We start from the raw sequence: 144179 nt of genomic DNA on the forward strand, positions 1-144179 counted from the left end.
TGTTAGCCTTTTCCTCTCTGGTTGCTTTGGATATTTTCTGTCTTTGTTAATTCACAGTTTCACTAAGATATATGAAGGTGTGGATTTTTCTTATTTTTCCTGTTTGGGATTTATAAGAATTTTATAATGAGGCTTGGGTCTGTCAACAATTCGGGAAAATTCTTATCCATTATCTCTTTGAATAGTTGTGTTGCACCATGTCTTTTAACCTTTTCTTTAATAGATTTTATCTCCTATCTCTGGGCTACATTCTAGATCATCTCTTTAGGTCTCCCAGCTGGTGCTATCACAACACATTCCTCTGTGGCTCAGGCTCTTGCCTCCCATACTGTAGCAGTGCTGCAGAACTGAGGCTCCCAGTTGCACCTTCTTTTTGTTAATGTGGGCCCTATCTTATGGCCCTCTCAGGAGACATGAATTTAAGTGGAGTTTGTTCCTGGCACCCTCTCTGCTTCATAGTCATCTACCTTGCCATGTCCTCCCAATTCTTATTTCCCTCCTCCAGGGACAGTCTAGCAAGTTGTCTGGCCTAAGGAGACATCCAATGAGGGAGTGAAATTCCAGTCTCCTTTTCTAACAGGCTATAACTTTATGAATGATTCTCTTGAAACTCCCATCTTGGCTTTGAAAAAGGGAAGTACCCTTGCCCCGAGGTAAATCAGAGAAAGGTTGATGGCGATGGTGAAGGGTCACAACGGCTTACTTTACAGATACAGAGTCATGGGCTCTCCCTGAGTTCTCCTATAGTATATACTAAGAGAAGGGAAGGCGAGGATCTGCTTTCTTTTTTTAATTTCCAGTTCATATTCTTTGCAGTGGAGCAGTTGGCCTCAACTCTAGATGGTTATCTAAACTTAGATTTAGGGTACTATTTAGTCTTTTATTAACAGCTTTAGACCTTAACTTTAGTTCCAGGGAAACAGAAAAATCTCCCTCAACATCTAATCACACATTATTTTTTAGAGAAGTTGCTCAACCATTGGGATACTCAACTGTTACTGTCAGTTGTATTCCTAACTTTACTCCTTAATATACTGTGCTTAACTCAAATAATTCAATGAACATGTGTTTAGAAGAATTATTACATCTTTCTGAGCTCTTAGTTCTGATATAGCAATTTCTTTTATGATTTCTAAAATTCTATCTAAGGGATAGTTTGTTAAACACTTTAAAATATATGAAATCTATGCAACTCAATAGACTCTATCCTCATCTTGGCTATCCCTAAAACAGCAGCAAATAAACAAAAACATCTACTTCTGGTTAGCTTCTCAAATTAGAGCAAGTATAAGCACAATCTATTGATTGTCTGGGATGCACACACACTAGCGTCATCCATTAACAATGTTAATTAGAGGAATCATCAATTAAAGTATAGCAGGCCTTGGGCTGAGAATAGACATTACAGAAAACAGTCATGATCTGCTAATTATCTAATCACTAATGGACATGAGTGAGTTAAACAGCATTATGACACTCATAAAAACAGTAAAAATTTTAAATAAGATAGCATATGCTTTTTGTAAAACAAGTTAAATAAAACAGAAAAGTATTAAAAAGAACATAAAAATCCCCACAAATCATCTGACCTGGAGGTGAACACTGGGAATATTTTGGTAAACATCTTTATAGACAAATTTTAAAAGAATCACAGTTTGTCATGGTTTTATGTATCACAAGCATTACCATTGCAGATACTTCTCAATATTCTCTGTAACTTCCTCATATTCTTTCATTTTATAGAAGATTAATGATTCACTAGTGTCTATTTGCAAACATTTGCATAAAGGAGTGGGATTAACCTCCGGAAAACTAGAATGTAAAGAGGTCATGGAGCCTATTTAGAAGCATCAGACTTTAAGAGTTGCCTATAATTTTAAGGAAATTCCTGAGCTTTAATGAGGAAGATTATATCTAAAGGCATAACATAGCAAGTTAGTTTTGCCCTGTTGATCCTATGTTGGTGTTAAATCAGTGGCGAGTTCTTTTTGGTTTTCTTCTGTGTGAATCTTTATAGTTGTCTTTATGGTGTCTCCTTTCATTGCTAAGCAGGACTGCCACCTAGCTTCAATTGCCTAAGCTTTCAGAATGTCAGAGCTTCCATTAAATAATGAGTGGCCAACTTGAAAGTCCCTTCAAATGCCTCTATCACTATCACTTAAAGTGCCCTTATCCCAGGCCAAAGGAGATCTTCATTTGGCTTTGTTATATTATCGTTGCAGGCAATGAAGATTTCAGAGGAAAAAATGCAATTGTTACTCTTTGTGTAATCACAAGATAAAAGGAATGAGCAGTCCCTTTGGCTACTCAGAGGATGAAGCCAAAGATATGCCATGGTCAAGTATGGTGGGCGGTGGGCAGGGACATCCTTTTTCCCCAGGCAGATCTTAAACGTCATACATCATTCACAATACCAGGTATTTTGTAATAGAAATAATTATTTCATGATTGTCAGAATCAATTATTCTCAACCCTGGCTGCACATTAGAATTATCTGGGAATCTTTTAATCAGTATCAATGATTACGTCCCACCTCCAGAGACGCTGATTTAATTGTTCCAAGGTTCTTCTCAGACATTGGTATTTTTAAGTTTCTCAGTGATTCTAATTAATGCCCACATTTTCAAACCACTGATTGAAATTAATAGAAAGGAGAGGAAACCTCATGATAGCTATAGTTTAGATAATGAAAGAAGCCAGTTTAGGGCTGGGAGCAGTGGCTCACAACTGTAATCCCAGCACTTTGGGAGGCCGAGGCAGGCAGATCATCTGAGGTCAGGAGTTCGAGACCAGCCTGGCCAACATGGTGAAACCCTGTCTCTCCTAAAATAAAAAATAAAAAAATTAGCTGGGCGTGGTGGCGTGCGCCTGTGATCCCAGCTACTTGGGAGGCTGAGGCAGGAGAATCGCTTGAACCGGGAGGCAGAGTTTGCAGTGAGCCAAGATCGCGCCACTGTACTCCAGCCTGGGCAACAAGAGTGAAACTCCGTCTCAGAAAAAAAAAAAAAAAAAAAGCCAGTTTGAGCAGATGCTCAAATTTTGAGGAAGGAAAAAATGGGAAAAAGTAATATGTTTTTCATCTTAGTCATGTTTCAGTGCTGTTTCCTCATAGCCAGGATGACCATATAATTTATCATCCAAATCAGGACACTTCTGAGAGTGAAAGAGGGAGCTATTAACAAATATGCCAGAACAAAAATTAACTATTACTGTCCAGGCAACTTGGGACCAGTTGCTGCCGTGCTTAGATATATGGCTTGCCTGTCCTCTTGATCTCAATAGTTGCCCAAAGGTAAGCAATACTGTTGTTGATGTTTTAGTATTTGCCTATTGGAAGACTTTTAAGTCACTTTTAAAACTATGTGTCACCATCATATCAAATTCTAGCAGTCATTTTTTGGAAAGTTATTTTTTGCTTGTTTAAAAGATGCATGTTCTCAATATTCTTATTTTACTGCACCACCTTTCTCTTGCAGAAGAGATAGAAAATGCAACCCACATATATTGCCTTAAAAAAAATTTTAACCACTGTGGATACTTTTTAGTACCTCCAGCCAAAATTAAATGAGACAGAAGTTAGAAACCAGTTGCTGTAATTAAGTTTTTAGTTTGTATGTGGATCTTGCACACACAAACTCGGTTCATTTCCCATTAACAAGGATAATTAAATGTTAATTGGACTTAAGACATTTGTGAATGTATAGTCTTAATTAATTACATTTATTGATTAGCTTTATTCTTCTGGCTAAATGAAATGTCTGTGAGAGCTCTTTAAAGAAGTAGAAAGTGCCATATAAGTGAAAAACATTATTATATCACTGAAGTTTGTGTTTAAAACAAATAATCCTAATTTTCCTATGAGATTTGGTTCAATGGATTTTCAATAGTTTTCTTAACCTGAGAAATATTTTAGCAAATGAAATTTTATTTAGAAACTCAATATATAAAATAGGTTAAAGACCTGCTGCTTGGATTGAAGTGAGAAGAGGAAATTGGGGTGGGGACAAGGGGAAGGAGGCAGTACTTTGGCTATTCTGTTCACTCCCCCTCTTTCGATTAAAGGTATATGAAGAGAGTGGGAGAGAAACTGGGGCTTTGAAAATCTATGTTGTGTTCCTAGTTTCAGTACCAGCTTTCTGCTACAGCCCAAAATATTAACTTATTTCCAGGGGTTTCCTTTTCAACTGATAGAGGATAACACAGCCTGCCATCTGCCTGCCACTCAGGGATGATATTTGAGCCAAAGATGATAAATATGACATGCTTTGATTTGCCAATGAGAATTTAATTAAATCTGAAGTACTTTAGGTTTATATAATAAAATTATTACTAATGAACAAAAGAAGCAACAGGCCCAGAGAGAGAAAAGAAGACAGAGATTTAGTTGCTGAGTTGAAGAATATTTTAGCAAGAATCTCGCTCTCTTTACATCTTCTGTTATTCATAAAGCCAAGCTAATAGATCTACATGATCTTTTACCCAGACTTCCTTCTCTTATGACCATTTTCCCATCAATTGGTGAATGAACAAATTGTGGTATATCCACACAATGGAATATCACTCAGTAGTAAAAAGCTAAATGAACTTTTGATACACATAACATGTCTGAATCTCAAAAACATTATGCTGAAGCAAAGAATCCAGGCACAAATGACCATACACCCTATGATTCTATTTGTATGACATTTGAGAAGACACAAATCGAATCCATAGTATCAAAAGGAAGATTAGTGGTTGCCTGGGCTAGAGGTGGGGAGTATTGAATAGAATGGGGTTGCAAGGGAGCACTTAGGGGTTCGGGAAATGTTTTGCATCTTAATTGTGTTGATGCTTACACAAGTTTATACATTTATCAAAACTAATCAAAATATACACTTAAAATACATGCACTTTAGTGTATATAAACTAATGTCAATTTCATTGATGAAAAAGTTTCATTTTCTTTTCAAAGAAAGAAAGATATGGGAAGAGAGTGGGAAAGAAACTTTGGGCTTTGCAAAGTTTTCTTTCAGTTCTTTCCAAATTGAACAAATACTGGTTTGTTCTTGGCACTGATGCCAGTGGAACAAGATGAAATATTACATTGAAATACTCCTATGCAATATATTGATCAGTTGGTCTGCTATTATCTCCTAGACACTATCGTATCTACTTCTAAAGCTTACACTCTAGATGTGAATGTTGTTATTGTTTCTACTTCTATGTTTACTCTTAGCTTCACATTATCCTCTGATTTATTTAATTTCCTTTCATGTAACGCTTGCTATTTTTTATGATGACATGCAACCATACAAGCTATATGTACTAGAAGTACAAGGTAGAGTATAAATTTTTAAAATAAAATAAAATAAACTTATTTGGGTTTTTTTTTTTTTTTTTTTTTTTTTTTTTGAGACGGAGTCTTGCTCTGCTGCCCAGGCTGGAGTGCAGTGGCCGGCTCTCAGCTCACTGCAAGCTCCGCCTCCCGGGTTCACGCCATTCTCCTGTCTCAGCCTCCCGAGTAGCTGGGACTACAGGCGCCCGCCTCGTCGCCCGGCTAGTTTTTTGTATTTTTTAGTAGAGACGGGGTTTCGCCGTATTAGCCAGGATGGTCTCGATCTCCTGACCTCGTGATCCGCCCGTCTCGGCCTCCCAAAGTGCTGGGATTACAGGCTTGAGCCACCGCGCCCGGCCAACTTATTTGGGTTTTTAAAAATTATAGCCAAAAGCAATGTGTATTTTTAACTCACTGTATGTATATGTATGTATGTGTGTGTGTATATATATATACACACATATATAAAATAGAGCATGCATCTCACACACACATTTACTAACCATTAATAGATTTAGAAATCCAATGAAGTTGGTGGATTTGGGAAGATAGTTCATAACTGTAACAGGTTCAATAAGTGAAATATTTGCTGTGTTCTATGAGTCTTCTCCTAAAACAGAAACTGATCAAATAGGATTAATAGTGGACACCCTGTAATTGAGAAACCTGGCAAAAAATAACTCTAAAAAACCTCATCAGAAGAGCATTGTACGGATTTAGATGTTGCTTTTCATGTTACTGGTGGCAATGAAGATGAGTAACAGTAAGCCCTACTCTTGTATTTAGGAATACTGAAAACCAGCTTTTCTTTTCTGGAATCAAAGCTATCTCATGACACCAGTGAAATGTGTTGTTTAAAGGAGATTTGCTATTGGGAAGAGTGCCCAAAGAAAAGTAAATAAATTAAGTTTCAGATATGGAATTGAGGGAACAAATTTAGGAAGAACCCTTATTAAGTACTTTCATATCTTATGTATGAAATATATAGAAATATGTCCTTGTAATAAGGATAAAAAACATAGAATTCTATTTGAAGGTACAGATGGTGCCTCTATGTGACTGAGGTAGGAATTGGCAGTGCAGACATGCTAATAAAATTAAAATTATCTAAGAAAATACCATGTTCAAAATTTGTTCAAAATCCAAAAAAGAAAACTAAATAAATGATACAATATAAAACATATAGCAACAACTGCAATCTATGATTTTTGTATCAATTAAAATGCTAATTTTTTGTATCTTGAATACCTTTCCTTTAACTTTTTCATAAACATAAATGCTCTATTGGCAAGTACATTAATTTCTCTTTCCTTCACAATGAATAGTCATGAAGAGATATGATTATCACATAAACACTTTTCTTTCCTTAAGTTCAAAGTTCAATAAACTAGGGCTGGGTATGGTGGCTCACGCCTGTAATCCCAGCACTTCAGGAGGCCGAGGCTTTTCTTTCCTTAAGTTCAAAGTTCAATAAACTAGGGCTGGGCTAATTTTAGCTGGGCTAATTTTAGCTGGGCTCACGCCTGTAATCCCAGCACTTTGGGAGGCCGAGGCAGGTGGATCACATGAGCTCAGGAGTTTGAGACCAGACTGGTCAACATGACAAAACCCTGGCTCTACTAAAAATACAAAAATTAGCTGGGCATCATGGTGGGCGCCTGTAATCCCGGCTACTCGGGAGGCTGAGGCAGGAGAATCACTTGAACCTGAGAGGTGGAGGTTGCAGTGAGTCGAGATCATGCCACTGCACCCCAACCTGGTCGACAGAGAGAGACTCTGTGTCAAAAAAAAAAAAAAAGTAGATATAAACTGAAATTAAATTTCAAATGTTGAAATGTGCAACAAAACTTAGCATGAATATCCCTACCCTTGACCCTTGCTACTTCAAGTGTGGTCCACAGGTGGATCAGAAGCATCAATATCACCTGAAAACTAGAAATGTAGACTCTCAGGCCCCACCCCAGCCCTGTTGAATCAGAATCTGCATGCATGTTAACAGGAAATTTGGGGAATTTGAATGCAGTTTACCATGAGAAGCCCCGTCCTAAACCAGTAATATAACCAGAATTATTCACAAAATGGCTACAGTAAATAACCATTCCAGTTTGCCCTATGTCTGAGACTTTCAATGCTAAAATTGGGAAAATCCCAGACAAATCCAGATAAGATGGTCACCCCAGAATTGATCAAAATTCAACTTTAGAATTGAGGAGGAACAAAACATGGATGTGGAGAAATTACATCCTGGATCAATTTCCATTCATGTTAGCTCTTCTCCCATAGCCTGTTTCCACTCACTAATTTTAAGTAATAATAAAATTAATGAAATGAGGAACAGCTTTCTGCTCTCTGTGATGCTGAAATCTGAGAGCTCTTTAGGTCCTTCTATAAATAAAAACATGAAAACCAGGCTGAAAGGCCTAAGAGATAAAACCTGCTTTGTCAGTAAATTTCTTGCCACTGGGCTAAAATACTTGATAGTTTCAAGCAAGGTATTCTGTTCCATTCCTTTCCTGGTTTCTCATTCAGGATTGTTGAGCTGTACCTCTGGCCTGTGTGTGATTATCTTATAGTTGCAAAAACCTCCAACGAAGGCCGCCTGGGATAGAACTGTTTGCTCTCATTAGCTGAGAAAACAAAGCTCTGTTTATTCCTCTTGCTAGTATCAGGGGAACCCTGGTTTAATTCCAACACAGGTCTGGGTATTGATTTCACAAAAAGGGATTACCCTATGCATCAGTGAAAATTCTAAGGTACCCTCAAAGGAGACATTTGGCTCAACACTGTGTGACTAGGAAATACTGAGTGTACATAATACATCATAATTTTCTTTTAACACATGTGATTAGCAAATTGTTATAAAGTCAAATCAAGTAAATAAGATGCCAATAATATTGACTCATCTATCATGGATATGGGTATTTATTTTGAAATCATCCCTGATACATGTCTCTTTTGTACGGTGCTGACCTCCTGTGAGTGTGGAGTGGGTAGTCACTCATTAAAGTAGTTGCTGCCAGTGCTCTACCCATAACCTCTTCAGTCTATTCACCATGTTCATGCTTTCTGGCTCCCTGAAGGCTTTCATTTCCAGTAGCTACATTTCTTAGTTGGATGACTGCTCTTAAGCAGCTGAAGCCTGATTTGCCCAGAGATATAGAGAGCTGGAAGTGCCTGGGGACCTGTGTCCCCTGAGAGCAGCCCTTAACCAATCAGTGACAGACAGTGAAAAGAAAAAACTATTCTACCTCCCTTGCCACCTGTAGGGGACAATTCTGAGGTGTGTTTCACACGGTCTCCATAACTCTCCTATGAGTTTGACCCAGAGCAATATTCTCTGGAACTTTGCTTGCTGTCATACCCTGGCTTAGCCTCCTTTTTCTTATCCCATTTTTCCTTTAGCATACTGTCTTTACATGGAAATACCTGCTAATAATTCACAATCACATGAATTCTTGTTTTACGGTCAGCCTCTGGGGCACTGAAACTAAGACATTCATGTTACATAATTTGAAGAGCATTTAAATCTCTTCTGTCTTAAAGAGACAGACTGTCTATACAAATAGATACACAAATGAACCTCAAGCACATGCAAGGATGCTCTGCTTAATCATGGTAAGATAAACAAATACAAATTAAAACTACACAGAGATACCATTTCTCACCCATTCAGGTGCAAAAGGAATCTCAAGGTTTGACATCATACTCCATTGGTGATGTTGTGAGGAAACAGGCATCCTCATTGGAAGTGCAATGTTTTTGGAGAAGAATTTGTGACATTTAAAAAATTACATATGTATTTATCCTTTGACCAGCAATTTCACTTCTAGAAGTCTAGGAAAAATTCAAGATGACATATACCAAAAACTTCATTTCACCACTATTTGTAGTAGCACAAGCTTGGAAATAACCCAAACGACCCTCAAGGAGACTGGTTGAATAAACTATGCTACATCTAATCAATGAAGGACTAGTTTATGTTAAAAAAGAATGAGGACGATCTCTTTATACTGTTGTAGGTAATCTCTAAGATATATTGTTAAAACCAAAAAAAGCAAGGTGAAGTAACATATGTATAGCTTGCCACCTTTGGCACAAAAAAGGTCTTGGGACACACACGCTCGCACACACACACACACACGCTTGCTTCAATAAGAAACAATGGAAGGAAAAAATTAATAAAGAAATATTACTTACAGGAGGGGGAAGGAAATATATGGGGATATGTGAACAAGAACAATGAAGAAAGTTAGGACTCTGAATGTACCTTATTCTATAATTTTGACTTCAGAATCATAGAATAATTTTTACACAAAACCAAAATTAATTTAGATTGTAGTGATGGAATCTAATTATAGTTCAGTTTGGTGGCATAACCACAGAAGTACTATTTCAAGTGATTTTTAAATGAAACCCTTTTAACTCCCTTAAATTATTTGAGGAATATATCCTAAAGACCAAATAACCTCAAAGAAATCTTACACTGCACTCAATAGTCTTGTTTTTAATAATAATATTGTTATTTCTGAGACTATGACATATAAAGCAGGAAAATAAAATGATCGATTATTAATATGTTAATGTTATTACGATGTTTTCCATTTAAGAGAAAAGGGATACACATCTAAAATAAGTTAAAAACCCAGTAGTCTTAAATTTTTCCTTGGAATTAACAGTATAAACTCATGATTTCCTTTTCACTTTATAAAAATGTATACATTTTGTAATTCTGTTCATTGAAAAAAATGTAGAAGCAATGAAAATCCAGTAGAAACTAGAATCCCTAATGTCCCAATTATGGTCTCTAAATAGCATTTGCCACAAAAAGGAATCAGGGCTCCTTAGAGTAATGTTTGGTTCCATGTCTGCAGCAGAAATGTATAAAAAGAATCTGAGACATCACATTGTTCCACAGAGCAAGGAAGCTATAGAAGCCTATTGAGGTCATGACAAAAAGGCAACAGCATGAGGGGGCTACTGCTGGTGAAAGATGGGACAATTTGAGCATCAAAAGAAATAACGAAGCACACCGGATATATACATATTTATGAATTCACAATATTATTTGAAAAAAGGGAGGCTTCTTTGGAGGTTACTAGAACATCAACTCTTCTGAAAAATCAATAAAGAGACATAATCAAACATTGATTCTATTTATTGTACAAGCTGTACTTTAGGTAATGACATAATTGGTGCATGACATTTCTAGCAACAATCATCAAAACCTATCAAAATCATTAGATGGATGTCAGTGGGGACCTTTATAATGGAAGATACAGGCTTGCAACACCTGAACCCAATGTCATCAGTCAGGTCACAGAAGGAAACAATATGGCACAGCCAAATAAGACAGTTGAGGACAGTTTAATAAAAAGACTGCTTATCATGGTATGGGTGTGTTTAAGGAAAACCAACAAGGAATAATGAGGTACCCTAGGAGTCCCATAAGAAGGATGCCATTATTGCTTCTCAGCCTTTTGGCTAAGATGAAGTGTAGTGGAGAAGGATGCCATTAACCCAGAGCCTGAAGAGGTAAAGGGAGCAATTACTGGAACATAGAGAGAGAACTGTAGCTATAAGAGAAGGCCATGCAATGGGAGTTGTGGCCTTTGGTGGAGAACTACAGCCACTGCCAACCTGTGGCAACTCAGAAGAGAAGAAACCAAGGGAATAAGTACTCTGACTTCACTCCATTCCCATGCAATGATCTACATGTGTCTGCCATTAGACAGCCAGAAATTAGAAGACAAAGAATTCTGTTGATGCAATCTATAAAAGGCAGCTCCTGGGGCAACGAGCATGGTACAGAGGAGTGGAGAGTATAAATGAGAAAAACATATCTGACATGCAAGTGATAAATCCTTTCAGTACCAGTCTGAATCTTCAGTAGACCCAAACAAAAGACCAGACTTCATAAGGATGCTCCCACCATTTAGGATTTTTTAATTCTTCCCTCACTTTGAAAACCAATAAAAAGCAGGCTGATGTTGCAATCAATTCCAACGGAGTCCTCAGGATAGAGGCCATAGGGACCCTATTTGTTCATCCCAATTTCCAGCTGGCGCACTAAAACACCCACAGTGAGATGCAAGATTTGGTTAAAATTCTGAGCTTCGGGAACTCCAGAAAAGGATAAAACTTGTAACAAATTCAATCTGGCCCCTTGCAGCTCCTTAAGTTGATTTTTAACATAAAATTATCTTCAACAAAATCTTGGCAAAATTTTAAATCTTTCTTCCTCTCTAACTATTTCAGAGTTCCTATCCTTTCTACCCATGAAAAAAGCCTAATGACTTTTGTCACTTGATAACTGGGGTGAACTCTCAACAAACTAGGTATAGAAGGAATATACCTAAAATCACTAAAGGCCATATATGACAAATCCACAGTCAACATCATATTGAATAAGGAAAAATTGAAGGTCTCACCTCTTAGATCTGGAACAAAGCAAGGGTGGTGCTTTTACCACTATTACTTAACATGGTACTGGAAGTCCTAGCCAGAGCAATTAAGCAAGAGAAAGATATAAAGGGCATCCAAATTGGAAAGGAAAAAGTAAAATTAGCCTTGTTCACAGATGACATAATCCTATATTAGGAAAACTAAATACTCTACCAAAAAAAAAAAAAAAAACCCTGTTAAAACTGATAATTGACCTCAGTGACATAGCAGGATACAGAATCGCCATAGAAATATCAGTAGCATTTCTATATACCAACAGCAAAAAAATCTGAAAAAGAAATCAAGAAAGCATTCCCATTTATAATAGCTACAAAAAATAAAATACCTAGAAATAAATGTAACCAAAGAAGTGAAAGATATCTATAATGAAAACTATAAAACACTGATGAAAGAAGTCAAAGAGGAAACAAAGAAAAAAAAAGATATCCCATTCTCATGGATTGAAAGAATTAATATTATTAAAATGTCCATACTATCCAAAGTGATCTATAGATCCAATCCAATTCCTATCAAAATACCAATGACATTCTTATATAAATGGAAAAAACAATCCTGAAATTTGTATGAAACCACAAGAGACTGTGAATAGCTGAAGCAATTCTTCACAGAAAGAACAAAGCTGGGGCATAACACCACTTGACTTAAAAATGTACTACTAAGTGATGGTAATCAAAACAGCATGGTGCTGACATAACAACAGGCACACAGACCAACAGAACAGAGTAGAGAACCCAAAAATAAATCCATGTATTTACAGCTAACTCATTTTCTGCAAAGGCACCAAAAACTTATATTTGGGGAAAAAAACAGTCCCTTCAAAAAATGATGCAGGGAAAACTGGATATCCATATGCAAAAGAATGAAACTAGACCTCTGTTTCTCATCATATACAAAAATCAACTTAGGTGCAGTGGCTCATGCCTATAATGACAGAACTTTAGGAGGCCGAGGTGGAAGCATCACTTGAGTCCAGGAGATTGAGACCAGCCTGAGTAATATAGGGAGATCCTGTCTCTATACACACACACACACACACACACACACACACACACACACACACAAAGTGTTATCCGGGCATGTTGGCACATGCTTATAGTCCCAGCTACTTGGGAGGCTGAGGTAGGATGCAGTGAGCCATGATCATGCCACTGCACTCCAGCCTGGGTGACAGATCAAGACCCTGTCTCAAAAAAAAAAAAAAAAAAAAAAAAAAAAACTTAAAATCGATTGACTAAATGTAAGACCTGAAACTATGAAACTACTAGAAGAAAACATTAGAGAAACACTTCTGGACATTGATCTGGGCAAAGATTTTTGGGGCAAGACCATAAAAGCACAGATAATAGGCCGGGCATGGTGGCTCATGCCTGTAATCCCAGCACTTTGGGAGGTCCAGGTGGGCGGATCATGGGGTCAGGAGATTGAGACCAGCCAGACCAACATGGTGAAACCCCGTCTCTATTAAAGATACAAAAAATTAGCCGGGCATGGAGGTAGGCTCCTGTAGTCCCAGGTACTCGAGAGGCTGAGGTGGGAGAATGGTGTGAACCTGGGAGGCGGAGCTTGCAGTGAGCCAAGATAGCACAACTGCACTCCAGCCTGGGCGACAGAGCAAGACTCCATCTCAAAAAAAAAACAAAACAAAAAAAGCACAGATAACAAAGGCAAAAATAGACTAATGGAATTACATCAAACTAAAAAGCTTCTGCACAGCATAGAAAACGATCAACAGACTGAAGAGAAAACTTACAGAATGGAAGAAGATATTTTCAAGCTATCCATCTCACAAGGGATTAATAACCAGAATATGTAAGAAAAGAGGATGTGGAGAAATAGGAACACTTTTACACTGTTGGTGGGATTGTAAACTAGTTCAACCATTATGGAAAACAGTATGGCGATTCCTCAAGGATCTAGAACTAAATGTACCATATGACCCAGCCATCCCACTACTGGGTATATACCCAAAGGATTATAAATTATTCTACTACAAAGACACATGCACACGTATGTTTATTGCGGCACTATTCACAATAGCAAAGACTTGGAATCAACCCAATGTCCATCTGTGACAGACTGGATTAAGAAAATGTGGCACATATACACCATGGAATATTATGCAGCCATAAAAAAGGATGAGTTTGCATCCTTTGTAGGGACATGGATGCAGCTGGAAACCATCATTCTTAGCAAACTATCACAAGAACAGAAAACCAAACACTGCATGTTCTCACTCATAGGTGGGAACTGAACAATGAGATCACTTGGACTTGGAAGGGGAACATCACACACCGGGGCCTATCATGGGGAGGGGGGAGGGGGAGGGATTGCATTGGGAGTTATACCTGATATAAATGACGAATTGATGGGTGCTGACAAGTTGATGGGTGCAGCACACCAACATGGCACAAGTATACATATGTAACAAACCTGCACGTTATGCACATGTACCCTAGAACTTAAAGTATAATAAAAAAAAAATTAAATAAAAAAAATAAAACAGCAAAAAAAAAAAAAAACTCAACTCAATAGCAAAAACAGAAAGCAAAAATAATCCAATTAAAAATGGGCAAATGATCTGAATAGATATTTCTCAAAAGAAGACATACAAATGGCCAAGAAGTATATGGAAAAAATATTTGACATCACTCATTATCAGAAAAATGCAAATCAAAGCCACCGTGAGATCTTATCTCACTTCAGTTAAATGGCTATTATCAAAAAGACAATAACAGATGCTGGTGAGGATGTGGAGAAAAGGTAATGGTTTTACACTGTTGGTGGGAAGGTTAATTAGTACAGTCACTATGGAAAACAGTATGGAGTTTCCTCAAAAAACTTAAAATAGAACTACCATATGATTCAGATATCTGACTGCTGGGTATATATCCAAAAGAAAGGAAATCAATTTAGCAAAGAGATATCTGCACTCCCATGTTTGTTGCAGCACTACTCATAATAGCCAAGACGTGGAATCAACTTAAGTGTCCATCAAAGGATGAATAAATAAAGTATGGTATTCAATAACGTTCAAACTGAGAGCCATATCTGTAAAGAAATCATAGATAACACAAACAAATGCAAAAACATTCCATGATCATGAATTGCAAGGATCAATGTAGTTAAAATGGCCATATTGGCTAAAGCAGTAAACAGATTCAATGCTATTCCTTTCAAGCTACCCATGTCATTTCTCACAGAACAACAACAACAACAACAACAGCAAACTATTCTAAAATTCATATGGAACCAAAAAGGAGCTCGAATAGCCAAAGCAGTACTAAGGAAAAAGAAGAAAGCCAGAGTTGTCTCATTACTCAACTTCAAACTATACTACAAGCCTTCAGTAACCAAAACAGCATGGTACTGGTACAAAAACAGACACACAGACCAATGGAATGTCATAGAGGACCCAGAAATAAAGCCATGCAACTATAGCCATCTAATCTTTGACAAAGTCAACAACAATAAGCAATGGGGAAAGGATTCCATATTCAATAAATGGTACTAGGATAGCTGGCCAGTCATATGCAGAAGAATGAAACTGGCTCCCTACCTTTTATCATATACAAAAATTAACTCAAGATGGATTAAAGATTTAAGCATAAGGCCTCAAACTTTAGTAATCCTAGAACAAAACCCAGCAAATACCTTTCTGGACATCAGCCTTGGGAAAGAATTTATGACCACATCCTTAAAAGCAATTGCAGGCTGGGTGTGGTGGCTCACACCTGTAATCCCAGCACTTTGGGAGGCCGAGGAGGGTGGATCACTTGAGGTCAGGTGTTTGAGACCAGCCTGACCAACATGGTGAAACCCCGTCTCTACTAAAAAAAATACAAAATTAGCCAGGTGTGGTAGCACACTCCTGTAATCCCAGCTACTTGGGAGGTTGACGCAGGAGAATCACTTGAACCTGGCAGGCAGAGGCTGCAGTGAGACGAGATCCTGCCATTGTATTCTGGCCTGGGCAGCAAGAATGAAACTCTGTCTCAAAAAAAAAAAAAAAAAAAACAATTGTGACAAAAACAAAAATTGAAAAGTGGGACCTAATTAAACTAAAGAGCTTCTGCACAGCAAAAGAAACTGTCAGCAGAGTAAACAACCTAGAGAGTGGGAGAAAATATTTACAAACTGTGCATCTGACAAAGGTCTAATATCCAGAATCTATAAAGAAACTACAATTGAACAAGCAAAAAACAACCCCATTGAAAATGGACAAAAGACATGAACAGACACTTCTCAAAATAAGCCATACAAATGGCCAGCAAACATATGAAAAAATGTTCAACATCACTAATAATCAGAGAAATGCAAATCAAAACCACAGTGAGATACCATCTCATACCAATCAGAATGGCTATTATTAAAAAGTCAAAAAATAGGCCGGGCGTGGTGGCTCAAGCCTGTAATCCCAGCACTTTGGGAGGCCGAGGCAGGTGGATCACGAGGTCAGGAGATCGAGAGCATCCTGGATAACATGGTGAAACCCCATCTCTACTAAAAATACAAAGAAGATTAGCCAGGTGTGGTGGCGGGCACCTGTAGTCCCAGCTACCTGGGAGGCTGAGGCAGGAGAATGGTGTGAACCTGGGAGGCAGAGCTTGCAGTGAGCCGAGATCGCACCGCTGCACTCCAGCCTGGGCAACAGAGCAAGACTCTGTCTCAAAACAAAAAAAAAAAAAAAAAAAAGTCAAAAAATAGCAGATGCTGGCAAGGTTGCAGAGAAAAGGGAATGCTTATATGCTGTTCAAGGGAATGTTAGTTCAGCCACTGTGGAAAGCAGTTTGGAGATGTTTCAAAGAACTTAAAAATAAAAGAGAATTGCCATTTGACCCAGCAATCACATTGGCTGGGTATATATGCAAAAGAAATACATCGTTTTACCAAAAGACTAATGCACTCATATGCTCATCACACCGCTATTCACAGTAGCAAAGACATGGAATCAACCTAGGTGCCCATCAATGTGGATTGGATAAAGAAAATGTGGTACATATACACCGTGAAATATGATGAAGCTGTCAGATACAACAGACTGTTTCCTTTGCAGCAACATGGATGCAGCTGGAGGCCATTATCCTAAGTGAACTGACACAGGAACAGAACACCAAACACATGTTCTTGCTTATAAGCGGGAGATAAACAATGGGTATTTGTGGACAATAGACACTGAAGACTACTGGGGAGGAGGCAGGAGGGGAGCAGGGGTTGAAAAACTACCTATTGGGTACTATGCTCAGTACCTGGGTGATGGGATCAATAGTATCCCAAACCTCAGCATCATGCAATATATTCAGTTCACAAACCTGCACATGTACCTCCTGAATCCAATATAAAAGTTGAACTTATTTTTAAAATGTGGTACATATACACAATGGAATATTATTTGGTCAAAAAGGAATGAAATTCTGTCATTTTCAGCAACATGGATGGAACTGGAAAACGTTATGTTAAGTGGAATAAGCCAGGCACAAAAAGACGAATATTGTCTGTTCTCACTCATGTGTGAGCTAAAAACGTTGATCTTAAAGAGGTAGAAAGTAGAATGATGGTTGCCAGATGCTGAGAAGGGTAATGGGGATGGGAGGGTGAAGAGTGGTTGACTAACGGATATAAAAATACAATGAGATAGGAAGGAGTAAGTTCTAGTGTTCAATAGCACAGTAGGGTGACTATAGTTAACAGTAATTTACTATATATTTCAAAATAGGAGATTCGAAATGTTCCCAATACAAAGAAATGATAAATGTTTGAAGTGATGGATATCTTAATTACCCTGATTTGATCACTACACATTGTATGTATGTATCAAAATATCACATGTATCCCATAAATATTTACAGTTATTATGTATCAATAAAAATCTTTTAAAAATAACTAGGGTAATCATAATATACAGTCAGTTTTCTTTATTCATGGATACTGTATTTACAGATTTGCTTGCTTTCTAAAGTGTATTCATAACACTAAAATCTATACTTCTGGTGCTTTTGCCATTGTTCATAGACATGCTCAGAGTGACAAAAAATTTTAGCCACTCAACATGCATTCTCCTTGCTTAGGTTGAACAAGGTGGCACCCTGCCTACTTGTTTCAGCTCTTACACTGTAAACAAGTGTTCTTTTCATGGTCTATTTACTGCCACATTTTCCCCATTTTTGTGCTTTTACTTAATGATTTTGCTGTTTAAAGTGGCCTCCATGTGTAGTGGGGAAGTGCTGCCTATTATTCATAAGCACACGAAGGCTATAATATTTCTTTTTCTTTTTTTTTTTTGAGACGGAGTCTCGCTCTGTCGCCCAGGCTGGAGTGCGGTGGCGCGATCTCGGCTCACTGCAAGCTCCGCCTCCCGGGTTCACGCCATTCTCCTGCCTCAACCTCCGGAGTAGCTGGGACTACAGGCGCCCGCCACCACGCCCGGCTAATGTTTTGTATTTTCAGTAGATAACGGGGTTTCACCGTGTTAGCCAGGAGGGTCTTGATTTCCTGACCTCGTGATCTGCCCCCCTCGGCCTCCTAAAGTGCTAGGATTACAGGTGTGAGCCACCGCGGCCTATAATATTTCTTAAAAAGAAAATATATATGTCAGATAAGTCTCCTTCAGGTGTGAGATAGTGCTGTTGGCCGTGAGCTCAAATGTATAATCTATAACTATATGTTAATGTATAATGAACCAACAGTACACATTCAATAAGGTGTCTTTAAACAAGAACACACAGAAAACAAGGTAATATATTTATTTGTTGATAAAAATGTGACCAGAGCCTTGCCGGAACCTGACCTTATGTTTTCCCTAGGAGTGATAGTTCAGTATTCACCAATTGGTGTTTGCAGAGAATTTATAGAACATAACTACTGTGCATAACAAGAATAGACTCTATTAAATAAAATACTTTGGGAAGTGAAAGATGGCAGGTATGGACAACAGATACAGGCTGGGGCTGCCCTGGACACCCCACTAATAAGATTATATCTAATGTGTTGTAGCCAGCTCCCATTAACCTGCAGAGCTGATTGTGGCGTCCCTTTCCAACTTCACATTCATTGATTGCACATTGCTAGCTTGTTATTGGCCATTGTGGGAGTATTTACACCATGGAAATAGTCAAACCTTGTAAATCATGGATTTTTTTCCCCCCAGGAGAGCCAGTTGTTAAACATTTACCAGCACACCACTGACTATAACTCTTCCTTTCTGTAATTCTCCCCTCAAATTTTTCACCAGTTGGAGGGATCTTTCCTCAGGTCATTGATTATCCCATATGCTGCCTAGGAAATGGAATTAATTTCTGTCTCTAGTTAATTCCTTTTTTGAACACTTCTTCTCAAGTGGAATCGGCTAGGAAGCCCCAAATATCCCAAACACAACCATGACAAAATGTGATGAATGATCTAGATCTCACCAACTATGTTGAATTGCAGGGAAGCTACCAGCAATGATATCAGCTGCCTGCAGCGCTGGAGAGAGGAATGCTAAGGCAGATGCCTGGAAGTGTGTGGCAAAACCCCATGCTTTTTGTCTTTGTCTGCTGATGCCCATTGCCTTCTATTGTGGAATAATAGCTCCTCCTTCATTCCACTTTCAATGTCTCTCATATCAAACTCTAACTGGAACTGTGATGGCAAAAGAATCTGGGAAATATAATTTCCAGGCTTTCAGTCCTTGTGGTACAAGAAGGTGTGGATAATAATGAATATCAGTAAACTCTATGTGACATGGAAGGTAAATAACTCTGATATTAATATATATATTAATAAATTATTCAATAAATAGATGTGCAAAGCACCATGCTAGGGCAGTAATTTTCAAATTATGGGTTAAAAATCTATAGTTGGTTGTAATATAAATTTATTATGTTGTGTTCGATATTATTTTTAATACAATTAAAGCAGAATAGAATAGAAATATCAAAGTGCATCACACATAGTTTGAGTAAATTGTTTTTCTAAAACTTTTAGATAGATAGATGTATGTATCTACTTGTTTGCTAAGTAAAATGCATTTCTTACTGTCAATTACAGTCAAAGTTTTTTTTTAAATGTTGCTTTAGAACAGGGATCAGCAAGCCTTTTCTGTAAAGGGCCAAGTAGTAAATATTTGAGGCTTTGAGAACCATACAGTCTCTGTTGGAGCTACTCAACTCTGCCTCTGTAGTGTGAAAACAGCATATATAATAAATGAATGAGCATGCCTGTGTTTCCATAAAACTTTATATACAACAACAGGTAGGTGACCAGTAAGATGTGACTAACAAGCCATAGTTTGCCAACTCCTTATTTAGAGCAGTGCTTTTCAAACGATCTGCATTAAAGCACCAGTTCTGTTGTTCTTTTTGTTCCTAATTAGTTGCAAGCCAGACCAATACATGGTTCTGCTGCCCAGGGCAAGTATACAGCTCACACCACATGCAAGTCATTCTAGCCAGTTCAACAACACTCAATCTGGCCTATGCCTTGTTCTCCTAGACGAGTGTACTCATCATGCACTTAGACGGTATGGTAATAGTAAATTTCTACAAAAGATCTTAAATATGTACTCTCAATTCGTGTACTTATCTTGTTGCAAACTGGCAACCAACTGTTCCCAGACCAGCTCTTCTCCATGAACCACATCTCACTGCTTTAGAAAATACAAAGAAATAAAAGATACTGCCATTGTATTCAAAAGGTTTGTAAGCTAATGGAGATGAACTTGTTAACAAAGAGCAATAATACAAGGTAGAATACAATAGGTGCTCTAATACAAAAGCTAGCTCATAGCACATATTTTTCCCAAACCTAATTCACCTGTCTGGAATGGCATATGCCATTTACAAAATTTCAAATAAATTATTTCATGCATATCAGTCATTATTAAAACTTTGTATTTGATAATAAGATGTATGTGTGTATCACAATTTTACACACACACACACATATATATATATAAAAGAATATTTTACCATCTTTTTTGTTTTGAAAGGTGCTCTGTGAAATTTAAGAGGAAAAAGCCCTCTCATAGACATCATTATGAACAACTCTGTGAATGAAGACTTGGAAAACATCCAACTCAATTACTGCTGGAGCTGCGGTTGACCAACTAGAGACAGAAGCTATTGTTATTTCCATGTCAAATGGCTTGCTTCTGTCTCCAGTGAGAACCATTACTCTCCATATGCTAGTAGCAAAAATAATTTAGGAAATATTTTTAGATTTATAAATATATAATATGGTAGATGAGAGCCAGATCATAGTGCGACGGAGTCACACTTTTTGACGTGAAACTTTCTAGCAATTCCCCCTCCCCATTCCCTCGAAAATGGACTGTTTTCTTGCTATTTCTTTTTCTGCCCAGCAAGGAGGGACTTCTGATGACAGCCTGGTTTGAGAGCTTCTATGCTGGAGAATCGGAAGAAAATGGTGAAGTGGGGTGTGTGATCAAGAGTTGCATGGAATCCTGATTTGCTAGATGTGGCTAGATCCTTGCAAGCATGGGTTACTGATGTCAACTTCAATTTTAGTTATGTGAAATGTACTTCTTTGAAAGACAACACTATGTGAGGGATGGTTTTATAACAATAATATTGTTGCCTTTAAACGAGTAGCATTAACTAGCAACGTTTTACCTTGTCATTTTCCTCCCTCAAAGTACTCAATGTTTGAAGCTAGATCTTCAAAATCGGTCAGAGCTACTTTTTTTTTTATGAAAGCAAAACCAAACATGGATAATGCTGAAAGAATCCATGAGTCATAGATTTTAACACTGTTTTTGGCTCTTATAATATTGACTCAATTAAAATTTGGGCATTTCCCCCTTTATAAGAACCTGTGAAATAGAAATAATCAATATAATCTCAGTTTTACAAACAGATAAATTAGATGCAAGAGATTAGATGCTTGATTTAGAGTCACTTGGTGAATTGGGTCTCCTGATAAATTAAATTACAAAACTGGCATGAACTCACAGAACTTTTTTGTCCCAAAGAGAATGACTGGATGATTTTGGCAATTGGAACAGCTACAGACATAAGAATGAAGAGAAGCTTCAATCAGCTACTGATGTTCCAGCAAGCTCCTCATCCTAATATCCTGCCGTGAACACCAGCATGTTCCACAGAGACATTACTGTTAAAGAAGGATTTTTGGGACTTTTTGTGCTTTGAAAAAGGCTTCACTCCACCTATATCCCAGACCCCCACCTCCAGCTTCTCCTCTGCTCACATATTACCCGAGAAATGTCATACTCTTCACTACTTTAAGTTGGACTGACATCTAGGGGATTTGGGACAATGCATTTTTATAAAATAAAATTTTATTTTATACAGTATGTTTTGAGGGGAAAAGACCCAGGAAATATCACCAGGACAAAAATGGGACAGAAAGAGGACAGAGTATGAATTTTGTTTGAGTTTGTTTTTTATCATGCCATGAAATAGAAAGCTTGGACTATTCTTGATAGTACACCCATGAATAAATGGGTCAAGGAGGAGCACTCTGAATCAGTCCTGTCACTAATAAGAGAAGGGGACGTTGCCAGGCTCTGAAATACTTCCCCGTGGGCAACAGATCTATTAGGTAGATATTGTCCCTCTCCCTGCTGGCAGAACACGATTAATATCATGGGAAAAGCTCAAGGATGATTAGGAAGCACATATTTATTTTTAAAAAGCCTAACTGTCTAAAACCTGAAATGTATGTATTTAATTTTCTCCAGAAATGGTTTGCAATCATCTTCCCTTGTCACTGCATTTTTCAGGATAGAGAAAGCTCATGCCTTTGTGTTTGTGGTACACTTCAAGTTCTTTTTTTTTTTTTTTTTTAATATATTTTTTATTATACTTTAAGTTTTAGGGTACAAGTGCATAACGTGCAGGTTTGTTACATATGTATACTTATGCCATGTTGGTGTGCTGCACCCATCAACTCGTTAGCACCCATCAATTCATCATTATATCATGTATAACTCCCCAAGCAATCCCTCCCTCCTCCCCCCTCCCCATGATAGGCCCCAGTGTGTGATGTTCCCCTTCCGAGTCCAAGTGATCTCATTGTTCAGTTCCCACCTATGAGTGAGAACATACGGTGTTTGGTTTCTCTTCTTGTGATAGTTTGCTAAGAATGATGGTTTCCAGCTGCATCCATGTCCCTACAAAGGACGCAAACTCATCCTTTTTGATGGCTGCATAGTATTCCATGGTGTATATGTGCCACATTTTCTTAATCCAGTCTGTCACAGATGACATTTGGGTTGATTCCAAGTCTTTGCTATTGTGAATAGTGCCGCAATAAACATACGTGTGCATGTGTCTTTGTAGTAGAATAATTTATAATCCTTTGGGTATATACCCAGTAGTGGGATGGCTGGGTCATATGGTACATTTAGTTCTAGATCCTTGAGGAATTGCCATACTGTTTTCCATAATGGTTGAACTAGTTTACAATCCCACCAACAGTGTAAAAGTGTTCCTATTTCTCCACATCCTCTCCAACACCTGTTGTTTCCTGACTTTTGAATGATTGCCATTCTAACTGGTGTGAGATGGTATCTCATTGTGGTTTTGATTTGCATCTCTCTGATGGCGAGTGATGATGAGCATTTTTTCATGTGTCTGTTGGCGGTATGAATGTCTTCTTTTGAGAAATGTCTGTTCATATCCTTTGCCCACTTTTTGATGGGGTTGTTTGTTTTTTTCTTGTATATTTGTTTGAGTTCTTTGTAGATTCTGGATATTAGCCCTTTGTCAGATGAGTAGGTTGCAAAAATTTTCTCCCATTCTATAGGTTGCCTGTTCACTCTGATGGTAGTTCTTTTGCTGTGCAAAAGCTCTTTAGTTTAATTAGATCCCATTTGTCGATTTTGGCTTTTGCTGCCGTTGCTTTTGGTGACACTTCAAGTTCTTACAGTGACTAATAGCACTGCATTTTTGGATGATTCATGAGGATATTTAGTAGTATTAATGTATTATTTTAATAAGTAAATTTAAGGCAGACTATTTCTCCAGTTGAATTGCCTTTGTGAAGTTCCACTGAGTCTTCCTAGTTTATATAATAAGGCTGACTCTGTTGGAAGGGTGACCTGCCTGCCTGGCCAGAGGGAAGAGAAATCGCTTTTTGACCTAAACTTACTCCCATCATTGATTTATTTTTCCAGATGCTTCAGCACAATCTTTCTTACCTGGATCAGGGATACTGCAAGAAAGAAAGCATTGATCTGGATCAAGAACGGCTCCATATTGTGTTTCTGGTTTTTCTAAGGCAGGAATGCAAGCTCAGCATCTGGCAAATGGGTTGTATACAACCTTTTTTAGGTCATAAACTTTTTGAGTATCTGATGAAAGCTGTGTTGATCCAGGTCCTCTGAGATGGGGTTAACTGTGCAAGAGAGTCATTGAGGGAAAATGGTGAGACAGAGGTGGCTAGGAGTGCCATCTGACTCTTAGGGTAGGCCAGGAGTGCCATCAGACTGAGAAGGAGATTCTGACCCCCTGTGGAGGAGAAACGAAACGAAGGTAGGCTAGGTGGAAGTGCCTTAGACTTTAATGCATGTCTAAGAAACTTTTGGCAAAGCTGATAAGGAGTCCTCGGGCCACAGGGGCAGGTCAGAGGAGTCCTGCATCTCCCATTGAGGTGCCTGCCCTAGTGTCCCTGCCGCACTTACTCATGGCTGAAAGCAGCAGGTGCGAGGCATGGCTTCAGTGAGTTGATGGATTTCAGAGCAGCAGCACGTCAATTATAGTCCTGACAGTCAGTTCTGAGAGGGACATTCTCATGGCTGCCATAGTCTCCTTGCACTGCACAGATCTACTTCACCACACAAGGTCAGGGAGCAGATCCTACATGGTTTCCATGAACCTCTTTTTCTGAGGGAAAAACTTAGTAAAGGAAGGTTAATAAGACGAATTACAGCCCCTGTTCTGCAGCAGGTCTTGAGGCTGCCTCTTCCTCAACTGTCACCTGTGCAGGTTTTACTGACTTTACCTGATGGTTTAATCCAAATCTTCATTCCTGAGAGGTCTGAGCCTTTGGGAATCATACACTTCTGAGGTTGCAGTCACCACACTTGCCCATTCAAAGTCATAAATGGGCAAGAGAGTACCTGGAGGCACCAAAGTGTATTATCTGGGCAACACGCACACATTCTTCCATGCTCCAATTGTGTAAAAACAGCCCTACTTCCTCCTGGTGATCAGCATCAATTATTGCCATAATTGTGATCCCTCTTCTTGCCTGCTGGCCCCTGGACACAAGTGGTCCAAAGTGTCCTGGTGGCAGCCATAGCTTAGAGTTCCATGGGACCCTTCCTACACCCCTTGGCAAGAGTGGGCCCTCTTTGAGGAACATAACCACCAACTCTGCAGAACCCAGAGTTGATGAGACAAGAAGCACAACGTCCTCCAGTGGTAAGTGAGGCTACTCATGCTTCCACCCTTTGTCCTCTGGATCTATGTATTTTTTCCTACTGGGGACACAGCACCAGATAAAAGCCTCATATTTAATACATACACTGTATCCTGAAGGATGATGCCTCCTTCTTTCAGAGTGTTGCCTTCAAAGCAACAATTTAGTTACTTTCAAAGACCATTCCAGCATTCGTTGAAGCCGGCTGCCTCTGGACACTGTAGTACCTGATATGACCAGTGAATCTCATTATCATGGGGTCATTCTCACCCCTCCTTTGTAGTAACATGGGTCCTCTGGTCAGATGTTATGTTGCATGGGATTCCATGCTTATGAATCAGGACTTTCATAATCCCTCGATAGTGATGCTGGCTGAGATGCTGCAGGAAGTAACAGCAAACCTATGCCTAGAGTGGTTATCTATCCCTGTGAGGACAAACTGCTGGCCGTTGCAGAACGGAAGGCGCCCAGTGTTTTTGACTTGACAACTGACTAAGGGATAATATCATATCTGGGAGCTCAGTATGGGTCTCTTTTGTTGACAGGTTGGATGTTCAAAGGCAGCATTAACTAGATCAGTCTTGGTAAATGGGATTCCGTGCTGTTGGCCTATGTCTCTGCCAACATGACCCCTCCATGTAGATGCCCATGGTGCCCCGCTTGTGTGGCAGATATTTTCTGGTGGATAGTTATGTGTGATACAAAGATATTCATACTTTGTACCCACTCCCATATGTCCATCTACATACCCCTACCCCAGCACCCCTGGTCTCTGATCTAGTCTTCACTTCCAGGATTCTGACTAGATGGACAGACCATTGGCCACTGCCTGTGAATCTGTAAATATTATTATTTCAGGCCACTTCTTCCACAGAAAGTAGATGACTAGATGTACCACTTCAGCTTCCCATTCAGAAGATTTTCCCTCTCACTGTCTTTCAGGGCCACTTCTGAATGTGATTGCAATGAAGCCATCATTCATTGTTTAGCTTTCACTCACGTAAAAAAGCAGACTCATCTGTAAACCAAGAAAGAGGCTTTTTCTCCTTCAGCTATTTATATGTGAACTCTCCTTCATATGGCTACAGGTGCAAACCAGGGAAGGAGAACTGGTGCATCATTTATGGATGATATGGGGGTCTGAGCTACCTGCTTATGCAATTTACTTGTGTTCTCGAGTCTTGCTTGAACTCCTTCCTAGATGTACCATTTCCATGGTATGATGGATTGATGGTAGGTCTATCTGACTTTATGACTTGGGTGGGTCAGAAAGAACCCAACTCATAATGAGTAGTTCTGGCTGCATGGTCACTTGACACCCATGGTCAAGTGTTTTGTCTTTATTGGGGCCCAGTAACATGCCGGGACTTGTTTCTCAAAAGGCATAACATTTTTTGCTGCGGGTGGCAGGTCCTTGCTCCAGACTCCTAGGACCTACATTGTTTTGCTCCCACTGGAGCTTGCCATAAACTCCAGACTGTATCTTTTTCCACCATTAACAACTGTAATACCATATGGTCTGCTGGATTATATGGCCCAAGTGGCAAGACTGCTTGTACCATAACCTGGATCTGCTGCAGATTATATTCCTGCTCAGGATCCTACTCAAAGCCAGCAGCCTTGCATGCCACCTTGTATACAGGCTAGAGGAATATTCATAGGGGTGGAATGTGCTGCCTCCAGAACCCAAAGAGACCTACCAGGTGCTGGACTTCTTTATCTACAGTAGGGCATGTAACATACAGCACTGTGGTTTACTTTAAAAGTTGTATCCAAGCACGATCCTGACCACTGAACTCCTTTATTGGGACACTTTTCCAGATCACTATCAGTGAAATCTTTAGCAATAGAGCTACCACTTTGTGCTAGGGACTTTCCAAACCCCACCTGTTAACCAGGACAACTCCTGGTACCACGTGTATAGTCCAACTCCTCCAAGAAGTCGATACTACATGGGATTAGTAATGCAAGAGATTTATTAAGGACAGTGCCTATGAGGGAAAATTGGGAGGGAGCCAGGGAAGGCTCAAAGCAGATCTGACCCTGGGTGAAGGACAGAGAGAAGGGAGGAAGGAAGGAAGAGAGGAAGGTTGAGTGGATGCATCTTAGACTGAAGTACAGTTCTGAGGGAGTTCAGCAAGGCTGTCAGGGAGCCATTGAGCCACAGTTGCCATCAGAGGAGTCCTGCAATTGTCTTGGAGCAAGCTGTGGGCAGTGTAGCCTTGGGATCAACTCAGTAATGGATTTCAGAGTGCTGGGGCCATCAGTCAATATGCTCTTGGCAGTAGATCTGAGAGGTGCATATTCATGGCTTCCCAAAAAGCTCTGATTCCCATCACAGAAAAAAGTACTAATATACACATAAAATGCTGTGCCTAATTTTACACAGTTAATTGATCCACTCAGGTGTATTCATTGCCTCTCATGGGTGGTTAAGAAAACCTGTTTTCAGAGTTCATTGTTGATCTCACTTAGTAAGAATAGATTCTGTGAACTTTTATCTGGAGGATATGCAACACATCAAAAATCACTATAAATTAATTGCTGCTATGATCTGAATGTGTGTGTCCCTCCAAAATTCATGCATTGGAACTTAAACCCCAAGGTGATGGTTTTGGAAGGTAGGGACTTTAGGAGGTCATTAGTTCATGAGGGCTTCTTCATCGTGAATGGGATTAATGCTCTTTTAAAGAGGCTTTACACAGCATTCATGCCCTTTTGCCCTTCTGCCAAGTGAGTATATAGCAACAAAGCACCATCTTGAAAGCAGAGACAAAACCCCCACCAGACACTGAATCTGCTGGCACTTTGTTACTGGACTTCCTGCTTCCAGAACTGTGAGAAATAAATTTCTGTTATTTATAAATTACCCAGTCTGTGATATTTTGTTACAGCAGCAAGAATAAACAAAAACAACTTCTTAAGGAGATATATAGCCTCTTCATTTATAAAAAAGGACCATATACTCTTAATATAATGTAAAGTACTGTATGCATTGTAGAGAATCTGAATTTGTCAAATGGGTATCAAATAAAGATACTAGTCAAAATTGTCCCATGTTAGAAATAGCTTTAGCAGTAGGAGTGAGAAGCAGCAATGGCTTTTCAATCTCTTGTTTTCCTCCTTTCCCCATCCTTCCCCTGGTCTTTCAATCTTGAACCCGTCTCTTTACTCGTAGTTTGGCAGAGCAGAAATTTGGCGAATCTACCAATTGCAGAAGGTTCAGACCCTTATTCTAATAAGGAAGGTGCCCAATTTCTTTAATCAAATAAGATGATTTAAAAGTGTAATTCCTCTTTGATAGGCAGTTCAGTTGAAGTGATGCAGTAGAATACATTTCCAAATCCAGACTAAAGACGATCTTGGGCAACTCATTTATTTCCTTTGCTTTGGATTTCCTTACCTTTCTTAATGTTTACAAATATATAGTTATTTATTTACTTATAATTTTAATTGAGATAAAATTTAAATACTCCCCAGTGCATAAATAGTAAGGCAACAGCTCAATACATCCTTACAAACAGTTAGGTAACCACCAACCAGATCAAGTTAAATTACTGGGTCATAGGACATATGTATGTTAGCTTTGCTAGATACTGCTAAATAGTTCTGCAATGTGGTTGTACCAGTTTACAGTCCCATCAGCAAGGTATAAGAATTTTAGGGTCAGGCATGGTGGCTCAAGCCTGTAATCCCAGCACTTTGAGAGGCCGAGGTGGGCAGATCACGAGGTCAGGAGATCGAGACCATCCTGGCTAACACGGTGAAACCCCGTCTCTACTAAAAATACCAAAAAAAAAAAAAAAAATTAGCTGGCACCTGTGGTCCCAGCTACTTGGGAGGCTGAGGCGGGAGAATGGTGTGAACCCGGGAGGCGGAGCTTGCAGTGAGCAGAAACTGCACTCCAGCCTGGGCTACAGAGAGAGACTCCATTTCAAAAAAAAAAAAAGAATTTTAGCTGTTCCGTATCTTATCCTTACATACACTAGGAACTGCAATTCCTTTACATTTTAGTCATTCTGGTGGGGATTTCCCACTTTTAAGTGAGACTAACTGAGCTACTATTACTCTGTATCACTCTGAGAGTCTCTTAGAAAGCTTGGGATTGTTTTATCCTGCTAGATACACAGAGTAGTGATGGGTTTTGTTTTATTGACTACATGTTAAAGTATTCTTAGTTCTTTGGAAGAGAGCCTCACAGGCTGGAGTGCAGTGGCACAATCATGGCTCACTGCAGCTTCAACTTCCTGGGCTCAAGCAATCCTTCCACCTTAGTCTCCTGAGTAGCTGGGACTACAGGCACATGCCACAACTACTGGCTTTTTGTTGTTGTTGTTGTTGTTGTTGTTGCTATGTTGCTCAGGCTGGTCTTGAACTCCTGGTCTCAAGCAATGCTCCTGCCTTGGCCTCCCAAAATGCCGGGATTACCGGATGAGCCACTGCAGCCGACTATGATAATTTCAAGTTCAAAATGATTATTCTTTTCTTCAACTTTTAGATTCAACTGCCAAGTCCTGCCAGTTTTCTCTTGGCTCAAATCTTCCATTTTCATGACTACTGCCCTAGTTCAGGGAACAAACTAGCCAGGAGACTGGTTTCCCAAATAAATCTATACAACACCACCAGATTAATCTTGAGGAAGCACTGCTTTCATTATATCCCTCTTTAATGTCAAAACGTTCGATGTTCCCCAGTGCCTGCAGGAAAAATTCTAAACTTAGTGCCTTATTAATGAAGGTGCTCCTTAGTTTTGTGCTAACATACTAAAGACTTCCACAAACAAATCCTCCATTTCAAATCATGTGGACTACTCACTGACCATCAAACATTCTCATCTCACACATTTACTCACAGTCATACCAACTGGAATGTCCTTCTTTTTCTTTGCCCACCCAAATGTTGCCAGTCCCTCAATGATCAAGTTGCATCCATCCACTGACCTGAAGGGGTTCCTTATCAGTCTTGCAGGTGGCATTTTCTCACTCCTCTTAGGTCTTGTGGCATTTCATAATTGTATAAAACAGAACAAATATTTACAGAGTGGCAACAGAATGCAAGGTGATATGGTAGATTTGAAAATAAATGATATACTCCTTGAACAGAAAGCGCTCAAAATGTGAGATAACAGTAAAAACGGAAAGTTTGAATAGGAAATATGAGATATGTCACTAACATTTTTGAGCACGTGCTATGTAGCAGGCCATGCTCTAAATATTTCCCTGGACTAGCACATATATTTCTATAAGTAGTTGTTATTACTATCCTCTGTTTACAGATGAGGAGTCTGAGGCTATAGCACTCAGTCAAGGTCATCCAGCTAAGAGGACCAGTAGGATTGGAATAGCTGATATTCTCATCCTTCGGGCTATCAAACTAAAGAAAGAAAAGGAGACAGAATTAACATAGAGAGTTTATTTGGGCAAAGATTGAGGACTGCAGCCCAGGACACACTTCCAAGTTGCCTTGGGGAATGCTCCATTTGGGCCTTTTTGTTACAAGATTTTTAAAGGCAAAAGGGGACAAGGACTTGTCTGATACAAAGTTGTTTGACAGGAATTCTCACTGGTTTACCAGACAAGTTTGGTTAGTGGTTGGTTATGCATTGCTAAACTATGGCTATGAATTATGGTGTCTAGCATATGGCATTTCATAGCTACTTGGCTTCAGTTAGTCTAGAGCCCATATAGCAAGTGCCCTCAAGATGTAATTATTTAGCTCAAGTGGGAGTGAGATTTCACTGCTGTTGATTTTAACACCTCTCTGGGCCTGGTAATTGAAGAGGGCTTGCATTCGTCAGATAGAAAGTCTCTTTTCCTTTTCAAGGCCATCCTGCACTTAAGATGAGATCCCAAGTTCCAATTCTTCCAGGAGAAAGAAAGATTGGGAGGATGGAATACATTGAAAGACAAATAGGGAGGTGAATACAGAGAAGCAGAGGAAGGCAAGAATTAACAACGGAGAAATGAAGAGATAGAGTGAAGCATGAGCCAGTAAAATGGAGCTCAGAATCCTGGAGCTAGTTCTGCCAATATTGATTGTGCTCCCAGGTACCTGTTTTATAAACAGATCTGTTGTACAAACTCAAAGTTGTCTTCACAGAACACTTGTGATGGATAGGTTGTGTCAATGGCTTCCCATTGAACATAAAATAAACCAAATTTCTTATCTTCGCCTCAAAGGCCAATATGGACTGATCCCTGCTGAACTTTTCAGATGTGTCTTGTGCTCCTCTCTCTCTTGCTCACTATACTGTAGCTATACTCTCTTCCTCCAGTCCCATGAAGAAGACAAGCCCTCTTTCATCTCAGAGCCAATCTGTACACTATTCCCTCTAGCTGGAATATTCTTCCCCTCCATTCTTCACTTAATTATGCGGAAATCAGAAATTAAATACCTTGATTTCTTTTACTGACCTTAAAGAAATGTAATTTTTACAATTATATTTAATGAAAAGCCTTGAGGGGAGATAATCTTATTAGCATAAGCACTTTGAGAATTAATTCAAAGTGTCATGCTGGTTGTTAACTTCTTAGCAAGACAACGAAGAGAATTTCAGAGAACTCAGAATTTATCGTTCAGTGACTATGTAAAAAGGCATTGTCAGAAAAAGAGCCAATTGTGGCGAAATGTTTTAAAGGTAAAGATATGTGATCTGTCCCTTGTTAATGGGATAAGTCTTTCAGAGAGATGTTCCGTGACATGGTTAGTAAATACAAAATGTCTAATGTAACCACTCCTGCTCATAAAACATGTTTGTTATAGGAACCCCTCTAGTCGTTCACTTAAGTAATCAAATTATTTGTAATAAGAAATAAAATGAGCTCATTTAAGCCATAAGTGAACTTCTCAGCCCTACAGCTGAAGTACTGGCATCACCTCAGACAAATCTGATCCAAAACCAATGAAAAGCCTGTTTTTCCCAATTATTCTCATCAGTCAGAACTCAGTTTAAGGTCACCTTCTTTGAGAGGCTTGCTCTGGGAACTATATTTAAAGCAGTACTACTCAAAATTTGGAAAATTATTTGGTAAAAATACAGAGGCCCAGGCTTTCCTTACTTTGATTAAGCCAGGACAACTGCATTCTTTATTAGCTCTCCAGTTAATTCTGATACCCATGAAAGTTTGAGAACTACCAATCCAAATGTTTATCTTTCCTTTCATCCCTTTATTTTCTATTATAGCATCCAATTTGTTTCCCACACAGCTCTTATCACAATATCTATTTACATGTGGTTGTCAGTCTCCCCTACTAAACTATAAGCATCATGAGGCAGTGATCATGTCTTTCTTGTCAATTACTGTATCCCCAGAACCTAACACAATGCCTGGCACACACTTGGGGCTCTAAACATAGACAGCTTTGTATGCATAGAATTTTTTTTAAAAAAGTTCAATGTGAATTGCTTCCTAGTACAGCCAAGACTTGTTTTATAATAGTAAATCATAAACTTTTTTATTTTCCGCCAGAATCTTTTTGAGGGAATGCTAATAAATATTACAGATAAAATCAGAATGAGAGTTGGGCCTGGTGGCTCACGCTTGTAATCCCAGCACTTTGGGAGACTGAGGTAGGTGGATTACTTGAGGTCAGGAGTTCAAGACCAGCCTGGCCAGCAGGGCAAAACCCTGTCTCTACTAAAAATGCAAAAATTAGCCAAGCGTGGCGGCAGGCACCTGTAATCTCAGCTACTCAGGAGGCTGAGGCAGGAGAATCGCTTGAACCAGGGAGGCAGACATTGCAGTGAGCCAAGATCACACCACTGTACTCCCGTCTGGGTGACAGAGCAAGACTCCGTCTCAAAAAAAAAAAAAAAAAAAAAAAAAAAAAATCAGAATGCGGTCAGTGGTTCTTGTTTAATCAAAAATGGTTGTTCCAGAGTTCTGCCTTCTTGGCCTCTCTTGGATCCCTGAAGGCAGTATAGGGCCATGCTTTACAAAGTGTGGTCCCTGGAACAGCAGCATCAGCAGATGATGCAAAAGAAATGGTGAGAAAAATTGCCGACACCTTAGCACAAATCAAGCAGTAGAACCAAAAATCATTGTATTCTTCACTATCACACAGAGGCACTTATCAAAAAAGCCAAGTTCACTTAAGAATGTCCTCGATGGCTGGGGCAGTGGCTCAGGCCTGTAATTCCAGCACTTTGGAAGGCCAAATCAGTCTGGTCACTTGAGGCCAGGAGTTCAAGACCAGTCTGGCCAACATGGTGAAACCTCGTCTCTACTAAAAATACAAAAATTAGCTGGGCATGGTGGCGGGTGCCTGTAATTCCAGCTACTCGGGAGGCTGTGGCCTGAGAATTGCTTAAACCTGGGAGACAGAGGTTGCAGTGAGCCAAGATCACGCCACTGCACTCAAGTCTGAGTGACAGAGTGAGACTGTCTCAAAAAAAAAAAAAAAGTCCTTGATGAAACAGTAAAAATTGTTAATATTAAATTTCAGCCCTTGAGGACACATCTTTTTAATATTCTGTGTGATGAAATGGGAGGTGAGCATTAAGTCCTTCTGTGGCATAATGAAGTATGATGGTTGTCTTAAAGAAAAACACTTTTGCAATTCTTTGAATTGTGCATTTAACTAGCCACCTTTTACATGGGACACCAGTTTTACTTGGGAAAAAAGCAACTGACAAAATGGTCGCTGAGACTTGGCTATTTGGCAGACATCTTGAAAATTAACAAAATATACCTGTCACTTTAAGGAAAGCAGTTGGCATTATTTCTTTTTTTTTGTTTGTTTGTTTTTTTTTGAGACGGAGTCACCCAGGCTGGAGTGCAGTGGCGCGATCTCGGCTCACTGCAAGCTCCGCCTCCTGGGTTCATGTCTTTCACCTGCCTCAGCCTCCCGAGTAGCTGGGACTGCAGGCGCCCGCCACCGCACCCAGCTAATTTTTTGTATTTTTAGTAGAGATGGGGTTTCACCGTGTTAGCCAGGATGGTCTTGATCTCCTGACTTCGTGACCCACCTGCCTCAGCCTCTCAAAGTGCTGGGATTACAGCCACCGTGCCCGGACAGCAGTTGGCATTATTTCTTGTCAAAGATACAATTTTAGCTTTCAAGAGAAAACTAGAATTGTGTAAAATGTGTATCTACTTCTCAATGCTTAAAGATTTTTCTAATGAGATCAGCAGTGATATTAACAAATATGATTTTCTGATTTTATGTAATGAAATGTGCCATTATTTGGAAGATCTGTATAACTCAGTGAACTAATATTTTCCAAATGATCAGTGTGGAATCATGTGTGAGTAAAAGTTTCATTCAAAGGGCAAGATAGACATAAAATTGAATGTAACAGTGTAGAAAAGTTAATTTATATGGTTTCACATTCCACATTGCAACTAATCTATAAGGAGCTATAATCAGTTGTGGAGTTTCAGTGTAACAACAAAATATATCCACAATTAGCTGCAAAGACTATTAAAATAGTCCTTTTCTCCAAAAACATATAATGTAAGGTGAGATATAAAACAAGTTTGGCCACTCCATTGATTAACTTTATTTTGTTGTGGAAAATGTAGTTGTTTCTCATAAAATATGTTGCTTATGTTAACTTGTGATATGTTTATTATTGATATAATAAATGAATCAATAAATAAATATTTCTAAAATTTCTGTTTTACTTTCTAGTGTGGCATATACTGATATATTCCACATAAATAAAAGCTTTTTAAGATCGTCAAAATTTATAAGAGCATAAAGAGTTTCTGAGTCCAAAACTTTTGAGAACTGCTGCCTTAAGAACAGTGTGAAAACTTCTTCTTTTGAGCAGTGCTATTCTCAAAGATGGATGATAAACCTTGATCAGTTCTTCCTAATATTTTCCTCTTTTGCCAGCTAGACCTAAAGTCCAGCAATTACTAAATGCCCCTGATTTATTTGACATAAATATATATTCCTGTGATGCCTTTCTAAGTAGAGTTTAGTCACCTTGATTGGATTTTCAGACTTGTTGGCCTCCATGATTCCATTTGGCAATGAGCCAAGTCACTCCCCTCAGTTGCATATTTACGAACCAGCTCCTAGACAGAAATTACTAAATAAAGTGTCAGCTGCTGGACCCTGCCAATTTCAGAAGACAAGCTCATTCCTTGTACTTTTTTTATACCAAATATTCCACTCAATATCTTTCTGATGATGGGATGTAAATTTTTACAAAGGGCTAAAGAAACAATAGACAGTGTTAAAAACAATTGAACAAAGGGGGCTAATATTTGTTTAGCATTTGCTCTAAACCAAATTCTGTTATATATGTTACTGCATTTAATTCTCCCAACAACTCTATGAGATGAATATTATTATTCCCATTTTAGAGATGAGAAGAGCAGGGTTGGATAACTGTTATACAGTAGAGGAGGGATGAAACCCAGGCCTCAGTGACTCCTAAGACAGAGCAATAGTCAGACAATCTGGGTTGTGTCATATACTTTATAGTGGTATTTTACAGATATGGGGGGTGAAAACCCTTCATACAAGCCTTCAGAATTGCCTCAGACCAGTGATCTCAGTGTGGTCCCTGGACCAGCAGCATCAGCATCCCTAAGAATTTGCCAAAGTACAGATTCCTAGGCCTCACTTCAAATCTGCTAAATCAGATACTTTGTAGGTGGGGCCCAGTAATCTGTGTATTATCAAGCCCTCCAGGGGATTCTGATGCACACTTAAGTTGGAGAACCGCTAAAACAAGCTTGTGTTTGTCCAACCTGTGGCCCGTGGGCCACATGCGGCCCAGAACAGCTTTGAATGCGGCCCAACACGAATTTGTAAACTTTCTTAAAACATTATGAGGTTTTTTGCAATTTTTTTATTGTTAGTTCCTCAGTTACCATTAGTATTAGTGTATTTTATGTGTGACCCAAGATAATTCTTCTAATGTGGCCCAGGGAAGCCAAAAGATTGGACATTCTTGCACTAAAGTATGCCAACACAGCCTCGGGAAGCCAGGGCAAGGGGCAGACCAACTAAACAGCTACTGGGGTTGCCAATCTGTAAGGGTGCTAAAATTCCACAGAACTTAATCAGAAATATTGTGGCAGTTAACTTAAATCGCCTCTTCTCTGGGGAAAGTAAATTGGTCTCATTCCTATTCCATGCAGGTAATAAATTTCCTGTTTTGAATTTCAATATGTGACAGAAAAATCGTGTTTGTTATTTTTAATATTCTCCTGTCTTCTACAAAAGGTTGATCCTGGTAACTGGAAGAGTTTTTGTTTGCTAAACGTGAGTTCTTCCACATTTGTCTAATAGCCTCTTAGCTCTCTACTCCTCCTTGATGCCTGAAGGATGAGCAGTACAGACCGACAAAACATCTTATTCATGGGTCATCTTAGATCATATTCCCTAGAACGTAGCCTGAGATGGGGATTCTTGTGCCAGTGATTTATTGAGGACACACTCTCAGCAGAAGGCAATCAAGTTGAGGTGTCAGAGAGGGGTTGGGGGAGCAGTGTGGAGAGAAGCTAAGCAAGGACGTGGTCTCAAGTGGTTACTAGCTTCAGCCTGATCCCACCCACGTGGCGTTATGGGGCTGAAATTTCACCCACACACTTGCTCCTGCCTGGAGAGAAGGGAGCCAAGTTTTTATATCCCTATATCAGTCACTCATTAACTGTGGGCTACTAGTGGCCAGGCCAGGGTGAGAGTCTGACATCCTGGGCTAACAGTACTTCCTGGTGGCTGAAAGCAGCACTTTAAAGAAGGAGGCGGCTGTGAGGCATTAGCACACAACCCTGTCAGCAGCTGCCGGATGGACGAACCCAGGTGAAAGGCATCTGGATGGGGCACCACCAGCATCTACTACATGGATGTAATTTTAGGTTTCTGTTAGTATCTCTGGATATCAGTGTCCACTTCTGCCTAAGGTGTAAATTTTCCTCTCTATCCCTTGGCCTTATAGAGCCATAGCCCTGGACCAGCCAGCTTCCCGTTCCCCATTCAGCCTATGGGTAAATCAAATCAAGCAGCTGTATGTGTAGGATCCCAGATCATTTGCAGAGGGGCATTGAACACATGAATTATCCCTCCCTATTGAATATATTTCTATACTAGGAACATTGTTGTTATTTCCTAGTTTTTTCTTTTGTGAAATGAAGGGATAGACTGGATTTTTTAAAACCCTGTTCCAGTTTTAAAATTCATTTGTCTAAAAATTTTGCTCCAGAACGCAGTTGTGTTTGCATTTTCTCTAGGGATGAGTTTCACAAAAGCGTGTATTAGAGACTAAGTCTACTGTCATGGACATAAGTGAGGCACTAATAAGACTATGAAATGTTTTAGCACATGCCAGGGAATTCAATTCCATTTGATCTGACCATGATTCTTTTATCAATAATTGATATTAATTTTTCTGAATAATTATTAGGGAAGAATTTCTTTAAAATATTAAAGAACTACAGGGTTGATTCTCAAATACTTGTTTCAATGATTCGTGTCATATGTTTGCCACACAAAATGGACAGACACTATCATTTTCACTATGGGGTCTTAAGGAACCTAGCAGAAACAGGCAAGACACCAAAACTATCACTGCATTGTATGTGTCTCATTACCCTCAAGTACAAGGTGATACTGAAAAAATTCCTGATATAAGTTGTTGATGGCAGGGTCTCCCCTACTAGACACTGATCCTTTGTATGATTTAAAACAAAGCACCTATTTGGGTATATGCAATACTAAAAAGTGCCCCCTCTCCATAGACAACATACAAAAAAGGCGTTCTTTCCTCCTGGCCACAAGGCCTGTAAGGAGACACAAGACTTGGTAACTGAAGTGCAGACTGGGTCTCAACCTTTATTCATTTCTTTCATCTGAGACTTTTACCCAAACCACAACTTGCAAGGCAGTATGTGGCATTCTTGGTTATAGGAGTCTGATCATTGTGACTTGAGTGGTTTTCTGTTATTTAATATGACTCTTTATATTTGTCAAAGGATATCAATCCTACAAGATTGCCGAGTGGCACCATGTCTCAGATTTGCCTCAATCATCTCTATATAAGACATCAATGAGAGCTTCCAAGACGAAAAGGCTCAAAAGGAATGTGTTCTGAATACTTTCTTCATATGTAGTCCTCACTCATCTTTATCACATGAGAAGACTTGCTATGGAATTTTGGCACTGGACCGAGGGGGCTCTGACATTTCAACTGAGGTGGGTCACGAAGTCAGGAGATCAAGACCATCCTGGCTAACACGGTGAAACCCCATCTCTACTAAAAATACAAAAAAATTAGCCGGGTGCGGTGGCAGGCGCCTGCAGTCCCAGCTACTCGGGAGGCTGAGGCAGGTGAAAGGCATGAACCCAGGAGGCGGAGCTTGCAGTGAGCCGAGATCGCGCCACTGCACTCCAGCCTGGGTGACAGAGTGAGACTCCGTCTCAAAAAAAAAAAAAAACAACAACAACAAAAGAAATAATGCCAACTGCTTTCCTTAAAGTGACAGGTATATTTTGTTAATTTTCAAGATGTCTGCCAAATAGCCAAGTCTCAGCGACATTCCTACAGAATTGGGCTGAGAATGAGGTTAAATTGTATGTACACAATAAAGAAAGCTATAGGGCTTTTTGAGGAAAAAATGACTATATTTTGGCAAGAAAATTATTACAAGTTCTTTCCAATTGAGGGAAGAAGACTATGCTATCCATTTAATTCAAAGAATAACCAGGAATGAGATGGGACCTCGTTACTATGGGAGATCATTTAGTAAGTGGAAGGACACTTCTCTCTATGTAGGCAATTTGAGGCTGAGCCTTCCACAATCTATATGACACCTTCTGGTTAAATCATTGTTATACTCTCTGCTGAAAGATATTCCACTGAACTACACTCTTTCTAAGTGCTTCCAATAAATAACCACGGACATGAAAGTCACCTTTGACATTTACTGGAAAATTTGATTTGTTTTTTCTGTAGCATTATGAGCCTCTTTCTCCCACACACAAAAAAAATGTTTTATTGCATCTTCATTGCAAATCTAATTTGTAATTCATCCCTTGCTTACTCATTTAAGTCAGAGATGTGTGCTGAAGAATATCAGTCAACCAGCCTGGAAACATTTTTCTAATAGTAAATGTAGAATGTAAAGGAAATTACATTATTTTGTGTTCTGTAAAATGTATAATTAAAAAAAAACTTCACTTATGTTATTTAACATTTTAACCAAAAAATTCAAATTATGTCATGATCATTCAGCAATACAAATGTTGGTCACCCACAAGAGAAATCTAGTTGTATTTACATTATAATAATTCAATAACATAAATTTTTATTATCCCAAAGAAAAATTAGAGGAAAAACATTGGCTAAAATGTTGCAAGTAGTAGATTTATGGAAATATTCAGCATATGGTGTGAGTAGATGCATGATAAACACAGACATGAAAAAAATTAAATTGCTCTTGCTGGAGAATTTGAACCTAAGAAAATGCTACTCTAGGTATCCATGGTTTTACCACTTGCTAACAAAAGCTTCTTATGGCTTGTATCATTACAGAGAAGAGATGCATGCTCTTGAAGGACTCCCCACTACCACATTCTCACAAGTTATTGGAAAAAAACTTCAGAGTTTGGGAACAGTAATAGCTATATTTTAAGAAATTTGTTATTTGCCTCCATAAATGAATGCCTGTCTACCTCATTGGCCTGAAAATTGTACCACATCTGTAAGATGAATCATTTGGCTTTCTAGTTGGTCCTGGGGGACAGGAACACAGCCCACAGATTTACCAGTAGCTCACTGCCTGGTAAATGTTTACTTATAAATTAGCATGGGTGATAATTTATTCAGGTAATAAGCATAGATTACATTTAATGGCTTAGACATTATACATTATGAACACAGTATTTTATGTTGAAGTAAATGTATGTGATAATTAATATGATACCTAAATGTAACTCAGAAATTGTGAATTAGAGAGTTTAAGCAAAGTTAAGTGTGTATTACAGTGCATCAGCACTTAAAGGCTTTAGGAAAGTTTCACAATGGCAAAGCAGTATCATACAGTTCACCCATACCATGTGTTAGGGATTTGTTTAATTTTTAGGTTCTCTTCTCCTTTCCCCACAAACCAACTCATTCTGTTACTGAAGAACATTGCTTCTTTCTTGACAAGCAACACAACATCAAAATTTAGGCTTCTGGAGCTGAGGTGAGTAATCTGTCAGCAGGGACACCATGACAGCCTGATGACACAACAAAGAAAGAAAGAAATGGATAAACATTAGCGACAGTCTGCTTAGGGACCTAGAGAAGGTGAATTAGGTTTCAGCTTTGCAGGGCTACAGTTAAAATGCATTTTCTCAAGAAAACGGTAAGAGAACAGTTCTGAACTAATATTTATTTATTTATTGGAGGAGGGGATAAATGAAGGTCAACAGAGATCAGACTGACCCAAATAGATACACAAACACTGCATAATTAGGACTCACTCCAGGACTAGTGGGTCACAGAGTTGAAATGAGATGCTGCAGTGATAGCTGTGATTGAATTTTCCAGTTATAAGTAAACCTAGTTACTGGCTAGTTTTAGAGAAACATAGGCCAGGCGCGGTGGCTCAAGCCTGTAATCCCAGCACTTTGGGAGGCCGAGACGGGCGGATCACGAGGTCAGGAGATCGAGACCATCCTGGCTAACATGGTGAAACCCCGTCTCTACTAAAAAAAATACAAAAAACTAGCCAGGCGAGGTGACAGGCGCCTGTAGTCCCAGCTACTCGGGAGGCTGAGGCAGGAGAATGGCGTAAGCCCGGGAGGCGGAGCTTGCAGTGAGCTGAGATCTGGCCACTGCACTCCAGTCCGGGCGACAGAGCGAGACTCCGCCTAAAAAAAAAAAAAAAAAAAAAAAGAGAAACATAATCCCTCCTATCCCAGATCCTTGTATTTATACTATGGTTTGATCACTCACAACCTAGAGAAGTTTAGGATGAATCAGATGTAGAGTGATCTGAGCAATGTCTGCTGTCTGAAGCTGGGTATTCCTGAAAGAGTATTATCTCTATAGCCAAGAGTATACAGCTTCCCCTTGGTCTGTCAACCACAAATGGTAATTTTCACTTTTACTCTTCTCAACCTCCACAAGAATGACAATAGTAATATCAGAAACAATGGTGAATGTTAGCTGAGTGCCTACTAGGTATTAGATAGAATACTAAGTACCATTTCATGTATTAGCCAAGAAATATTTTTCAAGCACTGTGCCAGGAGCTTTGGTGAGCTAGAGGGAAATGCTCACTCATTACCTCATTTAATACAACAAAATTCTAAGGTAGCTTTTATTATTATAATTCATAGTTGAGGAAATCAATCCTTGAGATGACAGATAGTGCAGAACTGGGTTGGAACCCAGGTTTTCTCCGACTCTATTCTTTTTAAAAATTATTATTTTTTTGATTGATAAATTATAATTGTATATATTTATGGAGTACAATGTGATGTTTTGATATATGTATACAATGTACAATGATTAAATCAAGCTAATGAACATATCCATCACCTTACTTACCTATCTTTTTTATGGAGAGACATTGACATTTCTTCTCTAAGTTATTTTGAAATATATATTATTATTGACTATAACAATCATTCTGCTGTGTAATAGATCTCAAAACCTATTCTCCCTGTCTACTTGAAACTCTGTACCCTTTGATCAACAACTCCCCATTGCCTTCCTTACCATCCCCTAGCCTCTGGTAATCATCATTCTACTCTCTACTTCTATGAGTTCAACTTTTTTAGAGTCCACATATAAGTGAGATCATGTAGTATTTGTCTTTCTGTGCCTGGGTTATTTTACTTAGCATAATGTCACCAAAAAAACTGTTAGAACTGATAAGGGAATTCAGTAAAATTACAGAAAATGAAATCAACATACAGAAATCAGTAGCATTTGTAATATACTAATAATCAACTATCTGAAAAGAAAATTAAGAAAATAATCACATTTGTAATAGCAACAAAAAATTACTTATGTATAAATTTTATCAAGAAGGTAAAAGACCTGTTTACTGAAAACTATAAAACACTGATGAAGAAAATAAAGAAGACACAAATAAATGGAATGATATCCCATGTTCATGGATTGAAAGAATTAATGTTGTAAAAATGTCCACACTACCCAAAGTGATCTACAGATTCAATGCAACCCCTATCAAAATTTCAGTGTCATTTTTCACATAAATCAAAAATACAATCCTTAAGTTTGTAGGGAACCACAAAGACCCCACATAGACAAAGTGATCTTGAACAAAAGGAAGAAAGCTGGCAGCATCACACTCCTTGATTTTAAAACATATTATAAAGATATTTTAATAAAAACAACGTGGTACTGTCATAAAAACAGACACATTGACCAACAAAACAGTAAGGAAAGCCCAGAAACGAACCCATGCATTTATGGTCAATTGCTTTTTGACAGAGGTGCCAAGAGCACATAACGGGGAAAGGACAGTCTCCTCAGCAAATGGTATTTAGAAAACTAGATATCCACATGCAGAAAAATAAAATTGGACTCTTGTCTCACACCATATTAAAAAATCAACTCAAAATGGATTGAAGACTTAAATATAAGCTCTGAAGCTATAACACTACTAAAAGAAAACATAGGGAAAAAGTTCTGTCTTACTCTGTTTTCACACTACTGATAAAGACATACACGAGACTAGGAAATTTATAAAGAAAAAGAGGTTTAATGGACTCACAGTTCCAGTGGCTGGAGAGGCCTCACAATCATTGCAAAAGGCAAAAGGCATATCTCACATGGTGGCAGGCAAGAGAGAGAATGGGAGCCAAGCAACAGGGCTTTTCCCTTATAAAACCATCAGATCTCATGAGACTTATCCAGTACCGCGAGCACAGTATGGGGGAAACTGCCCCTATGATTCAATTATCTCCCACCAATCCCTTCCACAACACGTGGGAATTATGGGAGCTACAATTCAATATGAGATTTGGGCGGGGACACAGCCAAACCATATCAAGCTCCATGACATCAGTCTGGTAATTGTTCACATATGACCCTGAAAACACAAGCAGCAGAAACAGACATAGACAAATCAAATTGCATCAAACTAAAAAGCTACTGCACAGCAAAAGAAACAATAAATAAAGTGAAGAGACAATCCACAGAATGGGAGAAAATATTTGCAAACCATACATCTGTTAAGGGATTAATATCCAAAATATATAAGGAACTCAAACAACTAAAGAGAAAGAAAACAAAATAACCTGATTAAAAAATGGGCAAAGGACCTGAACAGACATTTTTCCAAAGAAGATATACAAATCATCAAGTTTATGAAAAAATGCTGAGTATCACTAATCGTTAGGGAAATGCAAATTAAACCACAATGAGATACCACCACACACCTATGAGAGTGGCTTTTATTTTTACAAAAATGAAAGATAAGTGTTGACAAGAATGCAGAGAGGGAGGATCTCCTGTGCATTGTTGCTGGGAATCTAAATTAGTACAGCCTTCATAAAAAATGGTATGGAGGTTCCTCAAAAACTAAAACTAGAACTCCCATATGATCCAGCAGTCCCATTTCCTAGTATATATCCAAAGGAACTGAAACCAATCTGGTGCAGGGATATCTGCACTTCCATGTTCACTGCAGCATTATTTACAATAGCTAAGATATGGAATCAACCTAAGTGTCCATCAATGGATGAATGGATAGAGAAAATGTGGTGTATATATCCAATGGAATAGTATTCAGCCTTAAAAAAGGAAATGTTGTCATTTGTGACAACATGGGCGAATCTGGATGACTCTACTCTTAAAAGGTAGTTTTGTGGTCTCTCAGGTACTTTTTCTTACGCTTCAACCATACCGTACACGTGTTCCTAGCCTATATCAAAAGTGCAGGTCTTGCATTTCAAAGGTGTTAACTGAATATACTTATCAAAGTTATCACATGCCAGGCCCTGTGCTGAGTGCTGTATGTGCATCATAACATGTAATATCCTTTCCTACTGTATGAAATGGTAAGAGATGTAAAATACAGATCGAGAAACTGAGATGTAGGAATTTTCCTGAGTGGTGGTGGTGAGAGGTGGATCCGCACCTACCTGTCCCTGGGTCCTGACTACAATGCTCACATGACTCTGATCTCATTGAATCCTCATAACCTTAAGAGGTTGGTTCTATTTTTTTATCCTCATTTTTCATATGAATAAACTAGTCTTAGTGAAGTTAAGGTATTTGCCTAGGTTGATTAGGAGCCCAAGATCACAGAGAGAGCCAGAATTTTAACCTGATTTCCAAAACTTACGTTCTAAAACCAATTCCCTATATTGCCTTTAAGCTGCAAAAATGTATGAGTCCATATTTAAAGTATGTGTCAGGCACACTTCTAGGTATAATAAAGATGTTACAGACAGGATTACTGCTTTCATAAAGAAGTTTTCATTATAGTGGAGGGACAGGCAACAAACAGACAAAAAAGTACAAAAATATCAAGTAGTGCCATTAGAAAATAAAATGTGAAAAGGAGATAAAGGAGCCTTGGGAACCACTTAAGAGTGGGTGGTATGGGAAGATCTTGCTCAACAGTAACATTTAAGGTGATGTCTGAATGACAAGAAGGAACTGGCATAAGAATGTCTACCAGGTGAAAGACACTGTAAACTTTTTAATGGGTTCCTGGGAGCCCCTCTCATTTTTGCTTTGTTTTTAATTGTCTATGGATTGTGTCAACCTTATTTCCAAATAAAAACTTACAAATTCAACTTGGATTAGGATTGTCAGATTCAGTTAAATAAACACAGATAGACAAGCAGTTAAATAAGAATTTAAGATAACAACAAATACATTTTTTACTGTATGTTCTAAATAGTACATGAGACATACTTATGCTAAAAATTATTCATTGTTTATCTAAAATTCAAATTTAGCTGGGTGTCCTGTATTTTATCTGGCAACTCTAACCTGGGGAGAAGTAAATGACTATAAAATACTGTGAGTTACATTTGCAATGGTGTTTTGGACTTAAGAGTCATATGTGGATAACAGTGCTTTGAAGTGTCAGCTTTTTTTCTTTTTTTCAGGATCCCTTTAAGTTATTTTAGCTCCAGTGTAAAATTTGTAGGCAGAGGAAAAACATCTGTCCACTTTTTGTGAGTCCTACTGCCTTATTAATCACTGAAAAATACAAAAGCAAGCTTCATGGGGAGGAAATGGGTGATTTTTGTTTTTAAACAAAGGGATCCAAAGACCTGTGCACCATGAAGAGAATGATGCAATTAGTGAAGCGTTCTGAACAGCACTACTGGAAATCTCTTAGCATGGAGGCCTTAAAAAGCTACTCTGAGCACTGAAAGAGGACACTTCGGCTTTAAAAAATGCTACACCATTAAAGAAAAAGCCCTTCATCCTATTTCAGTTATATACCTTACATCAGTCATTACAGGCATTTCAGAACTAGAGGGCCACATTGTGGCTTTCCTTTCTTATTTAATCCTGATTTTAAATCAAGTTGTATGTGTGAAAATTATTCCCTGGAGTAGTGCTGTCCAATAGAGCTCTCAGCAGTGATGGAAGTGTTCGATGTCTGTGCTGTCCATTCAACAACTTGGTTGGTATAACTGAGGAACTGAGGAACTGAATCTTCTTTTTTTTTTTCTTTGTTTTGAGATGGAGTCTTGCTCTGTTGCCCAGGCTGGAGTGCCGTGGCACAATCTTGATTCACTGCAACCTCTGCCTCCCAGGTTCAAGCAATTCTCCTGCCTCAGCCTCCTGAGTAGCTGGGATTACAGACGTGCGCCACCATGCCTGGCTAATATTTTTGTATTTTTAGTAGAGATAGAGTTTTACCATGTTGGCTAGGCTGGTCTCAAACTCCTGACCTCAAGTAATCCCCCTGTCTCAGCCTCCCAACGTGCTGGGATTACAGGCATGAGCCACCGTGCCCAGCCTGAATCTTCGATTTTGTAAAATTTTAATTAGTTTAGATTTAAATTTAAAAAGCCACATGTGCCTACTGGCTACTGTATTGGATAGGCTAGTCTGGAGGAAGACAAGTATTAGAACATCTTAGAAAAATGTATCACAGCAGTGCTGAACCTAAAAGCCATTCTAAATAAGCTGTATAAGAATAATTAATTTGCGGCCGGCTGCGGTGGCTCACACCTGTAATCCCAGCAATTTGGGAGGCCGAGGCAGGTGGATCACCTGAGGTCAGGAGTTCGAGACCAGCCTGGCCAACATGGCAAAACCCTGTCTCTACTAAAAATACAAAAATTAGCCAGGCGCAGTGGCGGGCACCTGTAATCCCAGCTACTCGGGAGGCTGAGGCAGGAGAATCACTTGAACCTGGGAGGCGGAGGTTGCAGTGAGCCGAGATTGTGCCATTGTACTCCAGCCCCATCTTAGACCTGCAGAATTCAAATCTGCACCTTAACAAGACCCCCTACGTAATTTAAGAGCGAGAGCGAGACTCCGTCTCAAAAAATAAATAAATAAAAATAAAATAATAATAACTTATTTGCCTATGAAATAGGAATTTAACATGGATAATCTCTAAGATCTCATCCCACTTGAAGATGTTTATGCTTCTATGAAGTGTACAGGCTATGTGGTGGCTGCATACTATTCTCTTTTTTTCAATCTCCAATGCCTGGCAGAGGACCTGGCACAGAGTAGATGCTCATTGTATGGCTGCTGAAATAAACTGAATTCAAAGCGACCTCCAAATCATCTAGCTCAGAGACATAAAGAGCACAACACATGCCTCACCACCTCCTTTCTAGTGTCTGTGTAAGGCACGCTAATCAGTTATGCCACTCTTTCTGTCTCACACCACAGGCAGGCTCAAAATCCTTCTCAGCAGAATTTCTGTAGCCTGGTGATGAGATTAGGGATCTAAGAATTAAAACTCATTTGCCATCTCTATGGCTCAATCTGCTTATTTTACAGGAGAGGACACTGGGACCTAGAGAGTTTATACTTGTCTAAGATGGCACAGCTGACTAGTATTAAGGCCAGTTACAGAAGTCAAGTCTCATCACTTCCAGATGAGCATTCTTTCTACTTTAGACTCTCTACTTTCATTTTAACATGATTCTGTCTCTTGGTTTCTTTAAAATATTTCCCTCTAATAATAGTGGGTAACTCAGGGGCATGGGGAATGGGGAGATGGCGGTAAGATCTAGATGGATGGAAAAATGGGTGGATGTAAGATTTCACCGTAAATATTTCAACCATGTGAATACATTCCGTATTTAATTTTTCAAGTAAATTGATTTTAAAGATGTTGTTTAATACGCTCTTTAAAAAAATCAGAAGTTCAGAGTCTCCATAATTGATGTTTTAGAAAGTTTCCTTTTTGTTTTCCCTACTGAATTTCTACAAAGGATCTACTTTGATGGATTTACTTGATTTATCTTTGTAACTTCAATTGTCTTCTGATGCAAAACAGAGCTCAAGGAAAATGTTTCGCTGTGTCTCTTCCTAAGGTATGTGGTTGGAGAGCTCACATTTTCTTCTTTGTCATCTAGATCTTTGTTACTCAAAATGTGGTCTGCAGGACAGTGGCACCTGCATTAACTGGGTCCTTATTAGAAGTGCTGGGCTGGCACGGTGGCTCACACCTGTAATCCCAGCACTTTTCAAGGCTGAGGTGGGTGGATCATTTGAGGTCAAGAGTTCGAGACCAGCCTGGGCAACATGATGAAAACCCCATCTCTACTAAAAATATAAAAATTAGCTGTGCATGGTGTCGCCTGCCTGTAATCCCAGCTACTCGTGAGGCTGAGGTAGGAGAATTGCTTGAACCCGGGAGGGAGAGGTTGCAGTGAGCCGAGATCACGCCATTGCACTCCAGCAACAGAGCGAGACTCCGTCTCAAAAAAAAAATAGATGTGCCAAATCTCAAGCCCCATCTTAGACCTGCAGAATTCAAATCTGCACCTTAAAAGGACCCCCTAGGTAATTTAAATGCACATTAAGGCTTCAGAAGTACTGGCCTGGATAACAAGGCAATTGACATTTTGGCCAAAGTTAGTGTCCTGAGGTGGCAAGCTGGAAAGATGCAGTGAAAAAAATCATCCCTGTTATTAGATATGACAAATTTAGGCCTAATATACAAGCTTCCATTGAAAAGGGAGTCATGGTTGGCTGCCAAGCAGCCATAGTTGAGCTTGAACCCCTGCTTATTTTATAGGGTCTATATCAGATCAATAGTGAAGATGATGATAATGAGGGTAATAATTATGATAACAATATTTACCATGTGTTGTGTGTTATGTACTATGCTAAAAGCTTTACAATATTACTTTAATGTTCACAATAACCCTATTCCAATTTATAGATTAGATAAATAATTAGCAGCTCGTCCTTTCCAACTTGCTTTTCTCTACTCCAGAGGCTGAAAGCTAAAAACTACATTTCCCAAACTCCCTTGCAGCTAGGGTACAGGCATCCCACTCAGCTGCATCTACTCCAGACTTGGATGCAGAAGTGAACAACATGCAGTAGAAGCCATCTTCAGAGAGATTGGATCTTCTGCTATATATGCAGGTAGAGAAATCTATTTCAGCTGTGGTGGCTGTAATGGACTATCTGACATCTAGTTTCAAGGGCCTTAGGCACCAGGCTGTGTCACTGGTGTTCTGGCTACAGAAGAACCACAGTGTCATTGGGCAGTTTTTCTGCCTGTGTTGTCCCTGGCTATGTGGTGTCCAAGAATTATTCACTGCACTTCCTTTCCCAAAAGATTCTGGGAGCAGCTTAATGTCTCTTAATACATTATTTTCCATGTATCTACCTAGAGTGGACTCCCATTTGCAAGTAAGATCCTTGCTGATACAGTAATTGAGACCAGTTAAGTCACTAAAAGCTAAAAAATGGTGGAGCTAAGTTAGACATGTCAGTACTATTTTCCAGAGCAGGTGACATTTGGGATATTGTAAAGCAGACATATGGTTAATATTTCCTAGAATGACAGTGATGAAGATGAAACTAGTGGCTTTATCTGAAAGGAACCATTAATTTTTAAGATAAGTTTTGCCATGAAATTTGGAAATGTTCTATACCTAAAAACACATGTATCCCTATGGCCAAACTCAAAGAACCAAAACAAGTATCTAGCCTCAAAGAACCAAAACAAGTATCTAGCCCAGTCATAAAGTAAGGCATGGAATGACGAAAAAGAGAAGGGAAAAAGTAAGATGTTTTGAATGCCCAGTTTATACAAGAACTGAATTAGGGGCTTCTCTAAACATGAACAAAGAGATTCTAAAATAAGAATTATACAACTTACAATGGTTGGCAAACAATGGTGGCTGGTGCTCAGGCGGATCAAGGGTGGTAAGAATTTTGGTTAAAATGGATTTATTTGAAAGGAGATTAATCTCACTCCATGCAAATACACTATAAATACTAATAAGCACTAATGATGTATTATAAAGTTTCTGGAAAAAAAATAGATGTTACATGAGCATGTAATGTAGTTGGATAATCTCACTTGCTTATTCTTTCCCCAAAGGCATGAATGACCAAGTTGGAACCACACAAAGAACTTATCCTCCATTCCTTATTTCTTGCTTACCATGATTGTCCACTTTCTGTTTTCTGCCTCTGGGAACACTAGTGATCGTGGAGAATAAAAGACTTCATCATCCACTTCTTCTGGCTTTCTGGGCAAGCAGTGTAAAAATGTCCAGTCAGAGGCAGCAACTTTAGCAGTCTAAAGAGATGGGGATAAGACCATATTTTGACTATTATATGTGGCAGTCATATTTGTTTTCTTCAGTATTTAAAAACACACATGGCCTGCAGTCAGAGATCAATGCAAGGGGAGAGACAAAGGAGCAGAGCGGTGGTTTTATCTCAAGACACCAGGAGAAATATACGTGGTACTTTGTTTTTTTTTTTTTTTTTTTTGAGACAGATTCTCGCTCTGTCGCTCAGACTGGAGTGCAGTGGTGCGATCTCGGCTCACTGCAACCTCCGCCTTCAGAGCTCAAGCAATTCTCCTGCCTCAGCTTCCTGAGTAGCTGGGACTACAGGCATGCACCACCATGCCCAGTTAATTTTTGTATTTTTAGTAGAGACAGGGTTTCACCATATTGGCCAGGCTGGTTTCGGACTCCTGACCTCAAACAATCTGCCTGCCTCGGCCTCTCAAAGTGCTGGGATTACAGGCATGAGCCACCTTGCCCGGCAAGTCTTTTTTTTTTTTTTAATTTAAGAGAGCATCACTTCAAGTTACACCAGTAACTCAGTTTTCTGGTATTCTATCTAGTGGAACAGTGAACATTTCAGTAAATAACTCTACTAATGTAATATGTGGCTGATAGCAAAAGTCACCAATTATAGTCCACTATATTTAAAAAGTTGCTTTGGTGTGATAATATTATATTTGGAGCTTATCTCCAAATTATTATTTTTAGCACTTGAAGCATACTTCATCACTAGTTAAAACAATTTGGATAAAAGTACTGAGGTAGGGGTGAATTAAACAGGATTATAAGCACTATGCATTCGATTTTTCATTCTTAATGCAAATGTACTAGCAGTTTTAATTTTCTCCAACAGTTAATTCCTGAAAGTTACATTTCCCTATATATTTCTATTGTTCACATACAGATTCAAAACTACATTCCTTCATACTTTCTTACCTCAAAATTACTGCCTTTGTACTAAAATTTTGTTTTACCTCCCACCCAAGCTCTAGGTTCAGAACACTTAGAGTTTCTAAAATACCAGCAAAATTACATGGAAAAAAATAACATTTATACATGCCATACATCAATAAAATGACTGTTCTTCAAGCCTACAGTTCCAGCACCAGAAACACATATAAGATTGGCCAAGCAAGTGTAAGTATGAGGTGATTTATGTAATTTAAAATATCTCCATGAAAATATATTTCACATGTATGATAAGGGATTAGCCATAATATATAAAGAGCTCCTATAATCAATAATAGAAAAGGCGAAAAAATAGAAAATGGGCAAAAAATGTAATAGCAATTTATAGAAAAAAGGGCAATGCCCAATAAACATAAAAAGATGCTTAACTTCATTACTAATCAAGGAACTGCACATTTTAAAAAAGATGAGATGCCATTTTTCCTCCAGATTTAGAAAAATTAAAAATGTAAATGAAAACTAAACATGGAGAGGGTATGGAAAAATAACTATAATATGCAGCTTCAGGAGCATACATTTTTAATCTTCTTTGGGTGAGCAATTTAGCAGCACTCTGATATTTTAAAAAGTATATACCACTTCACCCCAAAATTCTTCTTCTCAGGATCTTATTCTCCAGTAATATTTGCACAAAGAAATATGTATAAGCAAGTTCACTGCAGCAGTTTTGTAATCAGCATTCTCAGAAATAGCCTAATTATCAATAGGAAACATTTTAAGTTAATTATGGTTCCACTTATCCTTTGGAATTCTATGCAGCAATTAAAAAAAATAAAAAATATCTAAATGAATGAGCAAGAAAATCTAAGATTTGTTAAGTGGAAAAAGTAGTAATAATAATAATAATAAATAATGTCTAAAATTTATGAAAAATCAATAGTTATGTGTGTATTGAGGCATATATATGTGAATGCACAGAAAAGGTCTGCAAAGAGACACATCAAATTGTTAAACAGTGGCTACCTCTAGGAATAGTCTCTGTTAAAGAGATGGGAGAAAGACATTTTTACTTTTTATTTTTCAAACTTCTATTCTATTTTATATGTAACAATAAAGAACTTGTGTTTATGTATTACTTCATTAATATAATATTAATTGTACTTGCTTAATCCCTTTCTCCACCAAAGTAGATTTGTTGCGTTGCTGACAAAACCTCTGTGCACTTGGCTTTTAGGGTATTTCTCCAGAACATTGCTTCTCAAAGTGTGGCCCTGGAGGCAGCAGCATTGCATCACCTGGGAACTTGGTAGAAATGCAGATTCTCAGGTCTCACCCTGACCTACTGAATCAGAAACCCTGGGGGTGGGACCCAGCCAGCTGTGTATTAACAGCTCCTCTGGGGATGCTGATACCTGCTCAAGACTGAGAAGCACTGCTCCAGATCTTACTGGAAGACCGCCAAACAGATGAGTCCCCTGGAATGCCCTGGAGGGAGTTAGCAAAACCAAACTGGATTTAGAGGTCCTTGGAAAATAGAGGCAAGGACTAGCCTGAGGAGCATAGTTAAGGGGCTTTTCTTAGGCGAGAAATCACAAGAAACTACATGCATCAGAAGTAACCCAATTTCTTTAAACACACAAAGAGTAAAACACTGCAATGCCTCGATTCTTGTGAAAGGGAAAAGCCTGCTCCTCTCTTCTGACCAGGTTTCAAATTGCTTCATCCAGCACAAAAATGCTTTTCCAAAGGACACAGCTAATCTTTGGAAGGAGAGAAGTCCCTAGGGGATACAGTCAGTGAATATTTTTACAGGGAATGAAAGGACAGTCTGCTCCCCCTAAAGTGAATGAGTGATTAGATGGTTCTGGCCTTTATGAATGGAATTAATGAACCTTCAGAGAGGCATCAATTTGTACCTTCATTGTAACCTGGTAACCTTGGAAAGCCTGGAGCCGCTTTTTCTTCTCCTCTTCTTGTCCCATGCTTATCCAAGTGTCTGTAATTAATACATTGCCTCCATGCGCTGCTTCCAATGGATCATTCGTCAGCAACAGCTTGGTACCATTCTAGCATACATAAGCACGCTGGTTAGATAACTTCATGGGACAGTAAAACGCAATCACAGCTTTACATGTAAAGAGCATACCTCTTTGGCATACTGCTCTGCCAACTTGGTTACACTAGGATCCGGCTCATAACCCTACAGGAGGAAGAATTTAACTGTTATTTAGGTAATTTTATTATACATGTTTTCTTCCATATGTATTATTTTCTTTTCAATATCTCCTCTCCTTCCCTTTCTCAAGATGTGGTCCCACCACGTTCAGTAAAATATGATTTTTACACCTAGAATTCCAAACTCAATAGTGCCTTTTGAATTTAAAAAGACAACAAATTGCCCCATCTTTCACTATCTCCAACTTCTTTAATCATAAAGGCAAACATAAGACATGGTGCTTTCTAACTCTTGGACACACCTCTTCCGGTTTCCATAATGGCTTAAGAGGATTATATTCAGAAGTGTACAAATGAATGCATGTTTGTCTGTCTTTGCACATGCTATCCTTTTTTGTCTGAAATTCTTTCTTCCACCCACTCCATGTGGGTAACTTTTTCAGGTCTCAGTTGAAATGTCCCCTCCTCAGAAAAACCTTCCCTGACCATCCCAGCTCAATACCCCCTCCCCCATTACACACGTCTCATTCTTTGGCATTCCCCAGCAAGCGTTTTGAGTGCAGGGTGCTTGGTTTGAAAGGCATTAACAGAACAAATACATTGTTTTTGCTAAGATTATATATTTGTTTGGGATTGTTTGGTGAGGGCAGAGTCAGACACCGGAGAGGCAAGCGAGGTGCCTAGGGCAAAACATTTTAGGAGGCGCTATAAAAAATTTTAAAGAAACACTCATTCTCAGGGCCATGCATGCACAAATTTTGCACTCTAGGTGAGTCGCTTGCTCAGCCTAGCTCCTACTCTGGGTGAGGGGACGTCATGGGAAGAGCTAAAGCTCCCCAAGCTATCCCAGGTTCCCACAGGCAGCCTCCCTGCCTCTACCCTCACTCTCCAACCTATTCTGTACACAGCAGCAATAACTGTCTTCTCTGAAGCCTCTGATGTTTACTACTTGTTTCTTAAGTCAAAACTGATTAAGAGCATCCAGGCTCCCCACCTCCACCCCCTGCTACTGTCTCTTTTAATTCTTCTCAACATCTTGCTGCAGGAAAGCCAATCTTATTGTCATCCCTGTACACATCTTGCCCTTTTCTGCCATCACAGCCTTTCACCCTTGAACACCTCCTCTCTTGTCCCCTCCTGGGTGTCTTCATCACAATGTGTCAGCTCCTCAAAACTCTAGCCCAGCCTCACCTCCAAGACCCTCCATATGGAAGTCTCGTCAGTTCAAACACAGTCATTATCCTCACCTTCCTCTATCCTTCTCATTTTCCCAAGTTCTTAGCATTGAATACGAGTTGACTTTTATCACTTTTCACTGAGGCATTATAGTGAATGCTGTGGTATGCTCCCCAGATCCCCCTCCATGAATAATCATGAATAAAGGACTTATTCCCCCAGCTGCTGGGAGTGCTGCCAGAAGATGGCTTTCAGCTGTCAGCCCCCTTTGGGCACTGCCTCAGCTGCAGAGAGCAGCCTCACCCAAGGTCACACACCCTTTCGGGGCAACCCACATTCAATGGCTGATTGACAGGAGGGTAAGAAAACCTGACCCCCTATGCCCAACTGCAGACAGCTGAACGGACATCTCAGATACAGAACTTTCCATAAGATCAGCCAAGGCTGTTGTTGGGCCTGCATCGCAACTCAGCTTCTCCCTCTTCTTACTCCTGCTTCCTTCCCTTCCTTTCCACAGTTGTTGATTTCAAGGGCAAATGCTAATAGCATCCTGCCTGTCCTGCGAGCTAAACTCTGAGTCCGCTTCCAAGAAACCCAACCTGTGACAGGCATGTCTAGGTTTATTTGTGAAATTGTGTTTATTTGCACATGATCGTCTACCATAGTTTCTTCTTCTATTAAAGCATTCTTGAAAGAAGAAACTACTCAGAGGTTGATGAAGATGCCTGCGGACATTTTAGCAGCTTTACTACCCTCATGTAGCGATGAATTCTGGGGCCTTGTTTATAGAGATTTGGGGAAAGTAATTAATAAAGGCTAGCTAATTTAGCAACTAATGTTGTGAACAGCCATACTGGTAAACACAAATGAAGAGACTTGGATATTACCCCAGGTGCCTCCTACCCTGAAAATTTAGCCTTCCCTTTGGAGAGTAGGTTTTATACTCCCTAAGTATAATAATTCTTAGAAAAGGAATCAATAAGTACTTAGAGAACCAACAGAGAGGTTTGGAAATTAGAAAATCACCCAACCTTGCATGCACTGTGGCATGACTTAGAATACAGAGAGGAATTCTTTACTCACATCTCAGCTTTCAATACTAAATCACTCACTAGCCTTTAGATAAATTTTAAAACCAGACAAAGAAGGTGATTAACACACCCAGTTCAGTCTAAGTATTCACTTAGAACAATGTTAAAATCATTAGTATTGATAGTTTATGGAGCAATTTTACAATCATGGACAAAATTATTTTTTCTTGAACATGTAAGTTATTCTTGGTTAAAGAACGGGAAAATAGATTAATCATGGCCTTGGAAACGTTTCAGTGTTTCTAAAATTTACAATAAATCTCCTAGCTTTATCTTTAAAGGAAACAGGTCTGCTAACAACTGAAGACTTACAAATTGATGGAACGACTTTTGCACTATCAGACTTTCCAGGAGACTTTGCAAAACTCTTACTCCCACCAAGGTTTAACCAGGTTTTAGTACTCTCTATCATTTAAATGAGTTTCTGCATAAGAACAATACTGCAATTACTCTGTAATATTAGAATTTTTTCCTTTGATGTTAATAAAACATCTTTGTCATACAATAAAATGTTTAAACCATATATTTCTTCAACAGAATGAAGCCTTCCAAAAGATCTTTATACCAGCGAACAATTATTGTTAATGTATGTTTCATCTGTGGGAACCAAATGCAATAAGAGTTTGCATTAATACAGAGCCTTTCTTCAAACTAGCTTTGTATGGAGAGTGTACTCACCCTTCCCATAAAGTGAATAAAAGCCACCTTAAGCACATATCGGATCTGACCCTTATTTCAGTTCACGCTGAATAAAAGAGGAGAATTATCTGTTGTAAGGATCATCTCTCTGAGTCCCGCAAATTTACTGTAATAGGATGACTTCCACTGCATGCAGTGGAAATTTTTTCTATGGCACGTGTACTTGGTTGAATAGTGTTCTTCAAAATTCACGCCCACCCAGAACCTCAGAATGTGACCTTATGTGGAAATAGTCTTTCCAGATGTAATTAGTTAAGATGAGGTCATACTTGATAAAAGTGGGCCTAAATTTAATATGGTTGGTGTCCCTATAAGAAGAGGGAGATTTGTACAGAGAGACACAGACACAGAGGTAAAGTGATGGAAGCAGAGATTAGAGAGATGCACCCATAAGCCAAGGAACGCCTGGGGCTACTAGAAGCAGGAAGAGGCAAAAAATGATCCTCCCTGAGAGGCTTCCGAGGGAGTGTGGCCTGTTAACACCTTGATTTCAAACTTCTAGTCTCCAAAACTGTGAAAGAGTAAATTTTTACTGTTTTAAGCCGTGCAGTTTGTAGTAATTTGTTACGGCAGCCCTAAAAATCCAAGACAGCAAGATAAAAACACCTGGTGAAAGCATTTGGTGGTGTCTAGTTTTGTTTTGACCGATGCAGCAGATGATGCTGGTGCTCTACTCAGAGGCCCCCGGGAGATCCCTCTTCATGGCTTCTGCTCCCTCCCCAGTTTCAGTGTTTTTAACACCTAGTGCTTGCAGTTCATCTTCAGGGGACAGCTCTCTGGCTACCAGGCTGCTTTTCCATCAAAAGTGCCAGGGGATTTACCACTCCACCTCTTCTGCTGCCCTTGACCAATGCTGGGATAACTTTAGGGCATAACTTAACTCCAGAGCTCACCTGTGAGATCAGACTGAAGCTACTTTCTGTGGGACTGTGCATGACATGGTACTAGGGTGACCAAATCACCTTGGTTTGCCCGGACTCTCAATTTTAGCCCCCCAAACCCCATGTCCCCAGAAATCTCTTGATCTTGGGCAAATCAGGATGGTTGGTCACTATAAATGGCATCCTTGCTTAGATTCTTCCCTTTCCCTGTCCTGCTCCCTCTAATCCCTTAGGGATCTCCCTTGGGAGTACTTCCTTAATGAATCATCTGTACACAAATCCCCACGATGGTGTGCTTGTGGGGAACCTGGCCTAAGGTTGATATTTAGTAATGGTGCTGGAACATTTATTTTACCATGTGAAAGAATATATATAAATAAAAATATATACCATCTACATTTGTGTAAGTACACTGTATGATGTTCCCACAACAACAAACTCACCGAAGGACCCATTTCTCAGAACGTATCCCTGTTATGAAGCCATACATGACTGTATGGTGAAAATAAAGTCTCCCTCCTACCTCTATCCTCAAACCTCCCAGTTCCCCTCCTCGGAGGCAACAATTATTGCCAGTTTCTTGTGTATCAAAAGGGTTACACTGGGCCTATGAAAGAAGTCATGTATTCCACACATGCTGTGAGAGATAGCAGCAAGGTAGGAGGTATGCAGGGGTCATTTTCATAGCCATGTGGGGCCCAAATTTCATAAGCCAAAAGGTCCCCAGAGTTGAGTTTTGAAATACCAAGCTGATGTAGATGCCATCACTGTGATCCTCACATTGGATTTACATTTTTCTACCAAATTGCAGTACTAGAAAAATGACAGTATCATTCCCATGGGTTGAGAATTCTATGCTGCCTGAATTTTATTGCTTTCTTCAGCCTTTGTGGTGGTAATGCATGATGCCAGTCATCATAATGGCCTACAGCAGGGTATTCAAAGGGATAATTCAGACATGCTTTTAACACTGACTCAGCCAAGTGTTAAAAGGCATCAGCCAAGACTATCTCTTATTGTAGAGATGGAAAATTGGACTCTCAAGAGGCCAGATAGCTATTTAATAGTAGGGCTAGTAACGTAACCTAAATTTTGTGGCCTCACCTGTGCTATACTTAAATGGAAGAGAGCTTTTTTGTCACTGGGTAATTGCATCTGAGGATGATTTAAGAGAGGGGTTAGTTTCAAGGCAAAAAGTTTCCCTACCTTTGGAGTAGCTGCCTGAAGGTGCATCCCGAATTTCGCTGCGCTCATCATGATGGAGTGCAGGATATTGTTCCCATCCCCGATCCAGCTGAGGGTAAGACCTTTCAGAGAGCTATAGTGTTCCTAAAAGGCAAGGGATGAAGGAGATGAAATCCAGGAGTAAATTCGCTTATGCGTAGCAATTATTAAGGTTAAAATAAATAGTCTTAATCTCAATATTAGTGCCTTGTTAGAAGGAATGAACTCCCAATTTTTTTGCATTACACAGAGCAATTCAATAAGATGAATGTACAATCACAAAAACATGGTAAAATGTCTTAATATCTTAAACCAAGGCATCACATGAACTTGTACAGAGACTAAGAGTTTCATACATTTCAAATCTGAATCTTAGTTGCGTTCATTCATTGGATACAAATGAGCACCTTTAATGTCCAGACACTGAGACACTGTCCTTGGCCCTGGAGATATAACAATAAACAAAAGAGACAAAAATCACTGCTTTTATGGAGCTGAAATTCTTTGGTATGAGAAAGGGGAAATACAGAATACCTGGAACAGTGTAGCATGGTGGCTCAGAGCATGTTCCCATTATACGAAGTTGATAAAGATGCTCATAACACTGTTAGTTGGCCAGGTGCGGTGGCTCATGCCTGTAATCCCAGCACTTTGGGAGACCGAGGTGGGTGGATCACCAGAGGTCAGAAGTTCAAGACCAGCCTGGTCAACGTGGTGAAACCCCATGTCTACTAAAAATACAAAAATTAGCCAGACGTGGTACACACTTGTAATCCCAGCTACTACGGAGGCTGAGGCACGAGAATCACTTGAACCCGGGAGGCGGAGGTTGCAGTGAGCCAAGATCATGCTGCTGTACTCCAGTCTGGGTGACAGAGTGAGACTCTGTCTCAAATAATAATAATACTGTTGGTTGTTTATGGCTATAGATATGTGTAAAGATACTAATATCAGGATAATAATATATTTGTGGAAGGGAAGAAAATGAGATCAGGCAGAGTCACATGGTGGGCTTCAACTCCATCTGTAATGTTTTATTGAAAAACAGCAAAGAATTATAAAGTAACTACTCCATCACGTTAAAAATTGACAAAACTCTGTGAACACGTGAATGTTTGTTTTATTTTCTTGAAGTGTCTGTAGGTTTTATATATTTTATATATTTAAAAAGATTAAAAAAGAGAAAGGCTAAGCAATTTGGAGATCACAGAACTACTAGTTAGCTAAGCTAGAATTTAATTCCAGATCCATCTGATTTCAATTCCATGCTCTTAACAAGCTGCTATTTATTCATTCAGCTCCTACTTTAAGTATCTCCTATATGAAGGCATTACACGAGGTCCTGCAGGGGACATTATGATGAACAGGACAGCTCATTTTCCCTCAATGAATTTATAATCTAGTAATGAATGATAAAGCCCCAGGGGGAAGCATTAAATTATCTGGTGTATATGTAAAGCCACAGCCCCAGACAGTCACTTTGGTATCTGACATAATTATATCATCTTCTCTGCATGGATCTCATCCTCATGTCCAAAGTGTTTTATTTTGAGCTTAACCTCACATTTAAATGTGTGTAGTTTATTCAAATGTGGAAGAAGATGGGCCTATCCAGTTTATCTTGTCTCCTCAGTCATCCATAGACATAGAAACCATGGCTGTTAGGATTTCCAGAGGCAATACCATGTAGATTGGCTGTGGCAAACCAAACAAGGGAAATCTTTCAAAGTTATTCAAGTTCCTAATTTGGGAGGACTAGAATGGCTAAATTTGAGCTCCAATTCTATAATTCTGCATATTCTTAAACCTACTTTTAAACAACTAGTTTATTAAAATGATAGAAAGTGGTCCCCTCTCCCAGAGTGACTTAGTAACTGACCATTTTGAATATTCAAAGCACACTCCGCCAGTCTTCACTCCCAAGCCACAGACTCTGATGTCTATAGAATCCCATACGGCTTGTCCATTTTGTATGCTCCAGTGTTCTCTATTCATTCGTTGTGTTAAATATGGCACCAAAATCAAAGGGATTGACAGAACAGAAGATGAGATATGGGCTAAAAGAGTTTGGGAATAGAGTTGAGTGCAGAAGGATCTTAGAGTCTATTTTTAACAATGCCCTGTTTTCCCCAGAAAATGCACACATAAGCTATAATTCTTTGTCAAGCTGGTATTTGAAAATAAAACACCAATGCCATGATTTAAGTAAACGGTTTCACTTAGAGCAAGTCAGGAATTATTTGTTGATTTTTCTGTTTTGTAAGACAAATAAATAAACCAACCTGGAGCGTGAGGTAATCAGCCAGGATCTGGATAGGATGGTATAAATCTGACAGCCCATTGATAATTGGGATGGATGCTTCTTTAGCCAGGGTGTCCAAATCTGATTGTTTATACACTCGAGCCAATACTGCATCTGTCATGCTAGACAATACACTGTGGCAAACCAAGAAAAAGATAATCTAAGTTAATTATGCTTAATAATGCCTTATTTAATGTAAGATAAGAAATAATAACAAGAAATACTAACAAATAGAATTTTTACTACGTGAAAAAACCTACCAACATTACAGGTTTAAAAGGTAATATTAAACATGTATTCATTACATAAGCCAGATGTTCTACCTTCCACGACTTATCCAGTGACCAGCGATTTTACATTTTTTATGGTGGTAATTGTGGGCCCAGCAGACATAATGATGAATTATAATTGATAAATGGCCATTGGTTAACAGGGACAAGACCAAAAGCAAGATATACAGAGAAACATTAATGACCTGCCATATGGCTGATTTTCTTTCACATCATCCGACAGAAAAAAGATACACTTTCACTGTGGAATTGCAAGTCCCAGTGTGGCAGCCATGGAAGTGCACACACAGATCGCCCTACAGAAGAGAACTTGCTGTGAAGAGAGCCATTGGCTGACACTCTAGCTGCTACACCTTCGGATGCCCTGCAGCATTCCTGCCAAGGCCACCCTCCCTAGGCTGTTCCAAACTGATGACAGAACACGGTGGGGAGAATAGCGCTGGGCCATTCCTTCCTGACAGGGGACCTCTCTGATGGGCAGTCTGTGCTCTGGGGCTCCCCATCAGCCTGGCTGAGACTTTCTCAGAGCTGCGCTACTGGATGAGGCTTTCCCTACCCACCCGTCCTTCCTTCCCACAGGGGTCAGACCTGCCTCCCTGTCCGAAGGCCCTCTTGGCCCATTCCTGCTTCCTCTCTCTTTTTGTTTCTTGGTGTTTCCCTCAATAAATCTCTTGCAAGTCTAATTCCTTCTTGGAATCTGCTTCTTAGTGGACCTGAACTGACACAGAAAGCAATAAACTCTGGTGCTTACAAAATTCAAGGACTGCTTGGCCCCAGGGATTAGAGGATCAAAGATTAAAAACTATATTTCTATAACAATATTTTTCTAGACTTACAGATCAGATTTTTTTCTAATTTTTAATGGATTTATCATGCCCATGGTTCCCAGATTTTCAAATTTCATGAACCAGCAAAATTTCCAAAAATATGTGGAGATCAACATAAGATTTGCAACTCTTTATTTACCAAATTAAGAGCATGAGAAAAGCAAATAAACAGGTATAATATGTTACTACCTTAATTTAATTTACAAAGGATATTTTTAACATCAAAAAGGTGTGAAAGACAATTTCAAAGAATAATCCTTGAAATGAATTATTTGAGCTTTATGAAATTCACTATATAATTCTTATCCTTATTTTTCTTATTTTACCACTTCTGATGGAAGTTTCTCCACACCAGGGTCGGTGAGGATAGAGATTTGTAAACCACTGCTTTGAACTATCTAAGCACGCTGTATTTTATAGCATGAGGAGTGAATAAAAGATCCATTTTACAAAACAAAACAAAACAAAACAAAAAAACATGTGGTATTGGTTAACTTTTGATGGTGGACTAAGACAAGGGATTTTCAAATTTTGCTGCACATGAAAGTCACTTGGAGAGTGTTTGTTTTTGAGATGGAGTCTCAGTCTGTCTCCCAGGCTGGAGTGCAGTGGCGCGATCTCAACTCACTGCAACCCCCTCCTTCCAGGTTCAATCCATTCTCCTACCTTAGCCTCCCAAGTAGCTAGGATTATAGGCTCGCCACCACACCCAGCTAATTTTTGTATTTTTAGTAGAGACGGGGTTTTGTCATGTTGGCCAAGCTGGTCTCAAACTCCTGACCTCAGATGATCCGCCCGCCTCGGCCTTGCAAAGTGCTGGGATTACAGGCGTGAGCCACTGCACCCGGCCACTTGGAGAGTTTTTTAAAGTCTTGATGCCCAGGCCATATTCTGTATCAATTAAGTCAGAAAAATCAAAATCTCTAGGAGTGGGACCTAGGGATCATTATTTTTTAAAATATGCCTACTATATTCTAACATGCTGCCAAAGCTGAGAACCAAAGCTAGTACCTTGCTCCTCAGAGTAGCAACATCAGCATCATCTGAGAGCATATTAGATCTTCAGAATTTCAGGTCCTACCCAGATTTACTGGAGCAGAATCTGCATTTTAACAAGGTTTCCAGGGGATTCATTTGCATATTAAAGTTTGAGACTCCTAAGAAAGAGGGAAATGAGACCGCCATATTTTTGAAAGCGTCTTCTATTATTTTCTTAAAATCCTAACCAGGCAATATACCAAGAGTAGACAAAGCTTCTGAGATGGCAGCCCACAAAAACGGAAGACTCTGTCTATGATATTCTTAGGAGGGAGGGAATTGAGGGAAAAAGGCAGCTAAACTCCTCTGAGCAAAGAATAATTCACCATCTTCTGTTAAGGCCCTTCTCATTCGAGAAGCAACTACCCTTCCTTATTCGATGCCCTAAGAAAATGGTTCCCAGACTTGGGTGTGTATGGGAACTAAGTGAAGAACTAATACTAATAGATTACACAGAAATAGAGTAGGTCCTAGGCCTTTGTCCTCTTACTAAAACAGACATTCTGTTTTTCATACTATAAGAATGCAGGCTTCCATCATGGAAAAGTAACTTAAGTGGAGGTAGATATGTCAATAAGGTCTATAATTATAATCAACTATCAATTCCCTATATCAGATGAATTCATTAATTTTATGATGCCTAAAACCCCAAGAAAGCGAGAGAGAGAAGCGGAGGGTGGGGACAGAGGAGTGTTTAATCCTAGAGGTCATACTTCAGACTTCTTTAAACATGTAGCACTCCCTAAAGTGTGTACAGACAGGATAAAAAAAGGATAAGAAAAGTGTGGATTAACATTGCAGTTGACCTTCTGGAATCTCATAGCCAGAGAAGCAGATTTGACTTCTGTTATAGCTTCTCAAATCATTTTAGGCAGCTAGGACCCTTGACTGCCAACTTGTTATGGTTTTTTTGAACTTTACAATACGTTGTTGGCCGGGCGCGGTGGCTCAAGCCTGTAATCTCAGCACTTTGGGAGGCCGAGACGGGCGGATCACGAGGTCAGGAGATCAAGACCATCCTGGCTAACACGGTGAAACCCCGTCTCTACTAAAAATACAAAAACTAACCGGGCGAGGTGGCGGGCGCCTGTAGTCCCAGCTACTCGGGAGGCTGAGGCAGGAGAATGGCGTAAACCCGGGAGGCGGAGCTTGCAGTGAGCTGAGATCTGGCCACTGCACTCCAGTCCGGGCGACAGAGCGAGACTCCGCCTCAAAAAAAAAAAAAAAAAAAAAATACGTTGTTGAATTTTACTAGATTTAGTGTGTGTCACATGCAGACATTATCTTAACCTCAAAGACGAAGAAATCAAGGCCTTTTAAAATCTTGAAGTAATTAGAGCAAGGTTAGGAAAGAGTGAGGAAGATGAGGCTGAAAGACAGAAATGCTAGTGGAGCAATTGGAGAAGTCAACGACCTGTACACATGAGTCTTTCAAGAAGACTGAAAAACAGGCAGGTGTGTTTTCCTCTTTAACAAGTCCCCATCCCCAAAACTCCTGAAGCAAAGCAGTCAAAAGATAAGCATTCATTTAATTTCTCTGTTTATAACGTCAAGCTGGTATCCCTGGAACCTCTGTGGTGTAATTTCATGGGAGTGTGCCTGGTTGGTTTTATTCAGGTTGCAACACTTTTCTAGAACAGAGGTTCTTTACTTTGGCTGCACCTTAGTATCACCTATGGAGCTTTTACAAAATTCTGACACCATATTCTGCTTTTTGGAAGGTTAAATCAGAAGCTATGATAGTGGGACCCATATCAACATTTTTAAAGCTCCCCAAGCTGCTCCAATATGAAAACTAGGCTGAGAACCATTGTCCCAGAAAACAGAGAGTGAGAGAGGAGGTGGGAGGAAAGTGGGCTACTATGCTGCTGGGTGACACAGTGCATCAATGTAGAGGAAGAAACTCTTAGTAACTGCTGAAATCTCATACAATAAGAAAAATAAGGGATAACGATATGATAAGCTATACTGGAAAGAACAATATTTTACACACTTATAAAAGTATTTTCTTTAAGCTCAGTCACTACCAAGAGAAGTCCCAAAGCAGCAGCAATAACTGTACTCTTTCCCTACTTAACACTTGTAAACATCCCTAGTGACCAGATTTTTGTCTTTAATATTGTTCTATTTTTAAAAAGAACCAGAAACCATTAGAGGATAGTCAATTTCGTGTTATTGGGCAGAATAAAATCAGAATAGGTCTGTAACATTTTGTTGTTGCCAGGAAACAAGAGTGATTTGTTTTCTAAATGGCAGGGGCACTGCTGAAAGGAAAAACAGTCAACTTAAAGGAGCTCCCATTTTTCAAGTTGTGATCATTTGTAGTAACAAAGATCATGAAATGAAACAAATTATGTTTCTAAAGGGACGTGATGCACATAAGAAAAAAGTTAATGTAAATAAAATGTACAAAATTATGATAGTAATATCAAAGAAGAGTGAATATTATGTACATTTAAATGTATTTACTTAAATAAGTAGGAAAGTGTTTATATATAGCTATAACTATAGATAGATATTTGTGGGGTTTTGTTAAGTATACTTCTGTTCATATAGTATAGATATGTGTTGTTTTTATCTGCATAAGCCACAAATAACTAACATAATTTGTAAGCCAAATTATTGTAAGAAATAGTAGAAACTGTACCATGAATAAACAGGCCTCAGCAGCATTTGTGGTCTTATATATAAGTGAAATAGAAAAGGAGTCCAGCGGTTAGCTAGCACCAGTCACATATGCAATTTCCAATGAGGAAAACAATAATAACCATTTACTCCAAAATACCAACTTAGTTAAATGTCCATAAAAATAAGTCAATTTTTTTTTCCAGACGGAGTCTCGCTCTGTCGCCCAGGCTGGAGTGCAGTGGCGCTCTCTCAGCTCACTGCAACCTCTGCCTCCCAGGTTCAAGCAATTCTCCGGCCTCAGTCTACTGAGTAGCTTGGATTACAGGCATGCGACACCACGCCCGGCTAATTTTTGTATTATTAGTAGGGACGGGGTTTCACCATGTTGGCCTGGCTAGTCTCAAACTCCTGACCTCAGGTGATCGCCCGCCTCAGCCTCTCAGAGTGTTGGGATTACAGGCATGAGTCACCGCACTTGGCTAAGAAGTCTAAATTTTAAGATTCACTTTTCTGTTTCTCTGGAAGTGAAATCTTTTGATGATTTTTTAACTAATTAATTACAACACAATGCCAATAAGAAAGGTCAATGTTTTTAACTATTGAAACCAGGCCAGGTTAATATATTATTAAATATTGCAATGAGTCATGTGATGCCAGAGATTAAAAACAAACAAATAAAACTTAAATCTTCTAAATTTCTTTAAAAATCAGAATCCATGGCAGGGAGCAGTGGCTCACGCCTGTAATCCCAGCACTTTGGGAGGCCAAGGCGGGCGGATCAACTGAGGCCAGGAGTTCGAGACCAGCCTGGCTAACATAGTGAAACCCCATTTCTGCTAAAAATACACACACACACACACACACACACAAATTAGCCAGGCATGGTGGCACATGCCTATAATCCCAGCTACTCGGAAGGTTGAGGCAGGGGAATCACTTGAACCTGGGAGGCAGAGGTTGCATTGCACTCCAGGGGACAATGACAGAGTGTAATTTTGATCATGGCCATTTCAAAAGCATTTGAACTGGAATTAGTTGGCCAGGTTGGGCCACCATATCTTGCATGTCTATGTCAGGGAGACTTGGCTTTCAAGGGGACAGCACTCAGCCCCAGGAGGAGCCTGCAATTCGTCCTTGTCTCACAGTTTGTGCCATCCATGGGGATAAAGGACAGTAAGGAACGAAACAGAACCTGCTGTCTAAATGGGAGAACCTGCACGCTGGGGTGCTTTCGTGTCTGCCCTTCCTCCTATGGATGGAACTGTGACTTTGTTGTGTGCAGAGAGAGCTGTGAGTCTGTGCACCATGACACCTGGCTGCCCAAGAAGTGTTCTATGTGTAAATGCTGGCATGGCCAACCCCACGGCTTTCCTGAGGCATTTCTACCTGGTTGTGATGGCCTTGTGATGGATAAGGACCTCATGGCTCCCAGGACTCTGGAATACTACCATCTACATGTACCATTTTTATGCTAGCTGGCATGTGCCGTTCCATACAAAGTTACTATTAACTGACATTTACCTAATTTCCAGAAATAACAATTTTAGATATCATGCAATTTCATGACCAGTAAAGTCTGCTTCTCCAATGTCCTAACTGAAAGAAGATCATTTGTTAGTTGCCTTAAAATAATGAATACAATTTTGGGAGGCCGAGGCAGGCAGATCACAAGGTCAGGAGTTCGAGACCAGCCTGGCCAACATAGTGAAACCCCGTCTCTACTAAAAATACAAAAATTGGCTGGTTGTAGTGGCATGCGACTGTAGTCTCAGTTACTTAGGAGGCGGAGGCAGGAGAATCGCTTGAGCCAGGGAGGCAGAGGTTGCAGTGAGCCAAGACACTCCATTACACTCTAGCCTGGGTGACAGAGTGAGACTCTGCCTCAAAAAAAAAAAAAAAAAAAAAAATCTCCGTAATGGTCCCTAACACTTCCTCACTTCCTTAACGTACCAATTACTTCTTACCTCTGCCCTGCCCTCCCCTCAGAAACTACTTTCCTTTTTCAAAAGAAAGTCAGCCGTATGTACATTGTGCCCAAGTCCTATGTTTCTTGATACATGTAACTCTACCAAGGTCTTATTAACATGGTCTTTTAAACAATTGAATTATATCTTCAGATTATTAAAGGCTAATCCTAATGTGAAACTGAGGATAAATTTTTGAGCAGAGTTGATCAAAATCAATTAAAATGGTCTCTTTAAAATGAAAGAAAGCCTCTTTAAAGGGAGGCGATGGAGGGAAGGATCAGAAAGCGCTGGGGTAATAGAAATCTGTCTGCATGTGTGCCAGCGAGATGGGGTAAAAAAGAGGAAGCAAATGGGAGAGATGGACAGGAAAAGAGAAAATGAATTACTTGATTGATGATTAGGTGGATGTAGAGAAGCAAGTTAAAAGACTAAATTGAAGGGCAAGTTTCCATCATCTATAGAAAGTTATACAAGACAGACTCTCCTTTTTTCTAACAGCATTGTAAAAAGAATGAACTCTCCTTGGAAAAAAATTATACCTAAATTTCCCCAACAAGATTGCTTAGTAAATTATGTTTTCTCCAAGCTATGCAATTATTTTAACTGTTATAAAGAAAAGAAAATGTTCACAATATATTTAGTTGTAAACCAGGCAATAAAATTATATATTGTAAAGCCTAATTAAAAATACATTGTGTATATGTGTATGCACAGTAAAAATGGGAAATATATTGACAAAAAGTGTCAGGTGGTAGACAAATAATGGTCCCCAAAGATGTCGATGTCCTAAACTACAGAATCAATGAATATATTGCTTTACTTGACAAAAGGAATTTTGCACATTCATATTCATAAGTTAATGATCTTGAGATGGGGAGATTACCCTGGGTGGGCCCAATATAACACTAGAGAATAAGAGAGAGGCAGGAGGTTACAAATGAGAGGAGACGCTATGAAAACACTGGGTTTGAAGATGGAGAAAGGGGGCCTCAAGCCCAAGGATATAGGCAGCCCTTAAAAGCTGGAATGGACAAGGAATGGGATTCTCCTCTGGAGCCTCCAGAAGGAACACAGCCCTGTACACTCATGTTAGACTTCTGCCCTCCAGACCTGTAAGACAATATATTTGTATTGTTTTTTGTTTTTTTTTTTTTTTTTTTGAGACGGAGTCTCGCTCTGTCACCCAAGCTGGAGTGCACTGGCCAGATCTCAGCTCACTGCAAGCTCCGCCTCCCGGGTTCACGCCATTCTCCTGCCTCAGCCTCCGGAGTAGCTGGGACTACAGGCGCCCGCCACCTCGCCCGGCTAGTTTTTTGTATTTTTTTTTTTTTAGTAGAGACGGGGTTTCACCGTGTTAGCCAGGATGGTCTCGATCTCCTGACCTTGTGATCCGCCCGCCTCGGCCTCCCAAAGTGCTGGGATTACAGGCTTGAGCCACCGCGCCCGGCCTATTTGTATTGTTTTAAGCCACTAAGTGTGTGGTAATTTGTTAAAGCAGCAATGGGAAACCAATGTAGATTCCATGACAAAAAGCAAAAACTGTGATAAAAAGATATTGTCTAGTGGCTAGCAGCTTGAGTTTAAGTCACCTTGAATTTAGCAGTCAGTTCCCCTCTAACCAACCAAAATTAAGTGACTTGCCAGTAATCCACTTAACCTGTATCCCTGACTTCCTGAGGCAATATGTTTGTTCTTCCCAGTCTGGAAAAATTACATAAACCCTGAGAAAGTATAAAGAGTCTCTTGTAGAATTCCCAACAACCCAACAATGCACAGAAGTTTAAATTCCAGGACCATACAAAAGTAAAAATAAAAGGAGATTTAAGAATAAAAAACAAAATTAAATCTGTGATATTAATAGCTTTGTGCCCAGTTATGCTGTCAAAAAAATAGTTGGCTCTGTAATCAGTGTGGTATTTTACGTGTATTTTTTCCTTTGTAAGATGTTTAATGTAGGGAAATCTGAAATGTTAGGCTTGTGATTAAGTTAAATGTTTAAAAGCATTTCACTAAGTTTGCAATCAATGTGTAAATGGTTGAGGAGATTTGTTTTGTTCACTTAATATACATTTGATTTATTGGTTGTATAAGTAGTATGTGAATATTTAAAGCAACAAAAACTTGAACACGTATCAGAATTACCAGGAGGACTTAGTAGAACACAGCCAGCTGCTTCTGATTCAGGAGGTCTGGGTCGAGGCCCGAGAATTTGTATTTCTGAAAAGCTCCCAAAGGCTATTTATGCTGTTGACTTGGTGGCCATGCTTTGAGGAACACTTATTATTTTAGGTTTTAAAAATGCTAAATGTTTGACAAATTCATAAGGTTGTGAAACTGGACTGTAAACAAAGGACAAAGAGTGTGGAATATCCCTGTAGGCACAAAAAGCCCCTTGGACATTAAAGAACCTGTGGGCAAAAGGGAGCATGACAAAGCCTGGCAGAAAATGCCACTTTAGTCCTCTTTCAGCCACAGGAGCTTCAAGTAAGGTGGAATCCAATGATGGGGGGGTTGAGACGGAGCAGCTTCTAGGTTGCTTTCACATTGGACTCACTTGGGGGAACAAAGATATTAAAGACACTTAACTAGACAATTAGTTCATATTATTTTGTGAATGACATTGATATCTACTTCATGCTTAAAATTGCTAGAAATCACCATTTTAATTCTTCCAGGCTACTAAAGATCTTTAAAAAATAAAAACAAACCTTTTTCACTGGAAACAATGATAACCCTGTAACTAGAGCTGGACTACAAGCACATTAATAGTAATCTGGGATTTATAGAGCTCTCCATCAATCTAAAACCCCAGCTTTAAATATTGTAAGAGTTTTATTATACGTGCTACAAATGAAAAGTAGATAAGTTTAAAAGATACTCTCTGGTTCTGTAATGACTTTTCATTTTGGCATCTGTTCATTTCTATTAATACATACAGTTCTGCTTGCCTTCCAGTACATTCTTACAGCTCTGCAGACAATCTTTGGCATTAGCCAACAATGGTAGCAAAAAAGCTTTTGCAAAATCCAAATTACTCAAATTTAAAGTTTCCCATATATACCAGTTTGCCCTGGAAGTTTAATGGCCAATATTAGAATTTTTCAAAAATGATTAACAAGTTAAAATATGTATTCAACCGATTTTGTCTAAATATTTAAAATGTCTAGTTTCATTCATCATCTCTTTTCCTCTGTTTAGAAAAAGGAAAGGCACGGCATGAAACTTTAAATGGAAAGATGGTTTGAGAGATAAAATGTTAACATCTATTATTTCTGGATGATGGTGGTATCAGTGGCTCTGTGTTTTTTTAATCTTCCTTAGTATATTCTATCAAAAGGAATATTATTTTAATAATCAGACAAAATACAATTCAAGAAAGGAAATTTCTCCCAAGCATGACTTTGAAAGTAATTGAAAATGCCCCAAGTCTTCTTAGAGCAATGGCTAATTCTTGGTCTTGATAAAGAAATGTACAAGATGAGCCTGCAACATCTGTCACACTGCAAAGCAAGGGAGTTATCAAAGACTGATGGAGTTAGGTCAAAATGACCCAACTTGAACAAAGATGACATTGACCAAATATGGGACAATTTGATAATCAATAAGAATAATAATTATAATACATTGAAACGTTCAAATGTATGAGCATCCAATGAGCTTATAAAGATACTAACAAAATGGAAGAACAATGAGAAGAATCATAACAAGACCAATTCTAACTCAATTTCAAAAAGAATTCTCAGATTGTATAAACTTTTGGTGAGAACAGTCAGACTACATAGGTATCAGACAAAATAGCTGAGTATGTAAAGAGTGCCTTAGTACTGGGTACATTCATGCAGGGCTCAATGACCATTTTGAGAGAGTGATGGTCACTCTCTCCATGAAAACGATGGTCACTATAAATAAATCCTTTCCAACCCTTAGTTTCTGTTGTTGTTTGGTGTTTTTTTCTTTTGGTATAAGATTGAAACTTGTTTAGGAATTAATGAAAACACCCTGAAGGCTGAAACAAAACAAAGCAAAATGAAACAAAAAAAGACAATAAACAAAGCCCCTCATGACCCCAGGAAAAGCTGATGCAGAGTTAGTGTGGTTGGGTGAACAAATACTAAAAAATAAAAAACAAGTAGTGTGCTGGGTCAGATCAAACATGGATGTTGATGAGCAAACATGGATGTTGATGAGATGGACAATCATACAGCAATCCTAGTGCTCTTAGGAGTTGAGTTGTTCCTAAAGTATCGGAACATGGTGAAAGTGTCTCAAAAGCCAAAGGCAAACAGGTTGTATTCTCATAGGGTCCTGTTATTCATTTCCTCTTTTGTCTCCATCCTACCTTGTTCCAATCAGACTGCATGCCCTCTAAACTCCAGTTTCTTTCACTGACAACTCTTACCAGTTGAACAACTGACTGGGAGATAGAGGAAGGACGTTTTGGTTGTGCATATTACATTCTTGAGAACACCGTAATCACTTAAAAATGGATGTTTCTGATTTTATTTTTTGTCAAATTCGGCCAAGTCCCAAAAGGAGACTTAAGCAGACTTAATCTCTATCCCCAATGTAAATTCGTTATGAGATAAACTCTCTGAGTTTCCCTCTAGGAAACAGAATATTCCAGCCCTCTGGCATCTCTACCCAGATAATGATTTTAGTTATATCAACATAAGAATGATGAGGAAATAAGATGGATAATACCCTCAGCAAACCTAGATGGGTTCTTGTCAAATGGGCTGGTATTGGAAGAAGCCAGAGATGTTGAATAAAATTGCCATATTCAATTTATTAATGAAGGATCTATAATGGCCAGCTTGTTTTGATTTAAATGTTAGATCCCAAGTTTGAAGACCTTAGAGAAAAATGAATGGGGTATAATGACATTTAGAATAACTTCTTCAAAATGTGCTAATGGAAGTTCAGTGGGTCAGTGTAAGCTGTTTAGGAGAACCACAGATATAGCCAAAACTGAGCCAGTGCTTGTCTTGAGATTGGGTTACATTGTAACTTGATTCAACCAACATTGCTTGAGTTTCTTCTGTGTGCCTGTCCTTTACAAGCATGATCTCATTTACCCTCATATGATGCATTAAGATAAGTATAAGTATCTCCATGTTGCAACTGAGGAACCTGAGACTCAGAAGCATCTGGCCCAAACCATAAGGGCTGGTGTGCGGTAGAGCTGTGAATTGAACCAAAACATGACTCTGCTTTGAAGGCCCTGTCCTTGATGCTCCGGCACACTGCCCCTAAGAGAATATATCATTGCTCATGCTGTGAGAGACTGGTTTTGTCATCATTCTTCCCAAGAATATAGAATTTTCATACCTGCTGGGTTCTTGGTGCTCTCTGTAAAGGTTCATGGAAGTATCGTATTTCCCATTAAGTACCAATTTATTACTACCTCATGAGGTATATATTTCCCATTAGGTACCAATTTTTTTTTTTTTTTTTTTTTTTTGAGGCGGAGTCTTGCTCTGTCGCCCAGGCTGGAGTGCAGTGGCCGGATCTCAGCTCACTGCAAGCTCCGCCTCCCGGGTTTACGCCATTCTCCTGCCTCAGCCTCCCGAGTAGCTGGGACTACAGGCGCCACCACCTCGCCCGGCTAGTTTTTTTTTTTTAGTATTTTTTAGTAGAGACGGGGTTTCACCGTGTTAGCCAGGATGGTCTCGATCTCCTGACCTCGTGATCCACCCGTCTCGGCCTCTCAAAGTGCTGGGATTACAGGCTTGAGCCACCGCGCCGGCCTAGGTACCAATATTTTGAAACATTTTACCAAATATCGTAAAACATTTAACCTTTTTAGTCTGGATATAATTGGTATAAATACATAAATAACAGTATTCCAGCTTTTCTTTTTTTAGAAACATTCCTTTTACTATGACAATGATTCACTCCTCTTGAGGATTGGGCCTCATCCACAAATCCCTCTATAACTTTCATTGTTTGAGAACAGCAAGGATTGGAAACCCGTTTTATGGTGTCATAGGGACATGTGGATATGTGGTTGTAGTGGGTCGAATGGTGTTTCCCCAAAACCCATGTCTACCTAGAAACTCAGAATGTGAGCTTCATCAGAAGTAGGATATTTTCAGATGTAATAGTTAAGATGAAGTCATATGGAGTAGGGTAGGTCCTAAATTCAATGACAGATATTCTTTTTTTTTTTTTTTTTTTTTTTGAGATGGAGTCTCACTCTGTCGCCCAGGCTGGAGTGCAGTGGCGCGATCTCGGCTCACTGCAAGCTCCGCCTCCCGGGTTCCAGCCATTCTCCCGCCTCAGCCTCCGAGTAGCTGGGACTACAGGCGCCCGCCATCTCGCCCGGCTAGTTTTTTGTATTTTTTAGTAGAGACGGGGTTTCGATGGTCTCGATCTCCTGACCTCGTGATCCGCCCGCCTCGGCCTCCCAAAGTGCTGGGATTACAGGCTTGAGCCACCGCGCCCGGCCTGACAGATATTCTTATAAGAAGAGGAGAGGGAGAGGATACACAGAGAAGCCCAGGCAAAGATGGAGGCAGAGTTTGGGGTGATGCCAAGGAATGCCAAGGATGACTGAGAGCCACCAGAAAGAGAATTGTGGTCCTATTGAAACATTGATTTTAGACTTCTAGCCTCCAGAACTGTGGGAAAATAAATCTCTGTTGTTCTAAGCCACCAGGTTTGTAGTAATTTGTTGTGGCGGCCCTAGGAAACTAACACAGTGGTCTACATTCGTTTTCTTTTCTACTGGTTTTACATTAGCTAAACACACTTTAGCAATCACTACCATAAGTAAATTACATCTATAGGGAAAGAAATTAGAGTAGAACAATGTTACATTATTTGGTTTTATATGGAGCCTTTCATAGACGTGGTTCCTGAAGCTGCATTGCTAAGTAGAATATTAGAAGGCAAACGACTGTGAAGCTATTATGCACTTTTCAGTAGTACACTCAGAGCATTAGGCATGAAAAGCTGTCATTACAGAAGAAACAGAAAGCCTTGAAACTGGAGTGATAATGCCCCACTTCCTATTGCTAAATTCCATATGATTTAAAACTTCTAAAAAATCAGTGATCTGAGTCATGCAAAGGTGTCACTTCTAGTGTCACATCTAAAAGGACAAGCCCAGAGCAAGAAAAAGAAAAAGAATATCCAGTTCATAACCCCAGTAGAGCACCTGGTAACTGACAAAATCTGAAAATACCCTCACCTCTGACGTTAAACTTAACTGAATATTTATGTGTATGTTTTGTGTTTTCTGATACGTTAGGGGGTGAGAAAGAGTTTCTAAGAGAGACTCTTCAATAAAGGGACATGAGCAATAGGACTGATTCTATCCAGGGGAACCTAGGCCTCCAGGGATCCATACTGAAGCAAGAAAACAACTCAAATCTTAAGGCTGTCTTCCCGTGGATATAACATACACTCCCTTGCCAGTTACAGTACATCTAGGTAAAAGAAATTGAGCAAAATTCAGAAGACAGATGAGAGCCTGGTTGTGTAGAAAAAAGCTAACATAGCAGCCTTGAGGTGGCTGTTCTCCAAAGGGCTAATTACAAGGCTGACCCTTGACTAGCATCTGGGAACTTGGGCTTTAGGAGGGTTCCCACCATTCCAGAACTGATTAGGGTGGTTCACTGTGCCCAAACTGTTTGTATATGCACTATGTTTTATGCTGAACACCTGCTTTCCTTCTGGGAGTCTGGAATTTTGGGATCACGCTAGGCAGAGGGCACTTTTGTAATCAGGCCCCAGTAAAAGCCTTGGGAACTGGTTTGCTGGGGAAATTAAGCACATCCTTCATGACACCACTGGGAGGGGACTTGTGGAAGCTTGTGCCTAGTCTCCCCTAGACTTTACCTCATGCACCTTTTTTCTTGGCTGATTTTGCTCTGTGTCTTTTGTTGTGATAAATCTTAGCCATGAGTATCACTGTATGCTGCTCCCTGTGAGTCCTTCTAATGTGGAGAGACTCCAACACATCAGCTCCTCCAAAGTATCAGTGGACAGCTCCACCTCAGTGCTCCCCTTCAGTCACCTTCAGATTATACAAAATGCAACTCAGACCGAGCTAAGGAGATTTCAGCCACAATATTCTGTATAGTGAATAGGTTTTATTATTGTAACAAGCAAGAAAAGAACAAGACATTTTTTTCCCTCCTTAATTTGTCAGATCTTCTTTGGGATACTTGTTTATTATGATCTAATTTTTAAAATCTTACTTAACTCTAAATGTAAGACTTTTTATTGTAATAATACTTCAAATGAGATCTAAAAAGCTTCTGCACAGCAAAAGAAACAATCAACAGAGTGAAAAGGCAACCTATAGAATGGGAGAAAATATTTGCAAACCTGTGTCTCATAAGGGGTTCATGTCCAAAATATTAGGAATGCCTATAATTTAACAGCAAAAAAAAGTCAAAATTAAAAAAATAGGCAAAAGACTTAAATAGATATTTCTGCAAAAAAGTATATGAGTGGCTAAAAGGTATATGAAAATGTGCTCAACATTACTAATAATTAGGGAAATGCAAATTAAAACCACAGTGCAATATCACTTTACACCTGTTAGGATGACTATTATCAAAATGACAAAAGATAACAAGCGTTGACAAGGATGTGGAAAATCGGAACCCTTCCGCACCATTGGTGGTGATGTAAAATGGTGCCACCACTATGAAAAACAGTGTGGAAGTTCCTCAAAAAATTAAACATAGAATTATCATATGATTGAGCCCACTTCTGCGTATTTAGCCAAAGTAATTGAAATCAGAAACTCAAAGAGATATTTGTATTATTGTGTTCCTTGTAGCACTATTCACAATGGCAATATGTGGAAACAACCTAAATATTCATCAACAGATGAATGGATAAAGAAAATGTGGTATATATTTACAATGAAATATCATTCAGCCTTACAAAGAAGGAAATCCCAGCATATGCAATATCATGAATGAATGTGGAGAACATTATGCTAAGTGAGATAAGCCAGTCACAGAAGGACAATATTGCATGAGTCCACCTATGTGAAGTATTAAAATAGTCAAATACATAAAAGGAGAAAGTAGAATGGGGGTTGCCAGGGGTTGGGGGTGGGGGGCAATGATCATAGATGTTCAACAAGTATTTCAGTTATAGAGGATGAATGAATAAGTTACATATATATATATATATATATTTTTTTTTTTTTTTTTTGAGACAGAGTCTCACTCTGTCGCCCAGGCTGGGGTGCAGTGCTATGACCTCAGCTCACTGCAACCTCCAACTCCTGGGTTCAAGCAATTCTCCTGCCTCAGCCTCCTGAGTAGCCAGGATTACAGGTATGCGCCACCATGCCTGGCTAATTTTTGTATTTTTAGTAGAGATGGGATTTCACCATGTTGGTCAGGCTGGTCTCAAACTCCTGACCTTGTGATCCGCCCACCTCGGCCTCCCAAAGTGCTGGGATTACAGGCGTGAGCCACCGCACTGGCTTTTTCTTTTAACAGAGTCTTGCTCTGTTGCCCAGGTTGGAGTACAGTGGCACGATCTTGACTCACTGCAACCTCCACCTCCTGGGCTCAAGCAATTCTCCTGCCTCAGCCTCCTTAGTAACTGGGACTACGGGCGAGCGGAATTTTATTTTATTTTATTTTTAGTAGAGATGGGGTTTCACCATGTTGGCTAGGCTGGTCTCGAACTCTTGACCTCAGGTGATCTGTCTGCCTCGGCCTCTCAAAGTGCTGGGATTACAGGCATGAGCCACCACACCCAGCCATAATAAGTTCTAAAGATCTGTTGTACAATACATTGTATTTGAATGTCTATTTAGGATTTTTATTCCTTGTTCTGATTTTATCTTTCCTTTCTTTGGTGGGTGAGACTGAGGACCAATCTGTAAGGTGCTTTAAAAAAAAAAATCAGGTTTAAAATATGTTTCTTTGAAGATTTTAGAACATTAATGGCTTCCTTTTGTTCCTGAACACATCCAGCTTCTTGCTGCCTTAGGCTGATGCATCAGCAGTTCTTTCTGTGACGCTCTTCCCACAGCATTGTGTACCTGGCTCTGTCATTTTATTGAGCTCTTAACTGTCACCTCCTCAGAGAGGCCTTCCCTGACCACCCAATCTAAGGCAGCCCCACCCCACCAACAAATAACCCTGCTTTAGCTTCATCGTAGCACTTATTTCAACCTGCTCATCTATTCACGCTTTATTTATTTGTTTAGCAAAAGCCTCTTTGCTCCAGAATGTAATTTCCACTCCAATAAGAATCTTGTTTGACTTGATCAGCATTTTATTTTATTTTATTTATTTGAGACAGAGTCCTGCTCTGTCGCCCAGGCTGGAGTGCAGTGGCTCAATCTCGACTCACTGCAACCTCCGCCTCCCGGGCTCAGGTGATTCTCCTGCCTCAGCCTTCTGAGTAGCTGGGATTACAGACATGTGTCACCACACCCGGCTAATTTTTGTATTTTTAGTAGAGATGGGATTTCCCATGTTGGTCAGGCTGGTCTCAAACTCCTGACCTTGTGATCCGCCCACCTCGGCCTCCCAAAGTGCTGGGATTACAGGCGTGAGCCACCGCACTGGCTTTTTCTTTTAACAGAGTCTTGCTCTGTTGCCCAGGTTGGAGTACAGTGGCACGATCTTGACTCACTGCAACCTCCACCTCCTGGGCTCAAGCAATTCTCCTGCCTCAGCCTCTTAGTAACTGGGACTACGGGCGAGCGGAATTTTATTTTATTTTATTTTTAGTAGAGATGGGGTTTCACCATGTTGGCTAGGTGGTCTCGAACTCTTGACCTCAGGTGATCTGTCTGCCTCGGCCTCTCAAAGTGCTGGGATTACAGGCATGAGCCACCACACCCAGCCATAAATAAGTTCTAAAGATCTGTTGTACAATACATTGTATTTGAATGTCTATTTAGGATTTTTATTCCTTGTTCTGATTTTATCTTTCCTGTCTTTGGTGGGTGAGACTGAGGACCAATCTGTAAGGTGCTTTAAAAAAAAAAATCAGGTTTAAAATATGTTTCTTTGAAGATTTTAGAACATTAATGGCTTCCCTTTTGTTCCTGAACACATCCAGCTTCTTGCTGCCTTAGGCTGATGCATCAGCAGTTCTTTCTGTGACGCTCTTCCCACAGCATTGTGTACCTGGCTCTGTCATTTTATTGAGCTCTTAACTGTCACCTCCTCAGAGAGGCCTTCCCTGACCACCCAATCTAAGGCAGCCCCACCCCACCAACAAATAACCCTGCTTTAGCTTCTCGTAGCACTTATTTCAACTGCTCATCTATTCCGCTTTATTTATTTGTTTAGCAAAGCTCTTTGCTCCAGAATGTAATTCCACTCCAATAAGAATCTTGTTTGACTTGATCAGCATTTTATTTTATTTTATTTATTTGAGACAGAGTCCTGCTCTGTCGCCCAGGCTGGAGTGCAGTGGCTCAATCTCGACTCACTGCAACCTCCGCCTCCCGGGCTCAGGTGATTCTCCTGCCTCAGCCTTCTGAGTAGCTGGGATTACAGACATGTGTCACCACACCCGGCTAATTTTTGTATTTTTAGTAGAGATGGGGTTTATACCGTGTTGGCCAGGCTGGTCTCGAACTCCTGACCTCAGGTGACCCCCCCGCCCCAACCCCTCGGCTTCCCAAAGTGCTGGGATTACAGACGTGAGCCACCGCGCCCAGCCTTGATCAGCATTTTATTCTCAGTGCTAAAACAATGTCATGAAGAAAAACGAGGCATTCAATAACTATTTCTGAATAAATGAATAATTAAATCATTTGAACAAATAAGTGACACTTTGGAAATTGCATTTAACAGCTTTCAAGAGACTGGCCCGGTTTTCTTTCTTTCTTCCTTCCTTCCTTCCTTCCTTCCTTCCTTCCTTTCTTTCTCTTTCTTTCTTTCTTTCTTTCTTTCTTTCTTCTTTCTTTCTCTCTCTCTCTCTTTCTCTTTCTTTCTTTCTTCTTTCTTTTTCTTTCTTTCTTTCTTCTTTTCTTTTTCTTTCTTTCTTTCTGTTCCTACACTCACTATATTCTCCCTCAGGCTCTTCTTTCACCAATGTCCAGGCACTTTTTATTTGATCAGGCCCTCAAAGCACCTGGACCAGCAAATGGAGAAGCAACACCGTCAATCAGTGTCAGGTATGCATGATTCTTTTGATTTGAAAGGGCCAGCAATGTCATTTAATCATCCTCCAATCCCTTTGCACCTTAAAATGTTAAACTTCTACAAAAAGCAAAGGAGGCGATTGCTGAGGGTTACAAGGTGCGTATCAGCAAGGTAGATATCATTAAGATTTGCTTCCTTGCATCTCCTGTTCAATTGCATCTGTAGAAAGTGGTGGATTTCTCGTCTTCTTCAATTTAGCTTTATTGAATTTCTGAGTCCCAGCATATCTTGTTTGTCAGATATTTTGGCAGATTAAGCAGTAATGAGGTACACAGAAGAAAGTCAGATTTCTACAATAGCTACTCTACTCCTTTTTCTGACATCCCCCATCTCCCATCCCAGCCTCTTCCGATATTGTACTATCCTTCTTCTCTTTGTACCTTGAGGATTTCTTCCTCCCCCTCCCTAATTGCACCTGTTCTCATGGCACAGCCTTCTGCAATTCTCCCACATTGAGACCATGGAGCTGATTTTTACCACTGAGCTTATATTTCTTCAGCTCTCAACTTCACTCAAGGTCTTTATCTCCAATGGCTTGTGAACATTTGCACTCAGAAGTTCAGCCTTTATTGCAATATGTTCAGTACCTAATCTGTCACTGTCTCCACAAAGCAGAAACTTCTTTCATTTTCCTGCTTCTGTCTTTTCCCTTTGTTGATTGTGCTTGGTATACTTTCATTGTAATAAATCATAACTATGAATATGATTATATGCTGAGCCCTGTGAGCCCTCCTAGAGAATCATCGAACCTCTGGGTTGTCATGGGGACCTCTTGACATGAAAGTCAGTGTTTTCTTTTCTCTTTTTCTTTTCTTTTGAGATGGAGTTTTGTTCTTCTTGCCCAGGCTGGAGTGCATTGGTGTGATCTAAGCTCACTGCAACCTCCGCCTCCAGGGTTCAAGGGATTCTCCTGCCTCAGCCTCCTGAGTAGCTGGGATTACAGGCATGTGCCACCACACCCAGCTAATTTTTGTATTTTTAGCAGAGACAGGGTTTCTCCATGTTGGTCAGGCTGGTCTCGAACTCCCGAACTTAGATGATCCACCTGCCTCGGCCTCCCAAAGTGCTGGGATTAGAGGCATGAGCCACCGTGCCCGGCCCAATATTTTCTATAACTTTTTTCACTGCCCCTCTCGTGGGCTGAATAGAAGAAGCATTATGGGGTAATCAAAACAACACAGCCTTAAAAAATAAAGACAGCTTGATTTAAACCCTGACTTAGTCAGCTTCTGAGCTCCATTAACTTCTCTGAGCCATGCTTTCCTCATCTATAAAACCAGGCCAAAAATACTTACTTTGCAAAATTTTAAAAAGATTTAGAGATAATAGCACAAGAGGTCCACAGCAGACACTCTTTAAGGAGTAGCTATTATTTTCAGTGTTTTGCATAAGATAAAAGTCAAAATGAATTATATGGACTCCATTTTGTGGACCCATGTATTCATGTAGCAATGGAACTATGATAATATACGGACTCAAAATGTCCCAATCATTTTGGAACTTGTAACAAAAAAAAATCTGTAAGCAGGCTGTTTTGCTAAGGATCTATGTAGAACTCCTCTGAGGATTTGCAGTGAGAATTGTGTGGACAGCAAGCCAGAAAAGAGCACGTTTATACCCATCCTCAATTTTCAGCCCATGCTTGGCTGTTTGTCTCTTGCTCTTGGGATCCTGCCCACTGCACTGATTTCTGGACCCTGACCTCTTTCTGACTGCCAACCTGCACTGCTCACCTCCTTTTTTGGATACTCAGCTGTTCCTCCCACTGAACCCTCTTCCAACCAGTGCTTTACATATGACTCATTCACCATCTTTCACCTGGTCCTATATGGAGGATCCCTGCTGAAACTTTGCTTGGATATGTCTCTGACTTCATCCCTTGATCAGCTTGTAATATTTGCTTTTGAATAAAGTATATTTCACTTTTGTGGAAGCAGAATTATTAGACAAATATAATCCCAGTCAGTGGCAGATGATTTGAAAGAAAAAATTTATGTTCCTTTATTCCTTTTGTCCCTAGAATCCAGAGGCTAATCACACTTCTTAATACTTTCATTGTCCCATCTGAAATAACATAACTAAAAGGTTTAAAGATGAGTTACTTGAAATCTCTTCAGCAAGTCAAATGAGGTGAATTTTTTAGTATATACCAGGGTGGTTGCCATAAAAAGCAGACGGTATCTGCAATAAATAACTTTATGGCATATCATTTTCAGGAAAAGAATCATTAGTCTTCTCTTTTGAGGGCAAAACTTTTAACAAAGATATTTGCTCTGGATTTTTTAGCCAGACATGATGTAGTGGTAAGAGCATTGCATGAGGAGTCAGGAGGCCTATGCTTCAGTCTTTCAATATAATATAGTGGGTAAGAGCCCTTCCCCATCTCTCCCTCACCTAGATGGGAGTGAGCTACTAGTACTTCCTAATGAATATAAGTGGATTGTTTGCACTGCTTCCCTGCTAAGGCGGCTTTGAACAAGTATGCCTTCTCCATGCTCTGTTCTCCTTGGTCCTGGCTGGATGTTAACACCCAAACTGACCTTGGAGGTCACATGTTGAAGATGGTAGAATCACTCTCAGCCAGTGTCCCTGAATAACCCACATAAATTAACAACCTGTTCTTCCCTCTTACCAATCAGGAACATCTGCACTATGTTAGCACATTGACATTTGAGATTTTGTGTTATAGCAGCTAGTCTGTGCCTAATTAAGTTGTTTCACTTCTTTATGACAATCTGTTTGGGTTGTTATAAGGATTAAACAAGTTAGAAAAATACCTGGCACATAATAAATGCTCGATAAATGTTATTAATAGTTATCAATGTTATTACCTAGTCTGATAGTAACTGGTTATGAGTCACTGAACGTCAGTTTCCCTGGACCTTCATTTCCTCCTCAACTGTTTTTGTTTGTTTGTTTGTTTTTTGAGACGGAGTCTCACGCTGTCACCCAGGCTGGAGTGCTGGAGTGCAGTGGCGCGATATCCACTCACTGCAAGCTCCGCCTCCCGGGTTCACGCCATTCTCCTGCCTCAGGCTCCTGAGTAGCTGGGACTACAGGCGCCCGCCACGCGCCCGGCTAGTTTTTTGTATTTTTTAGTAGAGACGGGGTTTCACCATGTTAGCCAGGATGGTCTCGATCTCCTGACCTCGTGATCCACCCGTCTCGGCCTCCAAAGTGCTGGGATTAAAGGCTTGAGCCACGCGCCCGGCCCCTCCTCAACTGTTAAATCTAAGAGTCATACTTGATGAACTCAATATTTCCATAAGTTTCAAGTTTTATGATCAGAAGCTTCTTCAAAAAATTGCCAAGAAAAATTATTTCAACCCATGGAAAGTGACCCCATAGGATGAGGGAGAGGCATTCTGAATATCAGGGAAAGAGGGAAAATGGAGAACAGAACAATTAGAGGGAAAACCATTATAAAGAGAAGCATGTTTTCTTTCTGAAATTTATCCATCAGATTCTGAAATCGGCTTTGGAGAGAAGAAAATATTTACAAACCGTGCCGTGTCCGTGAGACTTTCATTCACACCCAAATGAATATCTTGTGTGGTAAGAAAACAGGGTGTCCTCCCAGAAGTGCAAAGCCTACAATAAAATAAAAGAAAAGAAAAGAATCATTTTGAAAAAAAGAGCTAAAGTGGAAAACAAAATTACAAAGAATTGGCATAATCTCAACTGAAAAGTCAAAATCTTTAAAGCTCTCCAACTTCTCTGATAGAGAATTCCCATGCAAAACAAAATGAGGAACTGAGGGAAGTAGATAAGTTTTGTGCTCAAGTACTTAACTCTCCTTCATATGTGTGCCCTTTCTCCACCCTCTTATTCAAGACGTGGCAATAACGAGGCATCATTCCCTCTTTGGGGCTATGCCTGGTTTTGGTTCTCTAAACATATAAAGCTGGCTGGGTGCAGTGACTCATACCTATAATCCCAACACTTTGGGAGGCGAGGTGGGTGGATCTCCTGAGGTCAGAAGTTCAAGACCAGCCTGGCCAACATGGCAAAATCCTGTCTCTACTAAAAATACAAAAATTAGCCAGACGTGGTGGCAGGCGACTGTAATCCCAGCTACTCAGGAGGCTGAGGCAGGAGAATCGCTTGAACCTGGGAGGCGGAGGTTGCAGTGAGCCGAGATCATGCCACGCACTCCAGCCTGAGCAACAGAACAAGACTCTGTCTCAAAAATAAAAATAAAAAAAAAACTCTATGACGCTGTCTTGGTTGCAAGATAAGGAAAACAGTAAAGTGGCCCTTTGACTTTTTTGGCTTTTAGTGACTGGAAACCACTATCTCAATGCTTACTTTCTTTTATTTTTAAGCCTTTCATTTTTATTTATTTATTTTTTGAGACACAGTCTTCCCCTGTCACCCAGGCTGGAGCCCTTTCATCACATATTCTGGGGAAAATTATGGGAGATGGTGACATCCAATCAGAACTTTAGTATCTCATTTGAGACTGGTTTAATGCTCAGAATTTCTCCAATACATAATTAAAGGCAAATACACGTAATTGCAAGATAGAGGTTTGTCCAAGGAATTTTGCAAACATTACTTTTCTCCTCCTTATTATGATGTCCCTGATTTATCTTTTGGGAAATAAGCAACAGTCACATTTGCTAATCCCATCTGTTTCCCATAAAGAGGGAAGAAATCATTAATTGCACGGTGAATTGGGGAATGAGGAGTTTCAGATCCACAAAGGAGAATTTGACTCAAAATCTCACGAAACATCCCACTGAAGCCTTAACACAGTTTGAATGTGGACTGATATTAAATGATATTAAGGAATCATTATTTTTGTTCAGTGTGATCATGACATCATAGCCATATAGGACAATATCCTTATTTTAAGATACAAAATGATGTATTTTGGGGTAAAATACCATTATAGCTTTAATTTACTTTAAAGTAGTTCAACAACAAAAACAAATAGACAAAGAAGGCAACATATTAACAATTGTTAGACTGATGTAAGAGTATTGGTATGTTCATTATGCTAATCTTTTTACTTTTCTGTTTATTTGAAAGTTTCACTATAAAAAGTAAAAATCAAACCCACACAAAGCAATGGTCCCCATTTCTGTTACTGTATATAAAATGAAATAATTATAGTCTACCTATTTTGTACTCAAAAGTGTTCTCTTAAATATCCCTAGACCAAATGATCTTTTACTAGAGACCGCCATGTTCTGGCCCTAGCAATGGCTCTTCACAGTATGGTCATGTGATGGCACATTATTAACATTCTTTCACTGAATCCCTTAGTCTGACAAAGTGTACAGTAGATATTACAAGAATTTTACAGAAAAGGGTTCTGAGAGTCAGAGTCTAAAAAATTGTGCAAGATTGTTTTTAAGTCCCCACAGCCTTAGGCCTTTGCCACAGGGATGCCAGCTATTGAGTCAGCTCAAAGTGTGATCTACAGAGACAGAATGACATAGTGGGACTGGGCTCAGTCTTCTTCATCTGAAAAATAAGACAGTCTGCCTAGAGTTGTAAGATTCCTTGCAGATCTTATGTGCTAGGTGCCAGGTAGGATGAAAGAATATGAAATGCCCAAACAGTCCTACTTGCTATAGGACCTATAATGAACAATCTGACCCCATTTCTGATGTTTGCCTGCCCACTTCTCCCTGCCTGACCCTTCAGCCCTACATCTGGGCAAGCTGATAAGGAAGTTCAGGTGCTCCCTCCTTTGGCACTAGCAGGAGGTTCAAACTGCACAAGCCCTACCCTGTGCACAGGAATCCTCATCCCAGCCCCATCGCCAAATCACACTAGAACTCCGTATCATTTCTCTGCTCTCTGAGGCTACTTTTGGACCTGCTTGGTAGCCAGACCTACTATCCCCAGAAAGCAACATAATGTGAGTAAAAACTTTTTCATATCTTCCTGGTGCATGTGAGATATTCTCACTCTTAGCAATCAAACCAAATTTTAGGTGGATGGCACATCTCATGTCTATGGAGTAAACTACACACACAAGAGTCCTGGTCTCACTGTACGATTCTGAAATTTATTCATTCATTCTGAACATATGTGCCTGGGGCTATTCTAGGCACTGAAGAAAGCATTGTAAACAATATACAAGTCTTTGACTACACGGAACTTACTATCAAATGGGGAGAGACAGAGTGTAAACTGAATGATTAAATTAAATATGTTGTGTATTAGGTACTGATAAGTGCTATAAGAAACACAGAGCAGGGAAGGAGAATAGGAAATTTACAGGACCCTAGTTGCACTTTTAAGTAGTATGGTCAAGGAAGCCACACTGATTGTGGGACATTTGAGTAAAGACCTGAGGAAGACGCATGGGTGAGCCATCGAAAACATATGAGATAGTGGGAAAAGCACGTGCAAAGTTCCTGTGTAAAGGTCATGATTGGTAGGTTCAAGAGACAACAAAAGACTGTGTGCAGTGGCTCACACCTGTAATCCTAGCACTTTGGGAGGCCGAGGTGGGTGGATCACCTGAGGTCAGGAGTTTGCGACCAGTCTGGCCAACATGGCGAAACCCCATCTCTACTAAAAATACAAAAATTAGCCGGGCATGGTGGTGGGTGCCTGTAATCCCAGCTACTCGGGAGGCTGAGGCAGGAGAATCACTTGAACTCAGGAGGTGGAGGTTGCAGTGAGCCAAGATTGCACCACTGCACTGCAGCCTGGGCAACAGAGTGAGACTCCGTCTGAAAAAAAAAAAAGAAAGAGAGAGAGAGACAACAAGAAGGTAGTGTGGACGGTGCAGAGGTGAGGCTGCTGAAGGAAGCTGGGGAGAAGGCAACAATTTTGACTTTTGTCTGGATAAAATGGGAAGCCTTTGAAGGCTTGGAGCAGTGGAGGGACATGATTTGACTTACATTTTAATTGGACATCTGTAGCAGGGCCAAAGCAGGGAGACAAGTCAGGAGACTGTTGCGAAAATCTGGGTGAGAGTTGATTGGCTGGAACAGGGTGGTAGCAGCTAATGTGGTGAGGAAATGGTTGGCTTCTCATATGTTTTGAAAGTGTATCCTTTCAAAAACCCAACTTTTATTTCATTGATCTTTTGTATTTTTTTAGTCTCTGTTTCATATATTTCTGCTCTGATCTGTATTATTTCTTTTCTTTTACAAGTTTTGGGTTTGGTTTGCCCTCATTTTTCCAGTTCTTTAAGATGCATCATTAGGTTGTTTATTGGAAGTTTCTATTTTTTGATGTAGGCCTTTATTGATGTACACGTCCCTCTTAGTACTGCTTTTGCTGTATTCCACAAGTTTAATATGCTGTGCTTCCATTTTCATTTGTTTCAAGAAATATTTACATTTTCTTATTAATGTTGTCAATGACTCAATGGTCATTCAGGAGCACATTTTTAAATTTTCATGCGTTTATATTTTTTCCAAAATTCTTCTTGTTATTGATTTCTAGTTTTAATCCATTTTGGTCAGAAAAATCATTTAATATAATTAAGTATTTTTTTAATTTGGGGGTACTTGTTTTGTATCCTTGATAAAGTTCCATGTGCTGAGGAAAAGAATGTGTACTCTGCACCTGTTGGGTGAAATGTTCTGTAAATACCTATTATGTCCACTTGGTCTATAGTGCAGATTAAGTCGAATGTTTCTTTGTTGATTTTCAGTCTGGATCATCTGTCCAACTGAAGGAGGGGAGCGTTGAAGTCCTCAGCTATTATTGTATTGGGTTCTATCTCTCTTTTTAGCTCTAATAATACTTGCTTTATATATCTGGGTGCTCTAGCATTGGGTTCATATATATCTTTAGTTGTTATATTCTCTTGCTGAATTGGCCCCTTTATCATTACATAATGGCCTTCTTTGTCTTTTCTTCCAGTTTTTGTCTTGAAATCTATTTTACTTGATACAAGTATAGCTACTCCTACTCTTTTGTAGTTTCCATTTGCATGGAATATCTTTTTCCATCCCTTCATATCAGTGTATGTGTGTCTTTAGAGGTGAAGTGAGCTTCTCAGCTGTTCACCTTGCTTCCTACCTCACTGAAAAAATTACAGCAATAAGAGGAGAACTTCCAGATCCACTCCATTTCCTTACTAGTCAGATCTGTATTCCTATACTCTGCTTTCCTTTCTATTAAGCATAGATGAATTTTCCATTCCCATGTAATGCCTCCACTCATGCACTAGAAGCCACTCCCTTGCCTACTCAAAGACATTGCTCTAGCAATTCCTCCCTTTCTCCCTTATGTCACCAACATCTTGAATGGGTTGTTCTCATTTTTTCACTCATTATTAAAAAACAGATACAGATTTTCTATTGGTCCTAATTTCCCTGACAAGTATTCCTTTAGTTGTTTGCTCCCCTTTGCAGCAAAGCTCTTTGTTCTTCTTTCTCTTTCTAGCCCTCTCTTCTCATTTCCATCAAACCTATAAGGTTAGTCCCCAACCACTGCTGCCCAAAACTCCTCTCACCACAAGTTATCAGGACCTTCACGTTACTACATCTAGTGGTCATTCTGATCCCTCTTCCTTCTTGACTTAGCAGTATTTAAGAAAGTTGATCTTCATTTTCTACTTGATAAACTTTCTTCACACAGTGTCCAGGACATCACACCTCTTTGCCTTTGCATCTACCTTGGTAGTTGCTCCTTCTCAGTCACCATCGTTGGTTCCTTCTATTTTTCTTGACTTCTGAATGTTGGTTGTGCCCCAGGACCAGCCCTTGGTTCTATTCTCTCATCCTTCAATCTATACTTACTCTCTTTATAATTATATCCAGTCCCATGGCCTTAAATATCATCTATATGCTGGAGATCCCAAATATCTCTAGGCCAGTTTTCACTCCCAAATTTCAGACTCATGTCCAACTGCTATTTTAACATCTTTGCTTATATGTCTAATAGACACTTCAAACTCCGTATATCTAAGACCGAATTCCCAACCTTCCCGTTTTCATTTGTTCCATCAGCAGCCTTCACATTTGCTCAAGCAGAAATCTTAAAGTCATCCTTGACATCTCTCTCTTACCCAGTACATCAGTAATCTTGTCTCTCCCTTCAAAACATGTCTAGAATCTGTTCCTCTTACCCTCCCCACTACTGCCACCATGGTCCCAGCTTCTATAATTGATAGCTATCTATTGACAGACTTCACTACTTCTACCTTGTTTTCACCCTGGCCCCCGCCCCCACAGTCTATTCCACAGTTTATTCTCAGTCAGTGGGATCCTTTTAAAATGCAATTAGATCATGTCCCTCCTTTGTTCAAGATCATCCAATGATTCCCCATTTCACTCAAAATAAAAGCCAAAGTCCCAAAAAACGGTGCACTTGTTTTTCCCTCAGTCCCAGGCACATTCTTCCTTGCTGAGAGTACTTTCATCTTCCAACATACTGTACCATCACTTATTTATTATGTCTGTTGTTTATTGTCTGTGTACCCACTAGAATGTAAGCCCCATGAAGGCAGGGATTTCCTCTGTTTTGTCTACTGAGGTATCACTCTTGAGCACCTAAAATAAAACCTGGCAAATAGTAAATGCTTAATGAATACTCATTGAATGATTAAAGGAGGAATTTTGACTCTGAAGAAAGGACCCATTCTTCTCATTTGTGAACAGCCTCTCATTTTGCTAACAGAAAGAACAGAAATTTCTATTGTCTGTGAAGCAACATAATGAAGTTTAGTGGTGAATAATCACTAATCACTCTTGAGTACTTAATTTCTTTATAAACAGGCAACGTCACTTAACACATATAAATACTGCACATTCGTCCACAAAATTATTTATTGTGCACCTACTAAGTGCCTAGTACAGGTATGAGTACCATTGAAGGTTGAGGACTATGGATGAAGATTTCAAACAAACTTTCGGACCTCCTGGTAGGTCTATTCCAAGTCACATTCTTTCTTTGATGATAAGTCATTTTGCTATAGCAACTCAGGATTAGTCTGCTGCCCTTCTACTTCTGTTTGTGCTATACAGAAGATCCATATGGTACCTGGACTTAAGAAATAGGGATAGGAAGAAGAGTAACACAAAAGTGTGTACAAGCAGGAGCCAAGTACTTCAGCAGTTCATGAAAAGATTAAATGGGGAGGAAATACTGCCTCTGAGAAGAAATTGCCTTTGCTATTTTTGTCACAGATCAAAAAGAAGCCTCAGATCCTGCCCAAAAGCACAAGTCACGAATTGCCAGTTTGCCAGGTCTGGATGGTAATACGTGCTTATGAAGGGCATCAGAGATATTGAGAAGCCACTAGAAGCTGCCATTACCAAGGAGAAGAGGACAGAGAGATGGGCTTCCACTCTCTTTCCACCCTTTATCCAGAGAAGCCTGCTTTTACCTGTTCATTTGTTATGCTTAACATCAGCTATTTTTGAAACAAAGAGTTTCTTCTGTTTTCTGTTATTTTCTTTTCTTTCTTTTATTTTTTTTTTTTTTTTTTTTTTTGAGATGGAGTATCGCTCTGTCGCCCAGGTTGGAGTGCAGTGGCGAGATCTCAGCTCACTGCAAGCTCTGCCTCCCACGTTCACGCCATTCTCCATTCTCCTGCCTCAGCCTCCCAAATAGCTGGGACTACAGGTGCCCACCACCACACCTGGCTAATTTTTTGTATTTTTAATAGACATGGAGTTTCACTGTGTTAGCCAGGATGGTCTTGATATCCTGACCTCATGATCCACCCACCTCGGCCTCCCAAAGTGCTGGGATTACAGGTATGAGCCACCATACCTGGCCTCTTCTGTTAATTTCTTAATTTCTGTTTGGGAAAATAAAAGTAAATCTTATTTTGCTCTTTCACTTCCCCATAGATCCCTGCCACTTTGGAAAAAAGAGTATAAATAGAATCATTCATTGGAAATACGAGGGATCCGAGGACCCTTGCTGGTAGAACAAAGGCAGTTATTAACCTCTCTGTGCTTGGCTTTTGTAACTGCAGAATAGTATCACAATTTTTATATTGGCATCTTTGTATAGATGACGATTTTGAAACAGCTATTAAAACACAGCTTCTATTTCACCTTGAAAGTGAAATACCAATGTTAAATAATGAAAAGAACCATCTCTTAGAATGCCTTTTGCATCTTTATCAGCTACTGCATTTACTGAGATTATAAGGTATCTGTATCAGCTCAATCATTTTGCTATAAAAGAATATATCATGGTAGACACATAGGAGAATTGTCTGGTTTGCCAGGCAGGCACACACAAAGAGTGGATGAGGCATGAATGATCTACAACTACACACAGCTACATCGATACATCTCACAATGTTGAGCGAACAAAGTCAGACACAAAAGAGCGCATGCTGAATGATCCCATTTATATAAAGTTCAAAAATAGGCAAAACGAATCTGTGATGTTAGAAGCCAGGATAATAAGTTATCCTTGGGTGGATGAGGAGTAGTGACTGGAAGGAAATAAAGGGTATTGGGGAGCTTCTGGGTGCTACTACCATTCTGTTTCTCTAGCTGGGTATTAGTTAACGATGATTTGGTCACTGTAAGAATTCACTGAACTATACATTTAATGATTTGTGCACTTTTCTGTTTGTGTGTTACACTTTAATAAGCACATTACATAAACAATTACTATGGTAAGAGTTGGGTGGAGAATTTGATTCTGTCTCCTGAGATAAGTAGGAATATGAATGTAGCTCTGAAACTCAGGCTTGGAACAGAATTGCCAAAGACTGTCCGTTGAGGATCATCTCAGGGGCTGGCACAGATTTGGGGCAGTAACAGTTATAATTATACCTATTTTAATTCTAAGCACCAAGTAACAGGTGGTACTTGTTGAAAATTGTACCAAAGGACAACTGTTAAGATGCACATGCACACAATAGGAATGTTCTGTCCTGATTTTGATTGGGTTTACTGTTTCTGTAAACAAGGCAGCTACTCGCTTTGGGTGATTCTACTGTGGAGTTTGGCAGGATGCCATATGCAATTATTGAGGATAATGACAAATGCTCCTGAACTATAAGTTGTAACAGTCATATGTTCTTGCTTCATGTATTTGTTGTTATTATTTACAATTTTGGGAAGGTTTCTAAGGATTTCTTATAGAAAACCATCATTTAACAAAAGGCTTAATGCCACCAGTAGAAACATTTTACTAGAATAAAACATGACTATTACATTCCGTATAATTAAATTAAACCAATAGATGTAGTTTACTAAATTAGATATTTAAAAATATATATTTAGTAATAGCTTCCAATCCTGGGTCTGCCATTTATTAGCTACGTGTCTTTGAGCCATTTGCTGGCCCCGTTTCAACCTGTTTTCCTCAATGGTCTTGCTCTCACAGAGTTGTCATGAGGATTAAGTGAGATAACGTACATAATTAATGTAGAACACCTGGCACGGGGTCTGCATCCAAAAAGTTATTAAATTGTCACTCTTGTTTTTATTAATAGATTAACTACCACATTATTATAAATGGTGAAACCGATCATTTATTCAGAAATATTCTGGTTTCAAACATAACATTTGAACAGGGAAAAGTCATAGAAATGCCATGAAGTCAGCAAAATCCCTTTTAAAAAAACTTAAATTTGAGAAATTTCTATCTATTAATCAATTATTTTGGTGACTTCAAAAAACACCACTTCTCTTAAGTACTAATGGTAAAAACAAACAAACAAAAAGATACAAGATAAAATAAAATAAAATAAAATAAAATTCTACCCAACTCACGGAATACTAGTATTGAAAGGCAGCAGAATTTGAGAATTACTGACTGGTTTATTCATTTTTCCCCTACCATCTGTCAGATATCAACATGATCTCTTATAGCAGCCAGCTTTAACGAGCAAAATTTCTTATCTGTTTTCTTCCTAGGCTTTAAAGATTAACACCTTATAAATTTTCCCTCTTCCTCCTTCCTTTCTTTAGGAGGAAGGAGTGTGCATTAGTAAGAATAGTGGGCTTCAGATCTGAATCTTGGTGCTATTGGTATTAATTGAGTGAATCTGGCAAGTTGTGTAATCCCCCTGAACTTTCTTTTTGATGTCTATTTGGTAAGCTTCATTACTGATCATTGCAAGGTAAAAATCACATGTAATAGTTGTTTGCGTCTAAGCCCTAGGAAGCTCTGATACTCGTAAGGTAGAACAATCTATTTGAAATATCAACTAATATGTTTTTGTTTGTGGTACTTCCTCCTTAACCCTGTCTGACTGCTCACTTGGGCAGTTCATTTGATTCAAGGAGGTTGGTAGAGCAGAAATGCAGAGAGAAAGAAAAGAGGCAAATTGTGTTATGAGTTTCAAAGTGTCCATTTTGAAATTGCAGAGTGATAGCTTGAGGAAAAAAAAATATCCTTAACAGCCTAGAATTCTAGGCACAAAAGCATAGATTTGGAAGAATCCATGGATAGTCAGAGCCAGTTTTTCTCCTGCTTTATTTCCTGGCCTCCAATACTGGGAACTGTAAGGGGAAGGAAGAAGAGAAGCAAGAGGGAGAAGCAACAGAAATAAAAATTGGTGGACCTTTGACACTGTACCCTGCTATGTGTTCCCCAGGTCAACTTCTGAAGGATGGGGAGCATGCTGGAAAGCTCCATGAGTTTGGAGAATCCTAGAACTGAGGACAACCTGCTTTTTTTTTTTTTTTTTTTGAGACGGAGTCTTGCTCTGTGGCCCAGGCTGGACTGCAGTGGCTTGATCTCGGCTCAGTGCAGCTCCGCCTCCGGGTTCATGCCATTCTCCTGCCTCAGCCTCCCGAGTAGCTGAGACTACAGGCACCCGCCACCATGCCCGGCTAATTTTTGTATTTTTAGTAGAGACAGGGTTTCACCATGTTAGCCAGGATGGTCTCGATCTCCTGACCTCGTGATCCACCCGTCTCGGCCTCCCAAAGTGCTGGGATTACAGGCGCGAGCCACCGCGCCCGGCCCTGTCTTGCTTTTAGGACAGACCTCTAGAAAGCAGTAAATGTTATAGAGCTTCCTGGCACCCAGCAAGAGGAGGAAACAATACAGTAGAGGCAGCCTTGTAGTACCTCTGTGCCTAATGTGTCTTGGAAAGCTGCTAAGAGGCTGAGAGAATGAAACCACGAGATACATTGCTGTAATGGAGTCACTGTCACACAACCATGAAATATTAGGCTTGGCCGGGCGCGGTGGCTCAAGCCTGTAATCCCAGCACTTTGGGAGGCCGAGACAGGTGGATCACGAGGTCAGGAGATCGAGACCATCCTGGCTAACACGGTGAAATCCCGTCTCTACTAAAAAATACAAAAAACTAGCCGGGCGAGGTGGCGGGCGCCTGTGGTCCCAGCTACTTGGGAGGCTGAGGCAGGAGAATGGCATAAACCCAGGAGGCGGAGCTTGCAATGAGCTGAGATCCGGCCACTGCACTCTAGCCTGGGCGACTGAGCGAGACTCAGCCTCAAAAAAAAAAAAAAAAAAAAAAAAAAAAAGAAATATTAGGCTCACAGACACTTTGAAGGTGAGAAGAATAGGGTTTATCGGGTGAAAAGAGAACAAAGGGAAAACAGGGACGCTCAAAAGAGCAAGAGTCCTGCTAGTAGTCTTCCCGCTCTCAGATTGAACCCAGTTTCCACCTCGGAACAGGAGAGGCCAGCTCTTCCCCGCTGCAAACGGTGTGAACTTCCTGAGGGTTCACCCCCGTATGCACTCCTCCCAGTGTGCAGGCCAGCTGGAAGTTCTCCAGTGATCTCTTTATACTCGGTTGTCTCAATATCAGGTCTTTTAATGAGAGTGAAGCAAACCTTGCAGTAAGTGGGAGACAGCCAAGATCCAATGGGATATAGAAGTCCCAACAGAACCCAGCATGGACATTTGATGACGATGTTCTAATGACCAAGGACCAGATCCCCATAGCCCTACATGTCTTGACATTCAGATACTCTCCATGATTTAACCATGGCTGTGGGGAAATGGAGAGGAGACCCAAAATGGACAAAATAAACCATGAAACAACTGAGGATTGCCTAACATTGCAAAGATTAAATTTCCACCATCTAGCAGAATTGAGACACACAAGGAATGTTCTTTACATGCTAGAAAAATAGACACATTTCTTACCGAGTTCGAGGCCTGAAAATGTGTGCCCACCTACATTTCTTTTCTGAACATGAAGAGTTATATGGAACTTCTACTCAGTTCCTTATGGAATTCTTATAGATGAAGCTAATTTTTCTGCTTGCAGCTTTTATGAGAACTGGAAATCTCATCCACAGGCTTGCACTGCTGCTCCCAGTAAAAAAGGTTTTTTTTCTTTGTGGTTGTTAGAGGCAGACAAATCCCCGCACTGGTTTTCACCCTGCAAAGTTTTCACCCTCGATCCCTCTCTTTGACACAAGTGTGAATTTGGCAGTGGACTTACCTGTTTCTGTAGACAATCTTGTTCGGGTACTTCTTTTCTCAAAAATCATGCCTAAGGACTTCCCTTGCAATAAAGGCAAATACTATAAATCAAGGACAAGAATAGAATTAAAATATATCTTATATATAAATTATGTTTTAAAACATATTCTTTATTAGAAAATAAGTAATAACTACCCCCAAATAAGTGTTTAAAATATTGTTTAAAAAGTGAGTTTAGGCCAGGTGCAGTGGCTAATGCCTGTAATCCCAGCACTTTGTGAGGCTGAGGCAGGTAGATCACCTGAGGTCAGGAGTTCGAGACCAGCCTGGCCAACATGGCAAAACCCTGTCTCTACTCAAATACAAAAAAAAAAAAAAAAAAAAAAATTGGCTGAGCGTGCTGGTGTGCGCCTGTAATCCCAGCTACTAGGGAGGCTGAGGCAGGAGATTGCTTGAACCTGGGAGGTGGAGGTTGCAGTGAGCCCAGGTTGCGCCACTGCACTCCAGCCTGGGCGACAGAGCAATATTCTATCTCAAAAAAAAAGTGAATAGAAAATGTTTTTTAATATACTATACAAATGGGGGAAGAGAACAGTAATTCCCACAGCTTATTGATATGTAATTAGAAAGCAGTATTAATTGTTCTGAGTTCAACATGTGAATTTTTTCCAAAGTATATTAATATTTCATACTGGAGCCACCTTCTTACTTACACCATTGAAATCCCCATTCAGTTTTCAATGACCTCGAAGGTGTTTGGTTTGGAGGTGTTTTCTCAGCTAGGAAAATGCTACTCTGTTACAACATGGGGCACTGTGACTTCCACTTAGATCAATGATGAAGTCCTAGTGTTTTAGCTACACATTCATCATGCATCCTAATGGGAATACAAAGACTTTGCTTCTGGAAGTCATTTGAAAACAATCTGGAGAGTTTGAATGTGGGGCGGGGCACTTCCTCCTTCCTCTTCCGTAGACGGGCTTCCCGATGGAATGAGTTCTGGAACAAATAGATTCCTGCCAGCTAACCTCCCTCATCCACAAAGTGTCAAGAATATAGGCCTGGGCCTGGGGAGACCTTTTCTCCTTATTTCAGGTGTTTTATAGGAACATCAACCCATAGCAGTTGCAGTCACTCCTGTCCAGTTTCTCTTAGGAGCTTGGAAAGCCAGCCAACTAAATAAAATCAAAGCCGTGTCAAACTTTCTCAACCTGAAACCAACTCTTTAAAAAGGTTGAACAAGCTTGGAATATGAAAATGCTTTCACAATTAAGCAGTCTAAATGAAGCTACTGTATTAATTGTGTTTCAAAGATAAATTGCTGAAAATGCAGAATTATGCTTATAGCTAAGAACCATATGCCATCTCTCTCCTACCTGGATACCATTAATTGTTTCTTTGCTAAACTAAATGCTTTTTAAAACACTGTCACATCATTGTGAATTTTTTGACATTATCCTAATGATTCTATATCTGATATGCATCCAAAATTAAAATTTGTCACTAGTAAAAAAGGATCATTTTCCTCTTCTCCTCCTTCTTCTTCTTCCTCTCCTCCTCCTCCTCCTCCTCCTTCTTCCTCTTCTTCTTCTTTTTTTTTTTGAGATGGAGTTTCGCTCTTATTGCCCAGGCTGGAGCACAATGGCATGATTTCAGCTCACTGCAACTTCCGCCTCCCAGGTTCAAGCGATTCTCCTGCCTCAGCCTCCCTAGTAGCTGGGATTACAGGCATGTGCCACCACGCCCAGCTAATTTTGTATTTTTAGTAGAGACGGGATTTCTCCATGTTGGTCAGGCTGGTCTCGAACTCCCGACCTCACGTGATCCACCTGCCTAGGCCTCCCAAAGTGCTGGGATTACAGGCATGAGCCACTGCACCCGGCCTTCATTTTTGACTTGATAGAAAATACACAGAGAAAAGAAAAGGGGTATAAAAATAAAATCTTGGCAGATCACCTGAGGTCAAGGGTTGAGACCAGCCTGGCCAACATGGTGAAACTCCGTCTCTACTAAAAATACAAAAATTAGCTGGGCGTGGTGGTGTGCACCTGTAATCCCAGCTACTTGGGAGGCTGAGGCCGGAGAATTGCTTGAACCCGGGAGGCAGAAGTTGCAGTGAGTCAAGATCGTGCCAATGCACTCCAGCCTGGGCAACAGAGCGAGACTCCATCTCAATAAATAAATAAAATAAAATAAAATAAAATAAAATATTTTCAGACAAATGATTTCTTAGGTTCGATCCAGTTAATAATGAATTTCAGCATTCTACATGAAAAAAGTGCAAGGACTTGTCATTCAATAACTGATTTTTATGCTCTTTTGTATGCCTGTATGCTCCATGATAATCAATTACCTTGACTGTGAGGTTTCATTACTTAGCTACTGTTTAAGAATTTTAATGTATTTTCTTTTTCCTCTTTCTTCGGGAAGGCTGCCTTTAAAAAGGCGGACTGATAGTAATGGAAGGTAAAAAGAAAATGTTACATACTTCTCCTTTCTGTTTTATCCTAAATTTCAGATCTGCTGATAGCCATAGCATATATTTAATTTCTTCTCCAGTAAAGTTTTTTAGAGTGAGAAGGTCACGGCCCTTCAGTTGCACTTTATTTTGTAGTGGTTGTCCACACTATAAAAAGAGATTAAAAAAGAGAGATACATATTCAGAAAAAGCCCATGCACTATGGTGATTCATTGTTTTATTGTTGATAAAGCATTCTTTTTTTTTTTTTTTTTTTTGAGACAGGGTCTCACCCTGTGGCTGGAGTGTGGGACAATCTAAGTTCACTGCAGCCTCTGCCTCCCAGGTTCAAGCGATTCTCCTGCCTCAGCCACCCAAGTAGCTGAAACTACAAGCACTCGCCACCAAGCCCGGCTAATTTTTGTATTTTTACTAGAGATGGGGTTTCTCCATGGTGACCAGGCTGGTCTCGAACTCCTGAGCTCAAGTGATCCGCCCACCTTGGTCTCTTGATAAAGCATAGCAAATGCTTTATCTTTTTATTCTTGATAAAGCACAGCAAATCACATATAACCTCATGTGTCTCTGCAAAGTGTTAATGCATTGAAATTTGATATGGCCATGGTTTATATTTTATATGTCCAGTATTTTGGATGTTTGACAGAAAAAAAAAAGAATTTGCAAAAAGAGATTGAATTCTTATTTGCTTGAAATAGCCACATGAGTGGCTTTGTCACTTACTAGTCACACAACCTAGAGCAATTTACTTACCCACTCTCTGCTTCTAAATTTCTCATCTAGAAGATTACTGTAATATCTTATAGAGTTGTTGTAAAGATAAAATTATTAATACATGTAAAGCAGACATTGTCTGGAATATAATAAGTATTTGATAACTTTTAGCTATTATTATCAAAATCATTAGGCTGTACAAGCAGCATTTGTAATGCACAATAGAAAATAATTTTGTATTTTCCCCCTACTGCCCTTCAAATCTGTTCTTGGGGCTTGTTCTTTTTATCCCTGGATGAAAATACAATGGACACTGTAGCTTTTCTACTAACTCAGAAAAATACAAAAAGCCCTCTGCTTATTTTACTACCTCAAAGAGTCTCAGTAAAATAACATGTAACAAAAATATTATAATAATAATAGTATTAAAAAAAAAAACTTAAGAAATTTACTGCAGGTTAACACCTTTTCCCTTCCAGCTTATGCCTGATTAAAGCTGGCCTCCTCTATGGGGAAAGAGGGGTCAATGTGCTATTTCCTCCGTTTCCTTGCTTTCAGTTCCTCTAAGTGAAGCCAAGGGAAGATGAGGAGTTAAGAGCCAGCAAAAGCCTGGTTCTGCTCTAGCAATCTAGCATTGGTGCAGGTGTTTCAAACACCTGACTCTCTTGTGGAGTGTTTTTGGAGGTCCTTTGGAGAACACCCCCTTATCATTAGGAATTTCTCATAGCAGTCTTTGATGCAGACAATTACATTTCCTCTGGCATCCAAGGGAACACATCCAGCCTCTATTTTGCTGAGATTTCCCCCCCTCCAGGAGGTCTCTTGGTCATGATCTGAAACAATACCATGCTAGGTCTTTTTTTTCTCATTCCCTATTGGTTCATGGGAAGGTCTCCACGTTCTTTGCTCTAACAAGTGTCAGGTCCATCCTGATATAGACTCCATCTTGTTCTGCTATCAGAACAGCTAACTAGCCTGTCCTCCTTACTTTAAATTTCTCAGGTATCATCCTGACATCAGTTTACTGTGGGCCCTAGTGGAGCCATTTCCTTGGGCTTGAAGTGAAGGAAGAGTATCCCCTTCATGGGGGAGGGGGCACATGATACACAATAGAAACACTCTCTCTAAATTATCTTCTAATTTCCAACCCCTCTCTTGGTTTCTGCAACACATTTTATAAGCTGAAGGTGGTACCCAAGGGATTCCAAACTGAATTTTGTCTATTTCCGTTGCGATTCCATTTGTAGTGGTCTAGCATCTCACTTTAGAACGAGGGAAGAATCAGTATCTACTGGGCCTGGGCAGAAACCAAAATTGAAAAATATTTATTTTAACATTTTGTTATATTGTTATGACAATAATTGTTATTCGCGGTAATCAGTCTGTAAAATAAGCATCATTTTTCTCTCATCATTCCCAGTGTCATCTGTGTTTAACAATAATTGGTATTTTCTACCATTCGAAATCATAAATAGCCAAAGGCAAATTGTGGTTCACACGTGTACTAAACATTAATTTTACTAGAAGTAAAATAACTGTCACAAAATGATCATGCTTTAATTCTAACCTAACAAGAGAGCTTGTGCTACTTGGGATGAAGAGTTAATCATCTGATGGGATTTATGGAGGCCTTTTTGCAATGGTAATAAGCTTATAGGTGGGAAAATCACAAATTCACTCAATTTGTTGTTTCCACTGCATGATGTCAGTAACTTAGACACGTGAATATTGCACTACATATGTTTCTTGCAGAGTTGATTGGTTCATTTAATGTTCAGTAGGTGAATAGATATCTTTTGGTAGACGTTTTGTGAGACTGAGCCCTTTAGAGGTCTAGTTAGTAGGGAAGAGAATTTCCATAAGGATTGAGAGTTTCTGGGTTGGTTGGCTAATTGGTTGATTGACTGATTTTTTTTGTTTGTTTGTTTTTCTTTTTGAGACGGAGCCTTGCTCTGTCACCCAGGCTGGAGTACAGTGACGTGATCTCGGCTCATTGCAGCCTCCACCTCCTGGGTTGAAGTGATTCTTGTGCCTCAGCCTCCTGACTAGCTGGGATTACAGGCACCTGCCACCACACCCGGCTAATTTTTGTATTTTTAGTAGAGACGGGGTTTCATCATGTCGGCCATGCTGATCTCAAACTCCTGAGCACAAGTGATCTGCCCACCTCAACCTCCCAAAGTGCTGGGATTACAGGTGTGAGCCACTGCACCCAGCCAACTGACTGATTTAATCTAAGACATTAGTGACATATTCAACTACAAGTAGAAATTACTGTTTTCAGCTTATATGTAGAAACAAAATTTTGGTTAACATTCCTATTTCAAAGATGTATTATTGTCTTTGACTTTTAAAAATATGTGAATCATAGGCTCTCCAAATGGAAATTTCTTTAAAGCAGTGGTACTCAACTTTTTAGTGTGTACCTCTAACAGTAAAAAATTTTAAACATGGATCCATATGTATGTTTTATTTGTTTATATGTGCTGCTATACTAAAAGATTATGTACATAACAAAACATAAACGAAAATAAAAATTTAAAAAGTTTAGACTAAGAAGAACCAAATATTTTATTTTATTTTATTTTATTTTATTTATTTATTTTTGAGACGGAGTTTCACTCTGTCGCCCAGGCTGGAGTGCAGTGGCGTGATCTCGGCTCACTGCAACCTCTGCCTCCCGGGTTCACGCCATTCTCCTGCCTCAGCCTCCCCAGTAGCTGGGACTACAGGCATGTGCCACCATGCCCAGCTAATTTTTGTATTTTTAGTAGAGATGGGGTTTCACCATGTTGGCCAGGCTGGTCTCGAACTCCTGACCTCAGGTGATCCACCCACCTCAGCCTCCCAAGGTGCTGGGAATACAGCACGTGAGCCACCATGCCAGGCCAAGAACCAAATATTTTAAAAATAAGTTTGTAGATATACAAAGACATTTTGCTGGCTAAAGAAGTTTCTAGACAGCCTTTCATTTTCTTCCTTCTACTGAAACCCTAGTAAAATGCTTACACAACTGTGCCCAATATCTCCATGGTAGTCAGCAATTTGATAACTTTGGAAGTAAGGCATTTAGGCAGAAAATTTGTATTTACATACAAATTTTGGTTATGTGTTTTCTTCTGATAATATTAATTATTGATAATATTAAGCAACACTTGGAATATCAAGTACTGATAATGTTAAGGAGTAAACACTGACTAATATTCATGCATTTTTCATGGTCAACTGAAATCTTCTGGGGATTGTAAAACAGATTTGCGTATGTGGCCTGAAATGAAGGCACGGCAGCTTAACCTTTCTCAATTCATAGTTAGGGCAGATTTGAAAATACTTTTATTCTGGAATAAGATCCAAGCAACATAAAATTACAGAAAATAACCTTCTTGACACCATGTCTTACAATAACACATTAATATTGCTTGGCTTAAGACTTCCTCTAATATTATTTTAAAAGGGGAAGAATACTTTGCTGGAAAACTCACATCCATCAACCACAGGAAAAACCACTCATGAACTAACTTTGAGGCCTTCAGTTTTTTGCCTTGAGTTCAAGCTCAGACTCCTGATTATTTTGGAGCCCACAAAAGCTGAGTCTCCAAACTGCTGTACTTAAAGGATTCAATACCGTCCCCTATTCTCAGCCTCTGCGGGATTTTGTTGTATGCTCTCACTTCTGAATGCTCACAAGACTACAGGCTTTATTTAAGAGAATGTCGTAGATCTTAGAATTGTGTCGTTCTTGTTGAATCTCAGAGAAATAGAAGTGGAAATGAAAATTTTGCAAAGAACAAAACTTTTTCTCCCCAGTTTCCATAAAAGGAAACAGGAAAGAGGAGGACCAACAATACTTTACCTTTTACTACTCCAAAAGCTCCAACTTCCAGTTCTTATTATCCCCAATGGAAGACAGACTGGAGGAAGTAACAAGTTTCTGGGGCTTCCTCACCTTTTGTCCTACATACTTAGAAGTTTCTAAGTTGGAGGTGAAATTAAGCTTGCAGTTAGGGTTAGGGTTAATGTTCTGCTGTGGGTTTGCATTGTGAGATGCTGCTGTTTCTATTTCTCCACTGACAGAAGATTTGAATATAAAGGTAGAAAGAACACATAAACATCCTGCTTGAACCTTTCCTTTTTGTCAAGGCCTTTGATTTTCAAATGTATATAGAACAGAAACTTTATTTCAATATTTTTCCCTTGGACTACAAGTGATCGGAAAAATCTCTCTTTCTGACTCTAGACTTTCCATGGCAGCAGCTGATAATGTTGCCCTCACTCTTGCTGCCCTCAAATCACATCTCCAATAAATGTTAGCAGATAACCTTCCCCCACCCCAGAGTTTCCTTGTGCCCCTTTGTGTTTTGTTTGCTGGTTGGTTTTGCAGTAAGGACAGTTAACATGAGATCTAGTCTCCTAATAAATTTCGAACTGCACAACACCATATTGTTAACTATAGGCACTAAGTTGCACAGCAGATCTCTAGAATTTATTCATCTACAATAATAGAAAGTTTGTATCCATAGAAAAACTCCCCATTTCCCCCACTCCCAACTCTGACAACTGGTATTGTCTGATGTTTTAAATTAGAATCTATGAGTTTGGCTATTTTTGATTCTTATATAAGTAAAATCATATCGTATTTGTCCTTCCTGGCTTATTTCACTTAGCATAATGTCCTCCAAAGTTTTGTTTGTTTGTTTGTTTCTTAATAACACAGGCAGTTTTTAATTTGCATGGTAGTGTGTGGGACTGTGAATAGCCATTAAACCTGAAACCATGCAAAGTAACCTTAATATTTAGCGGGAAAACTGTAATTGTTCTGTGACTTTTAAAAAATTGTCAGAACATTAAAAACTTTTATTGTCAGCTATAAATGTGTAGGGAAGTGAAAAATAGTAAAACTGATGCATTTTTTAGTACAATGCAATTTAAAACATTAGAAGCATTGAGAATTATAGTGTTGTATTTCCTTGTAAAACTCTATCAAGAGTAATTTGAACAGTGCTTGCTTTCTCATCATAGAACTTATGGTATAGAGCAGGCATCTTTTCTATGTTTTGATAAACTGTCATAATTCTTTCTAAGTTTGGATAAACTTTTAACATTTTCCTTTGCACTTTGAATGCTGTGTAAGATCTCTGAGAGTTCCTTTAATGTGAAGTGTTTTGCTGGTGTTACTTCCCCTGGGACATCTTCATCCTTTTTGTCACAACCACTTTCTGCAGTTATGTCAATAACTTTATCTTCACTAAGTTCCTCTGGCTGTGTATCTACAGTCTCTCAAACAGCAGCAGGGTAACAATCACATAATCAGCTGTTTCTTCCATAACTCGATTTACATTCAATTCAAATTTAACTTCCACAGCTATCACTTTTTTTTTTTTTTTTTTTTAACAGAGTCTCACTCTGTCGCCCAGGCTGGAGCGCAGTGGTGCAATCTCAGCTCACCACAACCTCTGTCTCCTGGGTTCAAGCGATTCTCCTGCCTAAGCCTCCCAAGCAGCTGGATTACAGACGTCTGCCACCACGCCCAGCTAGTTTTTGTATTTTTTAGTAGAGACGGGGTTTTATCATGTTGACCAGGCTGGTCTTGAATTCCTGACCTCAGGTGATCCGCCCACCTCAGCTTCCCAAAGTCACTTTTTATTTCTCTGCTGCACTTTCATGTACTGCACTGTCATTATCCATTTTTGTAAAATGTCCATGGGTTTGTCACTGGGAGAAAAGGAGGCAGCACAGCTATACTCTTTGCTGTCTGTATGCAAACTGTATGACAGATGCACAGTGACCAATCACCAACAGACTTTAAAAGAAGTGATGTAATTGGTCACTGATCATGATGTGCTGTGTATGTGTTATTTACATGGTGATTTGTGGACTGAAGAGTTAGCAATGAAGTTTTTGCTTTATGAATTACTTATATTAATATGCCATGTTGACTGAAATTTGAACTGTGTTCGTAGTGGCCTAGTGTTATTAACTAAATTGTGGTAATTGAAATTTGTTCACGTTGGAATCTTGCAAAGGAAGGGCTGCCTGTACTCCAAAAGTTTTCCCATCACAGGACTCTGATATACCATTCCCTCTGTCCAGAACACTCTCTCCCCAGTTCTCAAAGCTGGATCCTTCTCATTCTCAGGCTGTAAGCTTAAATATCACCTCCTAAGAGATTCCTTTCCTGACTCTACTGTCTAAGTAGTCTTCACTTTACCTTCATTTTGTTTGTAATACTTATCACAATTTTAACAATACTTTTCACAATTTTAACAATAATAACATATGTGTTTATTTATTGCTTACTTTTACTCTTCTCACTGGATTACATATGATCTACAAATAGCAGAGACCTTTCCTGTTTTATTCACTAACATATACCCAGTGCTTAGTACAGTGCTTGGAATATAGTAAGCATTCAATAAATATTTCTTAAGGAAATGAATAAATGATAGTAGGTCTTCAGGGCAAAAGTAAATCTATTTGTATAAGAAAGAATTCAGGCCAGGCGTGGTGGCTCACACCTGTAATCCCACTTTGGGAGGCCGAGGCGGGCAGATCACTTGAGGTCAGGAGTTCTAGACCAGCCTGGCCAACATGGTGAAACCCCATCTCTACTAAAAATACAAAAATTAGCCAGATGTGGTGGCAGGTACCTGTAATCCCAGCTACTCCTTGGGAGGCTGGGGCAGGAACCTGGGAGGCAGAGGTTGCAGTGAGCTGAGATCGCGCCATTGCACTCTAGCCTGGGCAACAAGAGTGAAACTCCATCTCAAAAAAAAAAAAAAAAAAATAGAAAGAAAGAATTATTCCTAGCAGATTTCTGGGATGAATATTGAAAGATTTGTCATGATGGATTTTTCAACATCCTGACCAAGTTCTGATGATAAGAAAAGACATAGGCCAGGTGCAGAGGAGAGAAAACAGTGCACTTTGATTATTCACAATGTCAAAACTTAAAATGAACGCCTTTTAAAAACATCACTTCAGCCGGGCGTGGTGGCTCCTGCCTGTAATACCAGCACTTTGGGAGGCTGAGGCGGGTGGATCACCTGATGGCAGGAGTTTGAGACCAGCCTGACCAATATGATGAAACCCCGTCTCTACTAAAAGTATAAAAAATTAGCCGGGCGTGGTGGCAGGGGCCTGTAACCCCAGCTACTCGGGAGACTGAGGCAGGAGAATCGCTTGAACCCGGAAGGCGGAGGTTGCAGTGAGCCAAGATGGTGCCATTGCACTCCAGTCTGGGCAACAAGAAGGAAACTCCATCTCAGAAAAAAAAAGACAAAATTTATGTTGTGGGAAGAGCAAATATGGGGTATGGTCCAGGCTGAGCACAAGGTCTGAAAATCATGGAGGAGAATTAACTGTGGCCTAGTGTGTTGCTAAAGCTGAAATCCCCTAGAGCCCCACCACTCTGGTATACTATTTGCACTACTGGGAACAATGGTTGGACATATGTATGTGAAACAAGAGTGGACTAATCTTGGATCCTAAGCACGGCACTGTGAGTCAAGGGCCAAAACCTGGAAAACTGGCAAGAACACCTTACAGGGCCAGTGTTTGCTCATACCACCATGAAGGCTGAACTGGAAGTACAGTAACAGTGGACTGCACTGATACTTTGGTTCTTTCTTGCCACAAACTCCTTTTGGACAGACTAACTTGTCAGGGTTCTTAGGGACAAAAGCAGTAGAGAGGTAGATACTATATATCTGGTCATACCAGCATCTGAGGGCTTGAGTGATTAACTAGAATTTCTTTTAAAATTGCACCACAGCTGGCCAGGTGCGGTGGTGGCTCACACTTGTAATCCCAGCACTTTGGGAGGCTGAGGTGGGTGGATCACCTAAGGTCAGGAGTTTGAGACCAGCCTTATCAACATGGTGAAACCTCATCTCTACTAAAAATGCAAAAATTAGCTGGGCATGGTGGCAGACGCCTGTAATCCCAGCTACTCGGGAGGCTGAGGCAGGAGAATCACTTAAACTCGGGAGGCGAAGGTTGCGGTGAGCTGAGATCGCACCATTGCACTCCAACCTGGGCGACAGAGCAAGACTTCGTCTCAAAAAAAAGAAAAAAAAAAAAATTCCACCACAGCTAGTGAGGGGAGGTTATGCTGTTTATACCACTGAAAAATCATTAGAGTAGTCACCACTTTTCTCAATTCCATCCAGGAGGTGGGGCAGGAAATGTTAGCTTGGGAAAAAGAGCTGTTTTTCATAGATATCAAAAACTAACCAGGAAAATTTATCACTGGAAGGAAAGCAAATACAATGGTCCCAGTTTAAATTCCTATCCTGTTTACTCTCTCCTCATAGACCTTCCCTTGGCTCCAAAATGGAGTTGCCACACCTCTTTCCTAAGCTACATAAAAATTAGAAGAGTTCCACAATTGTACCACATTAAGACAGTTCTGACACAGGCCTCCTTTTTTTTTTTTTCTGGTCTGTATCAAGCATTTTCTTGCTTTGAGTGAAAAAGCCAAGCTTGAATTAGCCAGGTAAGACTGCTGGCATCAGTGGCTATTAAGTTCCCCTAGAGACCTCATTCTTCAATAGGAAGCAGCCTGCTCTGGTTCACAAGCACCAGAACCAGGGCCAAATGCATTATTCGAGTCTCCTGTAAAATGCTTGCTTTTCTTGTACCAAAGTATACAAGAAGTAAATCAGAGTAAACAAGAAATCTCCTTGGTACACCAGACATAAACCACATTATTATTCTTCAGCCTGCACATAAGAGGGAGGATACAATGTTGTGGCAAACAATGAGAAGCACGTACAAATATTCCATCAAAACTGTCACTGCAGTCTGGTCAGAGCCAGAACCCTTGAAAAAGGCAATACTAGTTCCTTATATTCATTTTATTCCTTGAAAAATAATTACAGAGATTTTTTAACCCCAAATCACTGAATGCTAAGAAGCTAAGCCAAGGTAATAAGAGATCCTTCTATTAACTTTACCCAAATATCTTCCTAGCTACAAAATGGAAGAGTATTCGCTACTGGCAGAATGAAGCCTTTCATTGCTAGCGTCTGCATTTTCCAGCTCTGGTAAACTAGGGGGTGGGAGATACTTGGACGTATTCCCTGGTATAATTGTATTTTATTGGAAGAGAAAGTGCTTGATTTGAGTAAAATGTGGTCAGTCAGAAACTGATTTTGCCAGAGTAGGAAAAAATTCAATGTTAAATGATACTCTGATCCCCATGGACAATTTGAGATAAAGACTTTAACTTCTGGAGATGTAAGAAGGGGCCAATGGGCCTTATGGCTGAGATTTTTATGTTTCTTTAACCTTGCATTAATGCAAGAGCTAAGGCATGTTTTCTTATGTATTTTTTTTTTCTTTACTGAGATATTCTGACTGTACCTAAAAAAGGATATTAGGCAAAAAGGTAGATTGGCCAACTTGATCAATTTGAAGGGATCAAAGTAATACAAGCAGTGAAATGAAAAGAGCAGTGCCTTTAAATATTTGAATTGTAGTCCTAGTTCAGCCCAGATTTAGGAATAAACAATGGCCTCGGGAAGGTTATTTGCCATCTTGAGCCTCAATTCTTCATCTGAAAATTTAAGAAAGTGAACGAAATCAGGGATTCTCTTTGTCTGTGTCTTCCCCCACACTCATGAAGTTTATAAACTGGAGCCACGTGAATTTTCAGTGGCCTAATTTTAATTATATCCCTTTCTTTCCTTCTCAGAAAGGCATATTAGAAGGCATGCAAGAGAAAGGAGCTATATTTTCACACACACAAAAAAAACCTTGCAGTGATCCCACTGATGTGAAAAAAAACTCACAAATTATTTCCAAATTTATTCTTATTAACAATAACAATAATAATGTATTAATAAAAGTTTACTTGAAACCCTCCTCACCGTTGCCACATACCCATATGTGATATAAATTATTGATAGAGACAGGAGGCAACCAAGGGCCCCCCACCCCGCAGCCCCCAGCGACACCCCACGTTCAAGCCTAAAACAACCTGTAGGCTGAAAAACAGAACTGCCTGTCCTGGATGAGACCGCCCTTTCCCCTCACTCCCCCGACTGATTCGTTCTGAATAATGCCCACCTTCACACTGGGAGGACAGGGTGGGGCCTTGGGGAAGTTTGCACTGCACCGTTTGGAGGTGGGAGGAGCCGGGCCTCTCCTGTTCCTGTGTGGTAACCTGGCATTCAGTCTGTGAGATGGGGGCCTATTAACAGGAACCCCTCTGGCTTTCCTGAGTTTTTTTCCTTTTCACCCAATAAATTCCGCCCCCCCTCACCCTTCACAGTGTCTGTGAGTCTAACCTTTCCTGGTCGTGTGGCAAGAACTCAGTTTTTTCTACAACATTATTATTGATCACTGAATGACTAGTCGTTTCTAAGATACCTTAGATCATTAATAGTCTAAAATTGTGAAACTTCTCCTTATCTGAAAATTGAAGAATTCAGATAAAGGCTAACTTTCTGCAGACCTACTATTAAAGGTCTGGAAACCTGAAACTGTCAAAAATCAGTGGCTTATTTTATCTAAGTTAAATTACTAAATTACTAAAAATAAACTAGGAAACAAATTCCACTGTTGGCCAAGAAAAACATCATGACCTCATTCAACTTTTGGTCCCATCTCTTATATGATTTTCTGAAGTGAAGTGATTTTTTTTTTTTTTTGAGACAGAGTCTTATTTTTCACCCAGGCTGGAGTGCATTGGCGCAATCTCGGCTCACTGCAACCTCTGCCTCCCAGGTTCAAGTGATTCTTCTGCTTCAACTTCCTGAGTAGCTGGGACTACAGGTGCATGCCACCAGGCCCAGCTTGTGTGTGTGTGTGTGTGTGTGTGTGTGTGTGTATTTTTATTAGAGACAGGGTTTCGCCATGCTGGCCAAACTGGTCTCGAACTCCTGACCTCAGGTGATCCACCCACCTCGGCCTCCCAAAGTGTGGGGATTGCAGGCGTAAGCCACTGCGCCCAGCTGAAGTGATGTTTTTAAAAGGCATTCATTTTAAGTTTTGACATTGTGAATAATCAAAGGGCACTGTTTTCTCTCCTCTATGCGAGAACATGAATGTCTTATAATCACATTGTCTGGATGTCCACGTGTGTATGGATGGGCATGTGTGAGAGACGGGGGAACATAATGAGTTATGTGAGCCCTTATAGAGGTCTGGAATGAAATACCTGAGAACTCATCACCTCTGGCTCCAATCCATAACCTCCACAGAATTGGGTGGCTTAGCTCAATATTCTCTGAAGAGATTTCTATTTGTGAGATGAAATTGAACTGCGCTTACAAATTAGTCTTTTCTGATAAAGAGATTTTTTTTTTTTAGTGGTTTCTTAAAAAGCTCTAAATGGTTTCCCTAATAGGCAACAAATCACAGGACACTCTCTATTATCCAAACACAGCAAGGCTTTAGAGCCTTGTTTACGACATGGAAAGCCTGTGAATTGGGTGTTTTCAGCAGTCTTGGTTTCTGATCCTATCGATTTTGTTAAAAAAAATTTAACTGACTAGAAGTGATTGATCCAGGGGCTGTGTGGATGGTTTCAGCCTCATTTAAGCTATTGTTTTATCATGTCCATGGCGATATGACTGCTCACTTCAAAACTGCGATTCCTATTTTGTGGCACTATCAAACTCTAACCACATATTTCCTATTCCTCTGGAGTAGTAAACTCACGTGATATGTTACATAATAAGGGCCCTCCACCTTTCCCGAGAGATGTGGGAGAAAAAAATAACTTGAATCCCTGTGAAAGGCTGAAAATCAAAGTAAAAATACAGAACAGGCAGAGTTGACAGGGCGTTTTTTTCTGTTGTTGAGGGCTTTGTCAAAGGTTGTAGGTCTTGTTGGAGATGAGAAACTCTGAATTTATCTAGCTGACAGGTAGTGCAACTAACCAATACAGTAGGAAAGAAAAATACCTATGCCACGTGAGAATGCATGTGGAAACCATGTCAACATTATCACATTTTTCAATAGAGATTCACACTATTGAGTTTCTAACAACATGGGTGACTCGAGGCTTTCACACTTTCAAATAGAAAGTTTGGATTTGGGCTGATTTAGCCATACTTTTGTGCCAGCCCCCATTCACTGTGAGAAATAGCTCGCCAGGATTTTCGGAAACGTAGTCTGGCTACTGGATATAGACAGTAGTGTATTAGTAAATACAAAAAAAAAAAAAAAGTCCAATTATTTTGAAGAGGTTTTACTTGCAAAATTTAATCCGTAATAATTATTTTAAAAATCAATTATCACTATAATTATCAAAGAACAGTATAAGTTTAAGTTCCAGGCTTTGGTTATTCATTCAGTTGGGTGTTTTCAACTCAGTGATGATTCCTTGTTAAAAACTATAGTTAAAATTTCATCATCTTTTTTATCTGATGTAACTCAGTGTAATGGAATACTAAAATAAATAATGAACATTGGTCTGTCACTTTTTAGGTTTCATGTACATTATCTCACTGATTATCACTAGACTGTGAACTCATGTAGCTGGAGTGAAGTATGTTTTTACGTAATTTACCACTGTATCTCCAACTCCTTGATAGGGCATGGCACAAAGTAGATGTTCAATTAATATTTGTTGAATGAATGATTGAACTACCCTGTAATGTAGGCAGAACAGGTATTATCCTTTTTTCCATTTTATCGGTGAAACAACATTGCAGAAAAGTTTAGTGACTTGTTCAAGGCCATATAGCCAGCAAGGGTGGTGCTAGGCCTTGAACCTGGTTCTTTAGACTTTTCCCCAGGTTGTTATCTGATCTAACTCTGGCACTAATTGGTAAACTCCATAATCATTCTGGGCTTTTTTTTTTTTTTTTACCTTATACTTAAAACAAGAGAAGTGAAACAATTTCAATTGAATATTTGAGCTGTCTAAGAAATACAAATCACAATTCCTCCCAAAATAAAATAAGAGAGGGCATTATTTCATGGTTCTGAGGTCTCAAGTAGGTCTAATATTATGGACTTAATTTACAATATTATTTACAGTATCATTCTGACTTCTGAGAGCCTTATATTCACTAAAGAAGTAGTGCTAATGGTGGAGTCCAGAGAACCTAGAACTGTCAGCTGGTCCAGAGAAGGGATGCCCAGGGCCACTATCACAGGTCCACTTCCAATAATAAAAGAAAACTTCAGACCAAAAGCTTCTTCCTTAAGGAAGTCAGGGAGGTTGCTTTAGGTTATAAAGAGGCTCTGAAGAAATTCTATTTCGTTATTAACGTGAAACTGTTCTAGAAGCTTTCTGGTAGTGATGTCTCCACCTGATGGCCTTGTTACCCAGCTAACTCATGTCCCCTGTTCCCTTCCCCTTTCCCTTCCCCACCGACACACCATGCCATCTTCAACCACATGAGCAATGGTTGTAAGCAGGATGTAAACTTTTATAATGAATTCATTGGAGACAGTCTGCTTTACACACGCCAGCAAGAATTTCAGGGATGGTTTTCAAACTTGTACTTTATTTAAAAATGTCATTATCCCCATCACATATAAAACTTCTCTGCAGCAGCTTTGTCAGTATTTATTAGTTGCTACTTGGAGTCTGTTTTTTCAAAGGAATGGATTAGTCTCAACACCTTAGAGTGATATATTGTTTTCTAGCAAGCCCAAATACAAGCTGAAGGCCCTGTGTAAATTACTTCCCCTAATTTCCTTCAGCCACTTGCTTGTTTAGAATGTACACAAAGGAAAGATGTCAAGAACGTTTAGTCTGTTATACCTGCCATGGGTGGCTTCCCCTACAGCACGCAGTGAAATCTGATTACAGAAGGAGAAATGAAAGTTCCGCTGGAATTAGAGGCAGCTGTCTCAGATAAGAGTAAAGCAGAGTGTGGCACTACACTCTGCAGAAAAAGGCCTTACTGCAGAATATAATTTTATGCATCACCATGATTCCTAAATCAAACCCAAATCTCTGACCATCACTTACCGAAAATTTCGAACCACGAAGTTGTGACCATTTCTAAAAGCTGCATTGTTCAACAGGATCCTCAGATTAAACAGCATCTTCTTTTAATAGTGAAAAGGATGATTCTATGCTCTTGAAAACTCCACAGCAAGTTAGCCAGTGAGGGCCACCTAAAAACTAAGAAATGTGTTCAGTTGCAGTGAGGGAGCAAAGGTAATATCAGCCTTCACCTTCCTTATCAGAGTCCCCTGGTTAGAAATACTACAGGGCAGGGTGCAGGAGCATTTGAACTTTATGCCAAACTCCACCACTGTGTGTGTGTGTGTTTTTTTTTTTTTTTTGGAAGAAATCCTGACTCTTTCATTGCCTGGCCTCCTCATTTTTCATAATATATTTATACTGTCACATGCATGTACAAAATCAATTGACAAGTACTCATTGAACATATAATATATGCAAGGCACTACAGTATTGGCTTCTGTGAAGATGCATAGAAGTAACTCACTCAGAAAATGCAAACTGGCACTGCAAAAACACAGATGTAGATGTGACAGCCCTGAGTAGTACTCTTTCCATTTATTTCACTTTTCTATCTCTAATTGCCAGTCTTTCCACAAAAACAAATACAAGTGCCCTGGAAGCTATTTTGGGGGTACAAGAAGATAGAGAAGGTATAGTAAAAAATATCTCAGTCCTGGAGCTCCCTTGGTGCCTTGCACATAAGTCTTCAATAAAGAAATAATTGCTGGCCAGGCGTGGTGGCTCATGCCTATAATCCCAACACTTTGGGAGGCTGAGGCGGGCGGATCCCTTGAGCCCAGGAGTTTGAGACCAGCCTGGCCAACATAGTGAATCCCCGTCTCCACTAAAAATACAAAAATTAGCTAGGCGTGGTGGTGCACACCTGTAATCCCAGCTATTTGGGAGGCTGAGGCATGAAAGTTGCTTGAACCCGGAAGACAGAGGTTGCAGTGAGCCCAGATTGCACCATTGTACTCCAGCCTGGGTGACAGAGTGAGACTCTGTCTCAAAAAAAGACAGAAAGAAAAAGAAAAGAAATAGTTGCCTATTGATTCTAACAGGAGCCCACAGTCAGTACAAGTGGTAAGTGGGGATACCATATACTCCTCCCCTAGCAGCCTATTCAGATCACTAGGGGGCCATCTGCAACTTCACATTTATTCATTCATTTATCCTCAGTTATAAATCAGATGATTCAAAGTCAATTCTGTATCAGATACCGGGCTACACTGAAGTTTCAGAGAGGAAAGATGACATCACCTTTGCAGAGTTCACAGTTCAGTAAAGGTGGTCTGATTTATAAACAAATATCCATAATACAAGCCTGTAGGAGAGGTCCAGACAACATTGTCCAGCTTCATCGAAGCGGGAACCCTCTAAGGTAGGAAGGGTAGGAGGAAGGAGAGGAGGGGTAGGGGTAGGGCTGCCTCTTCTGGTCAATTTATATGACTTTAGCAAACCCAAGTAAATATTTGCCAGAAGTTTGTGGGATACCAAAAAGTGTTATTTAAAAACCAACTATGGCCACCTCAGGAGCCGAGATGTTTGTGATGTCATAATTAATACTAGTAGACAAATAAATATTGACACCATTTCCTTCTACTTACAGAGAATGATGTGAGATGAAGTGAGGGGAAAGACTGACATTTCCAAACCTCTACCAAATCTTCCGTTCTGGAAAGGATATTCCAGGCAGAAGCAACTGCTTGCAAAGGCACAGAGGTGAGAAGGGAGAGAGTGACTTTGAAAACATAATAAAGCATCTCTGAAGAGGCAAACAAGGCCAGTTATTGAATAGATTTCAGAGAGCAAAAGTGCTCCACATAGTAGAGGAGTGAAATAGAATGTTTGCATGGAGCCTGAGGGAGATGAGGCCAAACCACAGGCTAATATAAAGCCCATAGCTTGACCCCGTATCTTCACTGAACTGTGCTAGTCATACATACAACTCCTATTGGTAATGCTTGGGGAGAAATCAAGAAGTGTCTGCAGTTCCATGCTAGAGAGTAAAGGCAGCATTTTGAGATGCCAAAGCAATTCACAGACCCTCCTAGTGCTACGGATGCAGGAGCTCAAAGCCTGAGGGAACTAAGAAAAAGTTAAGACACCAATAACTCCCAGAGAAATTGGAAAAGGGGAGCTGCACCACAAGTGGGATGAAGTTAAAAGCGATTTCACTGAATCTCAAAAGGCAGGATATCTCAATGGACTTGCTGAGGGGTAGATTTCAACTACCCATCTTCTGCTGATTGTGTCATATGTGGAGTCTGTGTTACTTTACAGGTTTTAATGTTCATCCTCCGAATTCATCCAGGGGCTCTTGTTGACCCCATGATTCCTCTAATTCAATTTTAACTTTCTTGTTTGGCTACCTATCTAGTTCTCTTTGTTCACCTAGACTTTCATTCATCCAGTTTTCTCTGCCACCATCAACAATTGTGCAGCCATCATAAGCCAATCCTCTGTGCTGTGTGGGTTCTGAGAGACAGAGTGATAAAACAGGAATGATGAGTTCCTTCCAATATTCACCATTTGGAATGACTCCAGAATACAATTTCTGTCTCTGCTCTCTGACCCCAAACATCTTAACCAGGGGGAGGGGCTTTTTACCTGCTCCTTTGCTTCAAGCCACAGGAGACCTCCAGCTTGACTTGACCGTCATCCAACTTGTATCATCAGGGGGTGGGGATTAGATGGGATTCCTGAAAAAGGTGGCATTGATTTTTGATGAATTGCAAGAATCAGGAAATAGTCAAAACTGGAGGGAGCTACAAAAGATATTGTAGCAAAAAAAGGAACCTGTGAGTAGACCCAAAGGAAGGAACAAAGACAGTGTGTAGGGTAACAACAAATGATACATAACTGGAAAAATACATTCCATCATTGGCCATTGAAATGAAGCCCCACCACCACCAAGCATGCTATGAAAACAAAAAACCATGAGTGTCTGTATCTTGTTTATATCCCCTTGGCATTCGGTCTTCCCCTACACACCTGCTGCTTCTTAATGCAAATACCCACTGCTGTTTTCTTGAGGATAAACTTCTCATATTCCTCACTCTTCGTGTGGGTGGCTTAGTCCATTTTGTGTTGCTGTAACAAATACCACAGACTGGGTAATTTATAAAGAAAAGTTGATTTGGCTTACAGTTCTGGAGCTGGGAAGTCCAACAGAATGGTTCTGGCATCTGCAGAGGGCCTTTGTGCATTGCCGTCCCGTGGCAGAAGGTAGAAGGGCAAGAGAGGGTGAGAGTGACAGACAGAGAGGATTGAACTTGCTTTTGTAACAACCTATTCTCTCAATAACAAACCCACTCCTGTGATAACCACATTAATCTATTCATGAGGACAGAGCCTTCATGTTCTAAACATCTCTTAACAGTCCCACCTCTTACTACCATCACAATGCCACGTAAATTTCAACATAAGCTTTTCAGGTGACATTCAAACCATAGGAGTGGCAACTATGAAGCATATTCTACATGCTCCCCAAAAGGTCCCCAGTGGAATTGAACCTCAATTGCCCACAGTAATAACCTGCTCATCAATCTACCCTGTATTAGCCACCTTCCCTTCCCTGTCTCATTTCCCTCACTACCCTACTAGTGCTTACTGGGACTATCTCCCAAATCAACTACTTGAACCCAAATCCCTTTCTTGGTGTCTGCTTCTATGGAAACTCAACTTTTGCCCAGATCTATCTTCTCAACAGTTTTGCAACACAGCTTCTTGTTCTTTTCCCCTTGGCCTTCCTATCTTTGAGTTGGTACCTAGGCTTTCTGTGTCAACAAGTTGGTCCCCAATACCATATTGCACCCTCACTCTCAAGTTTAGTCCCAGTTAGCCTGTAAATAGTGGTATGCTGGTAAATGTTTAACAACTAGCTCTTCAAACAAACAAAAAAATAAGCTCTGAATTGTAGCAGTCTGACTTGTAAGGTGTAAATATTCCCACCACAGGCAATTTCAAGCTACTAATGTGACATCACTGAACACAGAGTTGAAGAGAGAGGTATAAAAATAGTTCTTGTAAGCTACTGTGAGCTGGCTCCTGTATACCACTGTCTAGTACTCCCATCCAGAAAGGAGGATTGTCTCAAGGTTTGGAACGAAATATTGAAGCCAGATTGCTGAGGGCCTTGAAAGCCAGATTATAGAGTTGAGAATTTAATCTGTAGTCAAAGGAAGATTATTAAAGTTTTGGAGCTGGGGCAGACAAGAAGACATATGTCATTATTTGCATTGGGTTTTGAAACCATTAACCTGGGGCCATTGTGTGAGAAGTACAGTATGAAGAAAATAGAAGCAAAGAGACAAAGAGGTTATTGTGTGACAAATATAAGGCCTGGACACATATTAGAGCTGTGGAAATAGAAAACAGGAGATGGATGCAAGAGAGATTTAGAAATTAGAATTTGCCCATCAGGAAAATTGATTGGATGTTGAGAGAAGGGAGTTGAAGAAGCTAATCAGATGCTAGGATTTCACATTTATCCTATTACTGAGAATAAAATTCCAAATAGCCAAATGTTGCTATTGGGGATATAAAGAATGTTAGTTCTCTGACATTTTGAGCTTTTAAGTATCTGTATAAACTTGAAATATTTCTTTGAAATTGCCAGTGTGCTTCCCTAGTGAAATCCAAGCACTGAAGAGGGAATCAATGTGATATAAAGGAAAGAATGATGGGAATGATGTTTGAAGATCAAATGTGACCTCTGGCTCAGTCACTCGCTCATGGTGAATTTGGCTAAGTCATTCAGTACCCTCAGAGTCCTCACCTGTCCTACTAAATAAAATGAGTTATTATAGCACTGTGGGAATTTTAACATGCTAATCAAACATGAGGTATAGTGTCTAAGAGCCAGGGCGTAGATAGTTATTATCAAAAAAATACTACAAATGTGAGATCCATACAAAAAAGACAGATGGCGATTATTGCAGTGCGAAGTTTTGATTTGTTTCAGAGTGTTACTAGTTACATAAATAATTTTTATAGCTGGTTGCCTAGAATCTTTAAGATCCTGAGAAGCCACAGCATTTGCATGCAGTACACACTAGTTAAGTCTTCGAGTTCTGTGGGATTGTTGCTGGTGAGCTATTTTCCACTGGATATGGACAAAGAAGCTTGTATCCTTGTCTGAGACCAGTAGCCACCCTATGACAATGAGGGGAGGTAGCCTTAGAAGGAAGCTGTGGTTGACTGAGTGGAAGAAGGAGGGAGTCTTAGTCATTTAGGACATCACTGAGTTGCAAAATTAACCAGCCTCATGAGCCTCCCTACCACTTGCCACTTCATTATGTGAAATAGCAAATGTCCTTATAGAAGGACAATCCCTCTGAATTGGGGTTTTTGTTACTTGCAATCAAATCCATGCTAACTAATACACAATTTGGCTTAGGTATTTGAAGTTTTGTTTCTCATGTAACAACAGAAAAAAATAATGTTTTAGAAGTGGATTCTAGTTCAGAACCTATTTATTGGTTGAATAACCTTGGGGAAGTCAGTTTCCTTATCTGGAAATGGAAACCAATACTCTCTTACAATTTTTCTTTTGTTAAATGAATGTACTTGATATGTTTTGTTATTTAAAAAATGCTTACATTAGTATATAATAAACTTAATGTTTTTTAGCCTACAGTGCTATGAGTTGTAATACATGTGTAGATTTGTATAACCACCACCACAATCAGAATACAGAATGGTTGTATCACTCCAGAAAACTCCCTTTTAAATTCCTTTGTAATCACATCCTCTTCTTTTCCCATCCCTGGTATACTCCTCCTGTCTCCCTTATAGTTTTGCCTTTTCCAGAATGTGACGTAATCGGAACCGTAAACTATGTAGTATTTTTGGACTTGCTCCTTAGCATAATGTCTTTGAGATTTACCCATGTTGTTGTATCACTAATAAGTTCCATTTTATTGTTGAGTAGTATTCCATTGTATCAATACATCACAGTTTATTTATCCATTCCCTCATTAAAGGACAATTGAGTTGTTTCCTGCTTGAGGAGTTTGTAAATAGAACAACTACAAACATTTGCGTATAGGTTTTTGTGTGAATGTTCTATTTATTTAGGGTAACTAGGAGTAGAATAGCTGTATATCTGGTAGTCATATGTTATGTTTAACTGTTGAAGAAACTGTCACGTGGTTTTGCAGAGTTAGTATAGCATTTTGCAATCTCAGCAGTAATGCATGAGAGGTCCGTTTGTTCCACAACCTTTCCAGCACTTGGTATTGCAAATATTTTTCACTGTCACCCTAACAGTTATGTAGTACAAATTGTGGTTTTAATTCTCATTTCCCTAAAGGCGAATGATGTTGAGCATCTTTTCATGTCCTATTTGTCATCCATTTATCTTTCTTGGTAAAATAGCTGTTAAATATTTTGCCTACCTTTTTTTTCTTTTATAGATAGAGTCTTACTATGTCACCCATGCTAGAATGCAATTGAAACCACCTTTGAAAATTATGACTGAGATAGTGAAAGAGATCTAACTTAACCGAGTCCATCTTGCTTCTGACCTCCAAGCTGTCCTTGTTTATTCCTGGGCAGAGGCTGAACTAACTTTGAGAGGAGCTTAGTTCATAGTTTATAGTTTAAACAAAGACGATAACGGTCCTTTCCCAAAGCAGACCTCCTTCCTGCCTGGGGACTAGATTGCCTTTGTAGTAGAAATTATGGTTTAGGGTCAGTCATGGTGGCTCATGCCTGTAATCCCAGCACTTTGGGAGGCCAAGGTGGGCAGATCGCTTAAGGTCAGGAGTTCGAGACCAGCCTGGCCAACATGGTGAAACACTGTCTCTATTAAAAATACAAAAATTACCATCCTGGCTCACACGGTGAAACCCCGTCTCTACTAAAAATACAAAAAACTAGCCGGGCGAGGTGGCAGCGCCTGTAGTCCCAGCTACTCGGGAGGCTGAGGCAGGAGAATGGCGTAAACCCGGGAGGTGGAGCTTGCAGTGAGCTGAGATCCGGCCACTGCACTCCAGCCTGGGCAACAGAGCGAGACTCCATCTAAAAAAAAAAAAAAAAAAAAAAAAAAAAACAAAAATTAGCCAGATGTTGTGGCACACACCTGTAATCCCAGCTACTCGGGAGGCTGAGGCAGGAGAATCACTGGAACCCAGGAGGTGGAGGTTGCAGTGAGCTGAGTTTGCACCACTGCACTCCAGCCTGAGTGACAGAAAAAGACTGCGCCTCCAAAAAAAAAAAAAAATTATGGTTTAGGAGTCATGCAGCTGGAGGCTACAAGATTCTGACCCTCCCTAAACTGCTCCTAAAATCAGTGCTTGGGGTATCAGTGCTGCACTTGATGGATCAGCTGGCACCACCAGGTCAATAAACTGGCTCATCTGATCTGATGGCTCTCGTTAGTCCTACAAAGGAAGTCTAGTCCCCAGGCAGGAAGGAGGTCGCTTTGGGAAAGGGGTGTTACCGTATTTGTTTAAATCAAAAACTATAAAGTGGCCGGGCGCGGTGGCTCAAGCCTGTAATCCCAGCACTTTGGGAGGCCGAGACGGGCGGATCACGAGGTCAGGAGATCGAGACCATCCTGGCTAACACGGTGAAACCCCGTCTCTACTAAAAAATACAAAAAACTAGCCCAGCGACTTGGCAGGCGCCTATAGCCCCAGCTACTCGGGAGGCTGAGGCAGGAGAATGGCGGGAACCCGGGAAGCGGAGCTTGCAGTGAGCTGAGATCCGGCCACTGCACTCCAGTCCGGGCGACAGAGCGAGACTCTGCCTCAAAAAAAAAAAAAAAAAAAAAAACAAAACTATAAAGTAAGTTTCTCCCAAAATTAGTTCAGCCTATGCTCAGGAATGAACAAGGACAGTTTGAAGGTTAGAAGCCAGATGGATCAGTCAAGTTAGATCTCTTTCACTGTCTGTCATAATTTTGCAAAGATGGTTTCACAATGGTGTGATCATAGATCACTGTAACCTTGACCTCCTGGGCTCAAGCGATCCTCCAGCCTCAGCCTCCCAAATAGCTAGGAGTATAGGTGTGTGCCACCACACCAAACTAAATTTTTTGGTGGGTATAGAGTCTCACTATGTTGCCCAGGCTTGTCTCACATTCCTGGTCTTGAACAATCCTCCAGCCTTAGACTCCCAAAACACTGGGATTACAAGTGTGAGCCACTGAGACTGCCTGACCCCCATTCTTCTTCTCCTTCTTCTTCTTTTTTTTTTTTTTACTTGAATTGTTTGTTTTCTTAATGTTTAGTTTTGAATGTTCTACATATATATTCCGGATACAACACTTTTATTGGATATGTAACTTGCACATCATTTTCCCAGTCTGTTGCTTGTCTTCTCAGCCTCCTGACTATGTTTTTCACAAAGCAAAATTTTCAAATTTTGATGAAGTTCAATTTGCTATTTGTTTCCTTTCTCCGGATCATGCTGTTGAGCTCCTTGCATAACCCAGGGTAACAAAGATTCTCTCCCTATGTCTTCTGAAAGTGTTGTAGCCTTATATTTTCCATTCAGATCTATGATCCATTATGAGTTTTGTCTAAGGCTTGAGGTTGAGATTGAGGTTTTTGTTTTCCACATATGGATGCCCAATTTCTCTTTTCTTAAGAGTCTTCTATGTCCCAGGTCATATCTAATGTGCTGAAGGACCTAAAAATCTTCATGTGTTAATATTCTAATATTCCCAGAATGTTTTAGAAGCTGTAAAGCTCTGCTCTGTTGTGAGACTGTATTGTTTTGTGGCTTGGACTTGTGTGGAAAATGGCAATAAGAAATAAATTAGAATTATTATAGTAAAGGAAATCATCTATCAGCTGGCTCCTTTTTCTCTCTCCACGTGCATATATATATAAATCAGGAGCAAAAGAGCTCCTGATTTACAGGGAATCTGAGCATTACTTTATTTTCCATTTTTATGTGTTTTTTTTTTTTTTTTTTTTTGAGACAGAGTCTCCCTCTGTCACCCAGGCTGGAGTGCAGTGGCACAACCTCAGCTCACGGCAACCTCTGCCTCCTGGGTTCAAGCGATCTGAGAGCTACTTTCTAATTAACAGATGGTAATGGTAATGGTAGTTTGTCTAAAAATACTGATTCAAGGATGTTTTCTTGCTATATCACCACTAGGTATTTATTCAAACAGGCGGGCCCTAGGGGAAATTGTGAAATCAGTGAAGATTATCTCTGACCCCCCTCCATCCCTTTTCCTGCCATACTCTTTCAGTTGAGGCATTTGAAGAAGGTAGACAGGGTCCCTCATAAAGACTAAAATTCTGAACAGAGTGTGAAATGCCAATCATCAAATTCAAGTATAATCTCGCTTCTCTCTTGTCATATAGACTACATTTCCATTGAAATCATTCTTCTGTTAATCATTTGCCCTGCAAGTTATTGATTTTAAGCAGAATCCAGAATTTTTCGAGCTTAGATATGGGCAAAAATCTCAAGTTTCCATACCTGGTTCTTCTTATTTTGTGATCTGGTAAATTTCTGCATAGAAGACAAGATTAGGAAATGCACAAGACAATTTATGAGGTAAGAAAGGGGTAAACAAATATGGTTAATGACCCAACCTTGTGTCAGAGGCAGTTGAAATGCAAAGGGCGAGGATGCCTTTTATCTCTTCAAGTTCCCACACAGAATCCTAAAGCTATCTCTTCTCCCATAGGCTGATTCCAATTCCTCCCCATTGGAAGTTCAGAGGTCAAACTGCATAAAGGAGATTTGTTAGCAGACTGAAAGCTATCAGGCACTGAGCAAACAGGGAAATCACAGAGGTTCAAAGTTCACCAGTGCCTCAACAATCAGCCCTAATGCTCCCTGTGACTACCAGACACTCCCAGGGCCTGAGTGATGGGGACCCCATGAGATCGTTTTCATTGCTTTCTACTACCAGGGCTTCGTCCAGGAGCACTGTCTCAGTAATAATTTTCATGGCAATATTCTCCCCTTGAACCCAGGAGACATGTCTTGGATGGCTTCAAAAGTCACCGCTTGGTGAATGCCTTCTCTGCCCATTTCTAGTTTTTGGTGAAACTTGAAACCATCTTGTAGTTGGTGCCTCTCTCCAGACCCTACTTGGAAAGTGCTCTTGACCTGCTCTTGATTGCTTTATTGGGCTAAATCTACTAAGCAGGGGCTCTGCCCTCATCTTAAGCTAACGATTAAACACAGCCTTCTTCTCTCAAGGCTGCTCCACTGGTAACAACGCTGTGGCCTGTAAAGATGGAACCTATTTAGGGTCTGGAAGATAGACCATGGGAATCTTGTCTTCAAGATTCAAGAGAAACAAGCCCTTTTCATGGGGCTTTGTTGAATATTTGGAGCCTGGGTCATGGGTGCTACATATTCACCATTATTGATTTATTCCTCCAGAATTTTTCAACTGGAGTTCACCATTTCTTTCAGGGAACTAAGGAGTTCATGGATTTCCAGGTCACCTTCATTGTTATGCAATGTATTGCCATTTAGAAGTAAGCAAATCACCTGGCATGCAGTACTAGCAGCTCCTACTCATAGCTTTGTTGTGAGGATTAAATGTAATAACGGATATAGAGTACTGTAGTACAGTACCCAGCTCAGTGTTCAATAAATGTTAGCTTTGTTAACTGCTACCATTGGCACATGTGGTGAGAGGCGCCATCCCTGGCTTAGTTCTTGGCTTATTCTAACCACTTTCCTAGAAATAAAAGTGTTGAGGTGTCCGTCTTTCTTTCATCCCCCCAACCCCACCCCGGAGCTGTATTAAAAGTGAAATTCAGGCTGGGCATGGTGGCTCACGCCTGTAATCCCAGCACTTTGAGGCAGGCAGATCACTAGGTCAGGAGTTCGAGACCAGCCTGACCAACATGGTGAAACCCTGGCTCTACTAGAAATACAAAAATTAGCCAGGCGTGGTGGTGGACGCCTATAATCCCAGCTACGCATTGAGAGGCTGAGGCAGGAGAATTGCTTGAACTCGGGAGGTGGAGGTTGCAGTAAGCTGAGATAGTGCCACCGCTCTCCAGCCTAGGTAACAGAGCAAGACATCATCTCCAAAAAAAAAAAAAAAAAAGTGAAATTTAAGAAAATAATAAATTTAAATAAAATAAAGTAAAGAATAAAAAGGCAAAAAACAACAAACAAACAAAAATCACACTCTTGTCCTCTAAACTATTGGAAAACAAAAAAGAAACAGTATTTCTCACTGAAGACCTATGATGTGTTTTCTTATTTCTTCTTTTCCCTTCTTGCCTAAATAATGTGAAAGCCAGCATCTTTGTTCTCCCTCAGTACAACTGTCTAACATTACAAGTTTCTAATCTGTTATTGTCCTTCTGTGACCCTGTTATGCTAACCAACCTATCCCATTTAAGATAAAAATAAGATAAAACAATAAATGAGGCCGGGCGCGGTGGCTCAAGCCTGTAATCCCAGCACTTTGGGAGGCCGAGACGGGCGGATCACAAGGTCAGGAGATCGAGACCATCCTGGCTAATACGGTGACACCCTGTCAAAATACAAAAAACTAGCCGGGCGACGAGGCGGGCGCCTGTAGTCCCAGCTACTCGGGAGGCTGAGGCAGGAGAATGGCGTGAACCCGGGAGGCGGAGCTTGCAGTGAGCTGAGATCCGGCCACTGCACTCCAGCCTGGGTGGAAGAGCGAGACTCCGTCTCAAAAAAAAAAAAAAAAAAAAAAAAAAAAAAAAAAAACAACAACAACAATAAATGATTGTTAAGTATTTCAAAAATACAAAAGACTCTATAAATGCCAAGAGTGATTATTGCGTTGCGGTGTAATGAAGATGTATAATAAAAATGGATCATAAAATCCCTTCACTACCTTTTTGCCAGTTAAAATGTACAATTACAGTCTGTTTATTCAAAGCAACAGGGTACATGGAAACAGCTCAGTCATTTTCTGAAGTAGTTTCCCCCAATCACTTGAACACAGAACGACTCTAGAGACATCAGTGATACATTTTTCGAAATCCATATGAAAATAACACATCGGCCGGGCGCGGTGGCTCAAGCCTGTAATCCCAGCACTTTGGGAGGCCGAGACGGGCGGATCACGAGGTCAGGAGATCGAGACCATCCTGGCTAACACGGTGAAATCCCGTCTCTACTAAAAAATACAAAAAACTAGCCAGGCGAGGTGGCGGGCGCCTGTAGTCCCAGCTACTCGGGAGGCTGAGGCAGGAGAATGGCGTAAACCCAGGAGGCGGAGCTTGCAGTGAGCTGAGATCCAGCCACTGCACTCCAGTCCGGGCGACAGAGCGAGACTCCGTCTCAAAAAAAAAAAGAAAAGAAAAGAAAATAACACATCAAGATCATCTTCAGTTTCTAATAAAGTCACTGAATCCTCCCCACCCCCATACTCTTTTTCTCCAACGCGTATGTTGTTCACATATCATCTTCTGTATGTATTGGTTAGTTTATATTACTACCAGGTATTTTTTCTTATATGCCATGCATCATGGCAATAGGACACTAGACAGAAAGAATAAATAATCCAGATAATTTTGGGTTAGGAAGGGAGCAAAACAATAGGAACAACTTCACAGACATAACATTGAGTGAAAAAACTAGATATAAAAAATAAAGCGTGTTTTTCATTTACAGAAAATTCAGAAACTGGCCAGGCGTGGTGATTCACACCTGTAGTCCTAGCACTTTGGGAGGCCGAGACGGGTGGATCACTTGAGGTCAGGAGTTCATAACCTGCCTGGTCAACATGGTAAAAACCCCATCTCTACTAAAAATACAAAAAATTAGTGGGGCATGGTGGCAGGCGCCTGTAATCCCAGCTACTCAAAAGGCTGATGCAGGAAAATTGCTTGAACCCAGGAGGCAGAGGTTGCAGTGAATCGAGATCGTGTCACTGCACTCCAGCTTGGGCGACAGAGGAAGACGCTGTCTCATAAAAGAAAAAAAATTAAGAAACTGACAAAACCAATCTATGGTGTTAAGAGGATACAGAGTGGTTAGATTTATGATGGAATGTTCATTAAGAGGGCACAAAGGAAGCCTTACTTTTACTTTAAAGAACCATATTATCTGCATATTATAACTTTGATTCTTCTTATTAGTTTCATAACATTTTACATATGTTACTATTCTACAAAAAAATTAAATACTATGGGGAGAAATAAGCATTTTTGCCTTCTACCTAATTTTTAAAAGAATATCCTGGTTTATACTTTATCTTGTATAAAAAGAAACATGCATGATTTTGTTTGCAAAAAGCAAATAAAAAAAAAAAAGGAAGGGTGCAAAGTGTGAATGTATTATTTAGTTTAGAAGAAACTATTTGATCAATTTAAAGTTAAAGCTATTTGCTAATATTCCCATTATAATTTCAAGTGGAAAAACATTTTGAATCTGCCAGATGTAATTGCCATTCCTGGAAGCCCACTTATTTATTTGGGTCTGGGGAAGTTTTTGGACTTTAGTAGAATTCTACAAGTAATTAAGATGTGTGGAGGGATGCAAAAAATGGAGTTTTCATTGGAGGGTCTGAACGTATTCCCCACCTAGGATTCAGGGTTATTTTCAACCAAATTCATATAACAGTGTTTCACAATTTTGAAGTTTACCATAATTTTCAACACATTCTGTGCTATTTTCTTCTTTTTCATCCCAACACTGCCCTTTGATTTGACAAGGTGATGTTGGCACCTGACACTATTCCTTAACTTTATTGAGTATAATTAAAAGTTATTTGCGTTCAATTATTCGCTTATCTGCTTCTTTGATTGTGCTTTCTCTTTTCATCAATACCAATTTTGGCTTCATTTAATCAAACTGGTGAAATAATTAGATAGATAAGAATTTTAAAGTAAAACTGATGCATCAACCTTGATAAGACTCTAAGGTCTCCTGGAATATCAACTTCCTATATCACCATTCTCCCTAAGGTTCACCTTGATTTTTATATGCATTTTAACTTTTGTGGACTGGGGTGGAGTGGTTACTGAGGAGTCCATTAAAATAAACATAAAACGTTAAAGGGTAAGTAAAGTAAAAATGCTTTAATATCAACTATTATAGGGAATTCCATAAATATGTAGAATCTTACATATGTAAAAGTTTCGTATTCAACAAGAAACTGGGTCAAAATGATCATTTAATACTACCCATTAGTAGAAGGAGGGAGAGAAGCAAAAATAAATAAATAATAAATAAATAAATAAATAACTATTGGGTACTAGGCTTAGTACCTAGGTAATGAAATAATTTGTACAACGAACCCCTGTGATAAGAGTTTATCCATATAACAAACCTGAACATGTACCTCCGAACCTAAAATAAACGTTTAAAAAAAGCTACCACTTGATAAAGGGAATGATCTTGGACTATATATGCATTTTTTAAACTCCTCATGTAAGCATAGTACCTTCCTTACTAGATTTGTGAGAGGTCTAAGATGACAGAGCATTAGACATAGATGGATTAGATATAGATGGACCCTGAATATCTTAGTTTAACTCTCTGCTCCAGAGGACCAGAAAGGTACAGTGATTTCCTTAAGATTAGGTAAAGGAGGGAGAAAGAGAAAGAAAGCAAGTGTTGAAGTGAGAAATAGAAAACAACTTCTGGACTCCTAATGAAAGCTCTTCCTACTACTGATTCAGAGAAAATAAATTTTCATTGCCTGGCATCCGAACCCGCCCCCCCAACTAGTTCCCATTTCGTGAGTCTGTTTAGTATAAAGTATTATGCCCTCTCTCCACCTGCTGCTAAGCCAGGTCATGGGCACATGACCCAATCTGGAATGCTCCCCACCTGGGGCTTTGGATCTTGAAGGACTAAAGTAAAAGAGGCAGTAAATTGAGATTTACCAACCAATAATGCTGTGTCCCGTGGCTAGCAAGGCCTTGCCATGGTGTTTAGGTCCCGTAGCGGTTGTGGACTACAGCAAAGTCAGCAGCAACATCCTAACCCAATTTCCTGCTGCCTCTCTTCCCTAGTTCCTCTCCTTTGCCCAAGCATTTATCTCTAGACTTTCCGTAAACTCTAAGCATTCCCTAATGGTTTTTTTGCCTTCTACCTAATTTTTAAAAGAATATCCTGGTTTATAATTTCTCTCATTTAAAAATAAACATGCCTGATCTTGTTTGCAAAAAACAATAAACAAAACAAAAAAAAAGGGGGAACGGGACAAAGTGTGGATGTACTATTTAGTTTAGAAGAAACTATTTGAGGCCGGCGCGGTGGCTCAAGCCTGTAATTCCAGCACTTTGGGAGGCCGAGACGGGCGGATCACGAGGTCAGGAGATCGAGACCATCCTGGCTAACACGGTGAAACCCCGTCTCTACTAAAATATACAAAAAAAAATTAGCCGGGCGAGATGGCGGGCGCCTGTAGTCCCAGCTACTCCGGAGGCTGAGGCGAGAGAATGGCGTAAACCCGGGAGGCGGAGCTTGCAGTGAGCTGAGATCCGGCCACTGCACTCCAGCCTGGGCGACAGAGCGAGACTCCGTCTCAAAAAAAAAAAAAAAAAAAAAGAAGAAACTATTTGATCAACTTAAAGTGATCCCACTAAATCCTTTTTATTTCTCAAGAACTCTGACTGATTCAGAAACAGTGTCACAAAATAAGCCACAGGCAACTGATTCTCAGGGAAAATTAAAAATCAGGACCGGTTGACTGACAGTAAACGGAACCTTAGAAACACAGGTGCAAAACAACTTAAACAGTTGCCTACGGTCACCTGGAATGTCCATTGAGTGTATGATTCAAGAATAGTATAAAGGGCATGAGGAGTTCAATGACAGCTGATGAGGTGGCTGTTTCTTATAACAAATAGCTTAATGGTGAAAAAAGTCATTTGCCTCAGCAGATCTGAAGTGGTCAAAGATAAATTCAGACTTTGGTTTGATCTTGTGTGCTGATGAATTACAATGTCAGTAGTACTCACAGCCCTGACAGGTTTCTTAGGTGCATATTGTGGCATTATCTGGGTTAGATTGAAAGCTGGAAAATTGACATGGAAATATATGAGAAGAATTAGAAGACCCCATGAATGCTGAACCCTTAATTCTCATTAAATCTCTTTTGCCAGCTTCAGAAATCTCTCTTACTTTGTCTGATGAAACTGTTCTTCCCTTGACTGAAGATGCTTTTTTTGTTTGTTTTGTTTTGTTTTTACCTGAGGGAGTTACTTGCAAGAGAAAGCCAGTTCTCGTCATACTCCTGTCTTCTCTGTCATTTCCCAAGATTGTCAGATTTCAGCATGGCCCTTGGAGGGCGGTAGCAATAACAAAGTCAAAAGCCAGACAAGGCCAAAGAGCTCCCAGATTTCTAGTTTATACTGGAAAAATTCAGGGAATTGTGTATGGGAATAGAGTGTAAGAATGATTGATGAAGGTTGAGAAATGTAATTATAGATTGGTCTGGATCCAACAATTCAAGATTCATTGTAGGTCGAGCATCTATACTGAATCCAAGGGGTGAATACGGCAAGTGCTCCTGGTGGGCACACCTTCAAGCAGTGCCTCTCACTGCATTTTACCTGGAGAGAGAGAAGACCTGAGGCATAGACCTAGACCAAATCACGAGCCGGGGTTAATGGTTTGGCCAGATATTTAGGGACATGGAAGGAACAAGACTAGAGACTGGAGGCAAGGAAATTTGGAGAAAAGTGTAGATGGACTTTTCAGAGAGTGAGAATATTTGTTGTCCCTTGTGAACACATACCAGAAGACGCACACAGTGCAGAAGAGTCTCTTATGTGTGTCTCATCTTTTACTCTGTTAAAAAATGTTACATTGTATTTCAAGGATATAAATATAATATAAATGTTTCCCACAGAAAGAGCAGCTGAGAAAAACACAACATTGTATTGAGATACATGCATCTTCAATGAAGTTTAGGTATCAATGAACCAAGAGATTTCTACCAGGAAAATGTTGACTAAGGCATGCTATTTGGTGGGCCTATATATGTTTTCTGACGGCCCAGAATTTGAACTCACAGCTAGATTTGGTGATCTTAATGCTGCTCTCTTGTACAAAGATCTAGAGAGATAAAGGGGCTTTCCGAGATCAGGAAAGGGAGGAAGGAAGGAAATGAGGGAAAAAAGATAGAGAACTGGAAATAGAAAGACAGATCTCTGTACTCTTGTCTGCTAGTTTCCTGTTGCAGATTATAAAGATTTAGGAGGTAATTTGTTAGTGGAGACTTAACTTTCTTTAAAGGAGAGAGAACTCCTTGTTTCTGAGCTGTTTTTTAATATCTACAAATCTCTAATTACGTGAGTCTTGAAAAAAAGCAGAAGCCCAGTTCCTACCAGGGAGGGCAAAGGCAAGCAATATTCTTTCTCCCTACCCCTTGGCAAAGAGGGTGTGGGCGGATGAACTAGCCTCAGCCAATTGAATGCTCCCACCTAGGACTTTGCTCTGGAGACTGTGACTGAAAAATAAAGGGACAATAAAATTAAAAGTTTGGTGAAAGCGGTACCTGCATCCAGCAGTAGTGTCCTAGCCAGATCGCTCCTGCTCTGTAGCTTTTCTTGATCTCTCTCTCTATTTTATTTTATTTTTTTTATTTTTGAGATTCACTTCCCACTGGTTGTGTGCACCAGCTGACAGCCTCAAGTCATACTAGGTATCTATGTATGAAAGCTGATTTGAAAGCTCGTTTACACAGCTACATCAATGAACTCTCATATCTTCTAGTTTCTGGTTGGGTTTGGCCAGTGAAATCCCAGCAGGAGAATGGAGGGAGGGAGTACAGTCAAAATATTTATTCTCCCCTCTCTGTAAGGACATCTTGGGTTGGCTTGCTCCTTAATAGAAATTCACTGTTTATCTCAAGGTATACTGCTCTACACAACTCTCTTTCCTTCCAAGTTCTAATAAACTCTCCATCCCTTTCTCTCTTTGGGCCAAAGAATAGTAACAGCTCTAATGCTGTTATCCCTGGATCTTCTGCACTACGCCTCGTGGTTACCCCAGTCTCCTTCCAACCCCTCAAAATTAGGTCCTTTATAAATAAATCCTTTCCAAATTATCCTAACAAGAGGGTATAATCTGTTAGTTGGAAATCTGACTGATATGCCTTCAAGGACATTTCTTTTCTGGTTAACTTTGTGCCAAAGAAACCCAACAGACTTAACACTCTAAAAGAGGGTTAAAGAAGGAAAAAAACTCAGAGTTGGGATCAAAGGTGAAATTTTTAGTGAATGGTAGTAAATGAGACAGAATGTTTTCAAGGGACCCTGTTAGGAAAAAGTCGCCCACAGAAAGGCACAGATAAAAATGGCTCAAAGTACACTCAGAATTTTCAAGCCTGATTCCCAGTCACAAAGGGCAGTGACTAAGAGCTGATGTAAAACGGAGCTTCTGTTCACAGATATACAATTGCTGAACAGTTGGGCCATTCATTTTTAAGTGTCTGACAGTCAGTGAGTCCTCCCTTTCTCCCCCTTTCCCAATTCCTATAGTGCTTTGCACAAAGTAAAATGCACATAGGTTTTTCCAGATGTCTCCTCCTCAATTTTCTGTTCTGTCAGAGACACAGCTGCGCCATATTTGCAATAATGCAGCATGAAAAAAGCTATTAATCTGGCTCCATCTAGATGCACCACGTCTAACTGCAGGGCTGCCTGCAGCTTAATTACAGGAGTGGGTAGGAAGTAATGAAATTTTAAAAACACAGACCACAAAACACAAATATTAGGAATTAAAATTCTGGGAGAAAATAAGTAATAAGTAAAAAGCTTGCTGAAAACCAGGCACTGCAAGTTTTGTACACATCATATCAATTAAACCACACAACAACCCTGCAAATTAGGAGGTGTTATCCTGATTTACCAGATGAAGAATCAGAGACAGAGAGTAAGCAGCTTGCTCAGATTACTAAAGTAGTAAGTGATAAAGCCTATTCTCTAAATTGGGGTGCGTGTCCCCTAGGGCAGCGGCCTCCAATCTTTTTAGCACCAGGGATCAGTTTCTTGGAATACAATTTTTCCATGGATCAGAGGGTGGGGAATGTTGGGAGGATGAGGAAGGTTTCGGGATGAAGCTGTTCCACCTCAGATCATCAAGCATTAGTTAGAGTCTCACAAGGAACGGGCAACCTAGATCCCTCACATGCGCAGTTAACTATGGGGTTTGTGCTCCTATGAGAATCTAATGCCTTCATTCATCTGACAGGAGGTGAAGTTCAGGCAGTAATGCTCTCCTGCTGCTCACCTCCTGCTGTGTGGCCCAGTTCCTAACAGGCCATGGACCAGACCGGTAGAGGTCTGCAGCCCCGGGGGTTGGGGACCCCTGCCCTAGGGAATGCTCAAGACAATCCATCTTGGTGGATCAAAACAAGTAATATAACTTGTAGTTATGTTTATTTATCACACCCTTTAAAATCTTGTTTACTGTGTATGCTTTACAATATATACAATATAGTAGTACAGTAGCACATGCATACAAATATATAAATACACATGTATTGCTTCTGCTGAGTAATCTTCCTTGATCTCTGCCTTTTTTTCTCAGCCTCATTCCTCAATCTTCTAACTTGAGTCTGTGCACCAGCTGATCACCTCTAGTGCTAGATATCTACCCAGGAAAGCAGATTTGCATGGGCTACATTAATGAGCTCTCATGTCTTCTGGCTTTTGGTTGATTATGAATGAAGATGTGTAAGCTAAAAGGTCTGAAGACTACTGTTCTGTGCTCTTTCAAGAAGCAGTAGAGTGTAGTTATTAGGAACATAGATTCTGGAACCAGGCTTCCTGTGTTCAACTCTCAGCCCCCACCATGCTTTCGCTGAGAGACCATGGGCAACTTAACCTCCCTCTGCATGCCAGTTTTCTCTTCTGTAATATGGGAATTTAAAGAGTTCATACATAGAGTGCTTAGAACAATATCTGGCATGTAATAAGAGATATTAATCTAAGCCATTATCATCATAGTACATGGTCCTTCAAAGTAGTCATTCAGGACATTACCTATTCATACAACTACTGTCACAGATACCTCAAAATTCTTCTTTTGAAACTCTATCCTGAGGAAGGAAAGTGCAAAATTTCTTCTCTGGTGTAATAAAATGTTCAGTAGACTGTACCTGCCATCTGTTTCCTGTTCATGAATAAAGCTCCCTGGCTTTGGACCTGTGAGTCCTCAAATCATATATCCTAGAACTGCACTAAAAAAGTTTAGAAATCAAAGAGGTAATTAGAATCTGTTTTGTAAATATATATGTTTATGGGATTTCCCAGTGGAGTTTGTAGAGACACACCTGTTTATCTGATTCCACATAGAGAAATAAACAGCGATGGCAGCTGCACTGTAATGCAACTCAAAATTGCAAGCTTTGGACATTTTGTTGAATGCTGTCGAGAAAGAAACAAATACAGCTAGGAAGCATAATCCATCAAATGTCTTCCTTGTTCATATACGCCTCTATTTCTAGTTGACATACAATGCTCCAGAAATGAATAACAACTTGAATTAATAGAGGAAATTGCTAAGACTTGTGCATGTTGTCAGACGTGTCATGGCTTCTGTGTATCAACATGATTTCCTAAGGAGCAGAGGAATATTTGGCCGTGTATGAAGGGGACATCAAAAGCGTGCATGACCGTTAAAATATGTAAAATTATACCTGCCTTCTCCAACATGAGGGAGGTGGCTCCACAGGCTGAAACCATCTGACTGCAGGGATTGTGGCAGAGGTGTTTACTACTTACTGAATGTCCATGTTTCCCAGCCTCTCTGCAGTGCACAGAGGCACGTGACACTAAATCCAGCCAATGGGTTGTGAGAAGGAGAAACATGTTACTTGTGGCCTGAAACATTTCAGTTTATTTCTTTTTTTTTTTTTTTTTTTGAGACAGTTTTCTTCTTGTTGCCCAGGCTGGAGTGCAGTGGCGCGATCTAGGCTCACTGCAAGCTCTGCCTCCTGGTTCACGCCATTCTCCAGCCTCAGCCTCCGAGTAGCTGGGACTACAGGCGCCCACCACCTCGCCCGGCTAGTTTTTTGTATTTTTAGTAGAGACGGGGTTTCACTGTGTTAACCAGGATGGTCTCGATCTCCTGACCGCATGATCCACCCGCCTCGGCCTCCCAAAGTGCTGGGATTACAGGCTTGAGCCACCGTGCCCGGCCAATTTTTTGTATTTTTAGTAGAGACAGGGTTTCACCATGTTGGCCAGGCTGGTCTTGAACTCCTGACCTCAGGCGATCCACCTGCCTCAACCTCCCAAAGTTCTGGGACTACAGGCATGAGCCACTGTGCACAGCCTTAAACATTTCATCTCTAACTTCCTCTCTCTCTTGCCCTGCTACAGCAACCAAAGAGGTCATGAGTTGTATATGGTGTTGCTACAAGGTAGTTGAACTTCCACATGTAGCCTGAGCCCCTGCTTGAGCAGGTAGAGCAGATCCTCCAATTGACCCACATTGGAAATGTAGCATTAGTGAGAAAGAAACTTCTTTGTGTCAAGCCACTGAGATTTGGGTGTTGTTTGAGCTGCAGCATAGCATGGGTTATGCTGACGAATACAGTGAGCTGCCTTTGCCTTATTAATAGCTAACACTGTTCAGTGCTCCATCATTCCAGGCACCAAGCTATAAGTTTTGCATGCATTACCTAATATTTCACAACCACTTTCTGAGATAGACGATAGCATTATGTTATATTTTACATATATATAATATATGTATATTTATATATATATATAAAATCTAGGGCTACAGCATAGCTATATATACATATCATATATATATATACCAGTGGTCCACAACCTTTTTGACACCAGAGACCAGTTTTGTGGAAGACAAGTTTTCCACTGACCGGGGATGGGGGGTGAGGGGAGGGGTGGGGATGGTTTTGGGATGATTAAAGCACATTACATTCATTGTGCACTTTATTTCTATTATTATTACATTGTAATATATAATGCAATATACAAATGTATGTTGGCATACATTATGTTCTATACAAATATACAACATAGTGTAGAATCAGTGGGAGCCCTGAGCTTGTTTTCCTGCAACTAGAGGGTTCCCATCTAGGGGTGATAGGAAACAATGACAGATCATCAGGCATTAGATTCTCATAAGGAGCACACAACCTAGATCCCTCCCATGTGCAGTTCACAATAGGGTTTACACTCCTATGAGAAACTAATGCCGCCACTGATCTGACAAGGGGGTGGAGCTTGGGTGGTGGGGAGTGGCTGTATATACAGATGAAGTTCCACTTGCTCTGCAGCCCTGTTCCTAACAGGCCATGAACCAGTGCCAATTCATGGCCTGGGGTTGCAATATATATTATATAGCTCTGGATCATATATATCAATAGTATAGATGGCCAGGCACAGTGGCTCACGCCTGTAATCCCAGCAGTTTGGGAGGCTGAGGTGGGCAGATTGCTTGAGCTCAGAAGTTTAAGACCAGCCTCGGCAGTGTGGCAAAACCCCATGGTGGGAGCAAGCCCTAGTGCAAGGGCTCAAGAGTCCCTTTACAGAGTTTTCTGGGGTTTTATTACCCTCTAGAGGTTTCCCATTGGTTACTTGGTGCCATTCCCAAGTAACCATTGGTACATTTCCCATTGGTTACTATGTAAATGAAGTAGTGGCCTTGCAACCAATCAGAGGCTGAAGTGTAGTTACAAAGGTTACACCCTATTCAAGCATCTGATTGGTTGTGGAAAGCAACCAATCAGAGGCTAAAGTGAAGTTACAGAGTTATACTCCTATGCAAATGTCTGATTGGTTGCAAAAAGCAGCTAGTCCAGCCTGTAGTCAACAGAAAGTAAAAGCTGAGGTGTATATGGTCCATTACTCACAGAACATGCACAAAGGGGTTCACCAGCAGCACAACATCATTGCTGTAGAATTTTCTCAGTGATGTTACATGATGCAGGGTTTCCCGTGCATCAGCATTTGGCTATCGTGAAACAAAGAAGCAAAAAGCCATCTTCCTGCCTCAGCAAACCCGGGAGGCGGAGCTTGCAGTGAGCTGAGATCCGGCCACTGAACTCCAGCCTGGGCCACAGAGCGAGACTCCGTCTCAAAAAAAAAAAAAAAAAAGCCATCTTCCAGGATGAGCAGATTTATGTACACTTGGTAGTTGTGGACATGAGCTCTAGAATCAGACACAACTGGATTCAGAGATCCCTGAATTACTCGTGTGTGTTACCAACTCTTTCTCAGGAAGTTTGCATTAACATGAAGGGGGGACATTAAACTATTAGTTACACAAATAATCCTTTACTTACAAAGCAAACTGGAGGTTACTAAGGAAGTGTTTAACAAGAAGCATTGACCTGGTGTAGGAGGTTAAGAAAGGCTTATCTGAAGAAAGAACATTAAATCTAAGAACTGGAGAAAGAGAAGCCAGGAGGAGGAGAGAGCTCTTGGCAGAGAGTAAATTGTGTATAAAAGTTTATAAGGAGCTTGACTCTTTAAAGGAACACCAAGAGGCGAGGCTGATTCCTAGCAAGGTGGCAAGGTCTTGGGCCTATTAAGGATCTGAGATTTTATCGTAAAGGCACTGTGAAACCACTGAGAAGTTTTAGGCAGTAGAACAACAGAACAGGATCAGTTATGTGTGTCCCTGACATCATTCTGCCTGGTCTGGATGCTATGTAGAGAATAAACTAGAGCAGTGAGAAGGGTTCAGAGGCTATTGCAGAATTTCAGATATGTGGTCAGGATGACTTGGAGTACAGTTCACTGGTGCCAGAGAGGAGTAGAAAGATTTGAAAATATTTTAGGTTGTAGAGTCAACAGGAAATGGTTTCTGACTATTGACTCCTAGACAGTGCTGGACTACCAAACAGTTCTTAGAGCAACAGCAAAGATGGGGCCCTAAATTATTTTGAAAAGGATTGGATATTCATTTTTAGAGCATCATAATTGTTACTATGGGAAAATTAGAATTTTTAAAGATTTACTTTATGATACGCAGTCATTTTTTTATTTCAAAATACAATAAGGCACATTTTGGTGCTAAGCATCCCAGAAGATAATGATGCAGCCCAACTCCAATGTTTCCAACATAAGCAAATAGCAGGAGGGGGGCACCATTTACTGAGATGGGGAACACTGAGGAAAGAGCTGGTGACATTGGAGTTAGGTAAATGGGGCAAGAAGAGCACAATGAGCTCATCCTTGAGCACACTAAGACATCAAATTGGAGGTGCTGAGCAGGTAATTGGTGAGCAGAAGCCCCAGAAGGAAGCACATATTCGAATGACTGGGTCTACATAGTGAAAGCAGGCTTGAGATACTTGCAATAAGACTCCAGATCTCTTATTGTATAATCTCCACATGCTTAAACAGGGGTGACATTAACCACTTTACAGGGTTGTGATAGTACTCATTTGGTCAAGAAATACGTAATGAGCATTCAATATAGGCCAGACCTTGGTTTAGATGCTGGGGATGCCTTTAGCAGAGTGCTTATCTCCTTTAATGTTCCAGCTGGTCACTACTACTAGTAGTGTCATAATTGTGTGTCGATGTTTGCTTATGTCACGGGCTATGAGATTTGTGACGTCTGCCACTCATGGCAGGGTCCCTGCGGCGCCTGGACCTCCAGCGGCACGACGGCGTTGACTCCAGGGCATCACTGCGCGGCGTGGCCGCCTCTCTGCTCCAGGCCGCCAGAGGGCGCGTGGTCTCTACCGCCCCTCCGCTGTGCCTGAGTCTATCCCTTGCCAGCCACCGGGCCTCCGTTCCCCTCCCCAGCGGCGCCTGCCCCGCCTTGCATTCCCAAGCTCCGCCCCCGTTGCCCCTAGCGGCTGTTTGTTGACTTCCGGCAGCGCGGTTGTAGTTGATCCACGGAGTTTCGCCATGCCGAACTGGGGGGCTTTCGCGGCCCGCGTCTGGGCGGAGTAGCTGCCTTAGCCCCGACCAAACCGTCCTCTACAGCCTCCTGGCCCAGGCGCAGGCTGCCCGTACCGCCTTTGGCATGAAGGAGCCCGAAGAGCTGTTGCCCGGTGAGTCGCGCCCGCTCCGGTGGCGGAAGGCCGGGAGGGAGGATCCCCGGGCGGGCGGGCGGCCTGGCCCCGCCTCCGGATCGGCCCTGTAAGGGGACAGGCCCCAGGCTTGGCGGCCGGACTGGGGCGGGATCGCTGGTTGCTCTCTCACGAATGACTGAGGGCAGAGGACTGCACAGGAAGAACAGGATGGGGGAGAACGGGAAAGAGGGTGCCTGTCTTTCTTATGCTTTTAAAATAAGCTTTTGATGAGATTCTTGAAGGCGGGACACTTTTTTTTTTTTTTTGAGACGGAGTTTCGCTCTTGTTGCCAGGCTGGAGTGCAATGGCGCGATCTCGGCTCACCGCAACCTCCGCCTCCCGGGTTCAAGCGATTCTCCTGCCTCAGCCTCCGAGTAGCTGGGATTACAGGCCTGCGCCACCACGCCTGGCTAATTTTATATTTTTAGTAGAGACGAGGTTTCTGTATGTTGGTCAGGCTGGTCTCGAACTCCCGACCTCAGGTGATCAGCCCGCCTCGGCCTTCCAAAGTGCTGGGATTACAGGCGTGAGCCACCGCGCCCGGCCAGGCCAGGGACATTTTTTACCTATCTGTAAACTCCCCAAAGTGCAGACTCCAGACTTGTGCATTTTGGAGGTCCTGAGCTCCCGGTTATGTATTGAATGCGGTAAAGAGTGAGTGATCAGGGTTGTGGGGGTAAAAGGGGATACAGGAAATAAATTGGATAAAGAGGAAGAAGAGGGACCCTTTAGCGAGTGTTTTTTAGCCTTTTTTTCCTGAGCTCTGTAGTTAGAAATACTTTTGACATTGTGCCCCGATACCCCATACATACTGTGTAACAGAAATAGATGTCTCGTGATGCAGTCCTTGTTCTAACCACTTAGATTCCACACACAGCTTTTTGATAATGCATTCTTTTAAAATGCTAATCGTGTTCCACTGAATTGATTTTCTGACCCACTAGTAGGTCACGACCATGTTGAAAAAACACTGGGTTTGAGCAGAAATTATACCTTCACTGAAATATGTATGTTTTCTTCCATGCTCCTGGCCGGAACTTAGATTCCTGTCCTGCAGTTCACAATTTAGTGAGGCATACAGGAAGGTGAACAAAATGACCATACAAATTGACAGTAGATGTTACAGGGCCAGAGCGGAGCCACCAAACCTTGGCTTGGGATGAGGGTATCAGGGAAACCAGGGGAGCCAGGACAAAACAGTTAAAATGTTAAAATAATTCATTCTGGGGAAACTCAGAGTCTGTTCTAGATCCTAGTCGAACTGAGATGCCTCACAGTGGTTCTCAAAAAGTTGTCCACAGTGGCTAGTCTCTTGCATATTAATATTTATGATTAATACTTATATTCGCCATGTTTTCCTTTCTGGTACGAATTAGTTTATGTGTGATCACCCACCTTGGGATTTCCCCAGAAGCTGGACCTGGCCTACTATTTGGTGTATGTGTGTGTTTAAATGGTTTTTGGGAACTGGTAGGGGTTTTTAGTCTCTCTTCAAAATGATGCTGTGCCACAACAGTTTGTGAATACTACTCACATCAGGTAATGACTTGATGTAAGAATGTTAAATCTCAACATCCCGGTGTACTCCTCTCCCAGTCTCCTAGGACCGTGGCATTTTGTGATGTTGTTTTGGGGGGAAAGATAAACCATCCTTTCCCATGTACTGTTTCTGGAAAGAGAAAAAGACATCTCTATGACTGACTGTAGTGCATGAGTAAGATGAGAATTAGAAACTTCCTGAGTAGCTGTGTTGAGAGGATCTTTTCATTTTGTACTGGATCCCTAAACATTCTGAATTCTCAGAAATCAAGAAAAGCTGAAGGGCTCCTTTGCTGACGACTTGGGTAACCTGTCTTTTATATTAACAATGTCGAAAGTTATATTCGACTACCTACTCACCATTATGATGAATTCGTAAACAAAACATTGAACAGTTACGAATATACATGTGTGTAAGGGGGACCCTTTCTGTGTGAAAAGTAGAACACACAATGGCTACTTTGTGCCAGGCAATATGGGTAGTACAGACAGTTTATACCTTCTGTAACCTTAGAAAATAGTTGGAAAAAAACAACATTTGGGGTAACAAATGGTGAACTCTGTCTGTGTTTCAACACAGAAAAGCAGTGACTTTTTTTTTTTTTTTTGAGACGGAGTCTCACTCTATCGCCCAGGCTGGAGTGCAATGACGCTGTCTTGGCTCACTGCAACCTCCACCCCTGGGGTTCATGCGATTGTCCTGCCTCAGCCCCCCAAGTAGCTGGGATTACAGGCGCCCACCACCATACCCGGCTAATTTTTGCATTTTTAGTCAAGATGGGGTTTCACCACGTTGGCCAGGCTGGTCTCAAACTCCTGACCTCAAGTGATCCACCCGCCTAGGCCTCCCAAAGTGCTGGAATTACAGGTGTGAGCCACCACACCTGGCCAACATTTTTAAAGTATAGCTTTTCATTGCTTTGTGAGGACCTCATCTTACATATTATGCTACCTACCAAGCTTTCTAATCAAACTGTTACACAAATCTTGCTGACATTTGTAATTTTGCTGATTTGTGTAACAGTTTAATTAGAGAGATTGCTAGGTAGCACAATTATTTGCCATATAAATTCTACAGATCACATAGTTCAGAGAAGCCAGTGATCATTTCCAACTCTTATGGTAGAGGAAGAGTTTACAGAGGCAGCTATGAGCTAACACTTTGAGGATGCTAGGCTCTGAGCTAAGTTCTTTATTCATGTCATCTCGTTTAATCCTTACAACAACCTTTGAATACCTAGTTGCCTTTAAAGCCTGTTTTTTTTTCTTTTTTCTAGCTGCTTTCCCTTGGTTCAAATGAAAGAGATAGTGGTGGAGTAATTTGTTTCTCTCTGTGCTGTCTCTGGTTTTATGGGTATTCATTGGGATTACCAACAGAGAAATTAGGGGTTCACCATTTTGGCCAGGTGTCGTGGTTCACGCCTGTAATCCCAGCACTTTGGGAGGCCGAGGCAGGAGCCCAGGAGTTTGAGACCTGAGCCTAAGCCCGGGAGTTTGAGACCAGCCTGGGCAACATGCTAAAACCCTGTCTGTGCAAAAATTACAAAATTTAGCTGGACATGGTGGCACATGCCTATAGTCCTAGCTACTCTGGAGGCTGAGGCGGGAGGATTGCTTGGGCCCAGGAGGTTGAGGCGGCAGTTAGCCGTGATTGGGCCACTGCACTTCAACCTGGGTGACAGAGTGAGGCTCTGTTTCAACAAAAATAAAAAGAATTCACCATTTGGGCTAACGCCGTTTCCCTTGCATGAGAACACTGGAGGTTCCTTGGAAAAACTGGACCAGAGAAAATCCAAATTGACTGATAGAGACTCTCCCCATAGATATCCTGATGAAGTTAATGAGGAAGCTAAATACTGTCCTGTTTCTGTGTTTGGAGAAAAGCTCTCAGTCAGAGGCCAGACCATGAGATGTTAACCAGAGCAAGACTAGCACAAATTGTACCATTTCATTCCAGGGAATAGACATGTACTTGGTGACAGCAGAACTATTAGTAATAGATGACTGCCTTCCTTGTGATAGTATATTTCTTACTTTGTGCCAGTATATGAGTAATACATGTTCAATCTAGTAGATTTCAGAGATAAAACTATAATGGAGTCTGAGGAATAAGAAAGACTGATTTAAGGTGGAAGAAGGAAGGCTTAAATATTGCCAGAGTGGGGGCAAAGCTGTCATGAGACAAGAGGTTTGTATGGATAAATTACTGAAAAGGTATTTTAATAATAGGCAACATAGTAAAAGTTATAAAATAGAGACCATCTTATATTTGCAGATTCGGGTGCTGTGTTTACATTTGGGAAGAGTAAATTTGCTGAAAATAATCCCAGTAAATTCTGGTTTAAAAATGATGTTCCCGTACATCTTTCATGTGGAGATGAACATACTGCTGTTGTTACCGGTTAGTATTACAATCCTGAATGAGGACAGTAATACTTAGAAAATTCTAAATATTATGTTATAGATACGCTGCTGTGTTTTAAACATGTTGAAAATGTATCAAAAGTGTTGTTTTTTACTTTGCCAGAGAATTCTTCACAAAATAAGTCATCAGGAGTGTCTTTTAAATTTTAAGTTTCCTTAGTATATTTAAGTATGATTTTCTATACACACAACTTTCTTGAAATGAATCTATTTCAATATAATTAAAAAACTGTTACTGTATAATTTTAGAAACTCTTTCCCACCTAATAGAATCTGGTTATATGGCCGGGCGCGGTGGCTCAAGCCTGTAATCCCAGCACTTTGGGAGGCCGAGACGGGCGGATCACGAAGTCAGGAGATCGAGACCATCCTGGCTAACATGGTGAAACCCCGTCTCTACTAAAAAAAAAATACAAAAAGCTAGCCGGGCGAGGTGGCGGGCGCCTGTAGTCCCAGCTACTCGGGAGGCTGAGGCAGGAGAATGGCGTAAACCCGGAAGGCGGAGCGTGCAGTGAGCTGAGATCCGGCCACTGCACTCCAGCCCGGGCGACAGAGCGAGACTCTGTCTCAAAAAAAAAAAAAAAAAAAGAATCTGGTTATACATAGATGAACAAGGCAACTTGTTTCAACACAGAAAAGCAGTGACATTTAAAAAGTATAGCTTTTTATTGCTTTGTGATGACTCATCTTACATTGTGTGAAAAATGCTTCAGTTGATTATTTCTTTTTCCCTCCCACCAGGAAATAATAAACTTTACGTGTTTGGTAGTAACAACTGGGGTCAGTTAGGATTAGGATCAAAGTCAGCCATCAGCAAGCCAACATGTGTCAAAGGTTTGGGATCTTTTTACCTTTTCACAAACTGTATAAAGTGTTTTTATGTTGACTGTGTAGTTCTTTAATGTCATAAATAATAAAGCCTTTAGTTGTTTATTTTCTGACATTTGCTTGAATATTATTAGCATTTAACTTATCTTTTATGTGATATTCAGAACTGCTTTTATATGTTAGGGTCTAAAAATCAGATTGATTTTAAATCCAGGGACCACAAAGGAAGTAATGAGTTTACAATATTGCATTTGAACATCCCCCCTCCTTTTTTTTTTTTTTGCTTGTTTGTAAAACTACTTACGTATTACTGTTATTGTATATACAGAGAACAAACATATGTTAGAATTTTGAGCTTTTCTCATTTAATAGAGTTGTGGACATTATGCTTCTATTTAGTTGCTGGTTTTATAAAACATACTTATCCTGCTTTATATAGTGACTAGGTGAAGTAAACAAAACATCGAGACTAGGGATTGATTAGTACTAGTGTAAAAGAACAACAGGACAAAATATTTGAAATCAGGAGTGTTCCAGAAAATATTAGATATATAATACCCTTACAAAGCTTTCTGGATGTTATATGCAAAACCTCTGTTTGGGTATAACCTGTGAACATCAGCTAAACTTGAAAGGATGATGGAGATTCCTTGAGATGTAGTAAAAGCAGTATTTTTTATCTTCCTGGCTAGATTTTAATTTCAGCTCAAAATGTCAGTGTAGCTTATCATATTTGTGCTGTTTATGGGAATTGTTATGGAACTTTTAAAGTATTCCATGTGTTCAAAAAGTATTTATTGAGCACAGTCTAAGCACTTGGGGATATTCACAGTGACCATGACCCTTACTCTCAAATATCTTACCTAATAGAGAAGCTAACAGAATTGTTTAGACTATGGGATCCTTGAGACCAGGAATTCTATCTTAGTCATCATTTTGCAGCCCCTATGCCAAGCACTTAGGAGATGTTCTTTAAATGTTTTTTGAATATGTAGATGAATGAATGAACAACTTTGATTCATACATGTATACCTATCAATATTGGTCTTTCAGTTTTTCATTGAATGTGGTAGAAGGTGAGCTTGATAACGGTGATGGCAGGTTAGGTAATGGATCAGATTGGTGAGGAGGCAGCATAATAGAATGCAGTGAGTCAGCACATATTAACTACCTGTGAAGTTGTTTTTTTTTTTTTTGAGACAGGGTCTCGCTCTGTCGCCCAAGCTGGAGTGCAGTGGCATGATCTCTGATTACTGCAGCCTCAACCTCCTGGGCTCCCGCCATCCTCCCACCTCAGCACCCCCTCTCTGAATAGCTGAAACTACAGGCATGCACCACCACACCCAGCTAATTTTTGTATTTTTTTGTAGAGATGGGGTTTCACCATGTTGCTCAGGCCGATCTGGAACTCCTGAGCTCAAGCCATCCGCCCGTCTCAGCTTCCCAAAGTGCTAGGATAATAGGTGTGAGCCCCCGCACCTGGCCTACCTGTGGAGTTTAAAAATATACATATATAGATGCCTAGCCCCTACTTTAGACCCACTGACTCAGATTCCCTAGGGATGGGGCTAAGATATCTATACTGTATTCAAGCTCCACTGGTTATGATGGTACACAACCAGTTCTGAAAACCTCTGGTTTGCTAGTTAAGAATATTGACTTTGGAATCAGACAAGCCTGCTATTAAATCTCGGTTCTATCACTTAGTTACCATTTTTCCTGGACTACTGTTCATTTTCATTGCTGTAAAATAATTGTCCCATTTTTAAATATTTTTAGCTCTAAAACCTGAAAAGGTGAAATTAGCTGCCTGTGGAAGGAACCACACCCTGGTGTCAACAGGTATAGTGCTCAACCTGTATGATTTCCTGCCTGACTTTGAGAACTGAGGTCTCGTTCCAGTAACGTAGTTTTGTAAAATTAATAGAGAGTATACTTTGGCAACAGTAAAATTAGGGTTTTTAAAAATGTCAATGGCTAGCACACGTTTGCCTTTGCAAATATACACATAAATGTCAAATGGCTGAAGAAAAAGCTTCTTTTCTTGGATTATATCATGGGACAGCATCTCCTAACCTGTGTGTCCACCTTAGGGGCTGGTTATTCCTGTTCTTGCTCTTCCTCACTAAGGTTGAGTGGAAGGCACCCAGAAGGCTGTTGATGTGAGCGAGCACAATGCCCATCAAAATCCATACCAGCTTTTGTGTGTGTATGTGTGTTTGTAGAAATTAACAAAGTGCTTCTAAAATTTATATGGAAAACAATTGACATAGAAGAGCCAAAACAATTTTGAAAAATTACAAAATTAGAGGACTGGCACTACCTGATTTCAAGACTCACTGTAAAGCTGCCGTAATCAAGACAGTGTGGTATTGGCAAAAAGATAGACAAAGATTAATGGAACAGAATAGAGTCTACAAGTAGACCCATATATATATGCCCACTTGATTTTTGGCAGAGATGCCAAGGAAATTCAATAGAGAAAGGGTAGTATCTTCAGCAAATGCTGCGATAACAATTAGACCTCCAGGACCTGACCACTGAGCAGTTCTTCCTACCACCTTCCCCCTGCCCCTGCCCCGTGCCCTGCGCCCCCAACCACTTATTCTGTCTTCAGGATGTTTTCACTGCGCCAGCTGCTCTCCACTTCTCCATACCTTTCCCTTTCTGAAGTGTCTTTTCTCTTTCTCTTAGGCTTTTCAGATTATCTTTTGAGATCCCATTAAGTGTTACTTCTTCCATGGAACATTTTGTGACTGTTCAACTTTGTGTTCATTTATTTGTTTGAATTATTTCAATCTCACCAACTCAGGTTTGCTCCATGTGTGTTAA

At 40.1% G+C, this 144179-nt stretch overlaps 2 protein-coding genes across 3 annotated transcripts in view; one reads left to right on the plus strand and one right to left on the minus strand.

Moving 5' to 3' along the window:
* Positions 1 to 39439: 39439 nt before the first annotated feature.
* OTC (ornithine carbamoyltransferase) lies at positions 39440 to 111853 on the minus strand. Its single transcript, XM_033202089.1, is given in 11 exon segments — positions 39440 to 40336; positions 49699 to 49836; positions 52660 to 52809; positions 52890 to 52943; positions 57972 to 58094; positions 60272 to 60425; positions 82692 to 82755; positions 82758 to 82778; positions 94510 to 94591; positions 96979 to 97117; positions 111614 to 111853. Coding segments are annotated over 11 exon segments (1062 nt in total). The 5' UTR covers positions 111691 to 111853; the 3' UTR covers positions 39440 to 40276.
* Positions 111854 to 136285: 24432 nt separating this feature from the next.
* RPGR (retinitis pigmentosa GTPase regulator) overlaps positions 136286 to 144179 on the plus strand; it is a 20298-nt gene continuing 12404 nt past the window's right edge. Inside the window, exons 1-4 of one of the 2 annotated variants that reach the window (XM_033202091.1) lie at positions 136286 to 136535; positions 140371 to 140496; positions 141261 to 141353; positions 143127 to 143189. In XM_033202091.1, the coding sequence (XP_033057982.1) occupies positions 136508 to 136535; positions 140371 to 140496; positions 141261 to 141353; positions 143127 to 143189 (310 nt within the window). In that variant the 5' untranslated portion in view covers positions 136286 to 136507. The remainder of the gene's footprint in view (positions 136536 to 140370; positions 140497 to 141260; positions 141354 to 143126; positions 143190 to 144179) is intronic. The other variant, XM_033202090.1, reaches the window with a different exon arrangement.

This window comes from Trachypithecus francoisi, unplaced genomic scaffold, assembly GCF_009764315.1.
Source record: "Trachypithecus francoisi isolate TF-2019V2 unplaced genomic scaffold, Tfra_2.0 Lachesis_group6, whole genome shotgun sequence".
Classification (NCBI taxonomy): domain Eukaryota; kingdom Metazoa; phylum Chordata; class Mammalia; order Primates; family Cercopithecidae; genus Trachypithecus; species Trachypithecus francoisi.